The sequence below is a fragment of the Hypanus sabinus genome, chromosome 19 (genome assembly GCF_030144855.1).
Source record: "Hypanus sabinus isolate sHypSab1 chromosome 19, sHypSab1.hap1, whole genome shotgun sequence".
In the NCBI taxonomy this organism is placed as follows: Eukaryota; Metazoa; Chordata; class Chondrichthyes; order Myliobatiformes; family Dasyatidae; genus Hypanus; species Hypanus sabinus.
Window position 1 is genome coordinate 44321841 of NC_082724.1, and position 144179 is coordinate 44466019.

Consider the following 144179-nt stretch of genomic DNA (forward strand, 5'->3'; position numbering starts at 1 on the left):
CTGAGTTACAGAGAGAGACTGTCCACGCTGAGGGTCTGAGTTACAGGGAGAGACCGACCACGCTGAGGGTCTGAGTTACAGAGAGAGACTGTCCACGCTGAGGGTCTGAGTTACAGAGAGAGACTGTCCACGCTGAGGGTCTGAGTTACAGGGAGAGACCGACCACGCTGAGGCTCTGAGTTACAGGGAGAGACCGACCACGCTGAGGGTCTGAGTTACAGAGAGAGACCGACCACGCTGAGGGTCTGAGTTACAGGGAGAGACCGACCACGCTGAGGCTCTGAGTTACAGAGAGAGACTGTCCACGCTGAGGGTCTGAGTTACAGGGAGAGACCGACCACGCTGAGGGTCTGTTACAGAGAGAGACGGACCACGCTGAGGGTCTGAGTTACAGGGGGAGACCGACCACGCTGAGGGTCTGAGTTACAGGGAGAGACCGACCACGCTGAGGGTCTGAGTTACAGAGAGAGACTGTCCACGCTGAGGGTCTGAGTTACAGGGAGAGACTGTCCACGCTGAGGGTCTGAGTTACAGGGAGAGACTGTCCACGCTGAGGGTCTGAGTTACAGGGAGAGACCGACCACGCTGAGGGTCTGAGTTACAGGGAGGGACCGACCACGCTGAGGGTCTGAGTTACAGGGAGAGACCGACCACGCTAAGGGTCTGAGTTACACGGAGAGACCGACCACGCTGAGGGTCTGAGTTACAGGGAGAGACCGACCACGCTGAGGGTCAGTTACAGGGAGAGACCGACCACGCTGAGGGTCTGAGTTACAGGGAGAGACCGACCACGCTGAGGGTCTGAGTTACAGGGAGAGACCGACCACGCTGAGGGTCAGTTACAGGGAGAGACCGACCACGCTGAGGGTCAGTTACAGGGAGAGACCGACCACGCTGAGGGTCTGAGTTACAGAGAGAGACTGTCCACGCTGAGGGTCTGAGTTACAGGGAGAGACCGGCCACGCTGAGGGTCTGAGTTACAGGGAGAGAACGACCACGCTGAGGGTCTGAGTTACAGGGAGAGACCGACCACGCTGAGGGTCTGAGTTACAGAGAGAGACTGTCCACACTGAGGGTCTGAGTTACGGGGAGAGACCGGCCACGCTGAGGGTCTGAGTTACAGGGAGAGACCGGCCACGCTGAGGGTCTGAGTTACAGGGAGAAACCGGCCACGCTGAGGGTCTGAGTTACAGGGAGAGACCGACCACGCTGATGGCCTGAGTTACAGGGGGAGACCGACCACGCTGAGGGTCTGTTACAGAGAGAGACCGACCACGCTGAGGGTCTGAGATACAGGGAGAGACCGACCACGCTGAGGGTCTGAGTTACAGGGAGAGACCGACCACGCTGAGGGACTGTTACAGAGAGAGACCGACCACGCTGAGGGTCTGAGTTACAGGGAGAGACCGACCACGCTGAGGGTCTGTTACAGAGAGAGACCGACCACGCTGAGGGTCTGAGTTACAGAGAGAGACTGTCCACGCTGAGGGTCTGAGTTACAGGGAGAGACCGACCACGCTGAGGGTCTGAGTTACAGGGGGAGACCGACCACGCTGAGGGTCTGTTACAGAGAGAGACCGACCACGCTGAGGGTCTGAGTTACAGGGAGAGAACAACCACGCTGAGGGTCTGAGTTACAGGGGGAGACCGACCACGCTGAGGGTCTGAGTTACAGGGAGAGACCGACACGCTGTGGGTCTGAGTTACAGGGAGAGACCGACCACGCTGAGTGTCTGAGTTACAGGGAGAGACCGACCACGCTGAGGGTCTGAGTTACAGGGAGAGTCCGACCACGCTGAGGGTCTGAGTTACAGGGAGAGACCGACCACGCTGAGGGTCTGAGTTACAGGGCGAGACCGGCCACGCTGAGGGTCTGTTACAGGGAGAGACCGACCACGCTGAGGGTCTGAGTTACAGGGAGAGACCGACCACGCTGAGGGTCTGAGTTACAGAGAGAGACCGGCCACGCTGAGGGTCTGAGTTACAGGGAGAGACCGGCCACGCTGAGGGTCTGAGTTACAGGGAGAGACCGGCCACGCTGAGGGTCTGAGTTACAGGGGGAGACCGACCACTCTGAGGGTCTGAGGTACAGGGAGAGACCGACCACGCTGAGGGTCTGAGTTACAGGGAGAGACCGGCCACGCTGAGGGTCTGAGTTACAGGGAGAGACCGACCACGCTGAGGGACTGAGTTACAGAGAGAGACTGACCACGCTGAGGGTCTGAGTTACAGAGAGAGACCGACCACGCTGAGGGTCTGAGTTACAGAGAGAGACCGACCACGCTGAGGGTCTGAGTTACAGGGAGAGAACGACCACGCTGAGGGTCTGAGTTACAGGGAGAGACCGACCACGCTGAGGGTCTGAGTTACAGAGAGAGACTGTCCACGCTGAGGGTCTGAGTTACAGGGAGAGACCGACCACGCTGAGGGTCTGAGTTACAGAGAGAGACTGTCCACGCTGAGGGTCTGAGTTACAGAGAGAGACTGTCCACGCTGAGGGTCTGAGTTACAGGGAGAGACCGACCACGCTGAGGCTCTGAGTTACAGGGAGAGACCGACCACGCTGAGGGTCTGAGTTACAGAGAGAGACCGACCACGCTGAGGGTCTGAGTTACAGGGAGAGACCGACCACGCTGAGGCTCTGAGTTACAGAGAGAGACTGTCCACGCTGAGGGTCTGAGTTACAGGGAGAGACCGACCACGCTGAGGGTCTGAGTTACAGGGAGAGACTGACCACGCTGACGGTCTGAGTTACAGAGAGAGACCGACCACGCTGAGGGTCTGAGTTACAGAGAGAGACCGACCACGCTGACGGTCTGTTACAGAGAGAGACGGACCACGCTGAGGGTCTGAGTTACAGGGGGAGACCGACCACGCTGAGGGTCTGAGTTACAGGGAGAGACCGACCACGCTGAGGGTCTGAGTTACAGAGAGAGACTGTCCACGCTGAGGGTCTGAGTTACAGGGAGAGACTGTCCACGCTGAGGGTCTGAGTTACAGGGAGAGACTGTCCACGCTGAGGGTCTGAGTTACAGGGAGAGACCGACCACGCTGAGGGTCTGAGTTACAGGGAGGGACCGACCACGCTGAGGGTCTGAGTTACAGGGAGAGACCGACCACGCTAAGGGTCTGAGTTACACGGAGAGACCGACCACGCTGAGGGTCTGAGTTACAGGGAGAGACCGACCACGCTGAGGGTCAGTTACAGGGAGAGACCGACCACGCTGAGGGTCTGAGTTACAGAGAGAGACCGACCACGCTGAGGGTCTGAGTTACAGGGAGAGACCGACCACGCTGAGGGTCAGTTACAGGGAGAGACCGACCACGCTGAGGGTCAGTTACAGGGAGAGACCGACCACGCTGAGGGTCTGAGTTACAGAGAGAGACTGTCCACGCTGAGGGTCTGAGTTACAGGGAGAGACCGGCCACGCTGAGGGTCTGAGTTACAGGGAGAGAACGACCACGCTGAGGGTCTGAGTTACAGGGAGAGACCGACCACGCTGAGGGTCTGAGTTACAGAGAGAGACTGTCCACGCTGAGGGTCTGAGTTACGGGGAGAGACCGGCCACGCTGAGGGTCTGAGTTACAGGGAGAGACCGGCGACGCTGAGGGTCTGAGTTACAGGGAGAAACCGGCCACGCTGAGGGTCTGAGTTACAGGGAGAGACCGACCACGCTGATGGCCTGAGTTACAGGGGGAGACCGACCACGCTGAGGGTCTGTTACAGAGAGAGACCGACCACGCTGAGGGTCTGAGATACAGGGAGAGACCGACCACGCTGAGGGTCTGAGTTACAGGGAGAGACCGACCACGCTGAGGGACTGTTACAGAGAGAGACCGACCACGCTGAGGGTCTGAGTTACAGGGAGAGACCGACCACGCTGAGGGTCTGTTACAGAGAGAGACCGACCACGCTGAGGGTCTGAGTTACAGAGAGAGACTGTCCACGCTGAGGGTCTGAGTTACAGGGAGAGACCGACCACGCTGAGGGTCTGAGTTACAGGGGGAGACCGACCACGCTGAGGGTCTGTTACAGAGAGAGACCGACCACGCTGAGGGTCTGAGTTACAGGGAGAGAACAACCACGCTGAGGGTCTGAGTTACAGGGGGAGACCGACCACGCTGAGGGTCTGAGTTACAGGGAGAGACCGACACGCTGTGGGTCTGAGTTACAGGGAGAGACCGACCACGCTGAGTGTCTGAGTTACAGGGAGAGACCGACCACGCTGAGGGTCTGAGTTACAGGGAGAGACCGACCACGCTGAGGGTCTGAGTTACAGGGAGAGACCGACCACGCTGAGGGTCTGAGTTACAGGGCGAGACCGGCCACGCTGAGGGTCTGTTACAGGGAGAGACCGACCACGCTGAGGGTCTGAGTTACAGGGAGAGACCGACCACGCTGAGGGTCTGAGTTACAGAGAGAGACTGTCCACGCTGAGGGTCTGTTACAGGGAGAGACTGACCACGCTGAGGGTCTGAGTTACAGGGAGAGACCGACCACGCTGAGGGTCTGAGTTACAGAGAGAGACCGACCACGCTGAGGGTCTGAGTTACAGGGAGAGACCGACCACGCTGAGGGTCTGAGTTACAGGGAGAGACCGACCACGCTGAGGGTCTGAGTTACAGGGTGGGACAGACCACGCTGAGGGTCTGAGTTACAGGGAGGGACTGACCACGCTGAGGGTCTGAGTTACAGGGAGGGACTGACCACGCTGAGGGTCTGTTACAGGGAGAGACCGACCACGCTGAGGGTCTGAGTTACAGGGAGAGACCGACCACGCTGAGGGTCTGAGTTACAGGGAGAGACCGACCACGCTGAGGGTCAGTTACAGGGAGAGACTGACTACGCTGAGGGTCTGAGTTACATGGAGAGACTGTCCACGCTGAGGGTCTGAGTTACAGGGAAAGACCGACCACGCTGAGGGTCAGTGACAGGGAGAGACCGACCACGCTGAGGGTCAGTTGCAGGGAGAGACCGACCACGCTGAGGGACTGAGTTACAGGGAGAGACTGACCACGCTGAGGGTCTGAGTTACAGGGAGAGACCGACCACGCTGAGGGTCTGAGTTACAGGGAGAGACCGACCACGCTGAGGGTCTGAGTTACAGGGAGAGACCGGCCACGCTGAGGGTCTGAGTTACAGGGAGAGACCGGCCACGCTGAGGGTCTGATTTACAGAGAGAGACCGACCACGCTGAGGGTCTGAGTTACAGGGAGAGACCGACCACGCTGAGGGTCTGAGTTACAGAGAGAGACCGACCACGCTGAGGGTCTGAGTTACAGGGAGAGACTGTCCACGCTGAGGGTCTGAGTTACAGGGAGAGACCGACCACGCTGAGGGTCTGATTTACAGGGAGGGACCGACCACGCTGAGGGTCTGAGTTACAGGGAGAGACTGACCACGCTGAGGGTCTGTTACAGAGAGAGACGGACCACGCTGAGGGTCTGATTTACAGGGAGGGACCGACCACGCTGAGGGTCTGAGTTACAGGGAGAGACCGACCACGCTGAGGGTCTGTGTTACAGGGAGAGACCGGCCACGCTGAGGGTCTGAGTTACAGAGAGAGACCGACCACGCTGAGGGTCTGTGTTACAGGGAGAGACCGTCCACGCTGAGTGTCAGTTACAGGGAGAGACCGACCACGCTGAGGGTCTGATTTACAGGGAGAGACCGACCACGCTGAGGGTCTGATTTACAGGGAGAGACCGACCACGCTGAGGGTCTGAGTTACAGAGAGAGACCGACCACGCTGAGGGTCTGAGTTACAGGGAGAGACCGACCACGCTGAGGGTCTGAGTTACAGGGGGAGACCGACCACGCTGAGGGTCTGATTTACAGGGAGAGACCGACCACGCTGAGGGTCTGAGTTACAGAGAGAGACCGACCACGCTGAGGGTCTGAGTTACAGGGAGAGACCGACCACGCTGAGGGTCTGAGTTACAGGGGAGACCGACCACGCTGAGGGTCTGAGTTACAGGGAGAGACCGACCACGCTGAGGGTCTGAGTTACATAGAGAGACCGACCACGCTGAGGGTCTGAGTTACAGAGAGAGACCGACCACGCTGAGGGTCTGAGTTACATAGAGAGACCGACCACGCTGAGGGTCTGAGTTACAGGGAGAGACCGACCACGCTGAGGGTCTGAGTTACAGGGAGAGACCGACCACGCTGAGGGTCTGAGTTACAGAGAGAGACCGACCACGCTGAGGGTCTGAGTTACATAGAGAGACCGGCCACGCTGAGGGTCTGAGTTACAGGGAGAGACCGACCACGCTGAGGGTCTGATTTACATAGAGAGACCGACCACGCTGAGGGTCTGAGTTACAGGGAGAGACCGACCACGCTGAGGGTCTGAGTTACAGGGAAAGACCGACCACGCTGAGGGTCAGTTACAGGGAGAGACCGACCACGCTGAGGGACTGAGTTACAGGGAGAGACCGACCACGCTGAGGGTCTGAGTTACAGGGAGAGACCGACCACGCTGAGGGTCTGAGTTACAGGGAGAGACCGACCACGCAGAGGGTCTGAGTTACAGGGAGAGACCGGCCACGCTGAGGGTCTGAGTTACAGAGAGAGACCGACCACGCTGAGGGTCTGAGTTACAGGGAGAGACCGGCCACGCTGAGGGTCTGATTTACAGGGAGAGACCGGCCACGCTGAGGGTCTGAGTTACAGGGAGAGACCGGCCACGCTGAGGGTCTGATTTACAGAGAGAGACCGACCACGCTGAGGGTCTGAGTTACAGGGAGAGACCGACCACGCTGAGGGTCTGAGTTACAGGGAGAGACCGACCACGCTGAGGGTCTGAGTTACAGGGAGAGACCGACCACGCTGAGGGTCTGAGTTACAGGGAGAGACCGACCACGCTGAGGGTCTGAGTTACAGGGAGAGACCGGCCACGCTGAGGGTCTGATTTACAGAGAGAGACCGACCACGCTGAGGGTCTGAGTTACAGGGAGAGACTGACCACGCTGAGGGTCTGAGTTACAGAGAGAGACTGTCCACGCTGAGGGTCTGAGTTACAGGGAGAGACCGACCACGCTGAGGGTCAGTTACAGGGAGGGACTGACCACGCTGAGGGTCTGAGTTACAGGGAGGGATTGACCACGCTGAGGGTCTGTTACAGTGAGAGACCGACCACGCTGAGGGTCTGAGTTACAGGGAGAGACCGACCACGGTGAGGGTCTGTGTTACAGGGAGAGACCGACCACGCTGAGGGTCTGAGTTACATGGAGAGACTGTCCACGCTGAGGACCTGAGTTACAGGGAAGGACCGACCACGCTGAGGGTCAGTTACAGGGAGAGACCGACCACGCTGAGGGACTGAGTTACAGGGAGAGACCGACCACGCTGAGGGTCTGAGTTATAGGGAGAGACCGACCACGCTGAGGGTCTGAGTTACAGGGAGAGACCGGCCACGCTGAGGGTCTGAGTTACAGGGAGAGACCGGCCACGCTGAGGGTCTGATTTACAGAGAGAGACCGACCACGCTGAGGGTCTGAGTTACAGGGAGAGACTGACCACGCTGAGGGTCTGAGTTACAGAGAGAGACCGGCCAAGCTGAGGGTCTGTGTTACAGAGAGAGACCGACCACGCTGAGGGTCTGAGTTACAGGGAGAGACCGGCCACGCTGAGGGTCTGTTACAGAGAGAGACCGACCACGCTGAGGGTCTGAGTTACAGGGAGAGACCGACCACGCTGAGGGTCTGAGTTACAGGGAGAGACCGGCCACGCTGAGGGTCTGAGTTACAGGGAGAGACCGGCCACGCTGAGGGTCTGATTTACAGAGAGGGACCGACCACGCTGAGGGTCTGAGTTACAGGGAGAGACTGACCACGCTGAGGGTCTGTTACAGAGAGAGACCGACCACGCTGAGGGTCTGAGTTACAGGGAGAGACCGACCACGCTGAGGGTCTGAGTTACAGGGAGAGACCGGCCACGCTGAGGGTCTGAGTTACAGGGAGAGACAGACCACGCTGAGGGACTGAGTTACAGAGAGAGACTGACCACGCTGAGGGTCTGAGTTACAGGGAGAGACCGACCACGCTGAGGGACTGAGTTACAGGGAGAGACCGACCACGCTGAGGGTCTGAGTTACAGGGAGAGACCGACCACGCTGAGGGTCTGAGTTACAGGGAGAGACCGACCACGCTGAGGGTCTGCTACAGGGAGAGACCGACCACGCTGATGGTCTGAGTTACAGAGAGAGACCGACCACGCTGAGGGTCTGTTACAGGGAGAGACCGACCACGCTGAGGGTCTGAGTTACAGGGAGAGACCGACCACGCTGAGGGTCAGTTACAGGGAGAGAACGGCCACGCTGAGGGTCTGAGTTACAGGCAGAGACCGACCACGCTGAGGGTCTGAGTTACAGAGAGAGACCGACCACGCTGAGGGTCTGTTACAGGGAGAGACCGACCACGCTGAGGGTCTGAGTTACAGGGAGAGACTGACCACGCTGAGGGTCTGTTACAGAGAGAGACCGACCACGCTGAGGGACTGAGTTACAGGGAGAGACCGACCACGCTGAGGGTCTGTTACAGGGGGAGACCGACCACGCTGAGGGTCTGAGTTACAGAGAGAGACTGTCCACGCTGAGGGTCTGAGTTACAGGGAGAGACCGGCAACGCTGAGGGTCTGAGTTACAGGGAGAGACCGACCACGCTGAGGGTCTGAGTTACAGGGAGAGACCGACCACGCTGAGGGTCTGAGTTACAGAGAGAGACTGTCCACGTTGAGGGTCTGAGTTACAGGGAGAGACCGACCACGCTGAGGGTCTGAGTTACAGGGAGAGACCGACCACGCTGAGGGTCTGAGTTACAGGGAGAGACCGACCACGCTGAGGGTCTGTTACAGAGAGAGACCGACCACGCTGAGGGTCTGAGTTACAGGGAGAGACCGACCACGCTGAGGGTCTGAGTTACAGGGAGAGACCGACCACGCTGAGGGTCTGAGTTACAGAGAGAGACCGACCACGCTGAGGGTCTGTTACAGGGAGAGACCGGCCACGCTGAGGGTCTGAGTTACAGGGGGAGACCGACCACGCTGAGGGTCTGAGTTACAGGGGGAGACCGACCACGCTGAGGGTCTGAGTTACAGGGGGAGACCGACCACGCTGAGGGTCTGTTACAGAGAGAGACCGACCACGCTGAGGGTCTGAGTTACAGGGGGAGACCGACCACGCTGAGGGTATGAGTTACAGGGAGAGACCGACCACGCTGAGGGTCTGAGTTACAGGGAGAGACCGACCACGCTGAGGGTCTGAGTTACAGGGAGAGACCGACCACGCTGAGGGTCTGAGTTACAGGGAGAGACCGACCACGCTGAGGGTCTGAGTTACAGGGAGAGACCGACCACGCTGAGGGTCTGAGTTACAGGGAGAGACCGACCACGCTGAGGATCTGAGTTACAGGGAGAGACCGACCATGCTGAGGGTCAGTTACAGGGAGAGACCGACCACGCTGAGGGTCTGAGTTACAGAGAGAGACTGTCCACGCTGAGGGTCTGTTACAGGGAGAGACTGACCACGCTGAGGGTCTGAGTTACAGAGAGAGACCGACCACGCTGAGGGTCTGAGTTACAGGGAGAGACCGACCACGCTGAGGGTCTGAGTTACAGAGAGAGACCGACCACGCTGAGGGTCTGAGTTACAGGGAGAGACCGACCACGCTGAGGGTCTGAGTAACAGGGAGAGACCGACCACGCTGAGGGTCTGAGTAACAGGGAGAGACCGACCACGCTGAGGGTCTGAGTTACAGAGAGAGACCGACCACGCTGAGGGACTGAGTTACAGGGAGAGACCGGCCACGCTGAGGGTCTGAGTTACAGAGAGAGACCGACCACGCTGAGGGTCTGAGTTACAGGGGGAGACCGACCACGGTGAGGGTCTGAGTTACAGGGAGAGACCGACCACGCTGAGGGTCTGAGTTACAGCGAGAGACCGACCACGCTGAGGGTCTGAGTTACAGGGAGAGACCGACCACGCTGAGGGCCTGAGTTACAGGGAGAGACCGACCACGCTGAAGGTCTGAGTTACAGAGAGAGACCGGCCACGCTGAGGGTCTGAGTTACAGGGAGAGACCGACCACGCTGACGGTCTGAGTTACAGGGAGAGACCGACCACGCTGAGGGTCTGAGTTACAGGGAGAGACCGGCCACGCTGAGGGTCTGAGTTACAGGGAGAGACCGGCCACGCTGAGGGTCTGAGTTACAGGGAGAGACCGGCCACGCTGAGGGTCTAAGTTACAGGGGGAGACCGACCACGCTGAGGGTCTGAGTTACAGGGAGAGACCGACCACTCTGAGGGTCTGAGTTACAGAGAGAGACGGACCACGCTGAGGGTCTGAGTTACAGGGAGAGACCGGCCACGCTGAGGGTCTGAGTTACAGAGAGAGACCGACCACGCTGAGGGTCTGAGTTACAGAGAGAGACTGACCACGCTGAGGGTCAGAGTTACAGGGAGAGACCGACCACGCTGAGGGACTGAGTTACAGGGAGAGACCGACCACGCTGAGGGTCTGAGTTACAGGGAGAGACCGACCACCCTGAGGGTCTGAGTTACAGGGAGAGACCGACCACGCTGAGGGTCTGTTACAGGGAGAGACCGACCACGCTGATGGTCTGAGTTACAGAGAGAGACCGACCACGCTGAGGGTCTGTTACAGGGAGAGACCGACCACGCTGAGGGTCTGAGTTACAGGGAGAGACCGACCACGCTGAGGGTCAGTTACAGGGAGAGAACGGCCACGCTGAGGGTCTGAGTTACAGGCAGAGACCGACCACGCTGAGGGTCTGAGTTACAGAGAGAGACCGACCACGCTGAGGGTCTGTTACAGGGAGAGACCGACCACGCTGAGGGTCTGAGTTACAGGGAGAGACTGACCACGCTGAGGGTCTGTTACAGAGAGAGACCGACCACGCTGAGGGACTGAGTTACAGGGAGAGACCGACCACGCTGAGGGTCTGTTACAGGGGGAGACCGACGACGCTGAGGGTCTGAGTTACAGAGAGAGACTGTCCTCGCTGAGGGTCTGAGTTACAGGGATTGACCACGCTGAGGGTCTGTTACAGTGAGAGACCGACCACGCTGAGGGTCTGAGTTACAGGGAGAGACCGACCACGCTGAGGGTCTGAGTTACAGAGAGAGACCGACCACGGTGAGGGTCTGAGTTACAGGGAGAGACCGACCACGCTGAGGGTCTGAGTTACATGGAGAGACTGTCCACGCTGAGGACCTGAGTTACAGGGAAGGACCGACCACGCTGAGGGTCAGTTACAGGGAGAGACCGACCACGCTGAGGGACTGAGTTACAGGGAGAGACCGACCACGCTGAGGGTCTGAGTTATAGGGAGAGACCGACCACGCTGAGGGTCTGAGTTACAGGGAGAGACCGGCCACGCTGAGGGTCTGAGTTACAGGGAGAGACTGACCACGCTGAGGGTCTGAGTTACAGAGAGAGACCGGCCAAGCTGAGGGTCTGTGTTACAGAGAGAGACCGACCACGCTGAGGGTCTGAGTTACAGGGAGAGACCGGCCACGCTGAGGGTCTGTTACAGAGAGAGACCGACCACGCTGAGGGTCTGAGTTACAGGGAGAGACCGACCACGCTGAGGGTCTGAGTTACAGGGAGAGACCGGCCACGCTGAGGGTCTGAGTTACAGGGAGAGACCGGCCACGCTGAGGGTCTGATTTACAGAGAGGGACCGACCACGCTGAGGGTCTGAGTTACAGGGAGAGACTGACCACGCTGAGGGTCTGTTACAGAGAGATACCGACCAGGCTGAGGGTCTGAGTTACAGGGAGAGACCGACCACGCTGAGGGTCTGAGTTACAGGGAGAGACCGGCCACGCTGAGGGTCTGAGTTACAGGGAGAGACAGACCACGCTGAGGGACTGAGTTACAGAGAGAGACTGACCACGCTGAGGGTCTGAGTTACAGGGAGAGACCGACCACGCTGAGGGACTGAGTTACAGGGAGAGACCGACCACGCTGAGGGTCTGAGTTACAGGGAGAGACCGACCACGCTGAGGGTCTGAGTTACAGGGAGAGACCGACCACGCTGAGGGTCTGCTACAGGGAGAGACCGACCACGCTGATGGTCTGAGTTACAGAGAGAGACCGACCACGCTGAGGGTCTGTTACAGGGAGAGACCGACCACGCTGAGGGTCTGAGTTACAGGGAGAGACCGACCACGCTGAGGGTCAGTTACAGGGAGAGAACGGCCACGCTGAGGGTCTGAGTTACAGGCAGAGACCGACCACGCTGAGGGTCTGAGTTACAGAGAGAGACCGACCACGCTGAGGGTCTGTTACAGGGAGAGACCGACCACGCTGAGGGTCTGAGTTACAGGGAGAGACCGGCAACGCTGAGGGTCTGAGTTACAGGGAGAGACCGACCACGCTGAGGGTCTGAGTTACAGGGAGAGACCGACCACGCTGAGGGTCTGAGTTACAGAGAGAGACTGTCCACGTTGAGGGTCTGAGTTACAGGGAGAGACCGACCACGCTGAGGGTCTGAGTTACAGGGAGAGACCGACCACGCTGAGGGTCTGAGTTACAGGGAGAGACCGACCACGCTGAGGGTCTGTTACAGAGAGAGACCGACCACGCTGAGGGTCTGAGTTACAGGGAGAGACCGACCACGCTGAGGGTCTGAGTTACAGGGAGAGACCGACCACGCTGAGGGTCTGAGTTACAGAGAGAGACCGACCACGCTGAGGGTCTGTTACAGGGAGAGACAGGCCACGCTGAGGGTCTGAGTTACAGGGGGAGACCGACCACGCTGAGGGTCTGAGTTACAGGGGGAGACCGACCACGCTGAGGGTCTGAGTTACAGGGGGAGACCGACCACGCTGAGGGTCTGTTACAGAGAGAGACCGACCACGCTGAGGGTCTGAGTTACAGGGGGAGACCGACCACGCTGAGGGTATGAGTTACAGGGAGAGACCGACCACGCTGAGGGTCTGAGTTACAGGGAGAGACCGACCACGCTGAGGGTCTGAGTTACAGGGAGAGACCGACCACGCTGAGGGTCTGAGTTACAGGGAGAGACCGACCACGCTGAGGGTCTGAGTTACAGGGAGAGACCGACCACGCTGAGGGTCTGAGTTACAGGGAGAGACCGACCACGCTGAGGATCTGAGTTACAGGGAGAGACCGACCATGCTGAGGGTCAGTTACAGGGAGAGACCGACCACGCTGAGGGTCTGAGTTACAGAGAGAGACTGTCCACGCTGAGGGTCTGTTACAGGGAGAGACTGACCACGCTGAGGGTCTGAGTTACAGAGAGAGACCGACCACGCTGAGGGTCTGAGTTACAGGGAGAGACCGACCACGCTGAGGGTCTGAGTTACAGAGAGAGACCGACCACGCTGAGGGTCTGAGTTACAGGGAGAGACCGACCACGCTGAGGGTCTGAGTAACAGGGAGAGACCGACCACGCTGAGGGTCTGAGTTACAGAGAGAGACCGACCACGCTGAGGGACTGAGTTACAGGGAGAGACCGGCCACGCTGAGGGTCTGAGTTACAGAGAGAGACCGACCACGCTGAGGGTCTGAGTTACAGGGGGAGACCGACCACGGTGAGGGTCTGAGTTACAGGGAGAGACCGACCACGCTGAGGGTCTGAGTTACAGGGAGAGACCGACCACGCTGAGGGTCTGAGTTACAGGGAGAGACCGACCACGCTGAGGGCCTGAGTTACAGGGAGAGACCGACCACGCTGACGGTCTGAGTTACAGAGAGAGACCGGCCACGCTGAGGGTCTGAGTTACAGGGAGAGACCGACCACGCTGACGGTCTGAGTTACAGGGAGAGACCGACCACGCTGAGGGTCTGAGTTACAGGGAGAGACCGGCCACGCTGAGGGTCTGAGTTACAGGGAGAGACCGACCACTCTGAGGGTCTGAGTTACAGAGAGAGACGGACCACGCTGAGGGTCTGAGTTACAGGGAGAGACCGGCCACGCTGAGGGTCTGAGTTACAGAGAGAGACCGACCACGCTGAGGGTCTGAGTTACAGAGAGAGACCGACCACGCTGAGGGTCTGAGTTACAGGGAGAGACCGACCACGCTGAGGGTCTGAGTTACAGGGAGAGACCGACCACGCTGAGGGTCTGAGTTACAGAGAGAGACCGACCACGCTGAGGGTCTGAGTTACAGGGAGAGACCGACCACGCTGAGGGTCTGAGTTACAGGGAGAGACCGACCACGCTGAGGATCTGAGTTACAGGGAGAGACCGGCCACGCTGAGGGTCTGAGTTACAGAGAGAGACCGACCACGCTGAGGGTCTGAGTTACAGGGAGAGACCGGCCACGCTGAGGGTCTGATTTACAGGGAGAGACCGGCCACGCTGAGGGTCTGAGTTACAGGGAGAGACCGGCCACGCTGAGGGTCTGATTTACAGAGAGAGACCGACCACGCTGAGGGTCTGAGTTACAGGGAGAGACCGACCACGCTGAGGGTCTGAGTTACAGGGAGAGACCGACCACGCTGAGGGTCTGAGTTACAGGGAGAGACCGACCACGCTGAGGGTCTGAGTTACAGGGAGAGACCGACCACGCTGAGGGTCTGAGTTACAGGGAGAGACCGACCACGCTGAGGGTCTGAGTTACAGGGAGAGACCGGCCACGCTGAGGGTCTGATTTACAGAGAGAGACCGACCACGCTGAGGGTCTGAGTTACAGGGAGAGACTGACCACGCTGAGGGTCTGAGTTACAGAGAGAGACTGTCCACGCTGAGGGTCTGAGTTACAGGGAGAGACCGACCACGCTGAGGGTCAGTTACAGGGAGGGACTGACCACGCTGAGGGTCTGAGTTACAGGGAGGGACTGACCACGCTGAGGGTCTGTTACAGGGAGAGACCGACCACGCTGAGGGTCTGAGTTACAGGGAGAGACCGACCACGCTGAGGGTCTGAGTTACAGGGAGAGACCGACCACGGTGAGGGTCTGAGTTACAGGGAGAGACCGACCACGCTGAGGGTCTGAGTTACATCGAGAGACTGTCCACGCTGAGGACCTGAGTTACAGGGAAGGACCGACCACGCTGAGGGTCAGTTACAGGGAGAGACCGACCACGCTGAGGGACTGAGTTACAGGGAGAGACCGACCACGCTGAGGGTCTGAGTTATAGGGAGAGACCGACCACGCTGAGGGTCTGAGTTACAGGGAGAGACCGGCCACGCTGAGGGTCTGAGTTACAGGGAGAGACCGGCCACGCTGAGGGTCTGATTTACAGAGAGAGACCGACCACGCTGAGGGTCTGAGTTACAGGGAGAGACTGACCACGCTGAGGGTCTGAGTTACAGAGAGAGACCGGCCAAGCTGAGGGTCTGAGTTACAGAGAGAGACCGACCACGCTGAGGGTCTGAGTTACAGGGAGAGACCGGCCACGCTGAGGGTCTGTTACAGAGAGAGACCGACCACGCTGAGGGTCTGAGTTACAGGGAGAGACCGACCACGCTGAGGGTCTGAGTTACAGGGAGAGACCGGCCACGCTGAGGGTCTGAGTTACAGGGAGAGACCGGCCACGCTGAGGGTCTGATTTACAGAGAGGGACCGACCACGCTGAGGGTCTGAGTTACAGGGAGAGACTGACCACGCTGAGGGTCTGTTACAGAGAGAGACCGACCACGCTGAGGGTCTGAGTTACAGGGAGAGACCGACCACGCTGAGGGTCTGAGTTACAGGGAGAGACCGGCCACGCTGAGGGTCTGAGTTACAGGGAGAGACAGACCACGCTGAGGGACTGAGTTACAGAGAGAGACTGACCACGCTGAGGGTCAGAGTTACAGGGAGAGACCGACCACGCTGAGGGACTGAGTTACAGGGAGAGACCGACCACGCTGAGGGTCTGAGTTACAGGGAGAGACCGACCACGCTGAGGGTCTGAGTTACAGGGAGAGACCGACCACGCTGAGGGTCTGTTACAGGGAGAGACCGACCACGCTGATGGTCTGAGTTACAGAGAGAGACCGACCACGCTGAGGGTCTGTTACAGGGAGAGACCGACCACGCTGAGGGTCTGAGTTACAGGGAGAGACCGACCACGCTGAGGGTCAGTTACAGGGAGAGAACGGCCACGCTGAGGGTCTGAGTTACAGAGAGAGACCGACCACGCTGAGGGTCTGTTACAGGGAGAGACCGACCACGCTGAGGGTCTGAGTTACAGGGAGAGACTGACCACGCTGAGGGTCTGTTACAGAGAGAGACCGACCACGCTGAGGGACTGAGTTACAGGGAGAGACCGACCACGCTGAGGGTCTGTTACAGGGGGAGACCGACCACGCTGAGGGTCTGAGTTACAGAGAGAGACTGTCCTCGCTGAGGGTCTGAGTTACAGGGAGAGACCGGCAACGCTGAGGGTCTGAGTTACAGGGAGAGACCGACCACGCTGAGGGTCTGAGTTACAGGGAGAGACCGACCACGCTGAGGGGTCTGAGTTACAGAGAGAGACTGTCCACGTTGAGGGTCTGAGTTACAGGGAGAGACCGACCACGCTGAGGGTCCTGAGTTACAGGGAGAGACCGACCACGCTGAGGGTCTGAGTTACAGGGAGAGAACGGCCACGCTGAGGGTCTGAGTTACAGGCAGAGACCGACCACGCTGAGGGTCTGAGTTACAGGGAGAGACCGACCATGCCTGAGGGTCAGTTACAGGGAGAGACCGACCACGCTGAGGGTCTGAGTTACAGAGAGAGACTGTCCACGCTGAGGGTCTGTTACAGGGGAGAGACTGACCACGCTGAGGGTCTGAGTTACAGAGAGAGACCGACCACGCTGAGGGTCTGAGTTACAGGGAGAGACCGACCACGCTGAGGGTCTGAGTTACAGAGAGAGACCGACCACGCTGAGGGTCTGAGTTACAGGGAGAGGACCGACCACGCTGAGGGTCTGAGTAACAGGGAGAGACCGACCACGCTGAGGGTCTGAGTTACAGAGAGAGACCGACCACGCTGAGGGTCTGAGTTACAGGAGAGACCGGCCACGCTGAGGGTCTGAGTTACAGAGAGAGACCGACCACGCTGAGGGTCTGAGTTACAGGGGGGAGACCGACCACTGTGAGGGTCTGAGTTACAGGGAGAGACCGACCACGCTGAGGGTCTGAGTTACAGGGAGAGACCGACCACGCTGAGGGTCTGAGTTACAGGGAGAGACCGACCACGCTGAGGGCCTGAGTTACAGGGAGAGACCGACCACGCTGACGGTCTGAGTTACAGAGAGAGACCGGCCACGCTGAGGGTCTGAGTTACAGGGAGAGACCGACCACGCTGACGGTCTGAGTTACAGGGAGAGACCGACCACGCTGAGGGTCTGAGTTACAGGGAGAGACCGGCCACGCTGAGGGTCTGGAGTTACAGGGAGAGACCGGCCACGCTGAGGGTCTGAGTTACAGGGAGAGACCGGCCACGCTGAGGGTCTGAGTTACAGGGGGAGACCGACCACGCTGAGGGTCTGAGTTACAGGGTGAGAGACCGACCACGCTGAGGGTCTGAGTTTACAGAGAGAGACCGACCACGCTGAGGGTCCTGAGTTACAGGGAGAGACCGACCACGCTGAGGGTCTGAGTTACAGGGAGAGACTGACCACGCTGACGGTCTGAGTTACAGAGAGAGACCGACCACGCTGAGGGTCTGAGTTACAGAGAGAGACCGACCACGCTGAGGTCTGTTACCGACAGAGAGAGACGGACCACGCTGAGGGTCTGAGTTACAGGGAGAGGACCGCCACGCTGAGGGTCTGAGTTACAGAGAGAGACCGACCACGCTGAGGGTCTGAGTTACAGAGAGAGACCGACGACGCTGAGGGTCTGAGTTACAGGGAGAGACCGACCACGCTGAGGGTCTGAGTTACAGGGAGAGACCGACCACGCTGAGGGCCTGAGTTACAGAGAGAGACCGACCACGCTGAGGGTCTGAGTTACAGGGGAGACCGACCACGCTGAGGGTCTGTTACAGGGAGAGACTGACCACGCTGAGGGTCTGTTACAGGGAGAGACCGACCACGCTGAGGTCTGTTACAGAGAGAGACGGACCACGCTGAGGGTCTGTTACAGAGAGAGACGGACCACGCTGAGGGTCTGAGTTACAGGGGGGAGACCGACCACGCTGAGGGTCTGAGTTACAGGGAGAGACCGACCACGCTGAGGGTCTGAGTTACAGGGAGAGACCGACCACGCTGAGGGTCTGAGTTACAGGGGGGAGACCGACCACGCTGAGGGTCTGAGTTACAGGGAGAGACCGACCACGCTGAGGGTCTGAGTTACAGGGAGAGACCGACCACGCTGAGGGTCTTAGTTCCAGGGGGAGACCGACCACGATGAGGGTCTGAGTTACAGGGAGAGACCGACCACGCTGAGGGTCTGAGTTACAGGGAGAGACCGACCACGCTAAGGGTCTGAGTTACACGGAGAGACCGACCACGCTGAGGGTCTGAGTTACAGGGAGAGACCGACCACGCTGAGGGTCAGTTACAGGGAGGAGACCGACCACGCTGAGGGTCTGAGTTACAGAGAGAGACCGACCACGCTGAGGTCTGAGTTACAGGGAGAGACCGACCACGCTGAGGGTCAGTTACAGGGAGAGACCGACCACGCTGAGGGTCAGTTACAGGGAGAGACCGACCACGCTGAGGGTCTGAGTTACAGGGAGAGACCCACCACGCTGAGGGTCTGAGTTACAGGGAGAGACCGGCCACGCTGAGGGTCTGAGTTACAGGGAGAGACCGACCACGCTGAGGGTCTGAGTTACAGGGAGAGACCAGCCACGCTGAGGGTCTGAGTTACAGGGAGAGACCGGCCCACGCTGAGGGTCTGAGTTACAGGGAGAGACCGACCACGCTGAGGGTCTGAGTTACAGGAGAGACCGACCACGCTGAGGGCCTGAGTTACAGGGGGAGACGACCACGCTGAGGTCTGTTACAGAGAGAGACCGACCACGCTGAGGGTCTGAGATACAGGGAGAGACCGACCACGCTGAGGGTCTGAGTTACAGGGAGAGACCGACCACGCTGAGGGACTGAGTTACAGGGAGAGACCGACCACGCTGAGGGTCTGAGTTACAGGGAGAGACTGTCCACGCTGAGGGTCTGAGATACAGGGAGAGACCGACCACGCTGAGGGTCTGAGTTACAGAGAGAGACCGACCACGCTGAGGGTCTGAGATACAGAGAGAGACCGACTACGCTGAGGGTCTGAGATACAGGGAGAGACCGACCACGCTGAGGGTCTGAGTTACAGGGAGAGACCGACCACGCTGAGGGGTCTGAGTTACAGAGAGAGACCGACCACGCTGAGGGTCTGAGATACAGGGAGAGACCGACCACGCTGAGGGTCTGATTTACAGGGAGGGACCGACCACGCTGAGGGTCTGAGTTACAGGGGGAGACCGACCACGCTGAGGGTCTGAGTTACAGGGAGAGACCGACCACGCTGAGGGTCTGAGTTACAGGGAGAGACCGACCACGCTGAGGGTCTGAGTTACAGGGAGAGACCGACCACGCTGAGGGTCTGAGTTACAGGGAGAGACCGACCACGCTGAGGGTCTGAGTTACAGGGAGAGACCGACCACGCTGAGGGTCTGAGTTACAGAGAGAGACTGTCCACGCTGAGGGTCTGTTACAGGGAGAGACTGACCACGCTGAGGGTCAGTTACAGGGAGAGACCGGCCACGCTGAGGGTCTGAGTTACAGAGAGAGACCGACCAGGCTGAGGGTCTGAGTTACAGAGAGAGACCGACCACGCTGAGGGTCTGAGTTACAGGGAGAGACCGACCACGCTGAGGGTCTGAGTTACAGGGAGAGACCGACCACGCTGAGGGTCTGAGTTACAGGGAGAGACTGTCCACGCTGAGGGTCTGAGTTACAGGGAGGGACTGACCACGCTGAGGGTCTGAGTTACAGGGAGGGACTGACCACGCTGAGGGTCTGAGTTACAGGGAGGGATTGACCACGCTGAGGGTCTGAGTTACAGGGAGGGACTGACCACGCTGAGGGTCTGTTACAGGGAGAGACCGACCACGCTGAGCGTCTGAGTTACAGGGAGAGACCGACCACGCTGAGGGTCTGAGTTACAGGGAGAGACCGACCACGCTGAGGGTCAGTTACAGGGAGAGACCGACCACGCTGAGGGTCAGTTACAGGGAGAGACCGACCACGCTGAGGGTCTGAGTTACAGGGAGAGACCGACCACGCTGAGGGTCTGAGTTACAGGGAGAGACCGGCTACGCTGAGGGTCTGAGTTACAGGGAGAGACCGACCACGCTGAGGGTCTGAGTTACAGGGAGAGACCAGCCACGCTGAGGGTCTGAGTTACAGGGAGAGACCGGCCACGCTGAGGGTCTGAGTTACAGGGAGAGACCGACCACGCTGAGGGTCTGAGTTACAGGGAGAGACCGACCACGCTGAGGGCCTGATTTATAGGGGGAGACCGACCACGCTGAGGGTCTGTTACAGAGAGAGACCGACCACGCTGAGGGTCTGAGATACAGGGAGAGACCGACCACGCTGAGGGTCTGAGTTACAGGGAGAGACCGACCACGCTGAGGGACTGAGTTACAGGGAGAGACCGACCACGCTGAGGGTCTGAGTTACAGGGAGAGACTGTCCACGCTGAGGGTCTGAGATACAGGGAGAGACCGACCACGCTGAGGGTCTGAGTTACAGAGAGAGACCGACCACGCTGAGGGTCTGAGATACAGAGAGAGACCGACTACGCTGAGGGTCTGAGATACAGGGAGAGACCGACCACGCTGAGGGTCTGAGTTACAGGGAGAGACCGACCACGCTGAGGGTCTGAGTTACAGAGAGAGACCGACCACGCTGAGGGTCTGAGATACAGGGAGAGACCGACCACGCTGTGGGTCTGATTTACAGGGAGGGACCGACCACGCTGAGGGTCTGAGTTACAGGGGGAGACCGACCACGCTGAGGGTCTGAGTTACAGGGAGAGACCGACCACGCTGAGGGTCTGAGTTACAGGGAGACACCGACCACGCTGAGGGTCTGAGTTACAGGGAGAGACCGACCACGCTGAGGGTCTGAGTTACAGGGAGAGACCGACCACGCTGAGGGTCTGAGTTACAGGGAGAGACCGGCCACGCTGAGGGTCTGTTACAGGGAGAGACCGACCACGCTGAGGGTCTGAGATATAGGGAGAGACCGACCACGCTGAGGGTCTGAGTTACAGAGAGAGACTGTCCACGCTGAGGGTCTGTTACAGGGAGAGACTGACCACGCTGAGGGTCAGTTACAGGGAGAGACCGGCCACGCTGAGGGTCTGAGTTACAGAGAGAGACCGACCACGCTGAGGGTCTGAGTTACAGAGAGAGACCGACCACGCTGAGGGTCTGAGTTACAGGGAGAGACCGACCACGCTGAGGGTCTGAGTTACAGGGAGAGACCGACCACGCTGAGGGTCTGAGTTACAGGGAGAGACTGTCCACGCTGAGGGTCTGAGTTACAGGGAGGGACTGACCACGCTGAGGGTCTGAGTTACAGGGAGGGACTGACCACGCTGAGGGTCTGAGTTACAGGGAGGGACTGACCACGCTGAGGGTCTGAGTTACAGGGAGGGACTGACCACGCTGAGGGTCTGTTACAGGGAGAGACCGACCACGCTGAGGGTCTGAGTTACAGGGAAAGACCGACCACGCTGAGGGTCAGTTACAGGGAGAGACCGACCACGCTGAGGGTCAGTTGCAGTGAGAGACCGACCACGCTGAGGGACTGAGTTACAGGGAGAGACTGACCACGCTGAGGGTCTGAGTTACAGGGAGAGACCGACCACGCTGAGGGTCTGAGTTACAGTGAGAGACCGGCCACGCTGAGGGTCTGAGTTACAGGGAGAGACCGGCCACGCGGAGGGTCTGATTTACAGAGAGAGACCGACCACGCTGAGGGTCTGAGTTACAGGGAGAGACTGACCACGCTGAGGGTCTGTTACAGAGAGAGACCGACCACGCTGAGGGTCTGAGTTACAGGGAGAGACCGACCACGCTGAGGGTCTGAGTTACAGGGAGAGACTGTCCACGCTGAGGGTCTGAGTTACAGGGAGAGACCGACCACGCTGAGGGTCTGATTTACAGGGAGGGACCGACCACGCTGAGGGTCTGAGTTACAGGGAGAGACTGACCACGCCGAGGGTCTGTTACAGAGAGAGACGGACCACGCTGAGGGTCTGATTTACAGGGAGGGACCGACCACGCTGAGGGTCTGAGTTACAGGGAGAGACCGACCACGCTGAGGGTCTGAGTTACAGGGAGAGACCGACCACGCTGAGGGTCTGAGTTACAGAGAGAGACCGACCACGCTGAGGGTCTGAGTTACAGAGAGAGACCGACCACGCTGAGGGTCTGAGTTACAGGGAGAGACCGGCCACGCTGAGGGTCTGAGTTACAGAGAGAGACCGTCCACGCTGAGGGTCAGTTACAGGGAGACACCGACCAAGCTGAGGGTCTGAGTTACAGGGAGAGACCGACCACGCTGAGGGTCTGATTTACAGGGAGGGACCGACCACGCTGAGGGTCTGAGTTACAGGGAGAGACTGACCACGCCGAGGGTCTGAGTTACAGGGAGAGACCGACCACGCTGAGGGTCTGAGTTACAGGGAGAGACCGACCACGCTGAGGGTCTGAGTTACAGGGAGAGACCGACCACGCTGAGGGTCTGAGTTACAGGGAGAGACCGACCACGCTGAGGGTCTGAGTTACAGAGAGAGACTGTCCACGCTGAGGGTCTGTTACAGGGAGAGACTGACCACGCTGAGGGTCAGTTACAGGGAGAGACCGGCCACGCTGAGGGTCTGAGTTACAGAGAGAGACCGACCAGGCTGAGGGTCTGAGTTACAGAGAGAGACCGACCACGCTGAGGGTCTGAGATACAGGGAGAGACCGACCACGCTGTGGGTCTGATTTACAGGGAGGGACCGACCACGCTGAGGGTCTGAGTTACAGGGGGAGACCGACCACGCTGAGGGTCTGAGTTACAGGGAGAGACCGACCACGCTGAGGGTCTGAGTTACAGGGAGACACCGACCACGCTGAGGGTCTGAGTTACAGGGAGAGACCGACCACGCTGAGGGTCTGAGTTACAGGGAGAGACCGACCACGCTGAGGGTCTGAGTTACAGGGAGAGACCGGCCACGCTGAGGGTCTGTTACAGGGAGAGACCGACCACGCTGAGGGTCTGAGATATAGGGAGAGACCGACCACGCTGAGGGTCTGAGTTACAGAGAGAGACTGTCCACGCTGAGGGTCTGTTACAGGGAGAGACTGACCACGCTGAGGGTCAGTTACAGGGAGAGACCGGCCACGCTGAGGGTCTGAGTTACAGAGAGAGACCGACCACGCTGAGGGTCTGAGTTACAGAGAGAGACCGACCACGCTGAGGGTCTGAGTTACAGGGAGAGACCGACCACGCTGAGGGTCTGAGTTACAGGGAGAGACCGACCACGCTGAGGGTCTGAGTTACAGGGAGAGACTGTCCACGCTGAGGGTCTGAGTTACAGGGAGGGACTGACCACGCTGAGGGTCTGAGTTACAGGGAGGGACTGACCACGCTGAGGGTCTGAGTTACAGGGAGGGACTGACCACGCTGAGGGTCTGAGTTACAGGGAGGGACTGACCACGCTGAGGGTCTGTTACAGGGAGAGACCGACCACGCTGAGGGTCTGAGTTACAGGGAAAGACCGACCACGCTGAGGGTCAGTTACAGGGAGAGACCGACCACGCTGAGGGTCAGTTGCAGGGAGAGACCGACCACGCTGAGGGACTGAGTTACAGGGAGAGACTGACCACGCTGAGGGTCTGAGTTACAGGGAGAGACCGACCACGCTGAGGGTCTGAGTTACAGTGAGAGACCGGCCACGCTGAGGGTCTGAGTTACAGGGAGAGACCGGCCAGGCGGAGGGTCTGATTTACAGAGAGAGACCGACCACGCTGAGGGTCTGAGTTACAGGGAGAGACTGACCACGCTGAGGGTCTGTTACAGAGAGAGACCGACCACGCTGAGGGTCTGAGTTACAGGGAGAGACCGACCACGCTGAGGGTCTGAGTTACAGGGAGAGACTGTCCACGCTGAGGGTCTGAGTTACAGGGAGAGACCGACCACGCTGAGGGTCTGATTTACAGGGAGGGACCGACCACGCTGAGGGTCTGAGTTACAGGGAGAGACTGACCACGCCGAGGGTCTGTTACAGAGAGAGACGGACCACGCTGAGGGTCTGATTTACAGGGAGGGACCGACCACGCTGAGGGTCTGAGTTACAGGGAGAGACCGACCACGCTGAGGGTCTGAGTTACAGGGAGAGACCGACCACGCTGAGGGTCTGAGTTACAGAGAGAGACCGACCACGCTGAGGGTCTGAGTTACAGAGAGAGACCGACCACGCTGAGGGTCTGAGTTACAGGGAGAGACCGGCCACGCTGAGGGTCTGAGTTACAGAGAGAGACCGTCCACGCTGAGGGTCAGTTACAGGGAGACACCGACCAAGCTGAGGGTCTGAGTTACAGGGAGAGACCGACCACGCTGAGGGTCTGAGTTACAGGGAGAGACCGACCACGCTGAGGGTCTGAGTTACAGGGAGAGACCGACCACGCTGAGGGTCTGAGTTACAGGGAGAGACCGACCACGCTGAGGGTCTGAGTTACAGGGAGAGACCGACCACGCTGAGGGTCTGAGTTACAGGGAGAGACCGGCCACGCTGAGGGTCTGATTTACAGAGAGAGACCGACCACGCTGAGGGTCTGAGTTACAGGGAGAGACTGACCACGCTGAGGGTCTGAGTTACAGAGAAAGACTGTCCACGCTGAGGGTCTGAGTTACAGGGAGAGACCGACCACGCTGAGGGTCAGTTACAGGGAGGGACTGACCACGCTGAGTGTCTGAGTTACAGGGAGGGACTGACCACGCTGAGGGTCTGTTACAGGGCGAGACCGACCACGCTGAGGGTCTGAGTTACAGGGAGAGACCGACCACGCTGAGGGTCTGAGTTACAGGGAGAGACCGACCACGGTGAGGGTCTGAGTTACAGGGAGAGACCGACCACGCTGAGGGTCTGAGTTACATGGAGAGACTGTCCACGCTGAGGACCTGAGTTACAGGGAAGGACCGACCACGCTGAGGGTCAGTTACAGGGAGAGACCGACCACGCTGAGGGACTGAGTTACAGGGAGAGACCGACCACGCTGAGGGTCTGAGTTATAGGGAGAGACCGACCACGCTGAGGGTCTGAGTTACAGGGAGAGACCGGCCACGCTGAGGGTCTGAGTTACATGGAGAGACCGGCCACGCTGAGGGTCTGATTTACAGAGAGAGACCGACCACGCTGAGGGTCTGAGTTACAGGGAGAGACTGACCACGCTGAGGGTCTGAGTTACAGAGAGAGACCGGCCAAGCTGAGGGTCTGAGTTACAGAGAGAGACCGACCACGCTGAGGGTCTGAGTTACAGGGAGAGACCGACCACGCTGAGGGTCTGAGTTACAGGGAGAGACCGGCCACGCTGAGGGTCTGAGTTACAGGGAGAGACCGGCCACGCTGAGGGTCTGATTTACAGAGAGGGACCGACCACGCTGAGGGTCTGAGTTACAGGGAGAGACTGACCACGCTGAGGGTCTGTTACAGAGAGAGACCGACCACGCTGAGGGTCTGAGTTACAGGGAGAGACCGACCACGCTGAGGGTCTGAGTTACAGGGAGAGACCGGCCACGCTGAGGGTCTGAGTTACAGGGAGAGACAGACCACGCTGAGGGACTGAGTTACAGAGAGAGACTGACCACGCTGAGGGTCTGAGTTACAGAGAGAAACCGACCACGCTGAGGGACTGAGTTACAGGGAGAGACCGACCACGCTGAGGGTCTGAGTTACAGGGAGAGACCGACCACGCTGAGGGTCTGAGTTACAGGGAGAGACCGACCACGCTGAGGGTCTGTTACAGGGAGAGACCGACCACGCTGATGGTCTGAGTTACAGAGAGAGACCGACCACGCTGAGGGTCTGTTACAGGGAGAGACCGACCACGCTGAGGGTCTGAGTTACAGGGAGAGACCGACCACGCTGAGGGTCAGTTACAGGGAGAGAACGGCCACGCTGAGGGTCTGAGTTACAGGCAGAGACCGACCACGCTGAGGGTCTGAGTTACAGAGAGAGACCGACCACGCTGAGGGTCTGTTACAGGGAGAGACCGACCACGCTGAGTGTCTGAGTTACAGGGAGAGACTGACCACGCTGAGGGTCTGTTACAGAGAGAGACCGACCACGCTGAGGGACTGAGTTACAGGGAGAGACCGACCACGCTGAGGGTCTGTTACAGGGGGAGACCGACCACGCTGAGGGTCTGAGTTACAGAGAGAGACTGTCCTCGCTGAGGGTCTGAGTTACAGGGAGAGACCGGCAACGCTGAGGGTCTGAGTTACAGGGAGAGACCGACCACGCTGAGGGTCTGAGTTACAGGGAGAGACCGACCACGCTGAGGGTCTGAGTTACAGAGAGAGACTGTCCACGTTGAGGGTCTGAGTTACAGGGAGAGACCGACCACGCTGAGGGTCTGAGTTACAGGGAGAGACCGACCACGCTGAGGGTCTGAGTTACAGGGAGAGAACGGCCACGCTGAGGGTCTGAGTTACAGGCAGAGACCGACCACGCTGAGGGTCTGAGTTACAGGGAGAGACCGACCACGCTGAGGGTCTGAGTTACAGAGAGAGACTGTCCACGCTGAGGGTCTGTTACAGGGAGAGACTGACCACGCTGAGGGTCTGAGTTACAGAGAGAGACCGACCACGCTGAGGGTCTGAGTTACAGGGAGAGACCGACCACGCTGAGGGTCTGAGTTACAGAGAGAGACCGACCACGCTGAGGGTCTGAGTTACAGGGAGAGACCGACCACGCTGAGGGTCTGAGTAACAGGGAGAGACCGACCACGCTGAGGGTCTGAGTTACAGAGAGAGACCGACCACGCTGAGGGTCTGAGTTACAGGGAGAGACCGGCCACGCTGAGGGTCTGAGTTACAGAGAGAGACCGACCACGCTGAGGGTCTGAGTTACAGGGGGAGACCGACCACGGTGAGGGTCTGAGTTACAGGGAGAGACCGACCACGCTGAGGGTCTGAGTTACAGGGAGAGACCGACCACGCTGAGGGTCTGAGTTACAGGGAGAGACCGACCACGCTGAGGGCCTGAGTTACAGGGAGAGACCGACCACGCTGACGGTCTGAGTTACAGAGAGAGACCGGCCACGCTGAGGGTCTGAGTTACAGGGAGAGACCGACCACGCTGACGGTCTGAGTTACAGGGAGAGACCGACCACGCTGAGGGTCTGAGTTACAGGGAGAGACCGGCCACGCTGAGGGTCTGAGTTACAGGGAGAGACCGGCCACGCTGAGGGTCTGAGTTACAGGGAGAGACCGGCCACGCTGAGGGTCTGAGTTACAGGGGGAGACCGACCACGCTGAGGGTCTGAGTTACAGGGAGAGACCGACCACGCTGAGGGTCTGAGTTACAGAGAGAGACCGACCACGCTGAGGGTCTGAGTTACAGGGAGAGACCGACCACGCTGAGGGTCTGAGTTACAGGGAGAGACTGACCACGCTGACGGTCTGAGTTACAGAGAGAGACCGACCACGCTGAGGGTCTGAGTTACAGAGAGAGACCGACCACGCTGAGGGTCTGTTACAGAGAGAGACGGACCACGCTGAGGGTCTGAGTTACAGGGAGAGACCGGCCACGCTGAGGGTCTGAGTTACAGAGAGAGACCGACCACGCTGAGGGTCTGAGTTACAGAGAGAGACCGACCACGCTGAGGGTCTGAGTTACAGGGAGAGACCGACCACTCTGAGGGTCTTAGTTACAGGGAGAGACCGACCACGCTGAGGGCCTGAGTTACAGAGAGAGACCGACCACGCTGAGGGTCTGAGTTACAGGGGGAGACCGACCACGCTGAGGGTCTGTTACAGGGAGAGACTGACCACGCTGAGGGTCTGTTACAGGGAGAGACCGACCACGCTGAGGGTCTGTTACAGAGAGAGACGGACCACGCTGAGGGTCTGTTACAGAGAGAGACGGACCACGCTGAGGGTCTGAGTTACAGGGGGAGACCGACCACGCTGAGGGTCTGAGTTACAGGGAGAGACCGACCACGCTGAGGGTCTGAGTTACAGGGAGAGACCGACCACGCTGAGGGTCTGAGTTACAGGGGGAGACCGACCACGATGAGGGTCTGAGTTACAGGGAGAGACCGACCACGCTGAGGGTCTGAGTTACAGGGAGAGACCGACCACGCTAAGGGTCTGAGTTACAGGGAGAGACCGACCACGCTGAGGGTCAGTTACAGGGAGAGACCGACCACGCTGAGGGTCTGAGTTACAGAGAGAGACCGACCACGCTGAGGGTCTGAGTTACAGGGAGAGACCGACCACGCTGAGGGTCAGTTACAGGGAGAGACCGACCACGCTGAGGGTCAGTTACAGGGAGAGACCGACCACGCTGAGGGTCTGAGTTACAGGGAGAGACCGACCACGCTGAGGGTCTGAGTTACAGGGAGAGACCGGCCACGCTGAGGGTCTGATTTACAGGCAGAGACCGACAACGCTGAGGGTCTGAGTTACAGGGAGAGACCAGCCACGCTGAGGGTCTGAGTTACAGGGAGAGACCGGCCACGCTGAGGGTCTGAGTTACAGGGAGAGACCGACCACGCTGAGGGTCTGAGTTACAGGGAGAGACCGACCACGCTGAGGGTCTGTTACAGAGAGAGACCGACCACGCTGAGGGTCTGAGATACAGGGAGAGACCGACCACGCTGAGGGTCTGAGTTACAGGGAGAGACCGACCACGCTGAGGGACTGAGTTACAGGGAGAGACCGACCACGCTGAGGGTCTGAGTTACAGGGAGAGACTGTCCACGCTGAGGGTCTGAGATACAGGGAGAGACCGACCACGCTGAGGGTCTGAGTTACAGAGAGAGACCGACCACGCTGAGGGTCTGAGATACAGAGAGAGACCGACTACGCTGAGGGTCTGAGATACAGGGAGAGACCGACCACGCTGAGGGTCTGAGTTACAGGGAGAGACCGACCACGCTGAGGGTCTGAGTTACAGAGAGAGACCGACCACGCTGAGGGTCTGAGATACAGGGAGATACCGACCACGCTGAGGGTCTGATTTACAGGGAGGGACCGACCACGCTGAGGGTCTGAGTTACAGGGGGAGACCGACCACGCTGAGGGTCTGAGTTACAGGGAGAGACCGACCACGCTGAGGGTCTGAGTTACAGGGAGAGACCGACCACGCTAAGGGTCTGAGTTACAGGGAGAGACCGAACACGCTGAGTGTCTGAGTTACAGGGAGAGACCGACCACGCTGAGGGACTGAGTTACAGGGAGAGACCGAACACGCTGAGTGTCTGAGTTACAGGGAGAGACCGACCACGCTGAGGGTCTGAGTTACAGGGAGAGACCGACCACGCTAAGGGTCTGAGTTACAGGGAGAGACCGAACACGCTGAGTGTCTGAGTTACAGGGAGAGACCGACCACGCTGAGGGTCAGTTACAGAGAGAGACCTACCACGCTGAGGGTCTGAGTTACAGGGAGAGACCGACCACGCTGAGGGTCTGAGTTACAGGGAGAGACCGACCACGCTGAGGGTCTGAGTTACAGGGAGAGACCGGCCACGCTGAGGGTCTGTTACAGGGAGAGACCGACCACGCTGAGGGTCTGAGTTACAGGGAGAGACCGACCACGCTGAGGGTCTGAGTTACAGAGAGAGACTGTCCACGCTGAGGGTCTGTTACAGGGAGAGACTGACCACGCTGAGGGTCAGTTACAGGGAGAGACCGGCCACACTGAGGGTCTGAGTTACAGAGAGAGACCGACCACGCTGAGGGTCTGAGTTACAGAGAGAGACCGACCACGCTGAGGGTCTGAGTTACAGGGAGAGACCGACCACGCTGAGGGTCTGAGTTACAGGGAGAGACCGACCACGCTGAGGGTCTGAGTTACAGGGAGAGACTGTCCACGCTGAGGGTCTGAGTTACAGGGAGGGACTGACCACGCTGAGGGTCTGAGTTACAGGGAGGGACTGACCACGCTGAGGGTCTGAGTTACAGGGAGGGACTGACCACGCTGAGGGTCTGAGTTACAGGGAGGGACTGACCACGCTGAGGGTCTGTTACAGGGAGAGACCGACCACGCTGAGCGTCTGAGTTACAGGGAGAGACCGACCACGCTGAGGGTCTGAGTTACAGGGAGAGACCGACCACGCTGAGGGTCAGTTACAGGGAGAGACCGACCACGCTGAGGGTCAGTTACAGGGAGAGTCCGACCACGCTGAGGGTCTGAGTTACAGGGAGAGACCGACCACGCTGAGGGTCTGAGTTACAGGGAGAGACCGGCCACGCTGAGGGTCTGAGTTACAGGGAGAGACCGACCACGCTGAGGGTCTGAGTTACAGGGAGAGACCAGCCACGCTGAGGGTCTGAGTTACAGGGAGAGACCGGCCACGCTGAGGGTCTGAGTTACAGGGAGAGACCGACCACGCTGAGGGTCTGAGTTACAGGGAGAGACCGACCACGCTGAGGGCCTGAGTTATAGGGGGAGACCGACCACGCTGAGGGTCTGTTACAGAGAGAGACCGACCACGCTGAGGGTCTGAGATACAGGGAGAGACCGACCACGCTGAGGGTCTGAGTTACAGGGAGAGACCGACCACGCTGAGGGACTGAGTTACAGGGAGAGACCGACCACGCTGAGGGTCTGAGTTACAGGGAGAGACTGTCCACGCTGAGGGTCTGAGATACAGGGAGAGACCGACCACGCTGAGGGTCTGAGTTACAGAGAGAGACCGACCACGCTGAGGGTCTGAGATACAGAGAGAGACCGACTACGCTGAGGGTCTGAGATACAGGGAGAGACCGACCACGCTGAGGGTCTGAGTTACAGGGAGAGACCGACCACGCTGAGGGTCTGAGTTACAGAGAGAGACCGACCACGCTGAGGGTCTGAGATACAGGGAGAGACCGACCACGCTGAGGGTCTGATTTACAGGGAGGGACCGACCACGCTGAGGGTCTGAGTTACAGGGGGAGACCGACCACGCTGAGGGTCTGAGTTACAGGGAGAGACCGACCACGCTGAGGGTCTGAGTTACAGGGAGAGACCGACCACGCTAAGGGTCTGAGTTACAGGGAGAGACCGAACACGCTGAGTGTCTGAGTTACAGGGAGACACCGACCACGCTGAGGGTCTGAGTTACAGGGAGAGACCAACCACGCTGAGGGTCTGAGTTACAGGGAGAGACCGGCCACGCTGAGGGTCTGTTACAGGGAGAGACCGACCACGCTGAGGGTCTGAGATACAGGGAGAGACCGACCACGCTGAGGGTCTGAGTTACAGAGAGAGACTGTCCACGCTGAGGGTCTGTTACAGGGAGAGACTGACCACGCTGAGGGTCAGTTACAGGGAGAGACCGGCCACGCTGAGGGTCTGAGTTACAGAGAGAGACCGACCACGCTGAGGGTCTGAGTTACAGAGAGAGACCGACCACGCTGAGGGTCTGAGTTACAGGGAGGGACCGACCACGCTGAGGGTCTGAGTTACAGGGAGAGACCGACCACGCTGAGGGTCTGAGTTACAGGGAGAGACCGACCACGCTGAGGGTCTGAGTTACAGGGAGAGACCGACCACGCTGAGGGTCTGAGTTACAGGGAGAGACTGTCCACGCTGAGGGTCTGAGTTACAGGGAGGGACTGACCACGCTGAGGGTCTGAGTTACAGGGAGGGACTGACCACGCTGAGGGTCTGAGTTACAGGGAGGGACTGACCACGCTGAGGGTCTGAGTTACAGGGAGGGACTGACCACGCTGAGGGTCTGTTACAGGGAGAGACCGACCACGCTGAGGGTCTGAGTTACAGGGAGAGACCGACCACGCTGAGGGTCTGAGTTACAGGGAGAGACCGACCACGCTGAGGGTCTGAGTTACATGGAGAGACTGTCCACGCTGAGGGTCTGAGTTACAGGGAAAGACCGACCACGCTGAGGGTCAGTTACAGGGAGAGACCGACCACGCTGAGGGTCAGTTGCAGGGAGAGACCGACCACGCTGAGGGACAGAGTTACAGGGAGAGACTGACCACGCTGAGGGTCTGAGTTACAGGGAGAGACCGACCACGCTGAGGGTCTGAGTTACAGTGAGAGACCGGCCACGCTGAGGGTCTGAGTTACAGGGAGAGACCGGCCACGCGGAGGGTCTGATTTACAGAGAGAGACCGACCACGCTGAGGGTCTGAGTTACAGGGAGAGACTGACCACGCTGAGGGTCTGTTACAGAGAGAGACCGACCACGCTGAGGGTCTGAGTTACAGGGAGAGACCGACCACGCTGAGGGTCTGAGTTACAGGGAGAGACAGTCCACGCTGAGGGTCTGAGTTACAGGGAGAGACCGACCACGCTGAGGGTCTGATTTACAGGGAGGGACCGACCACGCTGAGGGTCTGAGTTACAGGGAGAGACTGACCACGCCGAGGGTCTGTTACAGAGAGAGACGGACCACGCTGAGGGTCTGATTTACAGGGAGGGACCGACCACGCTGAGGGTCTGAGTTACAGGGAGAGACCGACCACGCTGACGGTCTGAGTTACAGGGAGAGACCGACCACGCTGAGGGTCTGAGTTACAGAGAGAGACCGACCACGCTGAGGGTCTGAGTTACAGAGAGAGACCGACCACGCTGAGGGTCTGAGTTACAGGGAGAGACCGGCCACGCTGAGGGTCTGAGTTACAGAGAGAGACCGTCCACGCTGAGGGTCAGTTACAGGGAGACACCGACCAAGCTGAGGGTCTGTTACAGAGAGAGACCGACCACGCTGAGGGTCTGAGTTACAGAGAGAGACCGACCACGCTGAGGGTCTGAGTTACAGGGAGAGACCGACCACGCTGAGGGTCTGAGTTACAGGGAGAGACTGTCCACGCTGAGGGTCTGAGTTACAGGGAGGGACTGACCACGCTGAGGGTCTGAGTTACAGGGAGGGACTGACCACGCTGAGGGTCTGAGTTACAGGGAGGGACTGACCACGCTGAGGGTCTGAGTTACAGGGAGGGACTGACCACGCTGAGGGTCTGTTACAGGGAGAGACCGACCACGCTGAGGGTCTGAGTTACAGGGAGAGACCGACCACGCTGAGGGTCTGAGTTACAGGGAGAGACCGACCACGCTGAGGGTCTGAGTTACATGGAGAGACTGTCCACGCTGAGGGTCTGAGTTACAGGGAAAGACCGACCACGCTGAGGGTCAGTTACAGGGAGAGACCGACCACGCTGAGGGTCAGTTGCAGGGAGAGACCGACCACGCTGAGGGACTGAGTTACAGGGAGAGACTGACCACGCTGAGGTTCTGAGTTACAGGGAGAGACCGACCACGCTGAGGGTCTGAGTTACAGTGAGAGACCGGCCACGCTGAGGGTCTGAGTTACATGGAGAGACTGTCCACGCTGAGGGTCTGAGTTACAGGGAAAGACCGACCACGCTGAGGGTCAGTTACAGGGAGAGACCGACCACGCTGAGGGTCAGTTGCAGGGAGAGACCGACCACGCTGAGGGACAGAGTTACAGGGAGAGACTGACCACGCTGAGGGTCTGAGTTACAGGGAGAGACCGACCACGCTGAGGGTCTGAGTTACAGTGAGAGACCGGCCACGCTGAGGGTCTGAGTTACAGGGAGAGACCGGCCACGCGGAGGGTCTGATTTACAGAGAGAGACCGACCACGCTGAGGGTCTGAGTTACAGGGAGAGACTGACCACGCTGAGGGTCTGTTACAGAGAGAGACCGACCACGCTGAGGGTCTGAGTTACAGGGAGAGACCGACCACGCTGAGGGTCTGAGTTACAGGGAGAGACTGTCCACGCTGAGGGTCTGAGTTACAGGGAGAGACTGACCACGCCGAGGGTCTGTTACAGAGAGAGACGGACCACGCTGAGGGTCTGATTTACAGGGAGGGACCGACCACGCTGAGGGTCTGAGTTACAGGGAGAGACCGACCACGCTGAGGGTCTGAGTTACAGGGAGAGACCGACCACGCTGAGGGTCTGAGTTACAGAGAGAGACCGACCACGCTGAGGGTCTGAGTTACAGAGAGAGACCGACCACGCTGAGGGTCTGAGTTACAGGGAGAGACCGGCCACGCTGAGGGTCTGAGTTACAGATAGACCGTCCACGCTGAGGGTCAGTTACAGGGAGAGACCGACCACGCTGAGGGTCTGATTTACAGGGAGAGACCGACCACGCTGAGGGTCTGAGTTACAGCGAGAGACCGACCACGCTGAGGGTCTGAGTTACAGGGAGAGACCGACCACGCTGAGGGTCTGAGTTACAGGGAGAGACCGACCACGCTGAGGGTCTGAGTTACAGGGAGGGACCGACCACGCTGAGGGTCTGAGTTACAGGGAGAGACTGACCACGCTGAGGGTCTGAGTTACAGAGAGAGACTGTCCACGCTGAGGGTCTGAGTTACACAGAGAGACTGTCCACGCTGAGGGTCTGAGTTACAGGGAGAGACCGACCACGCTGAGGGTCAGTTACAGGGAGGGACTGACCACGCTGAGGGTCTGAGTTACAGGGAGGGACTGACCACGCTGAGGGTCTGTTACAGGGAGGGACTGACCACGCTGAGGGTCTGTTACAGGGAGAGACTGACCACGCTGAGGGTCTGTTACAGGGAGAGACCGACCACGCTGAGGGTCTGAGTTACAGGGAGAGACCGGCCACGCTGAGGGTCTGAGTTACAGGGAGAGACCGGCCATGCTGAGGGTCTGAGTTACAGAGAGAGACCGACCACGCTGAGGGTCTGAGTTACAGGGAGAGACCGACCACGCTGAGGGTCTGAGTTACAGAGAGAGACCGACCACGCTGAGGGTCTGAGTTACAGGGAGAGACCGACCACGCTGAGGGTCTGAGTTACATAGAGAGACCGACCACGCTGAGGGTCTGAGTTACATAGAGAGACCGACCATGCTGAGGGTCTGAGTTACAGGGAGAGACCGACCACGCTGAGGGTCTGAGTTACAGGGGGAGACCGACCACGCTGAGGGTCTGTTACAGAGAGAGTCCGACCACGCTGAGGGTCTGAGTTACAGGGGGAGACCGACCACGCTGAGGGTCTGAGTTACAGGGGGAGACCGACCACGCTGAGGGTCTGAGTTACAGGGAGAGACCGACCACGCTGAGGGTCTGAGTTACAGGGAGAGACCGACCATGCTGAGGGTCTGAGTTACAGGGAGAGACCGACCACGCTGAGGGTCTGAGTTACAGGGAGAGACCGACCACGCTGAGGATCTGAGTTACAGGGAGAGACCGACCACGCTGAGGGTCTGAGTTACAGAGAGAGACTGTCCACGCTGAGGGTCTGTTACAGGGAGAGACCGACCACGCTGAGGGTCTGAGTTACAGGGAGGGACCGACCACGCTGAGGGTCTGTGTTACAGGGAGAGTCCGACCAGGCTGAGGGTCTGAGTTACAGAGAGAGACCGACCACGCTGAGGGTCTGAGTTACAGGGAGAGACCGGCCACGCTGAGGGTCAGTTACAGGGAGAGACCGACCACGCTGAGGGTCTGAGTTACAGGGAGAGACCGACCACGCTGAGGGTCTGAGTTACAGGGAGAGACCGGCCACGCTGAGGGTCTGAGTTACAGGGAGAGACCGGCCACGCTGAGGGTCTGAGTTACAGGGAGAGACCGACCACGCTGAGGGTCTGAGTTACAGAGAGAGACCGTCCACGCTGAGGGTCAGTTACAGCGAGAGACCGACCAGGCTGAGGGACTGAGTTACAGGGAGAGACCGACCACGCTGAGGGTCTGAGTTACAGGGAGAGACCGACCACGCTGAGGGTCTGAGTTACAGGGAGAGACCGACCACGCTGAGGGTCTGTTACAGAGAGAGACCGACCACGCTGAGGGTCTGAGTTACAGGGAGAGACCGACCACGCTGAGGGTCTGAGTTACAGGGAAAGACCGTCCACGCTGAGGGTCAGTTACAGAGAGAGACCGACCAGGCTGAGGGTCTGAGTTACAGAGAGAGACCGACCACGCTGAGGGTCTGAGTTACAGGGAGAGACCGGCCACGCTGAGGGTCAGTTACAGGGAGAGACCGACCACGCTGAGGGACTGAGTTACAGGGAGAGACCGACCACGCTGAGGGTCTGAGTTACAGGGAGAGACCGGCCACGCTGAGGGTCTGAGTTACAGGGAGAGACCGGCCACGCTGAGGGTCTGAGTTACAGGGAGAGACCGACCACGCTGAGGGTCTGTTACAGAGAGAGACCGTCCACGCTGAGGGTCGGTTACAGGGAGAGACCGACCAGGCTGAGGGACTGAGTTACAGGGAGAGACCGACCACGCTGAGGGTCTGAGTTACAGGGAGAGACTGACCACGCTGAGGGTCTGATTTACAGGGAGGGACCGACCACGCTGAGGGTCTGAGTTACAGGGAGAGACCGACCACGCTGAGGGTCAGAGTTACAGGGAGAGACTGTCCACGCTGAGGGTCTGAGTTACAGAGAGAGACCGATCACGCTGAGGGTCTGAGTTACAGGGAGAGACCGACCACGCTGAGGGTCTGAGTTACAGGGAGAGACCGACCACGCTGAGGGTCTGAGTAACAGGGGGAGACCGACCACGCTGAGGATCTGATTTACAGGGAGAGACCGACCACGCTGAGGGACTGAGTTACAGGGAGAGACTGACCACGCTGAGGGTCTGAGTTACAGGGAGAGACCGACCACGCTGAGGGTCTGAGTTTCAGGGAGAGACCGGCCACGCTGAGGGTCTGAGTTACAGGGAGAGACCGGCCACGCTGAGGGTCTGAGTTACAGGGAGAGACCGGCCACGCTGAGGGTCTGAGTTACAGAGAGAGACCGACCACGCTGAGGGTCTGAGTTACAGGGGGAGACCGACCACGCTGAGGGTCTGAGTTACAGGGAGAGACCGACCACGCTGAGGGTCTGTTACAGGGAGAGACCGACCACGCTGAGGGTCTGAGTTACAGGGAGAGACCGACCACGCTGAGGGTCTGAGTTACAGAGAGAGACCGACCACGCTGAGGGTCTGAGTTACAGAGAGAGACCGACCACGCTGAGGGTCTGAGTTACAGGGAGAGACCGACCACGCTGAGGGTCTGAGTTACAGGGAGAGACCGACCACGCTGAGGGTCTGAGTTACAGGGAGGGACCGACCACGCTGAGGGTCTGAGTTACAGGGAGAGACTGACCACGCTGAGGGTCTGAGTTACAGAGAGAGACTGTCCACGCTGAGGGTCTGAGTTACACAGAGAGACTGTCCACGCTGAGGGTCTGAGTTACAGGGAGAGACCGACCACGCTGAGGGTCAGTTACAGGGAGGGACTGACCACGCTGAGGGTCTGAGTTACAGGGAGGGACTGACCACGCTGAGGGTCTGTTACAGGGAGGGACTGACCACGCTGAGGGTCTGTTACAGGGAGAGACTGACCACGCTGAGGGTCTGTTACAGGGAGAGACCGACCACGCTGAGGGTCTGAGTTACAGGGAGAGACCGGCCACGCTGAGGGTCTGAGTTACAGGGAGAGACCGGCCATGCTGAGGGTCTGAGTTACAGAGAGAGACCGACCACGCTGAGGGTCTGAGTTACAGGGAGAGACCGACCACGCTGAGGGTCTGAGTTACAGAGAGAGACCGACCACGCTGAGGGTCTGAGTTACAGGGAGAGACCGACCACGCTGAGGGTCTGAGTTACATAGAGAGACCGACCACGCTGAGGGTCTGAGTTACATAGAGAGACCGACCATGCTGAGGGTCTGAGTTACAGGGAGAGACCGACCACGCTGAGGGTCTGAGTTACAGGGGGAGACCGACCACGCTGAGGGTCTGTTACAGAGAGAGTCCGACCACGCTGAGGGTCTGAGTTACAGGGGGAGACCGACCACGCTGAGGGTCTGAGTTACAGGGGGAGACCGACCACGCTGAGGGTCTGAGTTACAGGGAGAGACCGACCACGCTGAGGGTCTGAGTTACAGGGAGAGACCGACCATGCTGAGGGTCTGAGTTACAGGGAGAGACCGACCACGCTGAGGGTCTGAGTTACAGGGAGAGACCGACCACGCTGAGGATCTGAGTTACAGGGAGAGACCGACCACGCTGAGGGTCTGAGTTACAGAGAGAGACTGTCCACGCTGAGGGTCTGTTACAGGGAGAGACCGACCACGCTGAGGGTCTGAGTTACAGGGAGGGACCGACCACGCTGAGGGTCTGTGTTACAGGGAGAGTCCGACCAGTCTGAGGGTCTGAGTTACAGAGAGAGACCGACCACGCTGAGGGTCTGAGTTACAGGGAGAGACCGGCCACGCTGAGGGTCAGTTACAGGGAGAGACCGACCACGCTGAGGGTCTGAGTTACAGGGAGAGACCGACCACGCTGAGGGTCTGAGTTACAGGGAGAGACCGGCCACGCTGAGGGTCTGAGTTACAGGGAGAGACCGGCCACGCTGAGGGTCTGAGTTACAGGGAGAGACCGACCACGCTGAGGGTCTGAGTTACAGAGAGAGACCGTCCACGCTGAGGGTCAGTTACAGCGAGAGACCGACCACGCTGAGGGACTGAGTTACAGGGAGAGACCGACCACGCTGAGGGTCTGAGTTACAGGGAGAGACCGACCACGCTGAGGGTCTGAGTTACAGGGAGAGACCGACCACGCTGAGGGTCTGTTACAGAGAGAGACCGACCACGCTGAGGGTCTGAGTTACAGGGAGAGACCGACCACGCTGAGGGTCTGAGTTACAGGGAAAGACCGTCCACGCTGAGGGTCAGTTACAGAGAGAGACCGACCAGGCTGAGGGTCTGAGTTACAGAGAGAGACCGACCACGCTGAGGGTCTGAGTTACAGGGAGAGACCGGCCACGCTGAGGGTCAGTTACAGGGAGAGACCGACCACGCTGAGGGACTGAGTTACAGGGAGAGACCGACCACGCTGAGGGTCTGAGTTACAGGGAGAGACCGGCCACGCTGAGGGTCTGAGTTACAGGGAGAGACCGGCCACGCTGAGGGTCTGAGTTACAGGGAGAGACCGACCACGCTGAGGGTCTGTTACAGAGAGAGACCGTCCACGCTGAGGGTCGGTTACAGGGAGAGACCGACCAGGCTGAGGGACTGAGTTACAGGGAGAGACCGACCACGCTGAGGGTCTGAGTTACAGGGAGAGACTGACCACGCTGAGGGTCTGATTTACAGGGAGGGACCGACCACGCTGAGGGTCTGAGTTACAGGGAGAGACCGACCACGCTGAGGGTCAGAGTTACAGGGAGAGACTGTCCACGCTGAGGGTCTGAGTTACAGAGAGAGACCGATCACGCTGAGGGTCTGAGTTACAGGGAGAGACCGACCACGCTGAGGGTCTGAGTTACAGGGAGAGACCGACCACGCTGAGGGTCTGAGTAACAGGGGGAGACCGACCACGCTGAGGATCTGATTTACAGGGAGAGACCGACCACGCTGAGGGACTGAGTTACAGGGAGAGACTGACCACGCTGAGGGTCTGAGTTACAGGGAGAGACCGACCACGCTGAGGGTCTGAGTTTCAGGGAGAGACCGGCCACGCTGAGGGTCTGAGTTACAGGGAGAGACCGGCCACGCTGAGGGTCTGAGTTACAGGGAGAGACCGGCCACGCTGAGGGTCTGAGTTACAGAGAGAGACCGACCACGCTGAGGGTCTGAGTTACAGGGGGAGACCGACCACGCTGAGGGTCTGAGTTACAGGGAGAGACCGACCACGCTGAGGGTCTGTTACAGGGAGAGACCGACCACGCTGAGGGTCTGAGTTACAGGGAGAGACCGACCACGCTGAGGGTCTGAGTTACAGAGAGAGACCGACCACGCTGAGGGTCTGAGTTACAGGGAGAGACCGACCACGCTGAGGGTCTGAGTTACAGGGAGAGACCGACCACGCTGAGGGTCTGAGTTACAGAGAGAGACCGACCACGCTGAAGGTCAGTTACAGGGAGAGACCGACCACGCTGAGGGACTGAGTTACAGGGAGAGACTGACCACGCTGAGGGTCTGAGTTACAGGGAGAGACCGACCACGCTGAGGGTCTGAGTTACAGGGAGAGACCGGCCACGCTGAGGGTCTGAGTTACAGGGAGAGACCGGCCACGCTGAGGGTCTGATTTACAGGGAGGGACCGACCACGCTGAGGGTCTGTGTTACAGGGAGAGACTGACCACGCTGAGCTTCTGAATTACAGGGAGAGACCGACCACGCTGAGGGTCTGAGTTACAGGGGGAGACCTACCACCCTGAGGGTCTGAGTTACAGGGGGAGACCGACCACGCTGAGGGTCTGAGTTACAGAGAGAGACCGACCACGCTGAGGGTCTGAGTTACAGAGAGAGACCGGCCACGCTGAGGCTCTGAGTTACAGGGAGGGACCGACCACGCTGAGGGTCTGAGTTACAGGGAGGGACCGACCACGCTGAGGGTCTGAGTTACAGGGAGAGACTGTCCACGCTGAGGGTCTGAGTTACAGGGAGAGACCGGCCACGCTGAGGGTCTGAGTTACAGGGAGAGACTGTCCACGCTGAGGGTCTGAGTTACAGAGAGAGACCGACCACGCTGAGGGTCTGATTTACAGGGAGGGACCGACCACGCTGAGGGTCTGAGTTACAGGGAGAGACTGACCACGCTGAGGGTCTGAGTTACAGAGAGAGACCGACCACGCTGAGGGTCTGAGTTACAGGGAGAGACTGACCACGCTGAGGGACTGAGTTACAGGGAGAGACCGACCACGCTGAGGGTCTGTTACAGAGAGAGACCGACCACGCTGAGGGTCAGTTACAGGGAGAGACCGATCACGCTGAGGGTCTGAGTTACAGAGAGAGACCGAACACGCTGAGGGTCTGAGTTACAGGGAGAGACCGACCACGCTGAGGGTCTGAGTTACAGGGAGAGACCGAACACGCTGAGGGTCTGAGTTACAGGGAGAGACCGACCACGCTGAGGGTCTGAGTTACAGGGGGAGACCGACCACGCTGAGGGTCTGAGTTACAGGGGGAGACCGACCACGCTGAGGGACTGATTTACAGGGAGAGACCGACCACGCTGAGGGACAGAGTTACAGGGAGAGACCGACCACGCTGAGGGTCTGAGTTACAGGGAGAGACCGACCACGCTGAGGGTCTGAGTTACAGAGAGAGACCGACCACGCTGAGGGTCTGAGTTACAGAGAGAGACCGACCACGCTGAGGGTCTGAGTTACAGAGAGAGACCGGCCACGCTGAGGGTCTGAGTTACAGAGAGAGACCGGCCACGCTGAGGGACTGAGTTACAGGCAGAGACCGACCATGCTGAGGGTCTGAATTACAGGGAGAGACCGACCACGCTGAGGGTCTGAGTTACAGAGAGAGACTGTCCACGCTGAGGGTCTGAGTTACAGGGAGAGACCGACCACGCTGAGGGTCAGTTACAGGGAGAGACCGACCACGCTGAGGGTCTGAGTTTCAGGGAGAGACCGACCACGCTGAGGGTCTGAGTTACAGAGAGAGACTGTCCACGCTGAGGGTCTGAGTTACAGTGAGAGACCGACCACGCTGAGGGTCTGAGTTACAGAGAGAGACTGTCCACGCTGAGGGTCTGAGTTACAGGGAGAGACCGACCACGCTGAGGGTCTGAGTTACAGAGAGAGACCGACCACGCTGAGGGTCTGAGTTACAGGGGGAGACCGACCACGGTGAGGGTCTGAGTTCCAGGGAGAGACCGACCACGCTGAGGGTCTGTTACAGGGAGAGACCGACCACGCTGAGCGTCTGAGTTACAGGGAGAGACCGACCACGCTGAGGGTCTGAGTTACAGGGAGAGACCGACCACGCTGAGGGTCAGTTACAGGGAGAGACCGACCACGCTGAGGGTCTGAGTTACAGGGAGAGACCGACCACGCTGAGGGTCTGAGTTACAGGGAGAGACCGGCCACGCTGAGGGTCTGAGTTACAGGGAGAGACCGGCCACGCTGAGGGTCTGAGTTACAGGGAGAGACCGACCACGCTGAGGGTCTGAGTTACAGAGAGAGACCGTCCACGCTGAGGGTCAGTTACAGCGAGAGACCGACCACGCTGAGGGTCTGTTACAGAGAGAGACCGACCACGCTGAGGGTCAGTTACAGGGAGAGACCGATCACGCTGAGGGTCTGAGTTACAGAGAGAGACCGAACACGCTGAGGGTCTGAGTTACAGGGAGAGACCGACCACGCTGAGGGTCTGAGTTACAGGGAGAGACCGAACACGCTGAGGGTCTGAGTTACAGGGAGAGACCGACCACGCTGAGGGTCTGAGTTACAGGGGGAGACCGACCACGCTGAGGGTCTGAGTTACAGGGGGAGACCGACCACGCTGAGGGACTGATTTACAGGGAGAGACCGACCACGCTGAGGGACAGAGTTACAGGGAGAGACCGACCACGCTGAGGGTCTGAGTTACAGGGAGAGACCGACCACGCTGAGGGTCTGAGTTACAGAGAGAGACCGACCACGCTGAGGGTCTGAGTTACAGAGAGAGACCGACCACGCTGAGGGTCTGAGTTACAGAGAGAGACCGGCCACGCTGAGGGTCTGAGTTACAGAGAGAGACCGGCCACGCTGAGGGACTGAGTTACAGGCAGAGACCGACCATGCTGAGGGTCTGAATTACAGGGAGAGACCGACCACGCTGAGGGTCTGAGTTACAGAGAGAGACTGTCCACGCTGAGGGTCTGAGTTACAGGGAGAGACCGACCACGCTGAGGGTCAGTTACAGGGAGAGACCGACCACGCTGAGGGTCTGAGTTTCAGGGAGAGACCGACCACGCTGAGGGTCTGAGTTACAGAGAGAGACTGTCCACGCTGAGGGTCTGAGTTACAGTGAGAGACCGACCACGCTGAGGGTCTGAGTTACAGAGAGAGACTGTCCACGCTGAGGGTCTGAGTTACAGGGAGAGACCGACCACGCTGAGGGTCTGAGTTACAGAGAGAGACCGACCACGCTGAGGGTCTGAGTTACAGGGGGAGACCGACCACGGTGAGGGTCTGAGTTCCAGGGAGAGACCGACCACGCTGAGGGTCTGTTACAGGGAGAGACCGACCACGCTGAGGGTCAGTTACAGGGAGAGACCGATCACGCTGAGGGTCTGAGTTACAGAGAGAGACCGAACACGCTGAGGGTCTGAGTTACAGGGAGAGACCGACCACGCTGAGGGTCTGAGTTACAGGGAGAGACCGAACACGCTGAGGGTCTGAGTTACAGGGAGAGACCGACCACGCTGAGGGTCTGAGTTACAGGGGGAGACCGACCACGCTGAGGGTCTGAGTTACAGGGGGAGACCGACCACGCTGAGGGACTGATTTACAGGGAGAGACCGACCACGCTGAGGGACAGAGTTACAGGGAGAGACCGACCACGCTGAGGGTCTGAGTTACAGGGAGAGACCGACCACGCTGAGGGTCTGAGTTACAGAGAGAGACCGACCACGCTGAGGGTCTGAGTTACAGAGAGAGACCGACCACGCTGAGGGTCTGAGTTACAGAGAGAGACCGGCCACGCTGAGGGTCTGAGTTACAGAGAGAGACCGGCCACGCTGAGGGTCTGAGTTACAGAGAGAGACTGTCCACACTGAGGGTCTGAGTTACAGTGAGAGACCGACCACGCTGAGGGTCTGAGTTACAGAGAGAGACTGTCCACGCTGAGGGTCTGAGTTACAGGGAGAGACCGACCACGCTGAGGGTCTGAGTTACAGAGAGAGACCGACCACGCTGAGGGTCTGAGTTACAGGGGGAGACCGACCACGGTGAGGGTCTGAGTTCCAGGGAGAGACCGACCACGCTGAGGGTCTGTTACAGGGAGAGACCGACCACGCTGAGCGTCTGAGTTACAGGGAGAGACCGACCACGCTGAGGGTCTGAGTTACAGGGAGAGACCGACCACGCTGAGGGACTGAGTTACAGGCAGAGACCGACCATGCTGAGGGTCTGAATTACAGGGAGAGACCGACCACGCTGAGGGTCTGAGTTACAGAGAGAGACTGTCCACGCTGAGGGTCTGAGTTACAGGGAGAGACCGACCACGCTGAGGGTCAGTTACAGGGAGAGACCGACCACGCTGAGGGTCTGAGTTTCAGGGAGAGACCGACCACGCTGAGGGTCTGAGTTACAGAGAGAGACTGTCCACGCTGAGGGTCTGAGTTACAGGGAGAGACCGACCACGCTGAGGGTCAGTTACAGGGAGAGACCGACCACGCTGAGGGTCTGAGTTTCAGGGAGAGACCGACCACGCTGAGGGTCTGAGTTACAGAGAGAGACTGTCCACGCTGAGGGTCTGAGTTACAGTGAGAGACCGACCACGCTGAGGGTCTGAGTTACAGAGTGAGACTGTCCACGCTGAGGGTCTGAGTTACAGGGAGAGACCGACCACGCTGAGGGTCTGAGTTACAGAGAGAGACCGACCACGCTGAGGGTCTGAGTTACAGAGAGAGACCGGCCACGCTGAGGGTCTGAGTTACAGAGAGAGACCGGCCACGCTGAGGGACTGAGTTACAGGCAGAGACCGACCATGCTGAGGGTCTGAATTACAGGGAGAGACCGACCACGCTGAGGGTCTGAGTTACAGAGAGAGACTGTCCACGCTGAGGGTCTGAGTTACAGGGAGAGACCGACCACGCTGAGGGTCAGTTACAGGGAGAGACCGACCACGCTGAGGGTCTGAGTTTCAGGGAGAGACCGACCACGCTGAGGGTCTGAGTTACAGAGAGAGACTGTCCACGCTGAGGGTCTGAGTTACAGTGAGAGACCGACCACGCTGAGGGTCTGAGTTACAGAGAGAGACTGTCCACGCTGAGGGTCTGAGTTACAGGGAGAGACCGACCACGCTGAGGGTCTGAGTTACAGAGAGAGACCGACCACGCTGAGGGTCTGAGTTACAGGGGGAGACCGACCACGGTGAGGGTCTGAGTTCCAGGGAGAGACCGACCACGCTGAGGGTCTGTTACAGGGAGAGACCGACCACGCTGAGCGTCTGAGTTACAGGGAGAGACCGACCACGCTGAGGGTCTGAGTTACAGGGAGAGACCGACCACGCTGAGGGTCAGTTACAGGGAGAGACCGACCACGCTGAGGGTCTGAGTTACAGGGAGAGACCGACCACGCTGAGGGTCTGAGTTACAGGGAGAGACCGGCCACGCTGAGGGTCTGAGTTACAGGGAGAGACCGGCCACGCTGAGGGTCTGAGTTACAGGGAGAGACCGACCACGCTGAGGGTCTGAGTTACAGAGAGAGACCGTCCACGCTGAGGGTCTGAGTTACAGAGAGAGACCGGCCACGCTGAGGGACTGAGTTACAGGCAGAGACCGACCATGCTGAGGGTCTGAATTACAGGGAGAGACCGACCACGCTGAGGGTCTGAGTTACAGAGAGAGACTGTCCACGCTGAGGGTCTGAGTTACAGGGAGAGACCGACCACGCTGAGGGTCAGTTACAGGGAGAGACCGACCACGCTGAGGGTCTGAGTTTCAGGGAGAGACCGACCACGCTGAGGGTCTGAGTTACAGAGAGAGACTGTCCACGCTGAGGGTCTGAGTTACAGTGAGAGACCGACCACGCTGAGGGTCTGAGTTACAGAGAGAGACTGTCCACGCTGAGGGTCTGAGTTACAGGGAGAGACCGACCACGCTGAGGGTCTGAGTTACAGAGAGAGACCGACCACGCTGAGGGTCTGAGTTACAGGGGGAGACCGACCACGGTGAGGGTCTGAGTTCCAGGGAGAGACCGACCACGCTGAGGGTCTGTTACAGGGAGAGACCGACCACGCTGAGCGTCTGAGTTACAGGGAGAGACCGACCACGCTGAGGGTCTGAGTTACAGGGAGAGACCGACCACGCTGAGGGTCAGTTACAGAGAGAGACCGACCACGCTGAGGGTCTGAGTTACAGGGAGAGACTGACCACGCTGAGGGACTGAGTTACAGGGAGAGACCGGCCACGCTGAGGGTCTGAGTTACAGAGAGAGACCGAACTCGCTGAGGGTCTGAGTTACAGGCAGAGACCCACCACGCTGAGGGTCTGAGTTACAGGGGGAGACTGACCACGCTGAGGGTCTGAGTTACAGGGGGAGACTGACCACGCTGAGGATCTGATTTACAGGGCGGGACCGACCACGCTGAGGATCTGATTTACAGGGAGAGACCGACCACGCTGAGGGTCTGAGTTACAGGGAGAGACCGGCCACGCTGAGGGTCTGAGTTACAGGGAGAGACTGTCCACGCTGAGGGTCTGAGTTACAGGGAGAGTCCGACCACGCTGAGGGTCTGAGTTACAGGGAGAGACCGACCACGCTGAGGGTCTGAGTTACAGAGAGAGACCGACCACGCTGAGGGTCTGAGTTACAGGGAGAGACCGACCACGCTGAGGGTCTGAGTTACAGGGAGAGTCCGACCACGCTGAGGGTCTGAGTTACAGGGGGAGACTGACCACGCTGAGGATCTGATTTACAGGGAGAGACCGACCACGCTGAGGGACTGAGTTACAGGGAGAGACCGACCACGCTGAGGGTCTGAGTTACAGGGAGAGACCGACCACGCTGAGGGTCTGAGTTACAGGGAGAGACCGGCCACGCTGAGGGTCTGAGTTACAGGGAGAGACCGGCCACGCTGAGGGTCTGAGTTACAGGGAGAGACTGAGTTACAGGGAGAGACCGACCACGCTGAGGGTCTGTTACAGAGAGAGACCGACCACGCTGAGGGTCAGTTACAGGGAGAGACCGATCACGCTGAGGGTCTGAGTTACAGAGAGAGACCGAACACGCTGAGGATCTGATTTACAGGGAGGGACCGACCACGCTGAGGATCTGAGTTACAGGGAGAGACTGACCACGCTGAGGGTCTGTTACAGAGAGAGACCGACCACGCTGAGGGTCTGTTACAGAGAGAGACCGACCACGCTGAGGGTCTGAGTTACAGAGAGAGACCGACCACGCTGAGGGTCTGAGTTACAGGGAGAGACCGACCACGCTGAGGGTCTGAGTTACAGAGAGAGACCGACCACGCTGAGGGTCTGAGTTACAGGGAGAGACTGACCACGCTGAGGGTCTGAGTTACAGAGAGAGACTGACCACGCTGAGGGTCTGAGTTACAGTGAGAGACTGACCACGCTGAGGGTCTGAGTTACAGAGAGAGACTGACCACGCTGAGGGTCTGAGTTACAGAGAGAGACCGACCACGCTGAGGGTCTGAGTTACAGGGAGAGACTGACCACGCTGAGGGTCTGAGTTACAGAGAGAGACCGACCACGCTGAGGGTCTGAGTTACAGAGAGAGACCGACCACGCTGAGGGTCTGTTACAGAGAGAGACCGACCACGCTGAGGGTCAGTTACAGGGAGAGAACGACCACGCTGAGGGACTGAGTTACAGAGAGAGTCCGACCACGCTGAGGGCCTGAGTTACAGGGGGAGACCGACCACGCTGAGGGTCTGAGTTACAGAGAGAGACCGAACACGCTGAGGGTCTGAGTTACAGGCAGAGACCGACCACGCTGAGGGTCTGAGTTACAGGGGGAGACTGACCACGCTGAGGATCTGATTTACAGGGAGGGACAGACCACGCTGAGGATCTGAGTTACAGGGAGAGACTGACCACGCTTAGGGTCTGAGTTACAGGGAGAGACCGACCACGCTGAGGGTCTGAGTTACAGAGAGAGACTGTCCACGCTGAGGGTCTGAGTTACAGGGGGAGACCTACCACCCTGAGGGTCTGAGTTTCAGGGGGAGACCGACCACGCTGAGGGTTTGAGTTACAGGGGGAGACCGACCACGCTGAGGGTCTGAGTTACAGAGAGAGACCGGCCACGCTGAGGCTCTGAGTTACAGGGAGGGACCGACCACGCTGAGGGTCTGAGTTACAGGGAGAGACTGTCCACGCTGAGGGTCTGAGTTACAGGGAGAGACCGACCACGCTGAGGGTCTGAGTTACAGGGAGAGACCGGCCACGCTGAGGGTCTGAGTTACAGGGAGAGACTGACCACGCTGAGGGTCTGAGTTACAGGGAGAGACCGACCACGCTGAGGGTCTGAGTTACAGGGGGAGACCAACCACGCTGAGGGTCTGAGTTACAGGGAGAGACCGACCACGCTGAGGGTCTGTTACAGGGAGAGACCGACCACGCTGAGGGTCTGAGTTACAGGGGGAGACCTACCACCCTGAGGGTCTGAGTTACAGAGAGAGACCGACCACGCTGAGGGTCTGAGTTCCAGGGGGAGACCGACCACGCTGAGGGTCTGAGTTACAGAGAGAGACCGACCACGCTGAGGGTCTGAATTACAGAGAGAGACCGGCCACGCTGAGGCTCTGAGTTACAGGGAGGGACCGACCACGCTGAGGGTCTGAGTTACAGGGAGAGACAGGCCACGCTGAGGGTCTGAGTTACAGGGAGAGACTGTCCACGCTGAGGGTCTGAGTTACAGAGAGAGACCGACCACGCTGAGGGTCTGATTTACAGGGAGGGACCGACCACGCTGAGGATCTGAGTTACAGGGAGAGACCGACCACGCTGAGGGTCTGAGTTACAGGGAGAGACCGACCACGCTGAGGGTCTGAGTTACAGAGAGAGACCGACCACGCTGAGGGTCTGAGTTACAGGGAGAGACTGTCCACGCTGAGGGTCTGAGTTACAGAGAGAGACCGAACACGCTGAGGGTCTGAGTTACAGAGAGAGACCGAACACGCTGAGGGTCTGAGTTACAGGGAGAGACCGACCACGCTGAGGGTCTGTTACAGAGAGAGACCGACCACGCTGAGGGTCTGAGTTACAGAGAGAGACCGAACACGCTGAGGGTCTGAGTTACAGGGAGAGACCGACCACGCTGAGGGTCTGTTACAGAGAGAGACCGACCACGCTGAGGGTCTGAGTTACAGAGAGAGACCGAACACGCTGAGGGTCTGAGTTACAGGGAGAGACCGACCACGCTGAGGGTCTGTTACAGAGAGAGACCGACCACGCTGAGGGTCTGAGTTACAGAGAGAGACCGAACACGCTGAGGGTCTGATTTACAGGGAGGGACCGACCACGCTGAGGATCTGAGTTACAGGGAGAGACCGTCCACGCTGAGGGTCTGAGTTACAGGGAGAGACCGACCACGCTGAGGGTCTGAGTTACAGGGAGAGACTGACCACGCTGAGGGTCTGAGTTACAGGGAGAGACCGAACACGCTGAGGGTCTGAGTTACAGGCAGAGACCGACCACGCTGAGGGTCTGAGTTACAGGGGGAGACTGACCACGCTGAGGATCTGATTTACAGGGAGAGACCGACCACGCTGAGGGTTTGAGTTACAGGGAGAGACTGTCCACGCTGAGGGACTGAGTTACAGAGAGAGACCGACCACGCTGAGGGTCTGATTTACAGGGAGAGACCGACCACGCTGAGGGTCTGAGTTACAGGGAGAGACCGGCCACGCTGAGGGTCTGAGTTACAGGGAGAGACTGTCCACGCTGAGGGTCTGAGTTACAGGGAGGGACCGACCACGCTGAGGGTCTGAGTTACAGGGAGAGACCGACCACGCTGAGGGTCTGAGTTACAGGGAGAGACCGACCACGCTGAGGGTCTGAGTTACAGGGGAGACTGACCACGCTGAGGATCTGATTTACAGGGAGAGACCGACCACGCTGAGGGTCTGTTACAGGGAGAGACCGACCACGCTGAGGGTCTGAGTTACAGGGGGAGACCTACCACCCTGAGGGTCTGAGTTACAGAGAGAGACCGACCACGCTGAGGGTCTGAGTTACAGGGGGAGACCGACCACGCTGAGGGTCTGAGTTACAGAGAGAGACCGACCACGCTGAGGGTCTGAGTTACAGAGAGAGACCGGCCACGCTGAGGCTCTGAGTTACAGGGAGGGACCGACCACTCTGAGGGTCTGAGTTACAGGGAGAGACAGGCCACGCTGAGGGTCTGAGTTACAGGGAGAGACTGTCCACGCTGAGGGTCTGAGTTACAGAGAGAGACCGACCACGCTGAGGGTCTGATTTACAGGGAGGGACCGACCACGCTGAGGATCTGAGTTACAGGGAGAGACCGACCACGCTGAGGGTCTGAGTTACAGGGAGAGACCGACCACGCTGAGGGTCTGAGTTACAGAGAGAGACTGTCCACGCTGAGGGGTGAGTTACAGGGAGAGACCGACCACGCTGAGGGTCTGAGTTACAGAGAGAGACTGTCCACGCTGAGGGTCTGAGTTACAGGGGGAGACCGACCACGCTGAGGGTCTGAGTTACAGGGAGAGACCGACCACGCTGAGGGTCTGAGTTACAGAGAGAGACTGTCCACGCTGAGGGTCTGAGTTACAGAGAGAGACTGTCCACGCTGAGGGTCTGAGTTACAGGGAGAGACCGACCACGCTGAGGGTCTGAGTTACAGAGAGAGACTGTCCACGCTGAGGGTCTGAGTTACAGGGGGAGACCGACCACGCTGAGGGTCTGAGTTACAGGGAGAGACCGACCACGCTGAGGGTCTGAGTTACAGAGAGAGACTGTCCACGCTGAGGGTCTGAGTTACAGGGAGAGACTGACCACGCTGAGGGTCTGAGTTACAGAGAGAGACCGAACACGCTGAGGGTCTGAGTTACAGAGAGAGACCGACCACGCTGAGGGACTGAGTTACAGGGAGAGACCGGCCACGCTGAGGGTCTGAGTTACAGAGAGAGACCGACCACGCTGAGGGTCTGATTTACAGGGAGGGACCGACCACGCTGAGGGTCTGAGTTACAGGGAGAGACCGTCCACGCTGAGGGTCTGAGTTACAGGGAGAGACCGACCACGCTGAGGGTCTGAGTTACAGGGAGAGACCGACCACGCTGAGGGTCTGAGTTACAGGGAGAGACCGACCACGCTGAGGGTCTGAGTTACAGGGGGAGACCGACCACGCTGAGGGTCTGAGTTACAGGGAGAGACCGACCACGCTGAGGGTCTGAGTTACAGAGAGAGACCGACCACGCTGAGGGTCTGAGTTACAGGGAGAGACCGACCACGCTGAGGGTCTGAGTTACAGAGAGAGACCGAACACGCTGAGGGTCTGAGTTACAGAGAGAGACCGACCACGCTGAGGGTCTGAGTTACAGAGAGAGACCGAACACGCTGAGGGTCTGAGTTACAGAGAGAGACCGACCACGCTGAGGGACTGAGTTACAGGGAGAGACCGGCCACGCTGAGGGTCTGAGTTACAGAGAGAGACCGACCACGCTGAGGATCCGAGTTACAGGGGGAGACTGACCACGCTGAGGATCTGATTTACAGGGAGAGACCGACCACGCTGAGGGTTTGAGTTACAGGGAGAGACTGACCACGCTGAGGGTCTGAGTTACAGAGAGAGACCGACCACGCTGAGGGTCTGAGTTACAGGGAGAGACCGACCACGCTGAGGGTCTGAGTTACAGGGAGAGACCGGCCACGCTGAGGGTCTGAGTTACAGGGAGAGACTGTCCACGCTGAGGGTCTGAGTTACAGAGAGAGACCGACCACGCTGAGGGTCTGATTTACAGGGAGGGACCGACCACGCTGAGGGTCTGAGTTACAGGGAGAGACCGACCACGCTGAGGGTCTGAGTTACAGGGAGAGACCGACCACGCTGAGGGTCTGAGTTACAGGGGGAGACTGACCACGCTGAGGATCTGATTTACAGGGAGAGACCGACCACGCTGAGGGTCTGAGTTACAGGGGGAGACCAACCACGCTGAGGGACTGAGTTACAGGGAGAGACTGACCACGCTGAGGGTCTGAGTTACAGGGAGAGACCGACCACGCTGAGGGTCTGAGTTACAGGGAGAGACCGGCCACGCTGAGGGTCTGAGTTACAGGGAGAGACCGGCCACGCTGAGGGTCTGAGTTACAGGGAGAGACCGACCACGCTGAGGGTCTGAGTTACAGAGAGAGACCGACCACGATGAGGGTCTGAGTTACAGGGGGAGACCGACCACGCTGAGGGTCAGAGTTACAGGGAGAGACCGACCACGCTGAGGGTCTGTTACAGGGAGAGACCGACCACGCTGAGGGTCTGAGTTACAGGGAGAGACCGACCACGCTGAGGGTCTGAGTTACAGGGAGAGACCGACCACGCTGAGGGTCTGAGTTACAGGGGGAGACCGACCACGCTGAGGGTCAGTTACAGGGAGAGACCGACCACGCTGAGGGACTGAGTTACAGGGAGAGACTGACCACGCTGAGGGTCTGAGTTACAGGGAGAGACCGACCACGCTGAGGGTCTGAGTTACAGGGAGAGTCCGGCCACGCTGAGGGTCTGAGTTACAGGGAGAGACCGGCCACGCTGAGGGTCTGATTTACAGGGAGGGACCGACCACGCTGAGGGTCTGAGTTACAGGGAGAGACTGACCACGCTGAGGGTCTGAATTACAGGGAGAGACCGACCACGCTGAGGGTCTGAGTTACAGGGAGAGACCGACCACGCTGAGGGTCTGAGTTACACGGAGAGACTGACCACGCTGAGGGTCTGAGTTACAGAGAGAGACCGACCACGCTGAGGGTCAGTTACAGGGAGAGACTGACCACGCTGAGGGTCTGAGTTACAGGGAGAGACCGGCCACGCTGAGGGTCTGAGTTACAGAGAGAGACTGACCACGCTGAGGGTCTGAGTTACAGAGAGAGACCGACCACGCTGAGGGTCTGAGTTACAGGGAGAGACCGACCACGCTGAGGGTCTGAGTTACAGGGAGAGACCGACCACGCTGAGGGTCTGAGTTACAGGGAGAGACCGACCACGCTGAGGGTCTGAGTTACAGGGAGAGACCGACCACGCTGAGGGTCTGAGTTACAGGGGGAGACCGACCACGCTGAGGGTCTGAGTTACAGGGAGAGACCGACCACGCTGAGGGTCTGAGTTACAGAGAGAGACCGACCACGCTGAGGGTCTGAGTTACAGGCAGAGACCGACCACGCTGAAGGTCTGAGTTACAGGGAGAGACCGGCCACGCTGAGGGTCTGAGTTACAGGGAGAGACCGACCACGCTGAGGGTCTGAGTTACAGAGAGAGACCGGCCACGCTGAGGGTCTGAGTTACAGGGAGAGACCGACCACGCTGAGGGTCTGAGTTACAGGGAGAGACCGACCACGCTGAGGGTCTGAGTTACAGAGAGAGACCGAACACGCTGAGGGTCTGAGTTACAGAGAGAGACCGAACACGCTGAGGGTCTGAGTTACAGGGAGAGACCGGCCACGCTGAGGGTCTGAGTTACAGGGGGAGACTGACCACGCTGAGGATCTGAGTTACAGGGAGAGACCGACCACGCTGAGGGTTTGAGTTACAGGGAGAGACTGTCCACGCTGAGGGTCTGAGTTACAGAGAGAGACCGACCACGCTGAGGGTCTGATTTACAGGGAGAGACCGACCACGCTGAGGGTCTGAGTTACAGGGAGAGACCGACCACGCTGAGGGTCTGAGTTACAGGGAGAGACCGGCCACGCTGAGGGTCTGAGTTACAGGGAGAGACTGTCCACGCTGAGGGTCTGAGTTACAGAGAGAGACCGACCACGCTGAGGGTCTGATTTACAGGGAGGGACCGACCACGCTGAGCGTCTGAGTTACAGGGAGAGACCGACCACGCTGAGGGTCTGAGTTACAGGGAGAGACCGACCACGCTGAGGGTCTGAGTTACAGGGAGAGACCGGCCACGCTGAGGGTCTGAGTTACAGAGAGAGACCGACCACGCTGAGGATCTGATTTACAGGGAGAGACCGACCACGCTGAGGGTCTGTTACAGGGAGAGACCGACCACGCTGAGGGTCTGAGTTACAGGGGGAGACCTACCACCCTGAGGGTCTGAGTTACAGAGAGAGACCGACCACGCTGAGGGTCTGAGTTACAGGGGGAGACCGACCACGCTGAGGGTCTGAGTTACAGAGAGAGACCGACCACGCTGAGGGTCTGAGTTACAGAGAGAGACCGGCCACGCTGAGGCTCTGAGTTACAGGGAGGGACCGACCACGCTGAGGGTCTGAGTTACAGGGAGAGACAGGCCACGCTGAGGGTCTGAGTTACAGGGAGAGACTGTCCACGCTGAGGGTCTGAGTTACAGAGAGAGACCGACCACGCTGAGGGTCTGAGTTACAGAGAGAGACCGACCACGCTGAGGGTCAGTTACAGGGAGAGACTGACCACGCTGAGGGTCTGAGTTACAGGGAGAGACCGGCCACGCTGAGGGTCTGAGTTACAGAGAGAGACTGACCACGCTGAGGGTCTGAGTTACAGAGAGAGACCGACCACGCTGAGGGTCTGAGTTACAGGGAGAGACTGACCACGCTGAGGGACTGAGTTACAGGGAGAGACCGACCACGCTGAGGGTCTGAGTTACAGAGAGAGACCGACCACGCTGAGGGTCTGAGTTACAGGGAGAGACCGACCACGCTGAGGGTCTGAGTTACAGAGAGAGACCGAACACGCTGAGGGTCTGAGTTACAGAGAGAGACCGAACACGCTGAGGGTCTGAGTTACAGGGAGAGACCGGCCACGCTGAGGGTCTGAGTTACAGGGAGAGACCGACCACGCTGAGGGTCTGAGTTACAGAGAGAGACCGAACACGCTGAGGGTCTGAGTTACAGAGAGAGACCGACCACGCTGAGGGACTGAGTTACAGGGAGAGACCGGCCACGCTGAGGGTCTGAGTTACAGGGAGAGACCGACCACGCTGAGGGTCTGAGTTACAGAGAGAGACCGAACACGCTGAGGGTCTGAGTTACAGAGAGAGACCGACCACGCTGAGGGACTGAGTTACAGGGAGAGACCGAACACGCTGAGGGTCTGAGTTACAGAGAGAGACCGACCACGCTGAGGGTCTGAGTTACAGAGAGAGACCGAACACGCTGTGGGTCTGAGTTACAGGCAGAGACCGACCACGCTGAGGGTCTGAGTTACAGGGGGAGACTGACCACGCTGAGGGTCTGAGTTACAGAGAGAGACCGACCACGCTGAGGGTCTGATTTACAGGGAGAGACCGACCACGCTGAGGGTCTGAGTTACAGGGGGAGACCGAACACGCTGAGGGTCTGATTTACAGAGAGAGACCGACCACCCTGAGGGTCTGAGTTACAGAGAGAGACCGACCACGCTGAGGGTCTGAGTTACAGGGAGAGACCGACCACGCTGAGGGTCTGAGTTACAGGGAGAGACCGACCACGCTGAGGGACTGAGTTACAGGGAGAGACCGACCACGCTGAGGGTCTGAGTTACAGAGAGAGACCGACCACGCTGAGGGTCTGAGTTACAGGGAGAGACCGACCACGCTGAGGGTCTGAGTTACAGAGAGAGACCGAACACGCTGAGGGTCTGAGTTACAGGGAGAGACCGGCCACGCTGAGGGTCTGAGTTACAGGGAGAGACCGACCACGCTGAGGGTCTGAGTTACAGAGAGAGACCGACCACGCTGAGGGTCTGAGTTACAGAGAGAGACCGACCACGCTGAGGGACTGAGTTACAGGGAGAGACCGGCCACGCTGAGGGTCTGAGTTACAGGGAGAGACCGACCACGCTGAGGGTCTGAGTTACAGAGAGAGACCGAACACGCTGAGGGTCTGAGTTACAGAGAGAGACCGACCACGCTGAGGGACTGAGTTACAGGGAGAGACCGAACACGCTGAGGGTCTGAGTTACAGAGAGAGACCGACCACGCTGAGGGTCTGAGTTACAGAGAGAGACCGAACACGCTGTGGGTCTGAGTTACAGGCAGAGACCGACCACGCTGAGGGTCTGAGTTACAGGGGGAGACTGACCACGCTGAGGGTCTGAGTTACAGAGAGAGACCGACCACGCTGAGGGTCTGATTTACAGGGAGAGACCGACCACGCTGAGGGTCTGAGTTACAGGGGGAGACCGAACACGCTGAGGGTCTGATTTACAGAGAGAGACCGACCACCCTGAGGGTCTGAGTTACAGAGAGAGACCGACCACGCTGAGGGTCTGAGTTACAGGGAGAGACCGACCACGCAGAGGGTCTGAGTTACAGGGAGAGACCGGCCACGCTGAGGGTCTGAGTTACAGGGAGAGACTGTCCACGCTGAGGGTCTGAGTTACAGAGAGAGACCGACCACGCTGAGGGTCTGATTTACAGGGAGGGACCGACCACGCTGAGGGTCTGAGTTACAGGGAGAGACCGACCACGCTGAGGGTCTGAGTTACAGGGAGAGACCGACCACGCTGAGGATCTGAGTTACAGGGGGAGACTGACCACGCAGAGGATCTGATTTACAGGGAGAGACCGACCACGCTGAGGGTCTGAGTTACAGGGGGAGACCGACCACGCTGAGGGACTGAGTTACAGGGAGAGACTGACCACGCTGAGGGTCTGAGTTACAGGGAGAGACCGACCACGCTGAGGGTCTGAGTTACAGGGAGAGACCGGCCACGCTGAGGGTCTGAGTTACAGGGAGAGACCGACCACGCTGAGGGTCTGAGTTACAGGGAGAGACCGACCACGCTGAGGGTCTGAGTTACAGGGGGAGACCGACCACGCTGAGGGTCTGAGTTACAGGGAGAGACCGACCACGCTGAGGGTCTGAGTTACAGAGAGAGACCGACCACGATGAGGGTCTGAGTTACAGGGGGAGACCGACCACGCTGAGGGTCAGAGTTACAGGGAGAGACCGACCACGCTGAGGGTCTGTTACAGGGAGAGACCGACCACGCTGAGGGTCTGAGTTACAGGGAGAGACCGACCACGCTGAGGGTCTGAGTTACAGGGAGAGACCGACCACGCTGAGGGTCTGAGTTACAGGGGGAGACCGACCACGCTGAGGGTCAGTTACAGGGAGAGACCGACCACGCTGAGGGACTGAGTTACAGGGAGAGACTGACCACGCTGAGGGTCTGAGTTACAGGGAGAGACCGACCACGCTGAGGGTCTGAGTTACAGGGAGAGACCGGCCACGCTGAGGGTCTGAGTTACAGAGAGAGACTGACCACGCTGAGGGTCTGAGTTACAGAGAGAGACCGACCACGCTGAGGGTCTGAGTTACAGGGAGAGACTGACCACGCTGAGGGACTGAGTTACAGGGAGAGACCGACCACGCTGAGGGTCTGAGTTACAGAGAGAGACCGACCACGCTGAGGGTCTGAGTTACAGAGAGAGACCGACCACGCTGAGGGTCTGAGTTACAGGGAGAGACTGACCACGCTGAGGGACTGAGTTACAGGGAGAGACCGACCACGCTGAGGGTCTGAGTTACAGAGAGAGACCGACCACGCTGAGGGTCTGAGTTACAGAGAGAGACCGAACACGCTGAGGGTCTGAGTTACAGGCAGAGACCGACCACGCTGAGGGTCTGAGTTACAGGGAGAGACCGGCCACGCTGAGGGTCTGAGTTACAGAGAGAGACCGACCACGCTGAGGGTCTGATTTACAGGGAGGGACCGACCACTCTGAGGATCTGAGTTACAGGGAGAGACCGACCACGCTGAGGGTCTGAGTTACAGGGAGAGACCGACCACGCTGAGGGTCAGTTACAGGGAGGGACCGACCACGCTGAGGGTCTGAGTTACAGGGAGAGACCGACCACGCTGAGGGTCTGAGTTACAGGGAGAGACCGAACACGCTGTGGGTCTGAGTTACAGAGAGAGACCGACCACGCTGAGGGACTGAGTTACAGGGAGAGACCGGCCACGCTGAGGGTCTGAGTTACAGGGAGAGACCGACCACGCTGAGGGTCTGAGTTACAGAGAGAGACCGAACACGCTGAGGGTCTGAGTTACAGAGAGAGACCGACCACGCTGAGGGACTGAGTTACAGGGAGAGACCGAACACGCTGAGGGTCTGAGTTACAGAGAGAGACCGACCACGCTGAGGGTCTGAGTTACAGAGAGAGACCGAACACGCTGTGGGTCTGAGTTACAGGCAGAGACCGACCACGCTGAGGGTCTGAGTTACAGGGGGGAGACTGACCACGCTGAGGGTCTGAGTTACAGAGAGAGACCGACCACGCTGAGGGTCTGATTTACAGGGAGAGACCGACCACGCTGAGGGTCTGAGTTACAGGGGGAGACCGAACACGCTGAGGGTCTGATTTACAGAGAGAGACCGACCACCCTGAGGGTCTGAGTTACAGAGAGAGACCGACCACGCTGAGGGTCTGAGTTACAGGGAGAGACCGACCACGCTGAGGGTCTGAGTTACAGGGAGAGACCGGCCACGCTGAGGGTCTGAGTTACAGGGAGAGACTGTCCACGCTGAGGGTCTGAGTTACAGAGAGAGACCGACCACGCTGAGGGTCTGATTTACAGGGAGGGACCGACCACGCTGAGGGTCTGAGTTACAGGGAGAGACCGACCACGCTGAGGGTCTGAGTTACAGGGAGAGACCGACCACGCTGAGGATCTGAGTTACAGGGGGAGACTGACCACGCTGAGGATCTGATTTACAGGGAGAGACCGACCACGCTGAGGGTCTGAGTTACAGGGGGAGACCGACCACGCTGAGGGACTGAGTTACAGGGAGAGACTGACCACGCTGAGGGTCTGAGTTACAGGGAGAGACCGACCACGCTGAGGGTCTGAGTTACAGGGAGAGACCGGCCACGCTGAGGGTCTGAGTTACAGGGAGATACCGGCCACGCTGAGGGTCTGAGTTACAGGGAGAGACCGACCACGCTGAGGGTCTGAGTTACTGAGAGAGACCGACCACGATGAGGGTCTGTGTTACAGGGGGAGACCGACCACGCTGAGGGTCAGAGTTACAGGGAGAGACCGACCACGCTGAGGGTCTGTTACAGGGAGAGACCGACCACGCTGAGGGTCTGAGTTACAGGGAGAGACCGACCACGCTGAGGGTCTGAGTTACAGGGAGAGACCGACCACGCTGAGGGTCTGAGTTACAGGGGGAGACCGACCACGCTGAGGGTCAGTTACAGGGAGAGACCGACCACGCTGAGGGACTGAGTTACAGGGAGAGACTGACCACGCTGAGGGTCTGAGTTACAGGGAGAGACCGACCACGCTGAGGGTCTGAGTTACAGGGAGAGACCGACCACGCTGAGGGTCAGTTACAGGGAGAGAGTGACCACGCTGAGGGTCTGAGTTACAGGGAGAGACCGGCCACGCTGAGGGTCTGAGTTACAGAGAGAGACTGACCACGCTGAGGGTCTGAGTTACAGAGAGAGACCGACCACGCTGAGGGTCTGAGTTACAGGGAGAGACTGACCACGCTGAGGGACTGAGTTACAGGGAGAGACCGACCACGCTGAGGGACTGAGTTACAGAGAGAGACCGACCACGCTGAGGGTCTGAGTTACTGGGAGAGACCGACCACGCTGAGGGTCTGAGTTACAGAGAGAGACCGAACACGCTGAGGGTCTGAGTTACAGGCAGAGACCGACCACGCTGAGGGTCTGAGTTACAGGGAGAGACCGGCCACGCTGAGGGTCTGAGTTACAGAGAGAGACCGACCACGCTGAGGGTCTGATTTACAGGGAGGGACCGACCACGCTGAGGATCTGAGTTACAGGGAGAGACCGACCACGCTGAGGGTCTGAGTTACAGGGAGAGACCGACCACGCTGAGGGTCAGTTACAGGGAGGGACCGACCACGCTGAGGGTCTGAGTTACAGGGAGAGACCGACCACGCTGAGGGTCTGAGTTACAGGGAGAGACCGAACACGCTGAGGGTCTGAGTTACAGATAGAGACCGACCACGCTGAGGGTCTGAGTTACAGGGAGAGACCGACCACGCTGAGGGTCAGTTACAGGGAGGGACCGACCACGCTGAGGGTCTGAGTTACAGGGAGAGACCGACCACGCTGAGGGTCTGAGTTACAGGGAGAGACCGAACACGCTGTGGGTCTGAGTTACAGGCAGAGACCGACCACGCTGAGGGTCTGAGTTACAGGGGGAGACTGACCACGCTGAGGGTCTGAGTTACAGAGAGAGACCGACCACGCTGAGGGTCTGATTTACAGGGAGAGACCGACCACGCTGAGGGTCTGAGTTACAGGGGGAGACCGAACACGCTGAGGGTCTGATTTACAGAGAGAGACCGACCACCCTGAGGGTCTGAGTTACAGAGAGAGACCGACCATGCTGAGGGTCTGAGTTACAGGGAGAGACCGACCACGCTGAGGGTCTGAGTTACAGGGAGAGACTGACCACGCTGAGGGACTGAGTTACAGGGAGAGACCGACCACGCTGAGGGTCTGAGTTACAGAGAGAGACCGACCACGCTGAGGGTCTGAGTTACAGGGAGAGACCGACCACGCTGAGGGTCTGAGTTACAGAGAGAGACCGACCACGCTGAGGGTCTGAGTTACAGGGGGAGACTGAACACGCTGAGGGTCTGAGTTACAGAGAGAGACCGACCACGCTGAGGGTCTGTTACAGGGAGAGACCGAACACGCTGAGGGTCTGAGTTACAGAGAGAGACCGAACACGCTGAGGGTCTGAGTTACAGGGAGAGACCGGCCATGCTGAGGGTCTGAGTTACAGGGAGAGACCGACCACGCTGAGGGTCTGAGTTACAGAGAGAGACCGAACACGCTGAGGGTCTGAGTTACAGAGAGAGACCGACCACGCTGAGGGACTGAGTTACAGGGAGAGACCGGCCACGCTGAGGGTCTGAGTTACAGGGAGAGACCGACCACGCTGAGGGTCTGAGTTACAGAGAGAGACCGAACACGCTGAGGGTCTGAGTTACAGAGAGAGACCGACCACGCTGAGGGACTGAGTTACAGGGAGAGACCGAACACGCTGAGGGTCTGAGTTACAGAGAGAGACCGACCACGCTGAGGGTCTGAGTTACAGAGAGAGACCGAACACGCTGTGGGTCTGAGTTACAGGCAGAGACCGACCACGCTGAGGGTCTGAGTTACAGGGGGAGACTGACCACGCTGAGGGTCTGAGTTACAGAGAGAGACCGACCACGCTGAGGGTCTGATTTACAGGGAGAGACCGACCACGCTGAGGGTCTGAGTTACAGGGAGAGACCGACCACGCTGAGGGTCTGAGTTACAGGGAGAGACCGGCCACGCTGAGGGTCTGAGTTACAGGGAGAGACTGTCCACGCTGAGGGTCTGAGTTACAGAGAGAGACCGACCACGCTGAGGGTCTGATTTACAGGGAGGGACCGACCACGCTGAGGGTCTGAGTTACAGGGAGAGACCGACCACGCTGAGGGTCTGAGTTACAGGGAGAGACCGACCACGCTGAGGATCTGAGTTACAGGGGGAGACTGACCACGCTGAGGATCTGATTTACAGGGAGAGACCGACCACGCTGAGGGTCTGAGTTACAGGGGGAGACCGACCACCCTGAGGGACTGAGTTACAGGGAGAGACTGACCACGCTGAGGGTCTGAGTTACAGGGAGAGACCGACCACGCTGAGGGTCTGAGTTACAGGGAGAGACCGGCCACGCTGAGGGTCTGAGTTACAGAGAGAGAACGACCACGCTGAGGGTCTGAGTTACAGACAGAGACCGACCACGATGAGGGTCTGAGTTACAGGGGGAGACCGACCACGCTGAGGGTCAGAGTTACAGGGAGAGACCGACCACGCTGAGGGTCTGAGTTACAGAGAGAGACCGACCACGATGAGGGTCTGAGTTACAGGGGGAGACCGACCACGCTGAGGGTCAGAGTTACAGGGAGAGACCGACCACGCTGAGGGTCTGTTACAGGGAGAGACCGACCACGCTGAGGGTCTGAGTTACAGGGAGAGACCGACCACGCTGAGGGTCTGAGTTACAGGGAGAGACCGACCACGCTGAGGGTCTGAGTTACAGGGGGAGACCGACCACGCTGAGGGTCAGTTACAGGGAGAGACCGACCACGCTGAGGGACTGAGTTACAGGGAGAGACTGACCACGCTGAGGGTCTGAGTTACAGGGAGAGACCGACCACGCTGAGGGTCTGAGTTACAGGGAGAGACCGACCACGCTGAGGGTCAGTTACAGGGAGAGAGTGACCACGCTGAGGGTCTGAGTTACAGGGAGAGACCGGCCACGCTGAGGGTCTGAGTTACAGAGAGAGACTGACCACGCTGAGGGTCTGAGTTACAGAGAGAGACCGACCACGCTGAGGGTCTGAGTTACAGGGAGAGACTGACCACGCTGAGGGACTGAGTTACAGGGAGAGACCGACCACGCTGAGGGTCTGAGTTACAGAGAGAGACCGACCACGCTGAGGGTCTGAGTTACAGAGAGAGACCGAACACGCTGAGGGTCTGAGTTACAGGGAGAGACCGGCCACGCTGAGGGTCTGAGTTACAGGGAGAGACCGGCCACGCTGAGGGTCTGAGTTACAGAGAGAGACCGACCACGCTGAGGGTCTGATTTACAGGGAGGGACCGACCACGCTGAGGATCTGAGTTACAGGGAGAGACCGACCACGCTGAGGGTCTGAGTTACAGGGAGAGACCGACCACGCTGAGGGTCAGTTACAGGGAGGGACCGACCACGCTGAGGGTCTGAGTTACAGAGAGAGACCGACCACGCTGAGGGACTGAGTTACAGGGAGAGACCGGCCACGCTGAGGGTCTGAGTTACAGAGAGAGACCGAACACGCTGAGGGTCTGAGTTACAGGGGGAGACTGACCACGCTGAGGATCTGATTTACAGGGAGAGACCGACCACGCTGAGTGTTTGAGTTACAGGGAGAGACTGTCCACGCTGAGGGTCTGAGTTACAGAGAGAGACCGACCACGCTGAGGGTCTGATTTACAGGGAGAGACCGACCACGCTGAGGGTCTGAGTTACAGGGAGAGACCGTCCACGCTGAGGGTCTGAGTTACAGGGGGAGACTGACCACGCTGAGGATCTGATTTACAGGGAGAGACCGACCACGCTGAGGGTTTGAGTTACAGGGAGAGACTGTCCACGCTGAGGGTCTGAGTTACAGGGGGAGACTGACCACGCTGAGGATCTGATTTACAGGGAGAGACCGACCACGCTGAGGGTTTGAGTTACAGGGAGAGACTGTCCACGCTGAGGGTCTGAGTTACAGAGAGAGACCTACCACCCTGAGGGTCTGAGTTACAGAGAGAGACCGACCACGCTGAGGGTCTGAGTTACAGGGAGAGACCGACCACGCTGAGGCTCTGAGTTACAGGGAGAGACCGGCCACGCTGAGGGTCTGAGTTACAGGGAGAGACTGTCCACGCTGAGGGTCTGAGTTACAGAGAGAGACCGACCACGCTGAGGGTCTGATTTACAGGGAGGGACCGACCACGCTGAGGGTCTGAGTTACAGGGAGAGACCGACCACGCTGAGGGTCTGAGTTACAGGGAGAGACCGACCACGCTGAGGGTCTGAGTTACAGGGAGAGACCGACCACGCTGAGGATCTGATTTACAGGGAGAGACCGACCACGCTGAGGGTCTGAGTTACAGGGGGAGACCGACCACGCTGAGGGACTGAGTTACAGGGAGAGACTGACCACGCTGAGGGTCTGAGTTACAGGGAGAGACCGACCACGCTGAGGGTCTGAGTTACAGGGAGAGACCGGCCACGCTGAGGGTCTGAGTTACAGGGAGAGACCGGCCACGCTGAGGGTCTGAGTTACAGGGAGAGACCGACCACGCTGAGGGTCTGAGTTACAGAGAGAGACCGACCACGATGAGGGTCTGAGTTACAGGGGGAGACCGACCACGCTGAGGGTCAGAGTTACAGGGAGAGACCGACCACGCTGAGGGTCTGTTACAGGGAGAGACCGACCACGCTGAGGGTCTGAGTTACAGGGAGAGACCGACCACGCTGAGGGTCTGAGTTACAGGGAGAGACCGACCACGGTGAGGGTCTGAGTTACAGGGAGAGACCGACCGCGCTGAGGGTCTGAGTTACATGGAGAGACTGTCCACGCTGAGGACCTGAGTTACAGGGAAGGACCGACCACGCTGAGGGTCAGTTACAGGGAGAGACCGACCACGCTGAGGGACTGAGTTACAGGGAGAGACCGACCACGCTGAGGGTCTGAGTTATAGGGAGAGACCGACCACGCTGAGGGTCTGAGTTACAGGGAGAGACCGGCCACGCTGAGGGTCTGAGTTACAGGGAGAGACCGGCCACGCTGAGGGTCTGATTTACAGAGAGAGACCGACCACGCTGAGGGTCTGAGTTACAGGGAGAGACTGACCACGCTGAGGGTCTGAGTTACAGAGAGAGACCGGCCAAGCTGAGGGTCTGAGTTACAGAGAGAGACCGACCACGCTGAGGGTCTGAGTTACAGGGAGAGACCGGCCACGCTGAGGGTCTGTTACAGAGAGAGACCGACCACGCTGAGGGTCTGTTACAGAGAGAGACCGACCACGCTGAGGGTCTGAGTTACAGGGAGAGACCGACCACGCTGAGGGTCTGAGTTACAGGGAGAGACCGGCCACGCTGAGGGTCTGAGTTACAGGGAGAGACCGGCCACGCTGAGGGTCTGAGTTACAGGGAGAGACCGACCACGCTGAGGGTCTGAGTTACAGGGAGAGACCGGCCACGCTGAGGGTCTGAGTTACAGGGAGAGACAGACCACGCTGAGGGACTGAGTTACAGAGAGAGACCGACCACGCTGAGGGTCTGAGTTACAGGGAGAGACCGACCACGCTGAGGGACTGAGTTACAGGGAGAGACCGACCACGCTGAGGGTCTGAGTTACAGGGAGAGACCGACCACGCTGAGGGTCTGAGTTACAGGGAGAGACCGACCACGCTGAGGGTCTGCTACAGGGAGAGACCGACCACGCTGATGGTCTGAGTTACAGAGAGAGACCGACCAAGCTGAGTGTCTGTTACAGGGAGAGACCGGCCACGCTGAGGGTCTGAGTTACAGGGAGAGACCGGCCACGCTCAGGGTCTGATTTACAGGGAGGGACCGACCACGCTGAGGGTCTGAGTTACAGGGAGAGACTGACCACGCTGAGGGTCTGAATTACAGGGAGAGACCGACCACGCTGAGGGTCTGAGTTACAGGGAGAGACCGACCACGCTGAGGGTCTGAGTTACACGGAGAGACCGACCACGCTGAGGGTCTGAGTTACAGAGAGAGACCGACCACGCTGAGGGTCAGTTACAGGGAGAGACTGACCACGCTGAGGGTCTGAGTTACAGGGAGAGACCGGCCACGCTGAGGGTCTGAGTTACAGAGAGAGACTGACCACGCTGAGGGTCTGAGTTACAGAGAGAGACCGACCACGCTGAGGGTCTGAGTTACAGGGAGAGACTGACCACGCTGAGGGACTGAGTTACAGGGAGAGACCGAGCACGCTGAGGGTCTGAGTTACAGGGAGAGACCGACCACGCTGAGGGTCTGAGTTACAGAGAGAGTCCGACCACGCTGAGGGTCTGTTACAGAGAGAGACCGACCACGCTGAGGGTCAGTTACAGGGAGAGACCGACCACGCTGAGGGACTGAGTTACAGAGAGAGACCGACCACGCTGAGGGTCTGAGTTACAGGGAGAGACCGACCACGCTGAGGGTCTGAGTTACAGTTAGAGACCGAACACGCTGAGGGTCTGAGTTACAGGGACAGACCGACCACGCTGAGGGTCTGAGTTACAGGGGGAGACTGACCACGCTGAGGATCTGATTTACAGGGAGGGACAGACCACGCTGAGGATCTGATTTACAGGGAGAGACCGACCACGCTGAGGGACTGTTACAGGGAGAGACCGACCACGCTGAGGATCTGAGTTACAGGGAGAGACTGACCATGCTGAGGGTCTGAGTTACAGGGAGAGACCGACCACGCTGAGGGTCTGAGTTACAGAGAGAGACTGTCCACGCTGAGGGTCTGAGTTACAGGGGGAGACCTACCACCCTGAGGGTCTGAGTTACAGGGGGAGACCGACCACGCTGAGGGTCTGAGTTACAGAGAGAGACCGACCACGCTAAGGGTCTGAGTTACAGAGAGAGACCGGCCACGCTGAGGCTCTGAGTTACAGGGAGGGACCGACCACGCTGAGGGTCTGAGTTACAGGGAGAGACTGTCCACGCTGAGGGTCTGAGTTACAGGGAGAGACCGACCACGCTGAGGGTCTGAGTTACAGCGAGAGACCGGCCACGCTGAGGGTCTGAGTTACAGGGAGAGACTGACCACGCTGAGGGTCTGAGTTACAGGGAGAGACCGAACACGCTGAGGCTCTGAGTTACAGGGGGAGACCAACCACGCTGAGGGTCTGAGTTACAGGGAGAGACCGACCACGCTGAGGGTCTGTTACAGGGAGAGACCGACCACGCTGAGGGTCTGAGTTACAGGGAGAGACCGGCCACGCTGAGGGTCTGAGTTACAGGGAGAGACCGGCCACGCTGAGGGTCTGAGTTACAGGGAGAGACCGACAACGCTGAGGGTCTGAGTTACAGAGAGAGACCGACCACGCTGAGGGTCTGAGTTACAGGGGGAGACCGACCACGCTGAGGGTCTGAGTTACAGGGAGAGACCGACCACGCTGAGGGTCTGTTACAGGGAGAGACCGACCACGCTGAGGGTCTGAGTTACAGGGAGAGACCGACCACGCTGAGGGTCTGAGTTACAGAGAGAGACCGACCACGCTGAGGGTCAGTTACAGGGAGAGACCGAGCACGCTGAGGGACTGAGTTACAGGGAGAGACTGACCACGCTGAGGGTCTGAGTTACAGGGAGAGACCGACCACGCTGAGGATCTGATTTACAGGGAGAGACCGACCACGCTGAGGGTCTGAGTTACAGGGGGAGACCGACCACGCTGAGGGACTGAGTTACAGGGAGAGACTGACCACGCTGAGGGTCTGAGTTACAGGGAGAGACCGACCACGCTGAGGGTCTGAGTTACAGGGAGAGACCGGCCAAGCTGAGGGTCTGAGTTACAGGGAGAGACCGGCCACGCTGAGGGTCTGAGTTACAGGGAGAGACCGACCACGCTGAGGGTCTGAGTTACAGAGAGAGACCGACCACGATGAGGGTCTGAGTTACAGGGGGAGACCGACCACGCTGAGGGTCAGAGTTACAGGGAGAGACCGACCACGCTGAGGGTCTGTTACAGGGAGAGACCGACCACGCTGAGGGTCTGAGTTACAGGGAGAGACCGACCACGCTGAGGGTCTGAGTTACAGGGAGAGACCGACCACGGTGAGGGTCTGAGTTACAGGGAGAGACCGACCGCGCTGAGGGTCTGAGTTACATGGAGAGACTGTCCACGCTGAGGACCTGAGTTACAGGGAAGGACCGACCACGCTGAGGGTCAGTTACAGGGAGAGACCGACCACGCTGAGGGACTGAGTTACAGGGAGAGACCGACCACGCTGAGGGTCTGAGTTATAGGGAGAGACCGACCACGCTGAGGGTCTGAGTTACAGGGAGAGACCGGCCACGCTGAGGGTCTGAGTTACAGGGAGAGACCGGCCACGCTGAGGGTCTGATTTACAGAGAGAGACCGACCACGCTGAGGGTCTGAGTTACAGGGAGAGACTGACCACGCTGAGGGTCTGAGTTACAGAGAGAGACCGGCCAAGCTGAGGGTCTGAGTTACAGAGAGAGACCGACCACGCTGAGGGTCTGAGTTACAGGGAGAGACCGGCCACGCTGAGGGTCTGTTACAGAGAGAGACCGACCACGCTGAGGGTCTGTTACAGAGAGAGACCGACCACGCTGAGGGTCTGAGTTACAGGGAGAGACCGACCACGCTGAGGGTCTGAGTTACAGGGAGAGACCGGCCACGCTGAGGGTCTGAGTTACAGGGAGAGACCGGCCACGCTGAGGGTCTGAGTTACAGGGAGAGACCGACCACGCTGAGGGTCTGAGTTACAGGGAGAGACCGGCCACGCTGAGGGTCTGAGTTACAGGGAGAGACAGACCACGCTGAGGGACTGAGTTACAGAGAGAGACCGACCACGCTGAGGGTCTGAGTTACAGGGAGAGACCGACCACGCTGAGGGACTGAGTTACAGGGAGAGACCGACCACGCTGAGGGTCTGAGTTACAGGGAGAGACCGACCACGCTGAGGGTCTGAGTTACAGGGAGAGACCGACCACGCTGAGGGTCTGCTACAGGGAGAGACCGACCACGCTGATGGTCTGAGTTACAGAGAGAGACCGACCAAGCTGAGGGTCTGTTACAGGGAGAGACCGGCCACGCTGAGGGTCTGAGTTACAGGGAGAGACCGGCCACGCTCAGGGTCTGATTTACAGGGAGGGACCGACCACGCTGAGGGTCTGAGTTACAGGGAGAGACTGACCACGCTGAGGGTCTGAATTACAGGGAGAGACCGACCACGCTGAGGGTCTGAGTTACAGGGAGAGACCGACCACGCTGAGGGTCTGAGTTACACGGAGAGACCGACCACGCTGAGGGTCTGAGTTACAGAGAGAGACCGACCACGCTGAGGGTCAGTTACAGGGAGAGACTGACCACGCTGAGGGTCTGAGTTACAGGGAGAGACCGGCCACGCTGAGGGTCTGAGTTACAGAGAGAGACTGACCACGCTGAGGGTCTGAGTTACAGAGAGAGACCGACCACGCTGAGGGTCTGAGTTACAGGGAGAGACTGACCACGCTGAGGGACTGAGTTACAGGGAGAGACCGAGCACGCTGAGGGTCTGAGTTACAGGGAGAGACCGACCACGCTGAGGGTCTGAGTTACAGAGAGAGTCCGACCACGCTGAGGGTCTGTTACAGAGAGAGACCGACCACGCTGAGGGTCAGTTACAGGGAGAGACCGACCACGCTGAGGGACTGAGTTACAGAGAGAGACCGACCACGCTGAGGGTCTGAGTTACAGGGAGAGACCGACCACGCTGAGGGTCTGAGTTACAGTTAGAGACCGAACACGCTGAGGGTCTGAATTACAGGGACAGACCGACCACGCTGAGGGTCTGAGTTACAGGGGGAGACTGACCACGCTGAGGATCTGATTTACAGGGAGGGACAGACCACGCTGAGGATCTGATTTACAGGGAGAGACCGACCACGCTGAGGGACTGTTACAGGGAGAGACCGACCACGCTGAGGATCTGAGTTACAGGGAGAGACTGACCATGCTGAGGGTCTGAGTTACAGGGAGAGACCGACCACGCTGAGGGTCTGAGTTACAGAGAGAGACTGTCCACGCTGAGGGTCTGAGTTACAGGGGGAGACCTACCACCCTGAGGGTCTGAGTTACAGGGGGAGACCGACCACGCTGAGGGTCTGAGTTACAGAGAGAGACCGACCACGCTGACGGTCTGAGTTACAGAGAGAGACCGGCCACGCTGAGGCTCTGAGTTACAGGGAGGGACCGACCACGCTGAGGGTCTGAGTTACAGGGAGAGACTGTCCACGCTGAGGGTCTGAGTTACAGGGAGAGACCGACCACGCTGAGGGTCTGAGTTACAGCGAGAGACCGGCCATGCTGAGGGTCTGAGTTACAGGGAGAGACTGACCACGCTGAGGGTCTGAGTTACAGGGAGAGACCGAACACGCTGAGGCTCTGAGTTACAGGGGGAGACCAACCACGCTGAGGGTCTGAGTTACAGGGAGAGACCGACCACGCTGAGGGTCTGTTACAGGGAGAGACCGACCACGCTGAGGGTCTGAGTTACAGGGAGAGACCGGCCACGCTGAGGGTCTGAGTTACAGGGAGAGACCGGCCACGCTGAGGGTCTGAGTTACAGGGAGAGACCGACAACGCTGAGGGTCTGAGTTACAGAGAGAGACCGACCACGCTGAGGGTCTGAGTTACAGGGGGAGACCGACCACGCTGAGGGTCTGAGTTACAGGGAGAGACCGACCACGCTGAGGGTCTGTTACAGGGAGAGACCGACCACGCTGAGGGTCTGAGTTACAGGGAGAGACCGACCACGCTGAGGGTCTGAGTTACAGAGAGAGACCGACCACGCTGAGGGTCAGTTACAGGGAGAGACCGAGCACGCTGAGGGACTGAGTTACAGGGAGAGACTGACCACGCTGAGGGTCTGAGTTACAGGGAGAGACCGACCACGCTGAGGGTCTGAGTTACAGGGAGAGACCGGCCACGCTGAGGATCTGAGTTACAGGGGGAGACTGACCACGCTGAGGATCTGATTTACAGGTAGAGACCGACCACGCTGAGGGTCTGAGTTACAGGGAGAGACCGGCCACGCTGAGGATCTGAGTTACAGGGGGAGACTGACCACGCTGAGGATCTGATTTACAGGGAGAGACCGACCACGCTGAGGGTCTGAGTTACAGGGAGAGACCGGCCACGCTGAGGGTCTGAGTTACAGGGAGAGACTGTCCACGCTGAGGGTCTGAGTTACAGGGAGAGACCGACCACGCTGAGGGTCTGAGTTACAGGGAGAGACCGACCACGCTGAGGGTCTGAGTTACAGGGGGAGACTGACCACGCTGAGGATCTGATTTACAGGGAGAGACTGACCACGCTGAGGGTCTGAGTTACAGGGAGAGACCGACCACGCTGAGGGTCTGAGTTACAGGGAGAGACCGGCCACGCTGAGGGTCTGAGTTACAGGGAGAGACCGACCACGCTGAGGGTCTGAGTTACAGAGAGTGACCGACCACGCTGAGGGTCTGAGTTACAGGGGGAGACCGACCACGCTGAGGGTCTGAGTTACAGGGAGAGACCGACCACGCTGAGGGTCTGTTACAGGGAGAGACCGACCAAGCTGAGGGTCTGAGTTACAGGGAGGGACCGACCACGCTGAGGGTCTGAGTTACAGGGAGAGACTGTCCACGCTGACGGTCTGAGTTACAGAGAGAGACCGGCCACGCTGAGGCTCTGAGTTACAGGGAGGGACCGACCACGCTGAGGGTCTGAGTTACAGGGAGAGACAGGCCACGCTGAGGGTCTGAGTTACAGGGAGAGACTGTCCACGCTGAGGGTCTGAGTTACAGAGAGAGACCGACCACGCTGAGGGTCTGATTTACAGGGAGGGACCGACCACGCTGAGGATCTGAGTTACAGGGAGAGACCGACCACGCTGAGGGTCTGAGTTACAGGGAGAGACCGACCACGCTGAGGGTCTGAGTTACAGTGGGAGACCTACCACCCTGAGGGTCTGAGTTACAGGGGGAGACCGACCACGCTGAGGGTCTGAGTTACAGAGAGAGACCGACCACGCTAAGGGTCTGAGTTACAGAGAGAGACCGGCCACGCTGAGGCTCTGAGTTACAGGGAGGGACCGACCACGCTGAGGGTCTGAGTTACAGGGAGAGACTGTCCACGCTGAGGGTCTGAGTTACAGGGAGAGACCGACCACGCTGAGGGTCTGAGTTACAGCGAGAGACCGGCCACGCTGAGGGTCTGAGTTACAGGGAGAGACTGACCACGCTGAGGGTCTGAGTTACAGGGAGAGACCGAACACGCTGAGGCTCTGAGTTACAGGGGGAGACCAACCACGCTGAGGGTCTGAGTTACAGGGAGAGACCGACCACGCTGAGGGTCTGTTACAGGGAGAGACCGACCACGCTGAGGGTCTGAGTTACAGGGAGAGACCGGCCACGCTGAGGGTCTGAGTTACAGGGAGAGACCGGCCACGCTGAGGGTCTGAGTTACAGGGAGAGACCGACAACGCTGAGGGTCTGAGTTACAGAGAGAGACCGACCACGCTGAGGGTCTGAGTTACAGGGGGAGACCGACCACGCTGAGGGTCTGAGTTACAGGGAGAGACCGACCACGCTGAGGGTCTGTTACAGGGAGAGACCGACCACGCTGAGGGTCTGAGTTACAGGGAGAGACCGACCACGCTGAGGGTCTGAGTTACAGAGAGAGACCGACCACGCTGAGGGTCAGTTACAGGGAGAGACCGAGCACGCTGAGGGACTGAGTTACAGGGAGAGACTGACCACGCTGAGGGTCTGAGTTACAGGGAGAGACCGACCACGCTGAGGATCTGATTTACAGGGAGAGACCGACCACGCTGAGGGTCTGAGTTACAGGGGGAGACCGACCACGCTGAGGGACTGAGTTACAGGGAGAGACTGACCACGCTGAGGGTCTGAGTTACAGGGAGAGACCGACCACGCTGAGGGTCTGAGTTACAGGGAGAGACCGGCCAAGCTGAGGGTCTGAGTTACAGGGAGAGACCGGCCACGCTGAGGGTCTGAGTTACAGGGAGAGACCGACCACGCTGAGGGTCTGAGTTACAGAGAGAGACCGACCACGATGAGGGTCTGAGTTACAGGGGGAGACCGACCACGCTGAGGGTCAGAGTTACAGGGAGAGACCGACCACGCTGAGGGTCTGTTACAGGGAGAGACCGACCACGCTGAGGGTCTGAGTTACAGGGAGAGACCGACAACGCTGAGGGTCTGAGTTACAGAGAGAGACCGACCACGCTGAGGGTCTGAGTTACAGGGGGAGACCGACCACGCTGAGGGTCAGTTACAGGGAGAGACCGAGCACGCTGAGGGACTGAGTTACAGGGAGAGACTGACCACGCTGAGGGTCTGAGTTACAGGGAGAGACCGACCACGCTGAGGATCTGATTTACAGGGAGAGACCGACCACGCTGAGGGTCTGAGTTACAGGGGGAGACCGACCACGCTGAGGGACTGAGTTACAGGGAGAGACTGACCACGCTGAGGGTCTGAGTTACAGGGAGAGACCGACCACGCTGAGGGTCTGAGTTACAGGGAGAGACCGGCCAAGCTGAGGGTCTGAGTTACAGGGAGAGACCGGCCACGCTGAGGGTCTGAGTTACAGGGAGAGACCGACCACGCTGAGGGTCTGAGTTACAGAGAGAGACCGACCACGATGAGGGTCTGAGTTACAGGGGGAGACCGACCACGCTGAGGGTCAGAGTTACAGGGAGAGACCGACCACGCTGAGGGTCTGTTACAGGGAGAGACCGACCACGCTGAGGGTCTGAGTTACAGGGAGAGACCGACCACGCTGAGGGTCTGAGTTACAGGGAGAGACCGACCACGGTGAGGGTCTGAGTTACAGGGAGAGACCGACCGCGCTGAGGGTCTGAGTTACATGGAGAGACTGTCCACGCTGAGGACCTGAGTTACAGGGAAGGACCGACCACGCTGAGGGTCAGTTACAGGGAGAGACCGACCACGCTGAGGGACTGAGTTACAGGGAGAGACCGACCACGCTGAGGGTCTGAGTTATAGGGAGAGACCGACCACGCTGAGGGTCTGAGTTACAGGGAGAGACCGGCCACGCTGAGGGTCTGAGTTACAGGGAGAGACCGGCCACGCTGAGGGTCTGATTTACAGAGAGAGACCGACCACGCTGAGGGTCTGAGTTACAGGGAGAGACTGACCACGCTGAGGGTCTGAGTTACAGAGAGAGACCGGCCAAGCTGAGGGTCTGAGTTACAGAGAGAGACCGACCACGCTGAGGGTCTGAGTTACAGGGAGAGACCGGCCACGCTGAGGGTCTGTTACAGAGAGAGACCGACCACGCTGAGGGTCTGTTACAGAGAGAGACCGACCACGCTGAGGGTCTGAGTTACAGGGAGAGACCGACCACGCTGAGGGTCTGAGTTACAGGGAGAGACCGGCCACGCTGAGGGTCTGAGTTACAGGGAGAGACCGGCCACGCTGAGGGTCTGAGTTACAGGGAGAGACCGACCACGCTGAGGGTCTGAGTTACAGGGAGAGACCGGCCACGCTGAGGGTCTGAGTTACAGGGAGAGACAGACCACGCTGAGGGACTGAGTTACAGAGAGAGACCGACCACGCTGAGGGTCTGAGTTACAGGGAGAGACCGACCACGCTGAGGGACTGAGTTACAGGGAGAGACCGACCACGCTGAGGGTCTGAGTTACAGGGAGAGACCGACCACGCTGAGGGTCTGAGTTACAGGGAGAGACCGACCACGCTGAGGGTCTGCTACAGGGAGAGACCGACCACGCTGATGGTCTGAGTTACAGAGAGAGACCGACCAAGCTGAGGGTCTGTTACAGGGAGAGACCGGCCACGCTGAGGGTCTGAGTTACAGGGAGAGACCGGCCACGCTCAGGGTCTGATTTACAGGGAGGGACCGACCACGCTGAGGGTCTGAGTTACAGGGAGAGACTGACCACGCTGAGGGTCTGAATTACAGGGAGAGACCGACCACGCTGAGGGTCTGAGTTACAGGGAGAGACCGACCACGCTGAGGGTCTGAGTTACACGGAGAGACCGACCACGCTGAGGGTCTGAGTTACAGAGAGAGACCGACCACGCTGAGGGTCAGTTACAGGGAGAGACTGACCACGCTGAGGGTCTGAGTTACAGGGAGAGACCGGCCACGCTGAGGGTCTGAGTTACAGAGAGAGACTGACCACGCTGAGGGTCTGAGTTACAGAGAGAGACCGACCACGCTGAGGGTCTGAGTTACAGGGAGAGACTGACCACGCTGAGGGACTGAGTTACAGGGAGAGACCGAGCACGCTGAGGGTCTGAGTTACAGGGAGAGACCGACCACGCTGAGGGTCTGAGTTACAGAGAGAGTCCGACCACGCTGAGGGTCTGTTACAGAGAGAGACCGACCACGCTGAGGGTCAGTTACAGGGAGAGACCGACCACGCTGAGGGACTGAGTTACAGAGAGAGACCGACCACGCTGAGGGTCTGAGTTACAGGGAGAGACCGACCACGCTGAGGGTCTGAGTTACAGTTAGAGACCGAACACGCTGAGGGTCTGAATTACAGGGACAGACCGACCACGCTGAGGGTCTGAGTTACAGGGGGAGACTGACCACGCTGAGGATCTGATTTACAGGGAGGGACAGACCACGCTGAGGATCTGATTTACAGGGAGAGACCGACCACGCTGAGGGACTGTTACAGGGAGAGACCGACCACGCTGAGGATCTGAGTTACAGGGAGAGACTGACCATGCTGAGGGTCTGAGTTACAGGGAGAGACCGACCACGCTGAGGGTCTGAGTTACAGAGAGAGACTGTCCACGCTGAGGGTCTGAGTTACAGGGGGAGACCTACCACCCTGAGGGTCTGAGTTACAGGGGGAGACCGACCACGCTGAGGGTCTGAGTTACAGAGAGAGACCGACCACGCTGACGGTCTGAGTTACAGAGAGAGACCGGCCACGCTGAGGCTCTGAGTTACAGGGAGGGACCGACCACGCTGAGGGTCTGAGTTACAGGGAGAGACTGTCCACGCTGAGGGTCTGAGTTACAGGGAGAGACCGACCACGCTGAGGGTCTGAGTTACAGCGAGAGACCGGCCACGCTGAGGGTCTGAGTTACAGGGAGAGACTGACCACGCTGAGGGTCTGAGTTACAGGGAGAGACCGAACACGCTGAGGCTCTGAGTTACAGGGGGAGACCAACCACGCTGAGGGTCTGAGTTACAGGGAGAGACCGACCACGCTGAGGGTCTGTTACAGGGAGAGACCGACCACGCTGAGGGTCTGAGTTACAGGGAGAGACCGGCCACGCTGAGGGTCTGAGTTACAGGGAGAGACCGGCCACGCTGAGGGTCTGAGTTACAGGGAGAGACCGACAACGCTGAGGGTCTGAGTTACAGAGAGAGACCGACCACGCTGAGGGTCTGAGTTACAGGGGGAGACCGACCACGCTGAGGGTCTGAGTTACAGGGAGAGACCGACCACGCTGAGGGTCTGTTACAGGGAGAGACCGACCACGCTGAGGGTCTGAGTTACAGGGAGAGACCGACCACGCTGAGGGTCTGAGTTACAGAGAGAGACCGACCACGCTGAGGGTCAGTTACAGGGAGAGACCGAGCACGCTGAGGGACTGAGTTACAGGGAGAGACTGACCACGCTGAGGGTCTGAGTTACAGGGAGAGACCGACCACGCTGAGGGTCTGAGTTACAGGGAGAGACCGGCCACGCTGAGGATCTGAGTTACAGGGGGAGACTGACCACGCTGAGGATCTGATTTACAGGTAGAGACCGACCACGCTGAGGGTCTGAGTTACAGGGAGAGACCGGCCACGCTGAGGATCTGAGTTACAGGGGGAGACTGACCACGCTGAGGATCTGATTTACAGGGAGAGACCGACCACGCTGAGGGTCTGAGTTACAGGGAGAGACCGGCCACGCTGAGGGTCTGAGTTACAGGGAGAGACTGTCCACGCTGAGGGTCTGAGTTACAGGGAGAGACCGACCACGCTGAGGGTCTGAGTTACAGGGAGAGACCGACCACGCTGAGGGTCTGAGTTACAGGGGGAGACTGACCACGCTGAGGATCTGATTTACAGGGAGAGACTGACCACGCTGAGGGTCTGAGTTACAGGGAGAGACCGACCACGCTGAGGGTCTGAGTTACAGGGAGAGACCGGCCACGCTGAGGGTCTGAGTTACAGGGAGAGACCGACCACGCTGAGGGTCTGAGTTACAGAGAGTGACCGACCACGCTGAGGGTCTGAGTTACAGGGGGAGACCGACCACGCTGAGGGTCTGAGTTACAGGGAGAGACCGACCACGCTGAGGGTCTGTTACAGGGAGAGACCGACCAAGCTGAGGGTCTGAGTTACAGGGAGGGACCGACCACGCTGAGGGTCTGAGTTACAGGGAGAGACTGTCCACGCTGACGGTCTGAGTTACAGAGAGAGACCGGCCACGCTGAGGCTCTGAGTTACAGGGAGGGACCGACCACGCTGAGGGTCTGAGTTACAGGGAGAGACAGGCCACGCTGAGGGTCTGAGTTACAGGGAGAGACTGTCCACGCTGAGGGTCTGAGTTACAGAGAGAGACCGACCACGCTGAGGGTCTGATTTACAGGGAGGGACCGACCACGCTGAGGATCTGAGTTACAGGGAGAGACCGACCACGCTGAGGGTCTGAGTTACAGGGAGAGACCGACCACGCTGAGGGTCTGAGTTACAGTGGGAGACCTACCACCCTGAGGGTCTGAGTTACAGGGGGAGACCGACCACGCTGAGGGTCTGAGTTACAGAGAGAGACCGACCACGCTAAGGGTCTGAGTTACAGAGAGAGACCGGCCACGCTGAGGCTCTGAGTTACAGGGAGGGACCGACCACGCTGAGGGTCTGAGTTACAGGGAGAGACTGTCCACGCTGAGGGTCTGAGTTACAGGGAGAGACCGACCACGCTGAGGGTCTGAGTTACAGCGAGAGACCGGCCACGCTGAGGGTCTGAGTTACAGGGAGAGACTGACCACGCTGAGGGTCTGAGTTACAGGGAGAGACCGAACACGCTGAGGCTCTGAGTTACAGGGGGAGACCAACCACGCTGAGGGTCTGAGTTACAGGGAGAGACCGACCACGCTGAGGGTCTGTTACAGGGAGAGACCGACCACGCTGAGGGTCTGAGTTACAGGGAGAGACCGGCCACGCTGAGGGTCTGAGTTACAGGGAGAGACCGGCCACGCTGAGGGTCTGAGTTACAGGGAGAGACCGACAACGCTGAGGGTCTGAGTTACAGAGAGAGACCGACCACGCTGAGGGTCTGAGTTACAGGGGGAGACCGACCACGCTGAGGGTCTGAGTTACAGGGAGAGACCGACCACGCTGAGGGTCTGTTACAGGGAGAGACCGACCACGCTGAGGGTCTGAGTTACAGGGAGAGACCGACCACGCTGAGGGTCTGAGTTACAGAGAGAGACCGACCACGCTGAGGGTCAGTTACAGGGAGAGACCGAGCACGCTGAGGGACTGAGTTACAGGGAGAGACTGACCACGCTGAGGGTCTGAGTTACAGGGAGAGACCGACCACGCTGAGGATCTGATTTACAGGGAGAGACCGACCACGCTGAGGGTCTGAGTTACAGGGGGAGACCGACCACGCTGAGGGACTGAGTTACAGGGAGAGACTGACCACGCTGAGGGTCTGAGTTACAGGGAGAGACCGACCACGCTGAGGGTCTGAGTTACAGGGAGAGACCGGCCAAGCTGAGGGTCTGAGTTACAGGGAGAGACCGGCCACGCTGAGGGTCTGAGTTACAGGGAGAGACCGACCACGCTGAGGGTCTGAGTTACAGAGAGAGACCGACCACGATGAGGGTCTGAGTTACAGGGGGAGACCGACCACGCTGAGGGTCAGAGTTACAGGGAGAGACCGACCACGCTGAGGGTCTGTTACAGGGAGAGACCGACCACGCTGAGGGTCTGAGTTACAGGGAGAGACCGACCACGCTGAGGGTCTGAGTTACAGGGAGAGACCGACCACGGTGAGGGTCTGAGTTACAGGGAGAGACCGACCGCGCTGAGGGTCTGAGTTACATGGAGAGACTGTCCACGCTGAGGACCTGAGTTACAGGGAAGGACCGACCACGCTGAGGGTCAGTTACAGGGAGAGACCGACCACGCTGAGGGACTGAGTTACAGGGAGAGACCGACCACGCTGAGGGTCTGAGTTATAGGGAGAGACCGACCACGCTGAGGGTCTGAGTTACAGGGAGAGACCGGCCACGCTGAGGGTCTGAGTTACAGGGAGAGACCGGCCACGCTGAGGGTCTGATTTACAGAGAGAGACCGACCACGCTGAGGGTCTGAGTTACAGGGAGAGACTGACCACGCTGAGGGTCTGAGTTACAGAGAGAGACCGGCCAAGCTGAGGGTCTGAGTTACAGAGAGAGACCGACCACGCTGAGGGTCTGAGTTACAGGGAGAGACCGGCCACGCTGAGGGTCTGTTACAGAGAGAGACCGACCACGCTGAGGGTCTGTTACAGAGAGAGACCGACCACGCTGAGGGTCTGAGTTACAGGGAGAGACCGACCACGCTGAGGGTCTGAGTTACAGGGAGAGACCGGCCACGCTGAGGGTCTGAGTTACAGGGAGAGACCGGCCACGCTGAGGGTCTGAGTTACAGGGAGAGACCGACCACGCTGAGGGTCTGAGTTACAGGGAGAGACCGGCCACGCTGAGGGTCTGAGTTACAGGGAGAGACAGACCACGCTGAGGGACTGAGTTACAGAGAGAGACCGACCACGCTGAGGGTCTGAGTTACAGGGAGAGACCGACCACGCTGAGGGACTGAGTTACAGGGAGAGACCGACCACGCTGAGGGTCTGAGTTACAGGGAGAGACCGACCACGCTGAGGGTCTGAGTTACAGGGAGAGACCGACCACGCTGAGGGTCTGCTACAGGGAGAGACCGACCACGCTGATGGTCTGAGTTACAGAGAGAGACCGACCAAGCTGAGGGTCTGTTACAGGGAGAGACCGGCCACGCTGAGGGTCTGAGTTACAGGGAGAGACCGGCCACGCTCAGGGTCTGATTTACAGGGAGGGACCGACCACGCTGAGGGTCTGAGTTACAGGGAGAGACTGACCACGCTGAGGGTCTGAATTACAGGGAGAGACCGACCACGCTGAGGGTCTGAGTTACAGGGAGAGACCGACCACGCTGAGGGTCTGAGTTACACGGAGAGACCGACCACGCTGAGGGTCTGAGTTACAGAGAGAGACCGACCACGCTGAGGGTCAGTTACAGGGAGAGACTGACCACGCTGAGGGTCTGAGTTACAGGGAGAGACCGGCCACGCTGAGGGTCTGAGTTACAGAGAGAGACTGACCACGCTGAGGGTCTGAGTTACAGAGAGAGACCGACCACGCTGAGGGTCTGAGTTACAGGGAGAGACTGACCACGCTGAGGGACTGAGTTACAGGGAGAGACCGAGCACGCTGAGGGTCTGAGTTACAGGGAGAGACCGACCACGCTGAGGGTCTGAGTTACAGAGAGAGTCCGACCACGCTGAGGGTCTGTTACAGAGAGAGACCGACCACGCTGAGGGTCAGTTACAGGGAGAGACCGACCACGCTGAGGGACTGAGTTACAGAGAGAGACCGACCACGCTGAGGGTCTGAGTTACAGGGAGAGACCGACCACGCTGAGGGTCTGAGTTACAGTTAGAGACCGAACACGCTGAGGGTCTGAATTACAGGGACAGACCGACCACGCTGAGGGTCTGAGTTACAGGGGGAGACTGACCACGCTGAGGATCTGATTTACAGGGAGGGACAGACCACGCTGAGGATCTGATTTACAGGGAGAGACCGACCACGCTGAGGGACTGTTACAGGGAGAGACCGACCACGCTGAGGATCTGAGTTACAGGGAGAGACTGACCATGCTGAGGGTCTGAGTTACAGGGAGAGACCGACCACGCTGAGGGTCTGAGTTACAGAGAGAGACTGTCCACGCTGAGGGTCTGAGTTACAGGGGGAGACCTACCACCCTGAGGGTCTGAGTTACAGGGGGAGACCGACCACGCTGAGGGTCTGAGTTACAGAGAGAGACCGACCACGCTGACGGTCTGAGTTACAGAGAGAGACCGGCCACGCTGAGGCTCTGAGTTACAGGGAGGGACCGACCACGCTGAGGGTCTGAGTTACAGGGAGAGACTGTCCACGCTGAGGGTCTGAGTTACAGGGAGAGACCGACCACGCTGAGGGTCTGAGTTACAGCGAGAGACCGGCCACGCTGAGGGTCTGAGTTACAGGGAGAGACTGACCACGCTGAGGGTCTGAGTTACAGGGAGAGACCGAACACGCTGAGGCTCTGAGTTACAGGGGGAGACCAACCACGCTGAGGGTCTGAGTTACAGGGAGAGACCGACCACGCTGAGGGTCTGTTACAGGGAGAGACCGACCACGCTGAGGGTCTGAGTTACAGGGAGAGACCGGCCACGCTGAGGGTCTGAGTTACAGGGAGAGACCGGCCACGCTGAGGGTCTGAGTTACAGGGAGAGACCGACAACGCTGAGGGTCTGAGTTACAGAGAGAGACCGACCACGCTGAGGGTCTGAGTTACAGGGGGAGACCGACCACGCTGAGGGTCTGAGTTACAGGGAGAGACCGACCACGCTGAGGGTCTGTTACAGGGAGAGACCGACCACGCTGAGGGTCTGAGTTACAGGGAGAGACCGACCACGCTGAGGGTCTGAGTTACAGAGAGAGACCGACCACGCTGAGGGTCAGTTACAGGGAGAGACCGAGCACGCTGAGGGACTGAGTTACAGGGAGAGACTGACCACGCTGAGGGTCTGAGTTACAGGGAGAGACCGACCACGCTGAGGGTCTGAGTTACAGGGAGAGACCGGCCACGCTGAGGATCTGAGTTACAGGGGGAGACTGACCACGCTGAGGATCTGATTTACAGGTAGAGACCGACCACGCTGAGGGTCTGAGTTACAGGGAGAGACCGGCCACGCTGAGGATCTGAGTTACAGGGGGAGACTGACCACGCTGAGGATCTGATTTACAGGGAGAGACCGACCACGCTGAGGGTCTGAGTTACAGGGAGAGACCGGCCACGCTGAGGGTCTGAGTTACAGGGAGAGACTGTCCACGCTGAGGGTCTGAGTTACAGGGAGAGACCGACCACGCTGAGGGTCTGAGTTACAGGGAGAGACCGACCACGCTGAGGGTCTGAGTTACAGGGGGAGACTGACCACGCTGAGGATCTGATTTACAGGGAGAGACTGACCACGCTGAGGGTCTGAGTTACAGGGAGAGACCGACCACGCTGAGGGTCTGAGTTACAGGGAGAGACCGGCCACGCTGAGGGTCTGAGTTACAGGGAGAGACCGACCACGCTGAGGGTCTGAGTTACAGAGAGTGACCGACCACGCTGAGGGTCTGAGTTACAGGGGGAGACCGACCACGCTGAGGGTCTGAGTTACAGGGAGAGACCGACCACGCTGAGGGTCTGTTACAGGGAGAGACCGACCAAGCTGAGGGTCTGAGTTACAGGGAGGGACCGACCACGCTGAGGGTCTGAGTTACAGGGAGAGACTGTCCACGCTGACGGTCTGAGTTACAGAGAGAGACCGGCCACGCTGAGGCTCTGAGTTACAGGGAGGGACCGACCACGCTGAGGGTCTGAGTTACAGGGAGAGACAGGCCACGCTGAGGGTCTGAGTTACAGGGAGAGACTGTCCACGCTGAGGGTCTGAGTTACAGAGAGAGACCGACCACGCTGAGGGTCTGATTTACAGGGAGGGACCGACCACGCTGAGGATCTGAGTTACAGGGAGAGACCGACCACGCTGAGGGTCTGAGTTACAGGGAGAGACCGACCACGCTGAGGGTCTGAGTTACAGAGAGAGACCGACCACGCTGAGGGTCTGAGTTACAGGGAGAGACCGACCACGCTGAGGGTCTGAGTTACAGAGAGAGACCGAACACGCTGAGGGTCTGAGTTACAGAGAGAGACCGAACACGCTGAGGGTCTGAGTTACAGGGAGAGACCGACCACGCTGAGGGTCTGAGTTACAGAGAGAGACCGAACACGCTGAGGGTCTGAGTTACAGGGAGAGACCGGCCACGCTGAGGGTCTGAGTTACAGAGAGAGACCGACCACGCTGAGGGTCTGAGTTACAGGGAGAGACCGGCCACGCTGAGGGTCTGAGTTACAGAGAGGGACCGACCACGCTGAGGATCTGAGTTACAGGGAGAGACCGACCACGCTGAGGGTCTGAGTTACAGGGAGAGACCGACCACGCTGAGGGTCTGAGTTACAGAGAGAGACCGACCACGCTGAGGGTCTGAGTTACAGGGAGAGACCGACCACGCTGAGGGTCTGAGTTACAGAGAGAGACCGAACACGCTGAGGGTCTGAGTTACAGGGAGAGACCGACCACGCTGAGGGTCTGAGTTACAGGGAGAGACCGACCACGCTGAGGGTCTGAGTTACAGGGAGAGACCGACCACGCTGAGGGTCTGAGTTACAGAGAGAGACCGACCACGCTGAGGGACTGAGTTACAGGGAGAGACCGGCCACGCTGAGGGTCTGAGTTACAGAGAGAGACCGACCACGCTGAGGGTCTGAGTTACAGGCAGAGACCGACCACGCTGAGGGTCTGAGTTACAGAGAGAGACTGTCCACGCTGAGGGTCTGAGTTACAGGGGGAGACTGACCACGCTGAGGGTCTGAGTTACAGGCAGAGACCGACCACGCTGAGGGTCTGAGTTACAGGGGGAGACTGACCACGCTGAGGATCTGATTTACAGGGAGAGACCGACCACGCTGAGGGTTTGAGTTACAGGGAGAGACTGTCCACGCTGAGGGTCTGAGTTACAGAGAGAGACCGACCACGCTGAGGGTCTGATTTACAGGGAGAGACCGACCACGCTGAGGGTCTGAGTTACAGGGAGAGACCGACCACGCTGAGGGTCTGAGTTACAGGGAGAGACCGGCCACGCTGAGGGTCTGAGTTACAGGGAGAGACTGTCCACGCTGAGGGTCTGAGTTACAGAGAGAAACCGACCACGCTGAGGGTCTGATTTACAGGGAGGGACCGACCACGCTGAGGGTCTGAGTTACAGGGAGAGACCGACCACGCTGAGGGTCTGAGTTACAGGGAGAGACCGACCACGCTGAGGGTCTGAGTTACAGGGGGAGACTGACCACGCTGAGGATCTGATTTACAGGGAGAGACCGACCACGCTGAGGGTCTGAGTTACAGGGGGAGACCGACCACGCTGAGGGACTGAGTTACAGGGAGAGACTGACCACGCTGAGGGTCTGAGTTACAGGGAGAGACCGACCACGCTGAGGGTCTGAGTTACAGGGAGAGACCCGCCACGCTGAGGGTCTGAGTTACAGGGAGAGACCGGCCACGCTGAGGGTCTGAGTTACAGGGAGAGACCGACCACGCTGAGGGTCTGAGTTACAGAGAGAGACCGACCACGCTGAGGGTCTGAGTTACAGGGGGAGACCGACCACGCTGAGGGTCTGAGTTACAGGGAGAGACCGACCACGCTGAGGGTCTGTTACAGGGAGAGACCGACCACGCTGAGGGTCTGAGTTACAGGGAGAGACCGACCACGCTGAGGGTCTGAGTTACAGGGAGAGACCGACCACGCTGAGGGTCTGAGTTACAGGGGGAGACCGACCACGCTGAGGGTCAGTTACAGGGAGAGACCGACCACGCTGAGGGACTGAGTTACAGGGAGAGACTGACCACGCTGAGGGTCTGAGTTACAGGGAGAGACCGACCACGCTGAGGGTCTGAGTTACAGGGAGAGACCGGCCACGCTGAGGGTCTGAGTTACAGGGAGAGACCGGCCACGCTGAGGGTCTGATTTACAGGGAGGGACCGACCACGCTGAGGGTCTGAGTTACAGGGAGAGACTGACCACGCTGAGGGTCTGAATTACAGGGAGAGACCGACCACGCTGAGGGTCTGAGTTACAGGGAGAGACCGGCCACGCTGCGGGTCTGAGTTACAGGGAGAGACCGGCCACGCTGAGGGTCTGAGTTACAGGGAGAGACCGACCACGCTGAGGGTCTGAGTTACACGGAGAGACCGACCACGCTGAGGGTCTGAGTTACAGAGAGAGACCGACCACGCTGAGGGTCAGTTACAGGGAGAGACTGACCACGCTGAGGGTCTGAGTTACAGGGAGAGACCGGCCACGCTGAGGGTCTGAGTTACAGAGAGAGACTGACCACGCTGAGGGTCTGAGTTACAGAGAGAGACCGACCACGCTGAGGGTCTGAGTTACAGGGAGAGACTGACCACGCTGAGGGACTGAGTTACAGGGAGAGACCGAGCACGCTGAGGGTCTGAGTTACAGGGAGAGACCGACCACGCTGAGGGTCTGAGTTACAGAGAGAGTCCAACCACGCTGAGGGTCTGTTACAGAGAGAGACCGACCACGCTGAGGGTCAGTTACAGGGAGAGACCGACCACGCTGAGGGACTGAGTTACAGAGAGAGACCGACCACGCTGAGGGTCTGAGTTACAGGGAGAGACTGACTACGCTGAGGGTCTGAGTTACTGGGAGAGACCGACCACGCTGAGGGTCTGAGTTACAGGGGGAGACTGACCACGCTGAGGATCTGATTTACAGGGAGGGACAGACCACGCTGAGGATCTGATTTACAGGGAGAGACCGACCACGCTGAGGGACTGTTACAGGGAGAGACCGACCACGCTGAGGATCTGAGTTACAGGGAGAGACTGAGCACGCTGAGGGTCTGAGTTACAGGGAGAGACCGACCACGCTGAGGGTCTGAGTTACAGAGAGAGACTGTCCACGCTGAGGGTCTGAGTTACAGGGGGAGACCTACCACCCTGAGGGTCTGAGTTACAGGGGGAGACCGACCACGCTGAGGGTCTGAGTTACAGAGAGAGACCGACCACGCTGAGGGTCTGAGTTACAGAGAGAGACCGGCCACGCTGAGGCTCTGAGTTACAGGGAGGGACCGACCACGCTGAGGGTCTGAGTTACAGGGAGAGACTGTCCACGCTGAGGGTCTGAGTTACAGGGAGAGACCGACCACGCTGAGGGTCTGAGTTACAGCGAGAGACCGGCCACGCTGAGGGTCTGAGTTACAGGGAGAGACTGACCACGCTGAGGGTCTGAGTTACAGGGAGAGACCGACAACGCTGAGGGTCTGAGTTACAGAGAGAGACCGACCACGCTGAGGGTCTGAGTTACAGGGGGAGACCGACCACGCTGAGGGTCTGAGTTACAGGGAGAGACCGACCACGCTGAGGGTCTGAGTTACAGGGAGAGACCGGCCACGCTGAGGGTCTGAGTTACAGGGAGAGACCGACCACGCTGAGGGTCTGAGTTACAGAGAGAGACCGACCACGCTGAGGGTCAGTTACAGGGAGAGACCGAGCACTCTGAGGGACTGAGTTACAGGGAGAGACTGACCACGCTGAGGGTCTGAGTTACAGGGAGAGACCGACCACGCTGAGGGTCTGAGTTACAGGGAGAGACCGGCCACGCTGAGGGTCTGAGTTACAGGGAGAGACCGACCACGCTGAGGGTCTGTTACACGGAGAGACCGACCACGCTGAGGGTCTGAGTTACAGGGAGAGACCGACCACGCTGAGGGTCTGAGTTACAGGGAGAGACCGACCACGCTGAGGGTCTGAGTTACAGAGAGAGACCGACCACGCTGAGGGTCAGTTACAGGGAGAGACTGACCACGCTGAGGGTCTGAGTTACAGGGAGAGACCGGCCACGCTGAGGGTCTGAGTTACAGAGAGAGACTGACCACGCTGAGGGTCTGAGTTACAGAGAGAGACCGAGCACGCTGAGGGACTGAGTTACAGGGAGAGACCGACCACGCTGAGGGTCTGAGTTACAGAGAGAGACCGACCACGCTGAGGGTCTGAGTTACAGAGAGAGACCGGCCACGCTGAGGCTCTGAGTTACAGGGAGGGACCGACCACGCTGAGGGTCTGAGTTACAGGGAGAGACTGTCCACGCTGAGGGTCTGAGTTACAGGGAGAGACCGACCACGCTGAGGGTCTGAGTTACAGCGAGAGACCGGCCACGCTGAGGGTCTGAGTTACAGGGAGAGACTGACCACGCTGAGGGTCTGAGTTACAGGGAGAGACCGACAACGCTGAGGGTCTGAGTTACAGAGAGAGACCGACCACGCTGAGGGTCTGAGTTACAGGGGGAGACCGACCACGCTGAGGGTCTGAGTTACAGGGAGAGACCGACCACGCTGAGGGTCTGAGTTACAGGGAGAGACCGGCCACGCTGAGGGTCTGAGTTACAGGGAGAGACCGACCACGCTGAGGGTCTGAGTTACAGAGAGAGACCGACCACGCTGAGGGTCAGTTACAGGGAGAGACCGAGCACTCTGAGGGACTGAGTTACAGGGAGAGACTGACCACGCTGAGGGTCTGAGTTACAGGGAGAGACCGACCACGCTGAGGGTCTGAGTTACAGGGAGAGACCGGCCACGCTGAGGGTCTGAGTTACAGGGAGAGACCGACCACGCTGAGGGTCTGTTACACGGAGAGACCGACCACGCTGAGGGTCTGAGTTACAGGGAGAGACCGACCACGCTGAGGGTCTGAGTTACAGGGAGAGACCGACCACGCTGAGGGTCTGAGTTACAGAGAGAGACCGACCACGCTGAGGGTCAGTTACAGGGAGAGACTGACCACGCTGAGGGTCTGAGTTACAGGGAGAGACCGGCCACGCTGAGGGTCTGAGTTACAGAGAGAGACTGACCACGCTGAGGGTCTGAGTTACAGAGAGAGACCGAGCACGCTGAGGGACTGAGTTACAGGGAGAGACCGACCACGCTGAGGATCTGAGTTACAGAGAGAGACCGACCACGCTGAGGGTCTGAGTTACAGAGAGAGACCGACCATGCTGAGGGTCAGTTACAGGGAGAGACTGACCACGCTGAGGGTCTGAGTTACAGGGAGAGACCGGCCACGCTGAGGGTCTGAGTTACAGAGAGAGACTGACCACGCTGAGGATCTGAGTTACAGAGAGAGACCGACCACGCTGAGGGTCTGAGTTACAGAGAGAGACCGACCACGCTGAGGGTCTGAGTTACAGAGAGAGACTGACCACGCTGAGGGTCTGAGTTACAGGGAGAGACCGACCACGCTGAGGGTTTGAGTTACAGGGAGAGACTGACCACGCTGAGGGACTGAGTTACAGGGAGAGACTGACCACGCTGAGGGTCTGAGTTACAGGGAGAGACCGACCACGCTGAGAGTCTGAGTTACAGGGAGAGACCGACCACGCTGAGGGTCTGAGTTACAGGGAGAGACCGACCACGCTGAGGGTTTGAGTTACAGGGAGAGACCGACCACGCTGAGGGTTTGAGTTACAGGGAGAGACTGACCACGCTGAGGGTCTGAGTTACAGGGAGAGACCGATCACGCTGAGGGTCTGAGTTACAGAGAGAGACCGAACACGCTGAGGATCTGATTTACAGGGAGGGACCGACCACGCTGAGGATCTGAGTTACAGGGAGAGACCGACCACGCTGAGGGTCTGAGTTAAGGGGAGAGACCGACCACGCTGAGGGTCTGAGTTACAGAGAGAGACCGACCACGCTGAGGGTCTGAGTTACAGGGAGAGACCGGCCACGCTGAGGGTCTGAGTTACAGAGAGAGACCGTCCACGCTGAGGGTCTGAGTTACAGGGAGAGACTGACCACGCTGAGGGTCTGAGTTACAGAGAGAGACCGAACACGCTGAGGGTCTGAGTTACAGGCAGAGACCGACCACGCTGAGGGTCTGAGTTACAGGGGGAGACTGACCACGCTGAGGATCTGATTTACAGGGAGGGACAGACCACGCTGAGGATCTGAGTTACAGGGAGAGACTGACCACGCTGAGGGTCTGAGTTACAGGGAGAGACCGACCACGCTGTGGGTCTGAGTTACAGAGAGAGACTGTCCACGCTGAGGTTCTGAGTTACAGGGAGAGACCGACCACGCTGAGGGTCAGTTACAGGGAGAGACCGACCACGCTGAGGGTCTGAGTTACAGGGAGAGACCGGCCACGCTGAGGGTCTGATTTACAGGGAGGGACCGACCACGCTGAGGGTCTGAGTTACAGGGAGAGACTGACCACGCTGAGGGTCTGTTACAGAGAGAGACCGACCACGCTGAGGGTCTGAGTTACAGGGAGAGACCGACCACGCTGAGAGTCTGAGTTACAGGGAGAGACCGGCCACGCTGAGGGTTTGAGTTACAGGGAGAGACCGACCACGCTGAGGGTCTGAGTTACAGAGAGAGACCGACCACGCTGAGGGTCTGATTTACAGGGAGGGACCGACCACGCTGAGGGTCTGAGTTACAGGGAGAGACCGGCCACGCTGAGGGTCTGAGTTACAGGGAGAGACCGACCACGCTGAGGGTCTGAGTTACAGGGAGAGGCCGACCACGCTGAGGGTCAGTTACAGGGAGAGACCGACCACGCTGAGGGTCTGAGTTTCAGGGAGAGACCGACCACGCTGAGGGTCTGAGTTACAGAGAGAGACTGTCCACGCTGAGGGTCTGAGTTACAGGGAGAGACCGACCACGCTGAGGGTCTGAGTTACAGAGAGAGACTGTCCACGCTGAGGGTCTGAGTTACAGGGAGAGACCGACCACGCTGAGGGTCTGAGTTACAGAGAGAGACCGACCACGCTGAGGGTCTGAGTTACAGGGGGAGACCGACCACTGTGAGGGTCTGAGTTCCAGGGAGAGACCGACCACGCTGAGGGTCTGTTACAGGGAGAGACCGACCACGCTGAGGGTCTGAGTTACAGGGAGAGACCGACCACGCTGAGGGTCTGAGTTACAGGGAGAGACCGACCACGCTGAGGGTCTGAGTTACAGAGAGAGACCGACCACGCTGAGGGTCAGTTACAGGGAGAGACCGACCACGCTGAGGGACTGAGTTACAGGGAGAGACTGACCACGCTGAGGGTCTGAGTTACAGGGAGAGACCGGCGAAGCTGAGGGTCTGAGTTACAGGGAGAGACCGACCACGCTGAGGGTCTGAGTTACAGGGGGAGACCTACCACCCTGAGGGTCTGAGTTACAGGGGGAGACCTACCACCCTGAGGGTCTGAGTTACAGGGGGAGACCGACCACGCTGAGGGTCTGAGTTACAGAGAGAGACCGACCACGCTGAGGGTCTGAGTTACAGAGAGAGACCGGCCACGCTGAGGCTCTGAGTTACAGGGAGGGACCGACCACGCTGAGGGTCTGAGTTACAGGGAGAGACTGTCCACGCTGAGGGTCTGAGTTACAGGGAGAGACCAACCACGCTGAGGGTCTGAGTTACAGGGAGAGACCGGCCACGCTGAGGGTCTGAGTTACAGGGAGAGACTGAGGGTCTGATTTACAGGGAGGGACCGACCACGCTGAGGGTCTGAGTTACAGGGAGAGACCGACCACGCTGAGGGTCTGATTTACAGGGAGAGACCGACCACGCTGAGGGTCAGTTACAGGGAGAGACCGACCACGCTGAGGGTCTGAGTTACAGGAAGAGACCGACCACGCTGAGGGTCTGAGTTACAGGGAGAGACCGACCACGCTGAGGGTCTGAGTTACAGGGAGAGACCGACCACGCTGAGGGTCTGAGTTACAGGGAGAGACTGACCACGCTGAGGGTCTGAGTTACAGGGAGAGACCGGCCACGCTGAGGGTCTGAGTTACAGGGAGAGACCGGCCACGCTGAGGGTCTGAGTTACAGGCAGAGAACGGCCACGCTGAGGGTCTGAGTTACAGGGAGAGACTGACCACGCTGAGGGACTGAGTTACAGGGAGAGACCGGCCACGCTGAGGGTCTGAGTTACAGGGAGAGACCGGCCACGCTGAGGGTCTGAGTTACAGGCAGAGACCGACCACGCTGAGGGTCTGAGTTACAGGGGGAGACTGACCACGCTGAGGGTCTGAGTTACAGGGGGAGACTGACCACGCTGAGGATCTGATTTACAGGGCGGGACCGACCACGCTGAGGATCTGATTTACAGGGAGAGACCGACCACGCTGAGGGTCTGAGTTACAGGGAGAGACCGGCCACGCTGAGGGTCTGAGTTACAGGGAGAGACTGTCCACGCTGAGGGTCTGAGTTACAGAGAGAGACCGACCACGCTGAGGGTCTGATTTACAGGGAGGGACCGACCACGCTGAGGGTCTGAGTTACAGGGAGAGACCGACCACGCTGAGGGTCTGAGTTACAGGGAGAGTCCGACCACGCTGAGGGTCTGAGTTACAGAGAGAGACCGACAACGCTGAGGGTCTGAGTTACAGGGAGAGACCGACCACGATGTGGGTCTGAGTTACAGGGAGAGACCGACCACGCTGAGGGTCTGAGTTACAGGGAGAGACCGGCCACGCTGAGGGTCTGAGTTACAGGGAGAGACCGACCACGCTGAGGGTCTGAGTTACAGGGAGAGACCGACCACGCTGAGGGTCTGAGTTACAGACAGAGACCGACCACGCTGAGGGTCTGAGATACAGGGGGAGACCGACCACGCTGAGGGTCAGTTACAGGGAGAGACCGACCACGCTGAGGGTCTGAGTTACAGGGAGAGACCCGCCACGCTGAGGGTCTGAGTTACAGGGAGAGACCGGCCACGCTGAGGGTCTGATTTACAGGGAGGGACCGACCACGCTGAGGGTCTGAGTTACAGGGAGGGACCGACCACGCTGAGGGTCTGAGTTACAGGGAGAGACCGACCACGCTGAGGGTCTGAATTACAGGGAGAGACCGACCACGCTGAGGGTCTGAGTTACAGGGGGAGACCTACCACCCTGAGGGTCTGAGTTACAGAGAGAGACCGACCACGCTGAGGGTCTGAGTTACAGAGAGAGACCGGCCACGCTGAGGCTCTGAGTTACAGGGAGTGACCGACCACGCTGAGGGTCTGAGTTACAGAGAGAGACCGGCCACGCTGAGGCTCTGAGTTACAGGGAGAGACCGACCACGCTGAGGGTCTGATTTACAGGGAGGGACCGACCACGCTGAGGATCTGAGTTACAGGGAGAGACCGACCACGCTGAGGGTCTGAGTTACAGGGAGGGACCGACCACGCTGAGGGTCTGAGTTACAGGGAGAGACCGACCACGCTGAGGGTCTGAGTTACAGGGAGAGACCGACCACGCTGAGGGTCTGAGTTACAGGGAGAGACCGACCACGCTGAGGGTCTGAGTTACAGAGAGAGACCGACCATGCTGAGGGTCTGAGTTACAGAGAGACACCGACCACGCTGAGGGTCTGAGTTACAGGGAGAGACTGACCACGCTGAGGGTCTGAGTTACAGAGAGAGACCGGCCACGCTGAGGGTCTGAGTTACAGAGAGAGACCGACCACGCTGAGGGTCTGAGTTACAGGGAGAGACTGACCACGCTGAGGGACTGAGTTACAGGGAGAGACCGGCCACGCTGAGGGTCTGAGTTACAGAGAGAGACCGACCACGCTGAGGGTCTGAGTTACAGGGGGAGACTGACCACGCTGAGGATCTGATTTACAGGGAGGGACCGACCACGCTGAGGATCTGAGTTTCAGGGGGAGACTGACCACGCTGAGGATCTGATTTACAGGGAGAGACCGACCACGCTGAGGTTCTGAGTTACAGGGAGAGACTGTCCACGCTGAGGGTCTGAGTTACAGAGAGAGACCGACCACGCTGAGGGTCTGATTTACAGGGAGGGACCGACCACGCTGAGGGTCTGAGTTACAGGGAGAGACCGACCACGCTGAGGGTCTGAGTTACAGAGAGAGACCGACCACGCTGAGGGTCAGTTACAGGGAGAGACCGACCACGCTGAGGGACTGAGTTACAGGGAGAGACTGACCACGCTGAGGGTCTGAGTTACAGGGAGAGACCGACCACGCTGAGGGTCTGAGTTACAGGGAGAGACCGGCCACGCTGAGGGTCTGAGTTACAGGGAGAGACCGGCCACGCTGAGGGTCTGATTTACAGGGAGGGACCGACCACGCTGAGGGTCTGAGTTACAGGGAGAGACTGACCACGCTGAGGGTCTGATTTACAGGGAGGGACTGACCACGCTGAGGGTCTGAGTTACAGGGAGAGACCGACCACGCTGAGGGTCTGAGTTACAGGGAGAGACCGACCACGCTGAGGGTCTGAGTTACAGGGAGAGACCGACCACGCTGAAGGTCTGAGTTACAGGGAGAGACCGGCCACGCTGAGGGTCTGAGTTACAGGGAGAGACCGTCCACGCTGAGGGTCTGAGTTACAGGGAGAGACCGACCACGCTGAGGGTCTGATTTACAGGGAGGGACCGACCAAGCTGAGGGTCTGATTTACAGGGAGGGACCGACCAAGCTGAGGGTCTGAGTTACAGAGAGAGACCGACCACGCTGAGGGTCTGAGTTACAGAGAGAGACCGACCACGCTGAGGGTCTGAGTTACAGGGAGAGACCGACCACGCTGAGGGTCTGAGTTACAGGGAGAGACCGACCACGCTGAGGGACTGAGTTACAGGGAGAGACCGACCACGCTGAGGGACTGAGTTACAGGGAGAGACCGACCACGCTGAGGGTCTGAGTTACAGGGAGAGACCGACCACGCTGAGGGTCTGAGTTACAGGGAGAGACCGACCACGCTGAGGGTCTGATTTACAGGGAGGGACCGACCACGCTGAGGGTCTGAGTTACAGGGAGAGACCGGCCACGCTGAGGGTCTGAGTTACAGGGAGAGACCGACCACGCTGAGGGTCTGAGTTACAGGGAGAGACCGACCACGCTGAGGGTCAGTTACAGGGAGAGACCGACCACGCTGAGGGTCTGAGTTACAGGGAGAGACCGACCACGCTGAGGGTCTGAGTTACAGAGAGAGACCGACCACGCTGAGGGTCTGAGTTACAGAGAGAGACCGACCACGCTGAGGGTCTGAGTTACAGGGAGAGACCGGCCACGCTGAGGGTCTGAGTTACAGAGAGAGACCGTCCACGCTGAGGGTCTGAGTTACAGGGAGAGACTGACCACGCTGAGGGTCTGAGTTACAGAGAGAGACCGAACACGCTGAGGGTCTGAGTTACAGGCAGAGACCGACCACGCTGAGGGTCTGAGTTACAGGGGGAGACTGACCACGCTGAGGATCTGATTTACAGGGAGGGACAGACCACGCTGAGGATCTGAGTTACAGGGAGAGACTGACCACGCTGAGGGTCTGAGTTACAGGGAGAGACCGACCACGCTGAGGGTCTGAGTTACAGAGAGAGACTGTCCACGCTGAGGGTCTGAGTTACAGGGAGAGACCGACCACGCTGAGGGTCAGTTACAGGGAGAGACCGACCACGCTGAGGGTCTGAGTTACAGGGAGAGACCGGCCACGCTGAGGGTCTGATTTACAGGGAGGGACCGACCACGCTGAGGGTCTGAGTTACAGGGAGAGACTGACCACGCTGAGGGTCTGTTACAGAGAGAGACCGACCACGCTGAGGGTCTGAGTTACAGAGAGAGACTGACCACGCTGAGGGTCTGAGTTACAGGGAGAGACTGACCACGCTGAGGGTCTGAGTTACAGAGAGAGACCGACCACGCTGAGGGTCTGAGTTACAGAGAGAGACCGACCACGCTGAGGGTCTGAGTTACAGGGAGAGACTGACCACGCTGAGGGTCTGAGTTACAGAGAGAGACCGACCACGCTGAGGGTCTGAGTTACAGGGAGAGACTGACCACGCTGAGGGTCTGAGTTACAGAGAGAGACCGACCACGCTGAGGGACTGAGTTACAGGGAGAGACCGACCACGCTGAGGGTCTGTTACAGAGAGAGACCGACCACGCTGAGGGTCAGTTACAGGGAGAGACCGACCACGCTGAGGGACTGAGTTACAGAGAGAGACCGACCATGCTAAGGGTCTGAGTTACAGGGAGAAACCGACCACGCTGAGGGTCTGAGTTACAGGGAGAGACCGACCACGCTGAGGGTCTGAGTTACAGAGAGAGACTGTCCACGCTGAGGGTCTGAGTTACAGGGAGAGACCGACCACGCTGAGGGTCAGTTACAGGGAGAGACCGACCACGCTGAGGGTCTGAGTTACAGGGAGAGACCCGCCACGCTGAGGGTCTGAGTTACAGGGAGAGACCGGCCACGCTGAGGGTCTGATTTACAGGGAGGGACCGACCACGCTGAGGGTCTGAGTTACAGGGAGAGACTGACCACGCTGAGGGTCTGTTACAGAGAGAGACCGACCACGCTGAGTGTCTGAGTTACAGGGAGAGACCGACCACGCTGAGAGTCTGAGTTACAGGGAGAGACCGGCCACGCTGAGGGTTTGAGATACAGGGAGAGACCGACCACGCTGAGGGTCTGAGTTACAGAGAGAGACCGACCACGCTGAGGGTCTGATTTACAGGGAGGGACCGACCACGCTGAGGGTCTGAGTTACAGGGAGAGACCGGCCACGCTGAGGGTCTGAGTTACAGGGAGAGACCGACCACGCTGAGGGTCTGAGTTACAGGGAGAGACCGACCACGCTGAGGGTCAGTTACAGGGAGAGACTGACCATGCTGAGGGTCTGAGTTTCAGGGAGAGACCGACCACGCTAAGGGTCTGAGTTACAGAGAGAGACTGTCCACGCTGAGGGTCTGAGTTACAGGGAGAGACCGACCACGCTGAGGGTCTGAGTTACAGAGAGAGACTGTCCACGCTGAGGGTCTGAGTTACAGGGAGAGACCGACCACGCTGAGGGTCTGAGTTACAGAGAGAGACCGACCACGCTGAGGGTCTGAGTTACAGGGGGAGACCGACCACGGTGAGGGTCTGAGTTCCAGGGAGAGGCCGACCACCCTGAGGGTCTGTTACAGGGAGAGACCGACCACGCTGAGGGTCTGAGTTACAGGGAGAGACCGACCACGCTGAGGGTCTGAGTTACAGGGAGAGACCGACCACGCTGAGGGTCTCAGTTACAGAGAGAGACCGACCACGCTGAGGGTCAGTTACAGGGAGAGACCGACCACGCTGAGGGACTGAGTTACAGGGAGAGACTGACCACGCTGAGGGTCTGAGTTACAGGGAGAGACCGGCGAAGCTGAGGGTCTGAGTTACAGGGAGAGACCGACCACGCTGAGGGTCTGAGTTACAGGGGGAGACCTACCACCCTGAGGGTCTGAGTTACAGGGGGAGACCTACCACCCTGAGGGTCTGAGTTACAGGGGGAGACCGACCACGCTGAGGGTCTGAGTTACAGAGAGAGACCGACCACGCTGAGGGTCTGAGTTACAGAGAGAGACCGGCCACGCTGAGGCTCTGAGTTACAGGGAGGGACCGACCACGCTGAGGGTCTGAGTTACAGGGAGAGACTGTCCACGCTGAGGGTCTGAGTTACAGGGAGAGACCGACCACGCTGAGGGTCTGAGTTACAGGGAGAGACCGGCCACGCTGAGGGTCTGAGTTACAGGGAGAGACCGACCACGCTGAGGGTCTGATTTACAGGGAGAGACCGACCACGCTGAGGGTCAGTTACAGGGAGAGACCGACCACGCTGAGGGTCTGAGTTACAGGGAGAGACCGACCACGCTGAGGGTCTGAGTTACAGGGAGAGACCGACCACGCTGAGGGTCTGAGTTACAGGGAGAGACCGACCACGCTGAGGGTCTGAGTTACAGGGAGAGACCGACCACGCTGAGGGTCTGAGTTACAGAGAGAGACCGACCACGCTGAGGGTCTGAGTTACAGGGAGAGACTGACCACGCTGAGGGACTGAGTTACAGGGAGAGACCGGCCACGCTGAGGGTCTGAGTTACAGAGAGAGACCGAACACGCTGAGGGTCTGAGTTACAGGCAGAGACCGACCACGCTGAGCGTCTGAGTTACAGGGGGAGACTGACCACGCTGAGGGTCTGAGTTACAGGGGGAGACCGACCACGCTGAGGATCTGATTTACAGGGCGGGACCGACCACGCTGAGGATCTGATTTACAGGGAGAGACCGACCACGCTGAGGGTCTGAGTTACAGGGAGAGACCGGCCACGCTGAGGGTCTGAGTTACAGGGAGAGACTGTCCACGCTGAGGGTCTGAGTTACAGAGAGAGACCGACCACGCTGAGGGTCTGATTTACAGGGAGGGACCGACCACGCTGAGGGTCTGAGTTACAGGGAGAGACCGACCACGCTGAGGGTCTGAGTTACAGGGAGAGACCGACCACGCTGAGGGTCCGAGTTACAGAGAGAGACCGACCACGCTGAGGGTCTGAGTTACAGGGAGAGACCGACCACGCTGAGGGTCTGAGTTACAGGGAGAGACCGACCACGCTGAGGGTCTGAGTTACTGGGGGAGACCGACCACGCTGAGGATCTGATTTACAGGGAGAGACCGACCACGCTGAGGGACTGAGTTACAGGGAGAGACCGACCACGCTGAGGGTCTGAGTTACAGGGAGAGACCGACCACGCTGAGGGTCTGAGTTACAGGGAGAGACCGGCCACGCTGAGGGTCTGAGTTACAGGGAGAGACCGACCACGCTGAGGGTCTGAGTTACAGGGAGAGACCGACCACGCTGAGGGTCTGAGTTACAGGGAGAGACCGACCACGCTGAGGGTCTGAGTTACAGAGAGAGACCGACCACGCTGAGGGTCTGAGTTACAGGGGGAGACCGACCACGCTGAGGGTCTGAGTTACAGGGAGAGACCGACCACGCTGAGGGTCTGAGTTACAGGGAGAGACCGACCAAGCTGAGGGTCTGAGTTACAGGGAGAGACCGACCAAGCTGAGGGTCTGAGTTACAGGGAGAGACCGACCACGCTGAGGGTCTGAGTTACAGAGAGAGACCGACCACGCTGAGGGTCAGTTACAGGGAGAGACCGACCACGCTGAGGGACTGAGTTACAGGGAGAGACTGACCACGCTGAGGGTCTGAGTTACAGGGAGAGACCGACCACGCTGAGGTTCTGAGTTACAGGGAGAGACCGGCCACGCTGAGGGTCTGAGTTACAGGGAGAGACTGGCCACGCTGAGCGTCTGATTTACAGGGAGGGACCGACCACGCTGAGGGTCTGAGTTACAGGGAGAGACTGACCACGCTGAGGGTCTGATTTACAGGGAGGGACTGACCACGCTGAGGGTCTGAGTTACAGGGAGAGACCGACCACGCTGAGGGTCTGAGTTACAGGGAGAGACCGACCACGCTGAGGGTCTGAGTTACAGGGAGAGACCGACCACGCTGAGGGTCTGAGTTACAGGAGAGACCGGCCACGCTGAGGGTCTGAGTTACAGGGAGAGACTGTCCACGCTGAGGGTCTGAGTTACAGAGAGAGACCGACCACGCTGAGGGTCTGATTTACAGGGAGGGACCGACCAAGCTGAGGGTCTGAGTTACAGAGAGAGACCGACCACGCTGAGGGTCTGAGTTACAGAGAGAGACCGACCACGCTGAGGGTCTGAGTTACAGGGAGAGACCGACCACGCTGAGGGTCTGAGTTACAGGGAGAGACCGACCACGCTGAGGGACTGAGTTACAGGGAGAGACCCACCACGCTGAGGGTCTGAGTTACAGGGAGAGACCGACCACGCTGAGGGTCTGAGTTACAGGGGGAGACCGACCACGGTGAGGGTCTGAGTTCCAGGGAGAGGCCGACCACGCTGAGGGTCTGTTACAGGGAGAGACCGACCACGCTGAGGGTCTGAGTTACAGGGAGAGACCGACCACGCTGAGGGTCTGAGTTACAGGGAGAGACCGACCACGCTGAGGGTCTCAGTTACAGAGAGAGACCGACCACGCTGAGGGTCAGTTACAGGGAGAGACCGACCACGCTGAGGGACTGAGTTACAGGGAGAGACTGACCACGCTGAGGGTCTGAGTTACAGGGAGAGACCGGCGAAGCTGAGGGTCTGAGTTACAGGGAGAGACCGACCACGCTGAGGGTCTGAGTTACAGGGGGAGACCTACCACCCTGAGGGTCTGAGTTACAGGGGGAGACCTACCACCCTGAGGGTCTGAGTTACAGGGGGAGACCGACCACGCTGAGGGTCTGAGTTACAGAGAGAGACCGACCACGCTGAGGGTCTGAGTTACAGAGAGAGACCGGCCACGCTGAGGCTCTGAGTTACAGGGAGGGACCGACCATGCTGAGGGTCTGAGTTACAGGGAGAGACTGTCCACGCTGAGGGTCTGAGTTACAGGGAGAGACCGACCACGCTGAGGGTCTGAGTTACAGGGAGAGACCGGCCACGCTGAGGGTCTGAGTTACAGGGAGAGACCGACCACGCTGAGGGTCTGATTACAGGGAGAGACCGACCACGCTGAGGGTCAGTTACAGGGAGAGACCGACCACTCTGAGGGTCTGAGTTACAGGGAGAGACCGACCACGCTGAGGGTCTGAGTTACAGGGAGAGACCGACCACGCTGAGGGTCTGAGTTACAGGGAGAGACCGACCACGCTGAGGGTCTGAGTTACAGGGAGAGACCGACCACGCTGAGGGTTTGAGTTACAGAGAGAGACCGACCACGCTGAGGGTCTGAGTTACAGGGAGAGACTGACCACGCTGAGGGACTGAGTTACAGGGAGAGACCGGCCACGCTGAGGGTCTGAGTTACAGGCAGAGACCGACCACGCTGAGCGTCTGAGTTACAGGGGGAGACTGACCACGCTGAGGGTCTGAGTTACAGGGGGAGACCGACCACGCTGAGGATCTGATTTACAGGGCGGGACCGACCACGCTGAGGATCTGATTTACAGGGAGAGACCGACCACGCTGAGGGTCTGAGTTACAGGGAGAGACAGGCCACGCTGAGGGTCTGAGTTACAGGGAGAGACTGTCCACGCTGAGGGTCTGAGTTACAGAGAGAGACCGACCACGCTGATGGTCTGATTTACAGGGAGGGACCGACCACGCTGAGGGTCTGAGTTACAGGGAGAGACCGACCACGCTGAGGGTCTGAGTTACAGGGAGAGACCGACCACGCTGAGGGTCTGAGTTACAGAGAGAGACCGACCACGCTGAGGGTCTGAGTTACAGGGAGAGACCGACCACGCTGAGGGTCTGAGTTACAGGGAGAGACCGACCACGCTGAGGGTCTGAGTTACAGGGGGAGACCGACCACGCTGAGGATCTGATTTACAGGGAGAGACAGACCACGCTGAGGGACTGAGTTACAGGGAGAGACCGACCACGCTGAGGGTCTGAGTTACAGGGAGAGACCGACCACGCTGAGGGTCTGAGTTACAGGGAGAGACCGGCCACGCTGAGGGTCTGAGTTACAGGGAGAGACCGACCACGCTGAGGGTCTGAGTTACAGGGAGAGACCGACCACGCTGAGGGTCTGAGTTACAGGGAGAGACCGACCACGCTGAGGGTCTGAGTTACAGAGAGAGACCGACCACGCTGAGGGTCTGAGTTACAGGGGGAGACCGACCACGCTGAGGGTCTGAGTTACAGGGAGAGACCGACCACGCTGAGGGTCTGAGTTACAGGGAGAGACCGACCAAGCTGAGGGTCTTAGTTACAGGGAGAGACCGACCAAGCTGAGGGTCTGAGTTACAGGGAGAGACCGACCACGCTGAGGGTCTGAGTTACAGAGAGAGACCGACCACGCTGAGGGTCAGTTACAGGGAGAGACCGGCCACGCTGAGGGTCTGAGTTACAGGGAGAGACTGTCCACGCTGAGGGTCTGAGTTACAGAGAGAGACCGACCACGCTGAGGGTCTGATTTACAGGGAGGGACCGACCAAGCTGAGGCGTCTGAGTTACAGAGAGAGACCGACCACGCTGAGGGTCTGAGTTACAGAGAGAGACCGACCACGCTCAGGGTCTGAGTTACAGGGAGAGACCGACCACGCTGAGGGTCTGAGTTACAGGGAGAGACCGACCACGCTGAGGGACTGAGTTACAGGGAGAGACCGACCACGCTGAGGGTCTGAGTTACAGGGAGAGACCGACCACGCTGAGGGTCTGAGTTACAGGGAGAGACCGACCACGCTGAGGGTCTGAGTTACAGGGAGAGACCGACCACGCTGAGGGTCTGAGTTACAGGGAGAGACCGACCACGCTGAGGGTCTGAGTTACAGGGAGAGACCGACCACGCTGAGGGTCTGAGTTACAGGGGGAGACCGACCACGCTGAGGGTCTGAGTTACAGGGAGAGACCGACCACGCTGAGGGTCTGAGTTACAGGGAGAGACCGACCAAGCTGAGGGTCTGAGTTACAGGGAGAGACCGACCAAGCTGAGGGTCTGAGTTACAGGGAGAGACCGACCACGCTGAGGGTCTGAGTTACAGAGAGAGACCGACCACGCTGAGGGTCAGTTACAGGGAGAGACCGGCCACGCTGAGGGTCTGAGTTACAGGGAGAGACTGTCCACGCTGAGGGTCTGAGTTACAGAGAGAGACCGACCACGCTGAGGGTCTGATTTACAGGGAGGGACCGACCAAGCTGAGGGTCTGAGTTATAGAGAGAGACCGACCACGCTGAGGGTCTGAGTTTCAGGGAGAGACCGACCACGCTGAGGGTCTGAGTTACAGGGAGAGACCGAACACGCTGAGGGTCTGAGTTACAGGGAGAGACCGACCACGCTGAGGGACTGAGTTACAGGGAGAGACCGACCACGCTGAGGGTCTGAGTTACAGGGAGAGACCGACCACGCTGAGAGTCTGAGTTACAGGGAGAGACCGACCACGCTGAGGGTCTGAGTTACAGAGAGAGACCGACCACGCTGAGGGTCTGAGTTACAGAGAGAGACCGACCACGCTGAGGGTCTGAGTTACAGAGAGAGACCGTCCACGCTGAGGGTCTGAGTTACAGGGAGAGACCGAACACGCTGAGGATCTGATTTACAGGGAGGGACCGACCACGCTGAGGGTCTGAGTTACAGGGAGAGACCGACCACGCTGAGAGTCTGAGTTACAGGGAGAGACCGACCACGCTGAGGGTCTGAGTTACAGAGAGAGACCGACCACGCTGAGGGTCTGATTTACAGGGAGGGACCGACCACGCTGAGGGTCTGAGTTACAGGGAGAGACCCGGCCACGCTGAGGGTCTGAGTTACAGGGAGAGACCGACCACGCTGAGGGTCTGAGTTAAAGGGAGAGACCGACCACGCTGAGGGTCAGTTACAGGGAGAGACCGACCACGCTGAGGGTCTGAGTTACAGGGAGAGACCGACCACGCTGAGGATCTGAGTTACAGAGAGAGACCGACCACGCTGAGGGTCTGATTTACAGGAGAGACCGACCACGCTGAGGGTCTGAGTTACAGGGAGAGACCGACCACGCTTAGGGTCTGAGTTACAGGGAGAGACCGACCACGCTGAGGGTCAGTTACAGGGAGAGACCGACCACGCTGAGGGTCTGAGTTACAGGGAGAGACCGACCACGCTGAGGGTCTGAGTTACAGAGAGAGACCGACCACGCTGAGGGTCTGAGTTACAGAGAGAGACCGACCACGCTGAGGGTCTGAGTTACAGGAGAGACGGCCACGCTGAGGGTCTGAATTACAGGGAGAGACCGACCACGCTGAGGGTCTGAGTTACAGGGGGAGACCTACCACCCTGAGGGTCTGAGTTACAGGGGGAGACCGACCACGCTGAGGGTCTGAGTTACAGAGAGAGACCGACCACACTGAGGGTCTGAGTTACAGAGAGAGACCGGTACACTGTGGCTCTGAGTTACAGGGAGGGACCGACCACGCTGAGGGTCTGAGTTACAGGGAGAGACTGTCCACGCTGAGGGTCTGAGTTACAGAGAGAGACCGACCACGCTGAGGGTCTGAGTTACAGGGAGAGACCGACCACGCTGAGGGTCTGAGTTACAGGGAGAGACCGACCACGCTGAGGGTCTGAGTTACAGGGAGAGACCGACCACGCTGAGGGTCTGAGTTACAGGGAGAGACCGGCCACGCTGAGGGTCTGAGTTACAGGGAGAGACCGACCACGCTGAGGGTCTGAGTTACAGAGAGAGAACGACCACGCTGAGGGTCTGAGTTACAGAGAGAGACCGACCACGCTGAGGGTCTGAGTTACAGAGAGAGACCGGCCACGCTGAGGCTCTGAGTTACAGGGAGGGACCGACCACGCTGAGGGTCTGAGTTACAGGGAGAGACTGTCCACGCTGAGGGTCTGAGTTACAGGGAGAGACCGACCACGCTGAGGGTCTGAGTTACAGGGAGAGACCGACCACGCTGAGGGTCTGAGTTACAGGGAGAGACCGACCACGCTGAGGGTCTGAGTTACAGGGGGAGACCAACCACGCTGAGGGTCTGAGTTACAGGGAGAGACTGACCACGCTGAGGGTCTGAGTTACAGGGAGAGACCGACCACGCTGAGGGTCTGAGTTACAGGGGGAGACCAACCACGCTGAGGGTCTGAGTTACAGGGAGAGACCGACCACGCTGAGGGTCTGAGTTACAGGGTGATACCGACCACGCTGAGGGTCTGAGTTACAGGGGGAGACCGACCACGCTGAGGGTCTGAGTTACAGGGAGAGACCGGCCACGCTGAGGGTCTGAGTTACAGGGGGAGACCGACCACGCTGAGGGTCTGAGTTACAGGGGGAGACCGACCAGGCTGAGGGTCTGAGTTACAGGGAGAGACCGACCACGCTGAGGGTCTGAGTTACAGGGGGAGACCGACCACGCTGAGGGTCTGAGTTACAGAGAGAGACCGAACACGCTGAGGGTCTGAGTTACAGGCAGAGACCGACCACGCTGAAGGACTGAGTTACAGGGAGAGACCGACCACGCTGAGGGTCTGATTTACAGGGAGGGACCGACCACGCTGAGGGTCTGAGTTACAGGGAGAGACCGACCACGCTGAGGGTCTGAGTTACAGAGAGAGACCGACCACGCTGAGGGTCTGAGTTACAGGGAGAGACCGACCACGCTGAGGGTCTGAGTTACAGAGAGAGACCGAACACGCTGAGGGTCTGAGTTACAGGGAGAGACCGGCCACGCTGAGGGTCTGAGTTACAGGGAGAGACTGACCACGCTGAGGATCTGATTTACAGGGAGGGACCGACCACGCTGAGGATCTGAGTTACAGGGAGAGACCGACCACGCTGAGGGTCTGAGTTACAGGGAGAGACCGGCCACGCTGAGTGTCTGAGTTACAGAGAGAGACCGACCACGCTGAGGGTCTGATTTACAGGGAGGGACCGACCACGCTGAGGGTCTGAGTTACAGAGCGAGACCGACCACGCTGAGGGTCTGAGTTACAGGGAGAGACCGGCCACGCTGAGTGTCTGAGTTACAGAGAGAGACCGACCATGCTGAGGGTCTGAGTTACAGGGAGAGACCGGCCACGCTGAGTGTCTGAGTTACAGAGAGAGACCGACCACGCTGAGGGTCTGAGTTACAGGGAGAGACCGACCACGCTGAGGGTCTGAGTTACAGGGAGAGACCGACCACGCTGAGGGTCTGAGTTACAGGGAGAGACCGACCACGCTGAGGGTCTGAGTTACAGGGAGAGACCGACCACGCTGAGGGTCTGAGTTACAGAGAGAGACCGACCACGCTGAGGGTCTGAGTTACAGGGAGAGACCGACCACGCTGAGGGTCTGAGTTACAGGGAGAGACCGGCCACGCTGAGGGTCTGAGTTACAGGGAGAGACTGACCACGCTGAGGGTCTGAGTTACAGGGAGAGACTGACCACGCTGAGGGACTGAGTATCAGGGAGAGACCGACCACGCTGAGGGTCTGAGTTACAGGGAGAGACCGACCACGCTGAGGGTCTGAGTTACAGAGAGAGACCGACCACGCTGAGGGTCAGTTACAGGGAGAGACCGACCACGCTGAGGGACTGAGTTACAGAGAGAGACCGAGCACGCTGAGGGTCTGAGTTACATGGAGAGACCGACCACGCTGAGGGTCTGAGTTACAGAGAGAGACCGACCACGCTGAGGGTCTGAGTTACAGAGAGAGACCGACCACGCTGAGGGTCTGATTTACAGGGAGGGACAGACCACGCTGAGGATCTGAGTTACAGGGAGAGACTGACCACGCTGAGGGTCTGAGTTACAGGGAGAGACCGACCACGCTGAGGGTCTGAGTTACAGAGAGAGACTGTCCACGCTGAGGGTCTGAGTTACAGGGGGAGACCTACCACCCTGAGGGTCTGAGTTACAGGGGGAGACCGACCACGCTGAGGGTCTGAGTTACAGAGAGAGACCGACCACGCTGAGGGTCTGAGTTACAGAGAGAGACCAGCCACGCTGAGGCTCTGAGTTACAGGGAGGGACCGACCACGCTGAGGGTCTGAGTTACAGGGAGAGACCGGCCACGCTGAGGGTCTGAGTTACAGGGAGAGACCGACCACGCTGAGGGTCTGAGTTACAGGGAGAGACCGGCCACGCTGAGGGTCTGAGTAACAGGGAGAGACTGACCACGCTGAGGGTCTGAGTTACAGGGAGAGACCGACCACGCTGAGGGTCTGAGTTACAGGGGGAGACCAACCACGCTGAGGGTCTGAGTTACAGGGAGAGACCGACCACGCTGAGGGTCTGTTACAGGGAGAGACCGACCACGCTGAGGGTCTGAGTTACAGGGAGAGACCGGCCACGCTGAAGGTCTGAGTTACAGGGAGAGACCGGCCAGGCTGAGGGTCTGAGTTACAGAGAGAGACCGACCTCGCTGAGGGTCTGAGTTACAGGGCGAGACCGACCACGCTGAGGGTCTGAGTTACAGGGAGAGACCGACCACGCTGAGGGTCTGTTACAGGGAGAGACCGACCACGCTGAGGGTCTGAGTTACAGGGAGAGACCGACCACGCTGAGGGTCTCAGTTACAGAGAGAGACCGACCACGCTGAGTGTCAGTGTCAGGGAGAGACCGAGCACGCTGAGGGTCAGTTACAGGGAGAGACCGACCACGCTGAGGGTCTGAGTTACAGGGAGAGACCGACCACGCTGAGGGTCTGAGTTACGGGGAGAGACCGGCCACGCTGAGGGTCTGAGTTACAGGGAGAGACCGACCACGCTGAGGGTCTGAGTTACAGGGAGAGACCAGCCACGCTGAGGGTCTGAGTTACAGGGAGAGACTGACCACGCTGAGGGTCTGAGTTACAGAGAGAGACCGACCACGCTGAGGGTCTGAGTTACAGAGAGAGACTGACCACGCTGAGGGTCTGAGTTACAGGGAGAGACCGACCACGCTGAGGGTCTGAGTTACAGAGAGAGACCGACCACGCTGAGGGTCTGAGTTACAGGGAGAGACCGGCCACGCTGAGGGTCTGAGTTACAGGGAGAGACCGACCACGCTGAGGGTCTGAGTTACAGGGAGAGACCGACCACGCTGAGGGTCTGAGTTACAGGGGGAGACTGACCACGCTGAGGATCTGATTTACAGGGAGAGACCGACCACGCTGAGGGACTGAGTTACAGGGAGAGACTGACCACGCTGAGGGTCTGAGTTACAGGGAGAGACCGACCACGCTGAGGGTCTGAGTTACAGGGAGAGACCGGCCACGCTGAGGGTCTGAGTTACAGGGAGAGACCGAACACGCTGAGGGTCTGAGTTACAGGGAGAGACCGACCACGCTGAGGGTCTGAGTTACAGGGAGAGACCGGCCACGCTGAGGGTCTGAGTTACAGAGAGAGACCGACCACGCTGAGGGACTGAGTTACAGGGAGAGACCGGCCACGCTGAGGGTCTGAGTTACAGGGGGAGACCGACCACGCTGAGGGTCCGATTTACAGAGAGAGACCGACCACGCTGAGGGTCTGATTTACAGAGAGAGACCGACCACGCTGAGGGTCTGAGTTACAGGGAGAGACCGAACACGCTGAGGGTCTGAGTTACAGGGAGAGACCGACCACGCTGAGGGTCTGAGTTACAGGGGGAGACCGACCACGCTGAGGGTCTGAGTTACAGGGAGAGACCGACCACGCTGAGGGTCTGTTACAGGGAGAGACCGACCACGCTGAGGGTCTGAGTTACAGGGAGAGACCGACCACGCTGAGGGTCTGAGTTACAGGGAGAGACCGACCACGCTGAGGGTCTGAGTTACAGGGGGAGACCGACCACGCTGAGGGTCAGTTACAGGGAGAGACCGACCACGCTGAGGGACTGAGTTACCGGGAGAGACCGACCACGCTGAGGGTCTGAGTTACAGGGAGAGACCGACCACGCTGAGGGTCTGAGTTACAGGGAGAGACAGGCCACGCTGAGGGTCTGAGTTACAGGGAGAGACCGGCCACGCTGAGGGTCTGATTTACTGGGAGGGACCGACCGCGCTGAGGGTCTGAGTTACAGGGAGAGACTGACCACGCTGAGGGTCTGAATTACAGGGAGGGACCGACCACGCTGAGGGTCTGAGTTACAGGGAGAGACTGACCACGCTGAGGGTCTGAATTACAGGGAGAGACCGACCACGCTGAGGGTCTGAGTTACAGGGGGAGACCTACCACCCTGAGGGTCTGAGTTACAGGGGGAGACCGACCACGCTGAGGGTCTGAGTTACAGAGAGAGACCGACCACACTGAGGGTCTGAGTTACAGAGAGAGACCGGCCACGCTGTGGCTCTGAGTTACAGGGAGGGACCGACCACGCTGAGGGTCTGAGTTACAGGGAGAGACTGTCCACGCTGAGGGTCTGAGTTACAGAGAGAGACCGACCACGCTGAGGGTCTGAGTTACAGGGAGAGACCGACCACGCTGAGGGTCTGAGTTACAGGGAGAGACCGACCACGCTGAGGGTCTGAGTTACAGGGAGAGACCGACCACGCTGAGGGTCTGAGTTACAGGGAGAGACCGGCCACGCTGAGGGTCTGAGTTACAGGGAGAGACCGACCACGCTGAGGGTCTGAGTTACAGAGAGAGAACGACCACGCTGAGGGTCTGAGTTACAGGGGGAGACCGACCACACTGAGGGTCTGAGTTACAGGGAGAGACCGACCACGCTGAGGGTCTGAGTTACAGGGAGAGACCGACCACGCTGAGGGTCTGAGTTACAGGGAGAGACCGACCACGCTGAGGGTCTGAGTTACAGAGAGAGACCGACCACGCTGAGGGTCAGTTACAGGGAGAGACTGACCACGCTGAGGGTCTGAGTTACAGGGAGAGACCGGCCACGCTGAGGGTCTGAGTTACAGAGAGAGACTGACCACGCTGAGGGTCTGAGTTACAGAGAGAGACAGACCACGCTGAGGGTCTGAGTTACAGAGAGAGACTGACCACGCTGAGGGTCTGAGTTACAGGGAGAGACTGACCACGCTGAGGGTCTGAGTTACAGAGAGAGACCGACCTCGCTGAGGGTCTGAGTTACAGAGAGAGACTGACCACGCTGAGGGTCTGAGTTACAGGGAGAGACCGACCACGCTGAGGGTCTGAGTTACAGGGAGAGACCGACCACGCTGAGGGTCTGAGTTACAGGGAGAGACCGACCACGCTGAGGGTCTGAGTTACAGGGAGAGACCGACCACGCTGAGGGTCTGAGTTACAGAGAGAGACCGACCACGCTGAGGGTCTGAGTTACAGGGAGAGACCGACCACGCTGAGGGTCTGAGTTACAGGGAGAGACCGGCCACGCTGAGGGTCTGAGTTACAGGGAGAGACTGACCACGCTGAGGGTCTGAGTTACAGGGAGAGACTGACCACGCTGAGGGACTGAGTATCAGGGAGAGACCGACCACGCTGAGGGTCTGAGTTACAGGGAGAGACCGACCACGCTGAGGGTCTGAGTTACAGAGAGAGACCGACCACGCTGAGGGTCAGTTACAGGGAGAGACCGACCACGCTGAGGGACTGAGTTACAGAGAGAGACCGACCACGCTGAGGGTCTGAGTTACATGGAGAGACCGACCACGCTGAGGGTCTGAGTTACAGAGAGAGACCGACCACGCTGAGGGTCTGAGTTACAGAGAGAGACCGACCACGCTGAGGGTCTGATTTACAGGGAGGGACAGACCACGCTGAGGATCTGAGTTACAGGGAGAGACTGACCACGCTGAGGGTCTGTGTTACAGGGAGAGACCGACCACGCTGAGGGTCTGAGTTACAGAGAGAGACTGTCCACGCTGAGGGTCTGAGTTACAGGGGGAGACCTACCACCCTGAGGGTCTGAGTTACAGGGGGAGACCGACCACGCTGAGGGTCTGAGTTACAGAGAGAGACCGACCACGCTGAGGGTCTGAGTTACAGAGAGAGACCAGCCACGCTGAGGCTCTGAGTTACAGGGAGGGACCGACCACGCTGAGGGTCTGAGTTACAGGGAGAGACAGGCCACGCTGAGGGTCTGAGTTACAGGGAGAGACCGACCACGCTGAGGGTCTGAGTTACAGGGAGAGACCGGCCACGCTGAGGGTCTGAGTTACAGGGAGAGACTGACCACGCTGAGGGTCTGAGTTACAGGGAGAGACCGACCACGCTGAGGGTCTGAGTTACAGGGGGAGACCAACCACGCTGAGGGTCTGAGTTACAGGGAGAGACCGACCACGCTGAGGGTCTGTTACAGGGAGAGACCGACCACGCTGAGGGTCTGAGTTACAGGGAGAGACCGGCCACGCTGAAGGTCTGTTACAGGGAGAGACCGACCACGCTGAGGGTCTGAGTTACAGGGAGAGACCGACCACGCTGAGGGTCTCAGTTACAGAGAGAGACCGACCACGCTGAGGGTCAGTTACAGGGAGAGACCGACCACGCTGAGGGTCTGAGTTACAGGGAGAGACCGACCACGCTGAGGGTCTGAGTTACAGGGAGAGACCGGCCACGCTGAGGGTCTGAGTTACAGGGAGAGACCGACCACGCTGAGGGTCTGAGTTACAGGGAGAGACCAGCCACGCTGAGGGTCTGAGTTACAGGGAGAGACTGACCACGCTGAGGGTCTGAGTTACAGAGAGAGACCGACCACGCTGAGGGTCTGAGTTACAGAGAGAGACTGAACACGCTGAGGGTCTGAGTTACAGGGAGAGACCGACCACGCTGAGGGTCTGAGTTACAGAGAGAGACCGACCACGCTGAGGGTCTGAGTTACAGGGAGAGACCGGCCACGCTGAGGGTCTGAGTTACAGGGAGAGACCGACCACGCTGAGGGTCTGAGTTACAGGGAGAGACCGACCACGCTGAGGGTCTGAGTTACAGGGAGAGACCGACCACGCTGAGGGTCTGAGTTACAGGGGGAGACTGACCACGCTGAGGATCTGATTTACAGGGAGAGACCGACCACGCTCAGGGACTGAGTTACAGGGAGAGACTGACCACGCTGAGGGTCTGAGTTACAGGGAGAGACCGACCACGCTGAGGGTCTGAGTTACAGGGAGAGACCGGCCACGCTGAGGGTCTGAGTTACAGGGAGAGACCGAACACGCTGAGGGTCTGAGTTACAGGGAGAGACCGGCCACGCTGAGGGTCTGAGTTACAGGGAGAGACCGGCCACGCTGAGGGACTGAGTTACAGGGAGAGACCGGCCACGCTGAGGGTCTGAGTTACAGGGGGAGACCGACCACGCTGAGGGTCCGATTTACAGAGAGAGACCGACCACGCTGAGGGTCTGATTTACAGAGAGAGACCGACCACGCTGAGGGTCTGATTTACAGAGAGAGACCGAACACGCTGAGGGTCTCAGTTACAGGGAGAGACCGACCACGCTGAGGGTCTGAGTTACAGGGGGAGACCGACCACGCTGAGGGTCTGAGTTACAGGGAGAGACCGACCACGCTGAGGGTCTGTTACAGGGAGAGACCGACCACGCTGAGGGTCTGAGTTACAGGGAGAGACCGACCACGCTGAGGGTCTGAGTTACAGGGAGAGACCGACCACGCTGAGGGTCTGAGTTACAGGGAGAGACCGACCACGCTGAGGGTCAGTTACAGGGAGAGACCGACCACGCTGAGGGACTGAGTTACAGGGAGAGACCGACCACGCTGAGGGTCTGAGTTACAGGGAGAGACCGACAACGCTGAGGGTCTGAGTTACAGGGAGAGACCGGCCACGCTGAGGGTCTGAGTTACAGGGAGAGACCGGCCACGCTGAGGGTCTGATTTACTGGGAGGGACCGACCACGCTGAGGGTCTGAGTTACAGGGAGAGACTGACCACGCTGAGGGTCTGAATTACAGGGAGGGACCGACCACGCTGAGGGTCTGAGTTACAGGGAGAGACCGACCACGCTGAGGGTCTGAATTACAGGGAGAGACCGACCACGCTGAGGGTCTGAGTTACAGGGGGAGACCTACCACCCTGAGGGTCTGAGTTACAGGGGGAGACCGACCACGCTGAGGGTCTGAGTTACAGAGAGAGACCGACCACACTGAGGGTCTGAGTTACAGAGAGAGACCGGCCACGCTGTGGCTCTGAGTTACAGGGAGGGACCGACCACGCTGAGGGTCTGAGTTACAGGGAGAGACTGTCCACGCTGAGGGTCTGAGTTACAGAGAGAGACCGACCACGCTGAGGGTCTGAGTTACAGGGAGAGACCGACCACGCTGAGGGTCTGAGTTACAGGGAGAGACCGACCACGCTGAGGGTCTGAGTTACAGGGAGAGACCGACCACGCTGAGGGTCTGAGTTACAGGGAGAGACTGACCACGCTGAGGTCTGAGTTACAGGGAGAGACCGTCCACGCTGAGGGTCTGAGTTACGGAGAGAGACCGACCACGCTGAGGGTCTGAGTTACAGGGAGAGACCGGCCACGCTGAGGGTCTGAGTTACAGGGAGAGACCGACCACGCTGAGGGTCTGAGTTACAGAGAGAGAACGACCACGCTGAGGGTCTGAGTTACAGAGAGAGACCGACCACGCTGAGGGTCTGAGTTACAGAGAGAGACCGGCCACGCTGAGGCTCTGAGTTACAGGGAGGGACCGACCACGCTGAGGGTCTGAGTTACAGGGAGAGACTGTCCACGCTGAGGGTCTGAGTTACAGGGAGAGACCGACCACGCTGAGGGTCTGAGTTACAGGGAGAGACCGGCCACGCTGAGGGTCTGAGTTACAGGGAGAGACCGACCACGCTGAGGGTCTGAGTTACAGGGGGAGACCAACCACGCTGAGGGTCTGAGTTACAGGGAGAGACTGACCACGCTGAGGGTCTGAGTTACAGGGAGAGACCGACCACGCTGAGGGTCTGAGTTACAGGGGGAGACCAACCACGCTGAGGGTCTGAGTTACAGGAGAGACCGACCACGCTGAAGGTCTGAGTTACAGGGAGAGACCGACCACGCTGAGGGTCTGAGTTACAGAGAGAGACCGAACACGCTGAGGGTCTGAGTTACAGGCAGAGACCGACCACGCTGAAGGACTGAGTTACAGGGAGAGACCGGCCACGCTGAGGGTCTGAGTTACAGGGAGAGACCGACCACGCTGAGGATCTGATTTACAGGGAGGGACCGACCACGCTGAGGATCTGAGTTACAGGGGGAGACTGACCACGCTGAGGATCTGATTTACAGGGAGAGACCGACCACGCTGAGGGTCTGAGTTACAGGGAGAGACCGGCCACGCTGAGTGTCTGAGTTACAGAGAGAGACCGACCACGCTGAGGGTCTGATTTACAGGGAGGGACCGACCACGCGGAGGGTCTGAGTTACAGAGAGAGACCGACCACGCTGAGGGTCTGAGTTACAGGGAGAGACCCGACCACGCTGAGGGTCTGAGTTACAGGGAGAGACCGAACACGCTGAGGGTCTGAGTTACAGGGAGAGACTGACCACGCTGAGGGTCTGAGTTACAGGGAGAGACCGACCACGCTGAGGGTCTGAGTTACAGGGAGAGACCGGCCACGCTGAGGGTCTGAGTTACAGGGAGAGACCGAACACGCTGAGGGTCTGAGTTACAGGGAGAGACCGACCACGCTGAGGGTCTGAGTTACAGGGAGAGACCGGCCACGCTGAGGGTCTGAGTTACAGAGAGAGACCGACCACGCTGAGGGACTGAGTTACAGGGAGAGACCGGCCACGCTGAGGGTCTGAGTTACAGGGGGAGACCGACCACGCTGAGGGTCCGATTTACAGAGAGAGACCGACCACGCTGAGGGTCTGATTTACAGAGAGAGACCGACCACGCTGAGGGTCTGATTTACAGAGAGAGACTGTCCACGCTGAGGGTCTGAGTTACAGAGAGAGACCGACCACGCTGAGGGTCTGAGTTACAGGGAGAGACCGACCACGCTGAGGGTCTGAGTTACAGGGAGAGACCGACCACGCTGAGGGTCTGAGTTACAGGGAGAGACCGACCACGCTGAGGGTCTGAGTTACAGGGAGAGACCGGCCACGCTGAGGGTCTGAGTTACAGGGAGAGACCGACCACGCTGAGGGTCTGAGTTACAGAGAGAGAACGACCACGCTGAGGGTCTGAGTTACAGGGGGAGACCGACCACACTGAGGGTCTGAGTTACAGGGAGAGACCGACCACGCTGAGGGTCTGAGTTACAGGGAGAGACCGACCACGCTGAGGGTCTGAGTTACAGGGAGAGACCGACCACGCTGAGGGTCTGAGTTACAGAGAGAGACCGACCACGCTGAGGGTCAGTTACAGGGAGAGACTGACCACGCTGAGGGTCTGAGTTACAGGGAGAGACCGGCCACGCTGAGGGTCTGAGTTACAGAGAGAGACTGACCACGCTGAGGGTCTGAGTTACAGAGAGAGACAGACCACGCTGAGGGTCTGAGTTACAGAGAGAGACTGACCACGCTGAGGGTCTGAGTTACAGGGAGAGACTGACCACGCTGAGGGTCTGAGTTACAGAGAGAGACCGACCTCGCTGAGGGTCTGAGTTACAGAGAGAGACTGACCACGCTGAGGGTCTGAGTTACAGGGAGAGACCGACCACGCTGAGGGTCTGAGTTACAGGGAGAGACCGACCACGCTGAGGGTCTGAGTTACAGGGAGAGACCGACCACGCTGAGGGTCTGAGTTACAGGGAGAGACCGACCACGCTGAGGGTCTGAGTTACAGAGAGAGACCGACCACGCTGAGGGTCTGAGTTACAGGGAGAGACCGACCACGCTGAGGGTCTGAGTTACAGGGAGAGACCGGCCACGCTGAGGGTCTGAGTTACAGGGAGAGACTGACCACGCTGAGGGTCTGAGTTACAGGGAGAGACTGACCACGCTGAGGGACTGAGTATCAGGGAGAGACCTACCACGCTGAGGGTCTGAGTTACAGGGAGAGACCGACCACGCTGAGGGTCTGAGTTACAGAGAGAGACCGACCACGCTGAGGGTCAGTTACAGGGAGAGACCGACCACGCTGAGGGACTGAGTTACAGAGAGAGACCGACCACGCTGAGGGTCTGAGTTACATGGAGAGACCGACCACGCTGAGGGTCTGAGTTACAGAGAGAGACCGACCACGCTGAGGGTCTGAGTTACAGAGAGAGACCGACCACGCTGAGGGTCTGATTTACAGGGAGGGACAGACCACGCTGAGGATCTGAGTTACAGGGAGAGACTGACCACGCTGAGGGTCTGAGTTACAGGGAGAGACCGACCACGCTGAGGTTCTGAGTTACAGAGAGAGACTGTCCACGCTGAGGGTCTGAGTTACAGGGGGAGACCTACCACCCTGAGGGTCTGAGTTACAGGGGGAGACCGACCACGCTGAGGGTCTGAGTTACAGAGAGAGACCGACCACGCTGAGGGTCTGAGTTACAGAGAGAGACCAGCCACGCTGAGGCTCTGAGTTACAGGGAGGGACCGACCACGCTGAGGGTTTGAGTTACAGGGAGAGACCGGCCACGCTGAGGGTCTGAGTTACAGGGAGAGACCGACCACGCTGAGGGTCTGAGTTACAGGGAGAGACCGGCCACGCTGAGGGTCTGAGTTACAGGGAGAGACTGACCACGCTGAGGGTCTGAGTTACAGGGAGAGACCGACCACGCTGAGGGTCTGAGTTACAGGGGTAGACCAACCACGCTGAGGGTCTGAGTTACAGGGAGAGACCGACCACGCTGAGGGTCTGTTACAGGGAGAGACCGACCACGCTGAGGGTCTGAGTTACAGGGAGAGACCGGCCACGCTGAAGGTCTGAGTTACAGGGAGAGACCGGCCACGCTGAGGGTCTGAGTTACAGGGAGTGACCGACCACGCTGAGGGTCTGAGTTACAGAGAGAGACCGACCTCGCTGAGGGTCTGAGTTACAGGGGGAGACCGACCACGCTGAGGGTCTGAGTTACAGGGAGAGACCGACCACGCTGAGGGTCTGTTACAGGGAGAGACCGACCACGCTGAGGGTCTGAGTTACAGGGAGAGACCGACCACGCTGAGGGTCTCAGTTACAGAGAGAGACCGACCACGCTGAGGGTCAGTTACAGGGAGAGACCGACCACGCTGAGGGTCTGAGTTACAGGGAGAGACCGACCACGCTGAGGGTCTGAGTTACAGGGAGAGACCGGCCACGCTGAGGGTCTGAGTTACAGAGAGAGACTGACCACGCTGAGGGTCTGAGTTACAGGGAGAGACTGACCACGCTGAGGGACTGAGTTACAGGGAGAGACCGACCACGCTGAGGGTCTGTTACAGAGAGAGACCGACCACGCTGTGGGTCAGTTACAGGGAGAGACCGATCACGCTGAGGGTCTGAGTTACAGAGAGAGACCGAACACGCTGAGGATCTGATTTACAGGGAGGGACCGACCACGCTGAGGATCTGAGTTACAGGGAGAGACCGACCACGCTGAGGGTCTGAGTTACAGGGAGAGACCGACCACGCTGAGGGTCTGAGTTACAGGGAGAGAGCGGCCACGCTGAGGGTCTGAGTTACAGAGAGAGACAGACCACGCTGAGGGTCTGAGTTACAGAGAGAGACTGACCACGCTGAGGGTCTGAGTTACAGGGAGAGACTGACCACGCTGAGGGTCTGAGTTACAGAGAGAGACCGACCTCGCTGAGGGTCTGAGTTACAGAGAGAGACTGACCACGCTGAGGGTCTGAGTTACAGGGAGAGACCGACCACGCTGAGGGTCTGAGTTACAGGGAGAGACCGACCACGCTGAGGGTCTGAGTTACAGGGAGAGACCGACCACGCTGAGGGTCTGAGTTACAGGGAGAGACCGACCACGCTGAGGGTCTGAGTTACAGAGAGAGACCGACCACGCTGAGGGTCTGAGTTACAGGGAGAGACCGACCACGCTGAGGGTCTGAGTTACAGGGAGAGACCGGCCACGCTGAGGGTCTGAGTTACAGGGAGAGACTGACCACGCTGAGGGTCTGAGTTACAGGGAGAGACTGACCACGCTGAGGGACTGAGTATCAGGGAGAGACCTACCACGCTGAGGGTCTGAGTTACAGGGAGAGACCGACCACGCTGAGGGTCTGAGTTACAGAGAGAGACCGACCACGCTGAGGGTCAGTTACAGGGAGAGACCGACCACGCTGAGGGACTGAGTTACAGAGAGAGACCGACCACGCTGAGGGTCTGAGTTACATGGAGAGACCGACCACGCTGAGGGTCTGAGTTACAGAGAGAGACCGACCACGCTGAGGGTCTGAGTTACAGAGAGAGACCGACCACGCTGAGGGTCTGATTTACAGGGAGGGACAGACCACGCTGAGGATCTGAGTTACAGGGAGAGACTGACCACGCTGAGGGTCTGAGTTACAGGGAGAGACCGACCACGCTGAGGTTCTGAGTTACAGAGAGAGACTGTCCACGCTGAGGGTCTGAGTTACAGGGGGAGACCTACCACCCTGAGGGTCTGAGTTACAGGGGGAGACCGACCACGCTGAGGGTCTGAGTTACAGAGAGAGACCGACCACGCTGAGGGTCTGAGTTACAGAGAGAGACCAGCCACGCTGAGGCTCTGAGTTACAGGGAGGGACCGACCACGCTGAGGGTTTGAGTTACAGGGAGAGACCGGCCACGCTGAGGGTCTGAGTTACAGGGAGAGACCGACCACGCTGAGGGTCTGAGTTACAGGGAGAGACCGGCCACGCTGAGGGTCTGAGTTACAGGGAGAGACTGACCACGCTGAGGGTCTGAGTTACAGGGAGAGACCGACCACGCTGAGGGTCTGAGTTACAGGGGTAGACCAACCACGCTGAGGGTCTGAGTTACAGGGAGAGACCGACCACGCTGAGGGTCTGTTACAGGGAGAGACCGACCACGCTGAGGGTCTGAGTTACAGGGAGAGACCGGCCACGCTGAAGGTCTGAGTTACAGGGAGAGACCGGCCACGCTGAGGGTCTGAGTTACAGGGAGTGACCGACCACGCTGAGGGTCTGAGTTACAGAGAGAGACCGACCTCGCTGAGGGTCTGAGTTACAGGGGGAGACCGACCACGCTGAGGGTCTGAGTTACAGGGAGAGACCGACCACGCTGAGGGTCTGTTACAGGGAGAGACCGACCACGCTGAGGGTCTGAGTTACAGGGAGAGACCGACCACGCTGAGGGTCTCAGTTACAGAGAGAGACCGACCACGCTGAGGGTCAGTTACAGGGAGAGACCGACCACGCTGAGGGTCTGAGTTACAGGGAGAGACCGACCACGCTGAGGGTCTGAGTTACAGGGAGAGACCGGCCACGCTGAGGGTCTGAGTTACAGAGAGAGACTGACCACGCTGAGGGTCTGAGTTACAGGGAGAGACTGACCACGCTGAGGGACTGAGTTACAGGGAGAGACCGACCACGCTGAGGGTCTGTTACAGAGAGAGACCGACCACGCTGTGGGTCAGTTACAGGGAGAGACCGATCACGCTGAGGGTCTGAGTTACAGAGAGAGACCGAACACGCTGAGGATCTGATTTACAGGGAGGGACCGACCACGCTGAGGATCTGAGTTACAGGGAGAGACCGACCACGCTGAGGGTCTGAGTTACAGGGAGAGACCGACCACGCTGAGGGTCTGAGTTACAGGGAGAGAGCGGGCCACGCTGAGGGTCTGAGTTACAGGGAGAGACTGACCACGCTGAGGGTCTGAGTTACAGAGAGAGACCGACCACGCTGAGGGTCTGAGTTACAGAGAGAGACCAGCCACGCTGAGGCTCTGAGTTACAGGGAGGGACCGACCACGCTGAGGGTCTGAGTTACAGGGAGAGACCGGCCACGCTGAGGGGTCTGAGTTACAGGGAGAGACTGTCCACGCTGAGGGTCTGAGTTACAGGGAGAGACCGACCACGCTGAGGGTCTGAGTTACAGGGAGAGACCGGCCACGCTGAGGGTCTGAGTTACAGGGAGAGACTGACCACGCTGAGGGTCTGAGTTACAGGGAGAGACCGACCACGCTGAGGGTCTGAGTTACAGGGAGAGACCGACCACGCTGAGGGTCTGAGTTACAGGGAGAGACCGACCACGCTGAGGGTCTGTTACAGGGAGAGACCGACCACGCTGAGGGTCTGAGTTACAGGGAGAGACCGGCCACGCTGAAGGTCTGAGTTACAGGGAGAGACCGGCCACGCTGAGTGTCTGAGTTACAGGGAGTGACCGACCACGCTGAGGGTCTGAGTTACAGAGAGAGACCGACCTCGCTGAGGGTCTGAGTTACAGGGGGAGACCGACCACGCTGAGGGTCTGAGTTACAGGGAGAGACCGACCACGCTGAGGGTCTGTTACAGGGAGAGACAAACCACGCTGAGGGTCTGAGTTACAGGGAGAGACCGACCACGCTGAGGGTCTCAGTTACAGAGAGAGACCGACCACGCTGAGTGTCAGTGTCAGGGAGAGACCGAGCACGCTGAGGGACTGAGTTACAGGGAGAGACTGAGCACGCTGAGGGTCTGAGTTACAGGGAGAGACCGACCACGCTGAGGGTCTGAGTTACAGGGAGAGACCGACCACGCTGAGGGTCTGAGTTACAGAGAGAGACCGACCACGCTGAGGGTCTGAGTTACAGGGAGAGACTGACCACGCTGAGGGTCTGAGTTACAGTGAGAGACCGACCACGCTGAGGGTCTGAGTTACAGGGAGAGACCGGCCACGCTGAGGGTCTGAGTTACAGGGAGAGACCGACCACGCTGAGGGTCTGAGTTACAGGGAGAGACCGGCCACGCTGAGGGTCTGAGTTACAGGGAGAGACCGGCCACGCTGAGGGTCTGAGTTACAGGGAGAGACCGACCACACTGTGGGTCTGAGTTACAGAGAGAGACCGACCACGCTGAGGGTCTGAGTTACAGAGAGAGACCGGCCACGCTGTGGCTCTGAGTTACAGGGAGGGACCGACCACGCTGAGGGTCTGAGTTACAGGGAGAGACTGTCCACGCTGAGGGTCTGAGTTACAGGGAGAGACCGGCCACGCTGAGGGTCTGAGTTACAGGGAGAGACTGTCCACGCTGAGGGTCTGAGTTACAGAGAGAGACCGACCACGCTGAGGGTCTGAGTTACAGGGAGAGACTGTCCACGCAGAGGGTCTGAGTTAAAGGGAGAGACTGTCCACACTGAGGGTCTGAGTTACAGGGAGAGACTGACCACGCTGAAGGTCTGATTTACAGGGAGGGACCGACCACGCTGAGGGTCTGAGTTACAGGGAGAGACCGACCACGCTGAGGGTCTGAGTTACAGGGAGAGACCGACCACGCTGAGGGTCTGAGATACGGAGAGAGACCGACCACGCTGAGGGTCTGAGTTACAGAGAGAGACTCACCACGCTGAGGGTCTGAGTTACAGAGAGACACCGACCACGCTGAGGGTCTGAGTTACAGGGAGAGACTGACCACGCTGAGGGACTGAGTTACAGGGAGAGACCGACCACGCTGAGGGTCTGTTACAGAGAGAGACCGACCACGCTGAGGGTCAGTTACAGGGAGAGACCGATCACGCTGAGGGTCTGAGTTACAGAGAGAGTCCGAACACGCTGAGGATCTGATTTACAGGGAGGGACCGACCACGCTGAGGATCTGAGTTACAGGGAGAGACTGTCCACGCTGAGGGTCTGAGTTACAGGGAGAGACCGACCACGCTGAGGGTCAGAGTTACAGGGAGAGACCGACCACGCTGAGTGTCTGAGTTACAGAGAGAGACTGTCCACGCTGAGGGTCTGAGTTACAGGCAGAGACCAACCACGCTGAGGGTCTGAGTTACAGGGGGAGACTGACCACGCTGAGGATCTGATTTACAGGGAGGGACAGACCACGCTGAGGATCTGAGTTACAGGGAGAGACTGACCACGCTGAGGGTCTGAGTTACAGGGAGAGACCGACCACGCTGAGGGTCTGAGTTACAGAGAGAGACTGTCCACGCTGAGGGTCTGAGTTACAGGGAGAGACCGACCATGCTGAGGGTCAGTTACAGGGAGAGACCGACCACGCTGAGGGTCTGAGTTACAGGGAGAGACCCGCCACGCTGAGGGTCTGAGTTACAGGGAGAGACCGGCCACGCTGAGGGTCTGATTTACAGGGAGGGACCGACCTCGCTGAGGGTCTGAGTTACAGGGAGAGACTGACCACGCTGAGGGTCTGTTACAGAGAGAGACCGACCACGCTGAGGGTCTGAGTTACAGGGAGAGACCGACCACGCTGAGGGTCTGAGTTACAGGGAGAGACTGTCCACGCTGAGGGTCTGTTACAGAGAGAGACCGACCACGCTGAGGGTCTGAGTTACAGGGAGAGACCGACCACGCTGAGTGTCTGAGTTACAGGGAGAGACCGACCACGCTGAGGGTCTGTTACAGGGAGAGACCGACCATGCTGAGGGTCTGAGTTACAGGGAGAGACCGACCACGCTGAGGGTCTGAATTACTGGGAGAGACCGACCACGCTGAGGGTCTGAGTTACAGAGAGAGACCGACCACGCTGAGGGTCAGTTACAGGGAGAGACCGTCCACGCTGAGGGTCAGTTACAGGGAGAGACCGACCACGCTGAGGGACTGAGTTACAGGGAGAGACCGTCCACGCTGAGGGTCAGTTACAGGGAGAGACCGACCACGCTGAGGGTCTGAGTTACAGAGAGAGACCGACCACGCTGAGGGTCTGAGTTACAGGGAGAGACCGGCCACGCTGAGGGTCTGAGTTACAGAGAGAGACTGACCACGCTGAGGGTCTGAGTTACAGAGAGAGACTGACCACGCTGAGGGTCTGAGTTACAGGGAGAGACTGACCACGCTGAGGGTCTGAGTTACAGAGAGAGACCGACCACGCTGAGGGTCTGAGTTACAGAGAGAGACTGACCACGCTGAGGGTCTGAGTTACAGGGAGAGACCGACCACGCTGAGGGTCTGAGTTACAGAGAGAGACCGACCACGCTGAGGGTCTGAGTTACAGGGAGAGACTGACCACACTGAGGGACAGAGTTACAGGGAGAGACCGACCACGCTGAGGGTCTGTTACAGAGAGAGACCGACCACGCTGTGGGTCAGTTACAGGGAGAGACCGATCACGCTGAGGGTCTGAGTTACAGAGAGAGACCGAACACGCTGAGGATCTGATTTACAGGGAGGGACCGACCACGCTGAGGATCTGAGTTACAGGGAGAGACCGACCACGCTGAGGGTCTGAGTTACAGAGAGAGACCGACCACGCTGAGGGTCAGTTACAGGGAGAGACCGTCCACGCTGAGGGTCAGTTACAGGTAGAGACCGACCACGCTGAGGGACTGAGTTACAGGGAGAGACCGGCCACGCTGAGGGTCAGTTACTGGGAGAGACCGACCACGCTGAGGGTCTGAGTTACAGAGAGAGACCGACCACGCTGAGGGTCTGAGTTACAGGGAGAGACCGGCCACGCTGAGGGTCTGAGTTACAGAGAGAGACTGACCACGCTGAGGGTCTGAGTTACAGAGAGAGACTGACCACGCTGAGGGTCTGAGTTACAGGGAGAGACTGACCACGCTGAGGGTCTGAGTTACAGAGAGAGACCGACCACGCTGAGGGTCTGAGTTACAGAGAGAGACTGACCACGCTGAGGGTCTGAGTTACAGGGAGAGACCGACCACGCTGAGGGTCTGAGTTACAGGGGGAGACCAACCACGCTGAGGGTCTGAGTTACAGGGAGAGACCGACCACGCTGAGGGTCTGTTACAGGGAGAGACCGACCACGCTGAGGGTCTGAGTTACAGGGAGAGACCGGCCACGCTGAAGGTCTGAGTTACAGGGAGAGACCGGCCACGCTGAGGGTCTGAGTTACAGGGAGTGACCGACCACGCTGAGGGTCTGAGTTACAGAGAGAGACCGACCTCGCTGAGGGTCTGAGTTACAGGGGGAGACCGACCACGCTGAGGGTCTGAGTTACAGGGAGAGACCGACCACGCTGAGGGTCTGAGTTACAGGGAGAGACCGACCACGCTGAGGGTCTCAGTTACAGAGAGAGACCGACCACGCTGAGGGTCAGTTACAGGGAGAGACCGACCACGCTGAGGGTCTGAGTTACAGGGAGAGACCGACCACGCTGAGGGTCTGAGTTACAGGGAGAGACCGGCCACGCTGAGGGTCTGAGTTACAGGGAGAGACCGACCACGCTGAGGGTCTGAGTTACAGGGAGAGACCAGCCACGCTGAGGGTCTGAGTTACAGGGAGAGACTGACCACGCTGAGGGTCTGAGTTACAGAGAGAGACCGACCACGCTGAGGGTCTGAGTTACAGAGAGAGACTGACCACGCTGAGGGTCTGAGTTACAGGGAGAGACTGACCACGCTGAGGGACTGAGTTACAGGGAGAGACCGACCACGCTGAGGGTCTGTTACAGAGAGAGACCGACCACGCTGTGGGTCAGTTACAGGGAGAGACCGATCACGCTGAGGGTCTGAGTTACAGAGAGAGACCGAACACGCTGAGGATCTGATTTACAGGGAGGGACCGACCACGCTGAGGATCTGAGTTACAGGGAGAGACCGACCACGCTGAGGGTCTGAGTTACAGGGAGAGACCGACCACGCTGAGGGTCTGAGTTACAGGGAGAGACCGGCCACGCTGAGGGTCTGAGTTACAGGGAGAGACCGACCACGCTGAGGGTCTGAGTTACAGAGAGAGACCGACCACGCTGAGGGTTTGAGTTACAGAGAGAGACCAGCCACGCTGAGGCTCTGAGTTACAGGGAGGGACCGACCACGCTGAGGGTCTGAGTTACAGGGAGAGACCGGCCACGCTGAGGGTCTGAGTTACAGGGAGAGACTGTCCACGCTGAGGGTCTGAGTTACAGGGAGAGACCGACCACGCTGAGGGTCTGAGTTACAGGGAGAGACCGGCCACGCTGAGGGTCTGAGTTACAGGGAGAGACCGACCACGCTGAGGGTCTGAGTTACAGGGAGAGACCGACCACGCTGAGGGTCTGAGTTACAGGGAGAGACCGACCACGCTGAGGGTCTGTTACAGGGAGAGACCGACCACGCTGAGGGTCTGAGTTACAGGGAGAGACCGGCCACGCTGAAGGTCTGAGTTACAGGGAGAGACCGGCCACGCTGAGTGTCTGAGTTACAGGGAGTGACCGACCACGCTGAGGGTCTGAGTTACAGAGAGAGACCGACCTCGCTGAGGGTCTGAGTTACAGGGGGAGACCGACCACGCTGAGGGTCTGAGTTACAGGGAGAGACCGACCACGCTGAGGGTCTGTTACAGGGAGAGACAAACCACGCTGAGGGTCTGAGTTACGGGGAGAGACCGACCACGCTGAGGGTCTCAGTTACAGAGAGAGACCGACCACGCTGAGTGTCAGTGTCAGGGAGAGACTGAGCACGCTGAGGGTCTGAGTTACAGAGAGAGACCGACCACGCTGAGGGTCTGAGTTACAGGGAGAGACCGACCACGCTGAGGGTCTGAGTTACAGGGAGAGACCGACCACGCTGAGGGTCTGAGTTACAGGGAGAGACCGACCACGCTGAGGGTCTGAGTTACAGGGAGAGACTGACCACGCTGAGGGTCTGAGTTACAGGGAGAGACCGGCCACGCTGAGGGACTGAGTTACAGGGAGAGACTGACCACGCTGAGGGTCTGAGTTACAGGGAGAGACCGACCACGCTGAGGGTCTGAGTTACAGGGAGAGACCGGCCACGCTGAGGGTCTGAGTTACAGGGAGAGACCGACCACACTGTGGGTCTGAGTTACAGAGAGAGACCGACCACGCTGAGGGTCTGAGTTACAGAGAGAGACCGGCCACGCTGTGGCTCTGAGTTACAGGGAGGGACCGACCACGCTGAGGGTCTGAGTTACAGGGAGAGACTGTCCACTCTGAGGGTCTGAGTTACAGGGAGAGACCGGCCACCCTGAGGGTCTGAGTTACAGGGAGAGACTGTCCACGCTGAGGGTCTGAGTTACAGAGAGAGACCGACCACGCTGAGGGTCTGAGTTACAGGGAGAGACTGTCCACGCAGAGGGTCTGAGTTAAAGGGAGAGACTGTCCACGCTGAGGGTCTGAGTTACAGGGAGAGACTGACCACGCTGAAGGTCTGATTTACAGGGAGGGACCGACCACGCTGAGGGTCTGAGTTACAGGGAGAGACCGACCACGCTGAGGGTCTGAGTTACAGGGAGAGACCGACCACGCTGAGGGTCTGAGATACGGAGAGAGACCGACCACGCTGAGGGTCTGAGTTACAGAGAGAGACTCACCACGCTGAGGGTCTGAGTTACAGAGAGACACCGACCACGCTGAGGGTCTGAGTTACAGGGAGAGACTGACCACGCTGAGGGACTGAGTTACAGGGAGAGACCGACCACGCTGAGGGTCTGTTACAGAGAGAGACCGACCACGCTGAGGGTCAGTTACAGGGAGAGACCGATCACGCTGAGGGTCTGAGTTACAGAGAGAGTCCGAACACGCTGAGGATCTGATTTACAGGGAGGGACCGACCACGCTGAGGATCTGAGTTACAGGGAGAGACCGACCACGCTGAGGGTCTGAGTTACAGGGAGAGACCGACCACGCTGAGGGTCAGAGTTACAGGGAGAGACCGACCACGCTGAGTGTCTGAGTTACAGAGAGAGACTGTCCACGCTGAGGGTCTGAGTTACAGGCAGAGACCAACCACGCTGAGGGTCTGAGTTACAGGGGGAGACTGACCACGCTGAGGATCTGATTTACAGGGAGGGACAGACCACGCTGAGGATCTGAGTTACAGGGAGAGACTGACCACGCTGAGGGTCTGAGTTACAGGGAGAGACCGACCACGCTGAGGGTCTGAGTTACAGAGAGAGACTGTCCACGCTGAGGGTCTGAGTTACAGGGAGAGACCGACCACGCTGAGGGTCTGAGTTACAGGGAGAGACTGACCACGCTGAGGGTCTGAGTTACAGGGAGAGACCGACCACGCTGAGGGTCTGAGTTACAGGGAGAGACTGACCACGCTGAGGGTCAGTTACAGGGAGAGACCGACCACGCTGAGGGTCTGAGTTACAGGGAGAGACCCGCCACGCTGAGGGTCTGAGTTACAGGGAGAGACCGGCCACGCTGAGGGTCTGATTTACAGGGAGGGACCGACCTCGCTGAGGGTCTGAGTTACAGGGAGAGACTGACCACGCTGAGGGTCTGTTACAGAGAGAGACCGACCACGCTGAGGGTCTGAGTTACAGGGAGAGACCGACCACGCTGAGTGTCTGAGTTACAGGGAGAGACCGACCACGCTGAGGGTCTGAGTTACAGAGAGAGACCGACCACGCTGAGGGTCTGAGTTACAGGGGGAGACCGAGCACGGTGAGGGTCTGAGTTACAGGGAGAGACCGACCACGCTGAGGGTCTGTTACAGGGAGAGACCGACCACGCTGAGGGTCTGAGTTACAGGGAGAGACTGACCACGCTGAGGGTCTGTTACAGAGAGAGACCGACCACGCTGAGGGTCTGAGTTACAGGGAGAGACCGACCACGCTGAGTGTCTGAGTTACAGGGAGAGACCGACCACGCTGAGGGTCTGTTACAGGGAGAGACCGACCATGCTGAGGGTCTGAGTTACAGGGAGAGACCGACCACGCTGAGGGTCTGAGTTACTGGGAGAGACCGACCACGCTGAGGGTCTGAGTTACAGAGAGAGACCGACCACGCTGAGGGACAGTTACAGGGAGAGACCGTCCACGCTGAGGGTCAGTTACAGGGAGAGACCGACCACGCTGAGGGACTGAGTTACAGGGAGAGACCGTCCACGCTGAGGGTCAGTTACAGGGAGAGACCGACCACGCTGAGGGTCTGAGTTACAGAGAGAGACCGACCACGCTGAGGGTCTGAGTTACAGGGAGAGACCGGCCACGCTGAGGGTCTGAGTTACAGAGAGAGACTGACCACGCTGAGGGTCTGAGTTACAGAGAGAGACTGACCACGCTGAGGGTCTGAGTTACAGGGAGAGACTGACCACGCTGAGGGTCTGAGTTACAGAGAGAGACCGACCACGCTGAGGGTCTGAGTTACAGAGAGAGACTGACCACGCTGAGGGTCTGAGTTACAGGGAGAGACCGACCACGCTGAGGGTCTGAGTTACAGAGAGAGACCGACCACGCTGAGGGTCTGAGTTACAGGGAGAGACTGACCACGCTGAGGGACAGAGTTACAGGGAGAGACCGACCACGCTGAGGGTCTGTTACAGAGAGAGACCGACCACGCTGTGGGTCAGTTACAGGGAGAGACCGATCACGCTGAGGGTCTGAGTTACAGAGAGAGACCGAACACGCTGAGGATCTGATTTACAGGGAGGGACCGACCACGCTGAGGATCTGAGTTACAGGGAGAGACCGACCACGCTGAGGGTCTGAGTTACAGAGAGAGACCGACCACGCTGAGGGTCAGTTACAGGGAGAGACCGTCCACGCTGAGGGTCAGTTACAGGGAGAGACCGACCACGCTGAGGGACTGAGTTATAGGGAGAGACCGTCCACGCTGAGGGTCAGTTACTGGGAGAGACCGACCACGCTGAGGGTCTGAGTTACAGAGAGAGACCGACCACGCTGAGGGTCTGAGTTACAGGGAGAGACCGGCCACGCTGAGGGTCTGAGTTACAGGGAGAGACTGACCACGCTGAGGGTCTGAGTTACAGAGAGAGACTGACCACGCTGAGGGTCTGAGTTACAGGGAGAGACTGACCACGCTGAGGGTCTGAGTTACAGAGAGAGACCGACCACGCTGAGGGTCTGAGTTACAGAGAGAGACTGACCACGCTGAGGGTCTGAGTTACAGGGAGAGACCGACCACGCTGAGGGTCTGAGTTACAGAGAGTGACCGACCACGCTGAGGGTCTGAGTTACAGGGAGAGACTGACCACGCTGAGGGACTGAGTTACAGGGAGAGACCGACCACGCTGAGGGTCTGTTACAGAGAGAGACCGACCACGCTGTGGGTCTGAGTTACAGAGAGAGACCGAACACGCTGAGGATCTGATTTACAGGGAGGGTCCGACCACGCTGAGGATCTGAGTTACAGGGAGAGACCGACCACGCTGAGGGTCTGAGTTACAGGGAGAGACAGACCACGCTGAGGGACTGAGTTACAGGGAGAGACCGGCCACGCTGAGGGTATGAGTTACAGGGGGAGACCGACCACGCTGAGGGTCTGAGTTACAGGGAGAGACCGACCACGCTGAGGGTCTGAGTTACAGGGAGAGACCGACCACGCTGAGGATCTGAGTTACAGGGAGAGACCGACCACGCTGAGTGACTGAGTTACAGAGAGAGACTGTCCACGCTGAGGGTCTGAGTTACAGGGGGAGACCGACCACACTGAGGGTCTGAGTTACAGGGAGAGACCGGCCACGCTGAGGGTCTGATTTACAGAGAGAGACCGACCACGCTGAGGGTCTGAGTTACAGGGAGAGACCGAACACGCTGAGTGTCTGAGTTACAGGGAGAGACCGACCACGCTGAGGGTCTGAGTTACAGGGGGAGACTGAACACGGTGAGGATCTGATTTACAGGGAGGGACAGACCATGCTGAGGATCTGAGTTACAGGGAGAGACTGACCACGCTGAGGGTCTGAGTTACAGGGAGAGACCGGCCACGCTGAGGGTCTGGGTTACAGGGAGAGACTGTCCACGCTGAGGGTCTGAGTTACAGAGAGAGACCGACCACGCTGAGGGTCTGAGTTACAGGGAGAGACCGACCACGCTGAGGGTCTGAGTTACAGAGAGAGACCGACCACGCTGAGGGTCTGAGTTACAGGGAGAGACTGACCACGCTGAGGGACTGAGTTACAGGGAGAGACCGACCACGCTGAGGGTCTGTTACAGAGAGAGACCGACCACGCTGTGGGTCAGTTACAGGGAGAGACCGATCACGCTGAGGGTCTGAGTTACAGGGAGAGACCGACCATGCTGAGGGTCTGAGTTACAGGGAGAGACGGGCCACGCTGAGGGTCTGAGTTACAGGGAGAGACCTGCCACGCTGAGGGTCTGAGTTACAGAGAGAGACCGACCACGCTGAGGGTCTGATTTACAGGGGGAGACTGACCACGCTGATGATCTGATTTACAGGGAGGGACCGACCACGCTGAGGATCTGAGTTACAGGGGGAGACCGACCACGCTGAGGATCTGATTTACAGGGAGAGACCGACCACGCTGAGGGTCTGAGTTACAGGGAGAGACTGTCCACGCTGAGGGTCTGAGTTACAGGGAGAGACCGACCACGCTGAGGGTCTGAGTTACAGGGAGAGACCGACCACGCTGAGGGTCTGAGTTACAGGGAGAGACCGACCACGCTGAGGGTCTGAGTTACAAAGAGAGACCGACCACGCTGAGGGTCTGAGTTACAGGGAGAGACCGACCACGCTGAGGGTCTGAGTTACAGGGAGAGACCGACCACGCTGAGGGTCTGAGTTACAAAGAGAGACCGACCACGCTGAGGGTCTGAGTTACAGGGAGAGACCGACCACGCTGAGGGTCTGAGTTACAGGGAGAGACCGACCACGCTGAGGGTCTGAGTTACAGGGAGAGACCGTCCACGCTGAGGGTCTGAGTAACAGAGAGAGACCGACCACGCTGAGGGTCTGAGTTACAGAGAGAGACCGACCACGCTGAGGGTCTGAGTTACAGGGAGAGACCGACCACGCTGAGGGTCTGATTTACAGGGAGGGACCGACCACGCTGAGGGTCTGAGTTACAGGGAGAGACCGACCACGCTGAGGGTCTGAGTTACAGAGAGAGACCGACCACGCTGAGGGTCTGAGTTACAGGGAGGGACCGACCACGCTGAGGGTCTGTTACAGAGAGAGACCGACCACGCTGAGGGTCAGTTACAGGGAGAGACCGACCACGCTGAGGGTCTGAGTTACAGGGGGAGACCGACCACGCTGAGGGTCTGAGTTACAGGGAGAGACCGACCACGCTGAGGGTCTGAGTTACAGGCAGAGACCGACCACGCTGAGGGTCTGAGTTACAGGGGGAGACTGACCACGCTGAGGATCTGAGTTACAGGGAGAGACTGACCACGCTGAGGGTCTGTTACAGAGAGAGACCGACCACGCTGAGGGTCTGAGTTACAGGGGGAGACCGACCACACTGAGGGTCTGAGTTACAGGGAGAGACCGACCACGCTGATGGTCTGAGTTACAGAGAGAGACCGACCACGCTGAGGGTCTGTGTTACAGGGAGAGACCGACCACGCTGAGGGTCTGAGTTACAGAGAGAGACCGACCACGCTGAGGGTCTGAGTTACAGGGAGAGACCGACCACGCTGAGGGTCTGAGTTACAGGGAGAGACCGACCACGCTGAGGGTCTGAGTTACAGGGGGAGACCGACCACGCTGAGGGTCTGAGTTACAGGAAGAGACCGACCACCCTGAGGGTCTGAGTTACAGGGAGAGACCGACCACGCTGAGGGTCTGAGTTACATGGAGAGACCGACCACGCTGAGGGTCTGAGTTACAGGGAGAGACCGACCACGCTGAGGGTCTGAGTTACAGGGAGAGACCGGCCATGCTGAGGGTCTGAGTTACAGGGAGGGACCGACCACGCTGAGGGTCTGAGTTACAGGGAGAGACCGACCACGCTGAGGGTCTGAGTTACAGGGAGAGGCCGACCACGCTGAGGGTCTGAGTTACAGGGAGAGACCGACCACGCTGAGTGTCTGAGTTACAGAGAGAGACTGTCCACGCTGAGGGTCTGAGTTACAGAGAGAGACCGACCACGCTGAGGGTCTGAGTTACAGAGAGAGACCGACCACGCTGAGGGTCTGAGTTACAGAGAGAGACCGGCCACGCTGAGGGTCTGAGTTACAGGGAGTGACTGACCACGCTGAGGGTCTGAGTTACAGGGGGAGACCGACCACGCTGAGGGTCTGTTACAGGGAGAGACCGACCACGCTGAGGGTCTGTTACAGGGAGAGACCGACCACGCTGAGGGTCTGAGTTACAGGGGGAGACCGACCACGCTGAGGGTCTGAGTTACAGGGAGAGACCGACCACGCTGAGGGTCTGTTACAGGGAGAGACCGACCACGCTGAGGGTCTGTTACAGGGAGAGACCGACCACGCTGAGGGTCTGAGTTACAGGGAGAGACCGACCACGCTGAGGGTCTGTTACAGGGAGAGACCGACCACGCTGAGGGTCTGTTACAGGGAGAGACCGACCACGCTGAGGGACTGAGTTACAGGGAGAGACCGACCACGCTGAGGGTCTGTTACAAGGAGAGACCGACCACGCTGAGGGTCTGTTACAGGGAGAGACCGACCACGCTGAGGGTCTGAGTTACAGGGGGAGACCGACCACGCTGAGAGTCTGAGTTACAGGGAGAGACCGACCACGCTGAGGGTCTGAGTTACAGGGGGAGACCGACCACGCTGAGAGTCTGAGTTACAGGGAGAGACCGACCACGCAGAGGGTCTGAGTTACAGGGAGAGACCAACCACGCTGAGGGTCTGTTACAGAGAGAGACCGGCCAAGCTGAGGGTCTGAGTTACAGAGAGAGACCGACCACGCTGAGGGTCTGAGTTACAGAGAGAGACCGGCCAAGCTGAGGGTCTGAGTTACAGAGAGAGACCGGCCACGCTGAGGGTCTGAGTTACAGAGAGAGACCGGCCACGCTGAGGGTCTGAGTTACAGGGAGAGACCGACCACGCTGAGGGTCTGAGTTACAGGGAGAGACTGACCACGCTGAGGGTCTGAGTTACAGGGAGAGACTGACCACGCTGAGGGTCTGAGTTACAGAGAGAGACCGACCACGCTGAGGGACTGAGTTACAAGGAGAGACTGACCACGCTGAGGGACTGAGTTACAGGGAGAGACCGACCACGCTGAGGGTCTGTTACAGAGAGAGACCGACCACGCTGAGGGTCAGTTACAGGGAGAGACCGATCACGCTGAGGGTCTGAGTTACAGAGAGAGACCGAACACGCTGAGGATCTGATTTACAGGGAGGGACCGACCACGCTGAGGATCTGAGTTACAGGGAGAGACCGACCACGCTGAGGGTCAGTTACAGGGAGAGACCGACCACGCTGAGGGACTGAGTTACAGGGAGAGACTGACCACGCTGAGGGTCTGTTACAGGGGGAGATCCACCACGCTGAGGGTCTGAGTTACAGAGAGAGACCGACCACGCTGAGGGTCTGAGTTACAGGGAGAGACCGACCACGCTGAGGGTCTGAGTTACAGGGGGAGACCGACCACGCTGATGGTCTGAGTTACAGGGAGAGACCGACAACGCTGAGGGTCTGAGTTACAGGGAGAGACCGGCCACGCTGAGGGTCTGAGTTACAGGGAGAGACCGGCCACGCTGAGGGTCTGAGTTACAGAGAGAGACCGGCCACGCTGAGGGTCTGAGTTACAGGGAGGGACCGACCACGCTGAGGGTCTGAGTTACAGGGAGAGACCGGCCACGCTGAGGGTCTGAGTTACAGAGAGAGACCGGCCACGCTGAGGGTCTGAGTTACAGGGAGAGACCGACCACGCTGAGGGTCTGAGTTACAGGGAGAGACCGGCCACGCTGAGGGTCTGAGTTACAGAGAGAGACCGGCCACGCTGAGGGTCTGAGTTACAGGGAGAGACCGACCACGCTGAGGGACTGAGTTACAGGGAGAGACCGACCACGCTGAGGGTCTGATTTACAGGGAGGGACCGACCACGCTGAGGGTCTGTTATAGAGAGAGACCGACCACGCTGAGGGTCAGTTACAGGGAGAGACCGACCACGCTGAGGGTCTGAGTTACAGGGAGAGACTGTCCACGCTGAGGGTCTGAGTTACAGAGAGAGACCGACCACGCTGAGGGTCTGTGTTACAGGGAGAGACCGACCACGCTGAGGGTCTGTTACAGAGAGAGACCGACCACGCTGAGGGTCTGAGTTACAGGGGGAGACCGACCACGCTGAGGGTCTGAGTTACAGAGAGAGACCGACCACGCTGATGGACTGAGTTACAGAGAGAGACCGACCACGCTGAGGGTCTGAGTTACAGGGAGAGACCGACCACGCTGAGGGTCTGAGTTACAGAGAGAGACCGACCACGCTGAGGGTCTGAGTTACAGGGAGAGACCGACAACGCTGTGGGTCTGAGTTACAGGGAGAGACCGACCACGCTGAGGGACTGATTTACAGGGAGAGACCGACCACGCTGAGGGTCTGAGTTACAGGGAGAGACCGACCACGCTGAGGGTCTGAGTTACAGGGGGAGACCGACCACGCTGAGGGTCTGAGTTACAGGGAGAGACCGACAACGCTGAGGGTATGAGTTACAGGGAGAGACCGGCCACGCTGAGGGTCTGAGTTACAGGGAGAGACCGGCCACGCTGAGGGTCTGAGTTACAGAGAGAGACCGGCCACGCTGAGGGTCTGAGTTACAGAGAGAGACCGGCCACGCTGAGGGTCTGAGTTACAGGGAGAGACCGACCACGCTGAGGGTCTGAGTTACAGGGAGAGACCGACCACGCTGAGGGTCTGAGTTACAGGGAGAGACCGACCACGCTGAGGGACTGAGTTACAGGGAGAGACCGACCACGCTGAGGGTCTGAGTTACAGGGAGAGACCGACCACGCTGAGGGTCTGAGTTACAGGGAGGGACCGACCACGCTGAGGGTCTGAGTTACAGGGAGAGACCGGCCACGCTGAGGGTCTGAGTTACAGAGAGAGACCGGCCACGCTGAGGGTCTGAGTTACAGAGAGAGACCGACCACGCTGAGGGTCTGAGTTACAGGGAGAGACCGACCACGCTGAGGGTCTGTTACAGAGAGAGACCGACCACGCTGAGGGTCTGAGTTACAGGGGGAGACCGACCACGCTGAGGGTCTGAGTTACAGAGAGAGACCGACCACGCTGATGGTCTGAGTTACAGAGAGAGACCGACCACGCTGAGGGTCTGTGTTACAGGGAGAGACCGACCACGCTGAGGGTCTGAGTTACAGAGAGAGACCGACCACGCTGAGGGTCTGAGTTACAGGGAGAGACCGACCACACTGAGGGTCTGAGTTACAGGGAGAGACCGACCACGCTGAGGGTCTGAGTTACAGGGGGAGACCGACCACGCTGAGGGTCTGAGTTACAGGAAGAGACCGACCACCCTGAGGGTCTGAGTTACAGGGAGAGACCGACCACGCTGAGGGTCTGAGTTACATGGAGAGACCGACCACGCTGAGGGTCTGAGTTACAGGGAGAGACCGACCACGCTGAGGGTCTGAGTTACAGGGAGAGACCGGCCACGCTGAGGGTCTGAGTTACAGGGAGGGACTGACCACGCTGAGGGTCTGAGTTACAGGGAGAGACCGACCACGCTGAGGGTCTGAGTTACAGGGAGAGACCGACCACGCTGAGGGTCTGAGTTACAGGGAGAGACCGACCACGCTGAGTGTCTGAGTTACAGAGAGAGACTGTCCACGCTGAGGGTCTGAGTTACAGAGAGAGACCGACCACGCTGAGGGTCTGAGTTACAGAGAGAGACCGACCACGCTGAGGGTCTGAGTTACAGAGAGAGACCGACCACGCTGAGGGTCTGAGTTACAGGGAGTGACTGACCACGCTGAGGGTCTGAGTTACAGGGGGAGACCGACCACGCTGAGGGTCTGATTTACAGGGAGGGACCGACCACGCTGAGGATCTGAGTTACAGGGAGAGACCGACCACGCTGAGGGTCAGTTACAGGGAGAGACCGACCACGCTGAGGGACTGAGTTACAGGGAGAGACTGACCACGCTGAGGGTCTGTTACAGGGGGAGATCCACCACGCTGAGGGTCTGAGTTACAGAGAGAGACCGACCACGCTGAGGGTCTGAGTTACAGGGAGAGACCGACCACGCTGAGGGTCTGAGTTACAGGGGGAGACCGACCACGCTGATGGTCTGAGTTACAGGGAGAGACCGACAACGCTGAGGGTCTGAGTTACAGGGAGAGACCGGCCACGCTGAGGGTCTGAGTTACAGGGAGAGACCGGCCACGCTGAGGGTCTGAGTTACAGAGAGAGACCGGCCACGCTGAGGGTCTGAGTTACAGGGAGGGACCGACCACGCTGAGGGTCTGAGTTACAGGGAGAGACCGGCCACGCTGAGGGTCTGAGTTACAGAGAGAGACCGGCCACGCTGAGGGTCTGAGTTACAGGGAGAGACCGACCACGCTGAGGGTCTGAGTTACAGGGAGAGACCGGCCACGCTGAGGGTCTGAGTTACAGAGAGAGACCGGCCACGCTGAGGGTCTGAGTTACAGGGAGAGACCGACCACGCTGAGGGACTGAGTTACAGGGAGAGACCGACCACGCTGAGGGTCTGATTTACAGGGAGGGACCGACCACGCTGAGGGTCTGTTATAGAGAGAGACCGACCACGCTGAGGGTCAGTTACAGGGAGAGACCGACCACGCTGAGGGTCTGAGTTACAGGGAGAGTCTGTCCACGCTGAGGGTCTGAGTTACAGAGAGAGACCGACCACGCTGAGGGTCTGTGTTACAGGGAGAGACCGACCACGCTGAGGGTCTGTTACAGAGAGAGACCGACCACGCTGAGGGTCTGAGTTACAGGGGGAGACCGACCACGCTGAGGGTCTGAGTTACAGAGAGAGACCGACCACGCTGATGGACTGAGTTACAGAGAGAGACCGACCACGCTGAGGGTCTGAGTTACAGGGAGAGACCGACCACGCTGAGGGTCTGAGTTACAGAGAGAGACCGACCACGCTGAGGGTCTGAGTTACAGGGAGAGACCGACAACGCTGAGGGTCTGAGTTACAGGGAGAGACCGACCACGCTGAGGGACTGATTTACAGGGAGAGACCGACCACGCTGAGGGTCTGAGTTACAGGGAGAGACCGACCACGCTGAGGGTCTGAGTTACAGGGGGAGACCGACCACGCTGAGGGTCTGAGTTACAGGTAGAGACCGACAACGCTGAGGGTCTGAGTTACAGGGAGAGACCGGCCACGCTGAGGGTCTGAGTTACAGGGAGAGACCGGCCACGCTGAGGGTCTGAGTTACAGAGAGAGACCGGCCACGCTGAGGGTCTGAGTTACAGAGAGAGACCGGCCACGCTGAGGGTCTGAGTTACAGGGAGAGACCGACCACGCTGAGGGTCTGAGTTACAGGGAGAGACCGACCACGCTGAGGGTCTGAGTTACAGGGATAGACCGACCACGCTGAGGGTCTGAGTTACAGGGAGAGACCGACCACGCTGAGGGACTGAGTTACAGGGAGAGACCGACCACGCTGAGGGTCTGAGTTACAGGGAGAGACCGACCACGCTGAGGGTCTGAGTTACAGGGAGGGACCGACCACGCTGAGGGTCTGAGTTACAGGGAGAGACCGGCCACGCTGAGGGTCTGAGTTACAGAGAGAGACCGGCCACGCTGAGGGTCTGAGTTACAGAGAGAGACCGACCACGCTGAGGGTCTGAGTTACAGGGAGAGACCGACCACGCTGAGGGTCTGTTACAGAGAGAGACCGACCACGCTGATGGTCTGAGTTACAGGGGGAGACCGACCACGCTGAGGGTCTGAGTTACAGAGAGAGACCGACCACGCTGATGGTCTGAGTTACAGAGAGAGACCGACCACGCTGAGGGTCTGTGTTACAGGGAGAGACCGACCACGCTGAGGGTCTGAGTTACAGAGAGAGACCGACCACGCTGAGGGTCTGAGTTACAGGGAGAGACCGACCACACTGAGGGTCTGAGTTACAGGGAGAGACCGACCACGCTGAGGGTCTGAGTTACAGGGGGAGACCGACCACGCTGAGGGTCTGAGTTACAGGAAGAGACCGACCACCCTGAGGGTCTGAGTTACAGGGAGAGACCGACCACGCTGAGGGTCTGAGTTACATGGAGAGACCGACCACGCTGAGGGTCTGAGTTACAGGGAGAGACCGACCACGCTGTGGGTCTGAGTTACAGGGAGAGACCGGCCACGCTGAGGGTCTGAGTTACAGGGAGGGACTGACCACGCTGAGGGTCTGAGTTACAAGGAGAGACCGACCACGCTGAGGGTCTGAGTTACAGGGAGAGACCGACCACGCTGAGGGTCTGAGTTACAGGGAGAGACCGACCACGCTGAGTGTCTGAGTTACAGAGAGAGACTGTCCACGCTGAGGGTCTGAGTTACAGAGAGAGACCGACCACGCTGAGGGTCTGAGTTACAGAGAGAGACCGACCACGCTGAGGGTCTGAGTTACAGGGAGAGACCGGCCACGCTGAGGGTCTGTTACAGGGAGAGACCGACCACGCTGAGGGTCTGTTACAGGGAGAGACCGACCACGCTGAGGGTCTGAGTTACAGGGGGAGACCGACCACGCTGAGGGTCTGAGTTACAGGGAGAGACCGACCACACTGAGGGTCTGAGTTACAGGGAGAGACCGACCACGCTGAGGGTCTGAGTTACAGGGGGAGACCGACCACGCTGAGGGTCTGAGTTACAGGAAGAGACCGACCACCCTGAGGGTCTGAGTTACAGGGAGAGACCGACCACGCTGAGGGTCTGAGTTACATGGAGAGACCGACCACGCTGAGGGTCTGAGTTACAGGGAGAGACCGACCACGCTGAGGGTCTGAGTTACAGGGAGAGACCGGCCACGCTGAGGGTCTGAGTTACAGGGAGGGACTGACCACGCTGAGGGTCTGAGTTACAGGGAGAGACCGACCACGCTGAGGGTCTGAGTTACAGGGAGAGACCGACCACGCTGAGGGTCTGAGTTACAGGGAGAGACCGACCACGCTGAGTGTCTGAGTTACAGAGAGAGACTGTCCACGCTGAGGGTCTGAGTTACAGAGAGAGACCGACCACGCTGAGGGTCTGAGTTACAGAGAGAGACCGACCACGCTGAGGGTCTGAGTTACAGGGAGAGACCGGCCACGCTGAGGGTCTGAGTTACAGGGAGTGACTGACCACGCTGAGGGTCTGAGTTACAGGGGGAGACCGACCACGCTGAGGGTCTGTTACAGGGAGAGACCGACCACGCTGAGGGTCTGTTACAGGGAGAGACCGACCACGCTGAGGGTCTGAGTTACAGGGGGAGACCGACCACGCTGAGGGTCTGAGTTACAGGGAGAGACCGACCACGCTGAGGGTCTGTTACAGGGAGAGACCGACCACGCTGAGGGTCTGTTACAGGGAGAGACCGACCACGCTGAGGGTCTGAGTTACAGGGAGAGACCGACCACGCTGAGGGTCTGTTACAGGGAGAGACCGACCACGCTGAGGGTCTGTTACAGGGAGAGACCGACCACGCTGAGGGACTGAGTTACAGGGAGAGACCGACCACGCTGAGGGTCTGTTACAAGGAGAGATCGACCACGCTGAGGGTCTGTTACAGGGAGAGACCGACCACGCTGAGGGTCTGAGTTACAGGGGGAGACCGACCACGCTGAGAGTCTGAGTTACAGGGAGAGACCGACCACGCTGAGGGTCTGAGTTACAGGGGGAGACCGACCACGCTGAGAGTCTGAGTTACAGGGAGAGACCGACCACGCTGAGGGTCTGAGTTACAGAGAGAGACCGACCACGCTGAGGGTCTGAGTTACAGAGAGAGACCGGCCAAGCTGAGGGTCTGAGTTACAGAGAGAGACCGGCCACGCTGAGGGTCTGAGTTACAGAGAGAGACTGACCACGCTGAGGGTCTGAGTTACAGGGAGAGACTGACCACGCTGAGGGTCTGAGTTACAGAGAGAGACCGACCACGCTGAGGGACTGAGTTACAGGGAGAGACTGACCACGCTGAGGGACTGAGTTACAGGGAGAGACCGACCACGCTGAGGGTCTGTTACAGAGAGAGACCGACCACGCTGAGGGTCAGTTACAGGGAGAGACCGATCACGCTGAGGGTCTGAGTTACAGAGAGAGACCGAACACGCTGAGGATCTGATTTACAGGGAGGGACCGACCACGCTGAGGATCTGAGTTACAGGGAGAGACCGACCACGCTGAGGGTCAGTTACAGGGAGAGACCGACCACGCTGAGGGACTGAGTTACAGGGAGAGACTGACCACGCTGAGGGTCTGTTACAGGGGGAGATCCACCACGCTGAGGGTCTGAGTTACAGAGAGAGACCGACCACGCTGAGGGTCTGAGTTACAGGGAGAGACCGACCACGCTGAGGGTCTGAGTTACAGGGGGAGACCGACCACGCTGATGGTCTGAGTTACAGGGAGAGACCGACAACGCTGAGGGTCTGAGTTACAGGGAGAGACCGGCCACGCTGAGGGTCTGAGTTACAGGGAGAGACCGGCCATGCTGAGGGTCTGAGTTACAGAGAGAGACCGGCCACGCTGAGGGTCTGAGTTACAGGGAGGGACCGACCACGCTGAGGGTCTGAGTTACAGGGAGAGACCGGCCACGCTGAGGGTCTGAGTTACAGAGAGAGACCGGCCACGCTGAGGGTCTGAGTTACAGGGAGAGACCGACCACGCTGAGGGTCTGAGTTACAGGGAGAGACCGGCCACGCTGAGGGTCTGAGTTACAGAGAGAGACCGGCCACGCTGAGGGTCTGAGTTACAGGGAGAGACCGACCACGCTGAGGGACTGAGTTACAGGGAGAGACCGACCACGCTGAGGGTCTGATTTACAGGGAGGGACCGACCACGCTGAGGGTCTGTTACAGAGAGAGACCGACCACGCTGAGGGTCAGTTACAGGGAGAGACCGACCACGCTGAGGGTCTGAGTTACAGGGAGAGACTGTCCACGCTGAGGGTCTGAGTTACAGAGAGAGACCGACCACGCTGAGGGTCTGAGTTACAGGGAGAGACCGACCACGCTGAGGGTCTGTTACAGAGAGAGACCGACCACGCTGAGGGTCTGAGTTACAGGGGGAGACCGACCACGCTGAGGGTCTGAGTTACAGAGAGAGACCGACCACGCTGATGGTCTGAGTTACAGAGAGACACCGACCACGCTGAGGGTCTGAGTTACAGGAAGAGACCGACCACCCTGAGGGTCTGAGTTACAGGGAGAGACCGACCACGCTGAGGGTCTGAGTTACATGCAGAGACCGACCACGCTGAGGGTCTGAGTTACAGGGAGAGACCGATCACGCTGAGGGTCTGAGTTACAGGGGGAGACCGACCACGCTGAGGGTCTGAGTTACAGGGATAGACCGACCACGCTGAGGGTCTGAGTTACAGGAAGAGACCGACCACCCTGAGGGTCTGAGTTACAGGGAGAGACCGACCACGCTGAGGGTCTGAGTTACAGGGAGAGTCCGGCCATGCTGAGGGTCTGAGTTACAGGGAGGGACTGACCACGCTGAGGGTCTGAGTTACAGGGAGAGACCGACCACGCTGAGGGTCTGAGTTACAGGGAGAGACCGACCACGCTGAGGGTCTGAGTTACAGGGAGAGACCGACCACGCTGAGTGTCTGAGTTACAGAGAGAGACTGTCCACGCTGAGGGTCTGAGTTACAGAGAGAGACCGACCACGCTGAGGGTCTGAGTTACAGAGAGAGACCGACCACGCTGAGGGTCTGACTTACAGGGAGAGACCGGCCACGCTGAGGGTCTGAGTTACAGGGAGTGACTGACCACGCTGAGGGTCTGAGTTACAGGGGGAGACCGACCACGCTGAGGGTCTGTTACAGGGAGAGACCGACCACGCTGAGGGTCTGTTACAGGGAGAGACCGACCACGCTGAGGGTCTGAGTTACAGGGGGAGACCGACCACGCTGAGGGTCTGAGTTACAGGGAGAGACCGACCACGCTGAGGGTCTGTTACAGAGAGAGACCGACCACGCTGAGGGTCTGAGTTACAGGGGGAGACCGACCACGCTGAGGGTCTGAGTTACAGAGAGAGACCGACCACGCTGATGGTCTGAGGTACAGAGAGAGACCGACCACGCTGAGGGTCTGAGTTACAGGGAGAGACCGACCACTCTGAGGGTCTGAGTTACAGAGAGAGACCGACCACGCTGAGGGTCTGAGTTACAGGGAGAGACCGACCACGCTGAGGGTCTGAGTTACAGGGAGAGACCGACCACGCTGATGGTCTGAGTTACAGGGGGAGACCGACCACGCTGAGGGTCTGAGTTACAGGAAGAGACCGACCAACCTGAGGGTCTGAGTTACAGGGAGAGACCGACCACGCTGAGATTCTGAGTTACATGGAGAGACCGACCACGCTGAGGGTCTGAGTTACAGTGAGAGACCGACCACGCTGAGGGTCTGAGTTACAGGGAGAGACCGGCCATGCTGAGGGTCTGAGTTACAGGGAGGGACTGACCACGATGAGGGTCTGAGTTACAGGGAGAGACCGACCACGCTTAGGGTCTGAGTTACAGGGAGATACCGACCACGCTGAGGGTCTGAGTTACAGAGAGAGACCGACCACGCTGAGGGTCTGAGTTACAGGGAGAGACCGACCACGCTGAGGGTCTGTTACAGAGAGAGACCGACCACGCTGAGGGTCTGAGTTACAGAGAGAGACCGGCCACGCTGAGGGTCTGAGTTACAGGGAGAGACCGACCACGCTGAGGGTCTGTTACAGGGAGAGACCGACCACGCTGAGGGTCTGTTACAGGGAGAGACCGACCACGCTGAGGGTCTGAGTTACAGGGAGAGACCGACCACGCTGAGGGTCTGTTACAGGGAGAGACCGACCACGCTGAGGGTCTGTTACAGGGAGAGACCGACCACGCTGAGGGACTGAGTTACAGGGAGAGACCGACCACGCTGAGGGTCTGTTACAAGGAGAGACCGACCACGCTGAGGGTCTGTTACAGAGAGAGACCGACCACGCTGAGGGTCTGAGTTACAGGGGGAGACCGACCACGCTGAGGGTCTGAGTTACAGGGAGAGACCGACCACGCTGAGGGTCTGTTACAGGGAGAGACCGACCACGCTGAGGGTCTGTTACAGGGAGAGACCGACCAAGCTGAGGGTCTGAGTTACAGGGAGAGACCGACCACGCTGAGGGTCTGTTACAGGGAGAGACCGACCACGCTGAGGGTCTGTTACAGGGAGAGACCGACCACGCTGAGGGACTGAGTTACAGGGAGAGACCGACCACGCTGAGGGTCTGTTACAAGGAGAGACCGACCACGCTGAGGGTCTGTTACAGGGAGAGACCGACCACGCTGAGGGTCTGAGTTACAGGGGGAGACCGACCACGCTGAGAGTCTGAGTTACAGGGAGAGACCGACCACGCTGAGGGTCTGAGTTACAGGGGGAGACCGACCACGCTGAGGGTCTGAGTTACAGGGAGAGACCGACCACGCTGAGGGTCTGTTACAGGGAGAGACCGACCACGCTGAGGGTCTGTTACAGGGAGAGACCGACCACGCTGAGGGTCTGAGTTACAGGGAGAGACCGACCACGCTGAGGGTCTGATTTACAGGGAGAGACCGACCACGCTGAGGGTCTGAGTTACAGGGAGAGACGGACCACGCTGAGGGTCTGAGTTACAGGGAGTGACTGACCACGCTGAGGGTCTGTTAGAGGGAGAGACCGACCACGCTGAGGGTCTGTTACAGGGAGAGACCGACCACGCTGAGGGTCTGAGTTACAGGGAGAGACCGACCACGCTGAGGGTCTGAGTTACAGGGAGAGACCGACCACGCTGAGGGTCTGTTACAGGGAGAGACCGACCACGCTGAGGGTCTGTTACAGGGAGAGACCGACCACGCTGAGGGTCTGAGTTACAGGGGGAGACCGACCACGCTGAGGGTCTGAGTTACAGGAAGAGACCGACCAACCTGAGGGTCTGAGTTACAGGGAGAGACCGACCACGCTGAGGGTCTGAGTTACATGGAGAGACCGACCACGCTGAGGGTCTGAGTTACAGTGAGAGACCGACCACGCTGAGGGTCTGAGTTACAGGGAGAGACCGACCACGCTGAGGGTCTGAGTTACAGGGAGAGACCGACCACGCTGAGGGTCTGATTTACAGGGAGAGACCGGCCACGCTGAGGGTCTGAGTTACAGAGAGAGACCGACCACGCTGAGGGTCTGAGTTACAGGGAGAGACCGACCACGCTGAGGGTCTGATTTACAGGAAGGGACCGACCACGCTGAGGGTCTGTTACAGAGAGAGACAGACCACGCTGAGGGTCTGATTTACAGGGAGGGACCGACCACGCTCAGGGTCTGTTACAGAGAGAGACAGACCACGCTGAGGGTCTGAGTTACAGGGAGAGACCGACCACGCTGAGGGTCTGAGTTACAGGGAGAGACCGACCACGCTGAGGGTCTGAGTTACAGGGAGAGACCGACCACGCTGAGTGTCTGAGTTACAGAGAGAGACTGTCCACGCTTAGGGTCTGAGTTACAGGGGGAGACCGACCACACTGAGGGTCTGAGTTACAGGGAGAGACCGGCCACGCTGAGGGTCTGAGTTACAGGAGAGACTGACCACGCTGAGGGTCTGAGTTACAGGGGGAGACCGACCACGCTGAGGGTCTGAGTTACAGGGAGAGACCGACCACGCTGAGGGTCTGTTACAGAGAGAGACCGACCACGCTGAGGGTCAGTTACAGGGAGAGACCGACCACGCTGAGGGTCTGAGTTACAGAGAGAGACCGACCACGCTGAGGGACTGAGTTACAGAGAGAGACCGACCACGCTGAGGGTCTGAGTTACAGAGAGAGACCGACCACGCTGAGGGTCTGAGTTACAGGGAGAGACCGACCACGCTGAGGGTCTGAGTTACAGAGAGAGACCGACCACGCTGAGGGTCAGAGTTACAGGGGGAGACCGACCACGCTGAGGGTCTCAGTTACAGGGAGAGACCGACCACGCTGAGGGTCTGAGTTACAGTGAGAGACCGACCACGCTGAGGGTCTGAGTTACAGGGAGAGACCGGCCATGCTGAGGGTCTGAGTTACAGGGAGGGACTGACCACGATGAGGGTCTGAGTTACAGGGAGAGACCGACCACGCTTAGGGTCTGAGTTACAGGGAGAGACCGACCACGCTGAGGGTCTGAGTTACAGAGAGAGACCGACCACGCTGAGGGTCTGTTACAGGGAGAGACCGACCACGCTGAGGGTCTGTTACAGGGAGAGACCGACCACGCTGAGGGTCTGAGTTACAGGGGGAGACCGACCACGCTGAGGGTCTGAGTTACAGGGAGAGACCGACCACGCTGAGGGTCTGTTACAGAGAGAGACCGACCACGCTGAGGGGTCTGAGTTACAGGGGGAGACCGACCACGCTGAGGGTCTGAGTTACAGAGAGAGACCGACCACGCTGATGGTCTGAGGTACAGAGAGAGACCGACCACGCTGAGGGTCTGAGTTACAGGGAGAGACCGACCACTCTGAGGGTCTGAGTTACAGAGAGAGACCGACCACGCTGAGGGTCTGAGTTACAGGGAGAGACCGACCACGCTGAGGGTCTGAGTTACAGGGAGAGACCGACCACGCTGATGGTCTGAGTTACAGGGGGAGACCGACCACGCTGAGGGTCTGAGTTACAGGAAGAGACCGACCAACCTGAGGGTCTGAGTTACAGGGAGAGACCGACCACGCTGAGATTCTGAGTTACATGGAGAGACCGACCACGCTGAGGGTCTGAGTTACAGTGAGAGACCGACCACGCTGAGGGTCTGAGTTACAGGGAGAGACCGGCCATGCTGAGGGTCTGAGTTACAGGAGGGAATGACTGACCACGATGAGGGTCTGAGTTACAGGGAGAGACCGACCACGCTTAGGGTCTGAGTTACAGGGAGATACCGACCACGCTGAGGGTCTGAGTTACAGAGAGAGACCGACCACGCTGAGGGTCTGAGTTACAGGAGAGACCGACCACGCTGAGGGTCTGTTACAGAGAGAGACCGACCACGCTGAGGGTCTGAGTTACAGAGAGAGACCGGCCACGCTGAGGGTCTGAGTTACAGGGAGAGACCGACCACGCTGAGGGTCTGTTACAGGGAGAGACCGACCACGCTGAGGGTCTGTTACAGGGAGAGACCGACCACGCTGAGGGTCTGAGTTACAGGGAGAGACCGACCACGCTGAGGGTCTGTTACAGGGAGAGACCGACCACGCTGAGGGTCTGTTACAGGGAGAGACCGACCACGCTGAGGGACTGAGTTACAGGGAGAGACCGACCACGCTGAGGGTCTGTTACAAGGAGAGACCGACCACGCTGAGGGTCTGTTACAGAGAGAGACCGACCACGCTGAGGGTCTGAGTTACAGGGGGAGACCGACCACGCTGAGGGTCTGAGTTACAGGGAGAGACCGACCACGCTGAGGGTCTGTTACAGGGAGAGACCGACCACGCTGAGGGTCTGTTACAGGGAGAGACCGACCACGCTGAGGGTCTGAGTTACAGGGAGAGACCGACCACGCTGAGGGTCTGTTACAGGGAGAGACCGACCACGCTGAGGGTCTGTTACAGGGAGAGACCGACCACGCTGAGGGACTGAGTTACAGGAGAGACCGACCACGCTGAGGGTCTGTTACAAGGAGAGACCGACCACGCTGAGGGTCTGTTACAGGGAGAGACCGACCACGCTGAGGGTCTGAGTTACAGGGGGAGACCGACCACGCTGAGAGTCTGAGTTACAGGGAGAGACCGACCACGCTGAGGGTCTGAGTTACAGGGGGAGACCGACCACGCTGAGGGTCTGAGTTACAGGGAGAGACCGACCACGCTGAGGGTCTGTTACAGGGAGAGACCGACCACGCTGAGGGTCTGTTACAGGGAGAGACCGACCACGCTGAGGGTCTGAGTTACAGGGAGAGACCGACCACGCTGAGGGTCTGATTTACAGGGAGAGACCGACCACGCTGAGGGTCTGAGTTACAGGGAGAGACGGACCACGCTGAGGGTCTGAGTTACAGGGAGTGACTGACCACGCTGAGGGTCTGTTAGAGGGAGAGACCGACCACGCTGAGGGTCTGTTACAGGGAGAGACCGACCACGCTGAGGGTCTGAGTTACAGGGAGAGACCGACCACGCTGAGGGTCTGAGTTACAGGGAGAGACCGACCACGCTGAGGGTCTGTTACAGGGAGAGACCGACCACGCTGAGGGTCTGTTACAGGGAGAGACCGACCACGCTGAGGGTCTGAGTTACAGGGGGAGACCGACCACGCTGAGGGTCTGAGTTACAGGAAGAG